Source organism: Balaenoptera physalus (assembly GCF_965194825.1).
Source record: "Balaenoptera physalus genome assembly, chromosome: 9".
Taxonomy (NCBI): domain Eukaryota; kingdom Metazoa; phylum Chordata; class Mammalia; order Artiodactyla; family Balaenopteridae; genus Balaenoptera; species Balaenoptera physalus.
Genome location: NC_138888.1, coordinates 66,630,737 through 66,774,915, shown reverse-complemented (window position 1 = coordinate 66,774,915; position 144,179 = coordinate 66,630,737). Strand labels below are relative to the sequence as shown.

At 36.3% G+C, this 144,179-nt stretch overlaps 1 long non-coding RNA gene across 1 annotated transcript; it reads left to right on the top strand.

The window, feature by feature from the left end:
- The first annotated feature begins 47,057 nt into the window (after nt 1-47,057).
- LOC309667212 lies at nt 47,058-116,606 on the top strand. The gene is made up of 3 exons (XR_014267626.1): nt 47,058-61,448; nt 96,882-96,934; nt 116,596-116,606. It is a non-coding gene; the product is annotated as an uncharacterized lncRNA (long non-coding RNA).
- Nucleotides 116,607-144,179: the final 27,573 nt, after the last annotated feature.

The following is a 144,179-nucleotide window of genomic DNA, read 5'->3' as shown; positions in this document are numbered from 1 at the left end:
CATTTTAAAATTGATAAAATAGGGCTCATGGAGATAAAAGCCAGTTAAGTCATTTTATAAAGAATGATCTTAAAGTCCAGAGTGCCTGGAGGTTCCACAGTTGCTTAATTATGAGGCATGGCCATATCCCCAGGCCATCTCCTCAGCTTTCCTCATGGTGCCCTGCACCCTGCCCTGTGGCATTTTCTCCACTTATACTATATTTACTCAAAAGTTAGTGAACTTTGCAAGTACAAATGAGCAGTCAAGTAAGTTAAATATATTCACCTGTGTGTATGTATGTGTGTATAGACATACAGACATGCACACTACTCAGTCATTCACCCATTCACTGCTTCATTAATTTTTTTAAAGGATTTTCCATTGTCACCATTAGAATTGTTATCTTTTTTTAAAAAATAAATTTATTTATTTGATTTATTTATTTTTGGCTGTGTTGGGTCTTCGCTGCTGCACGCGGGCTTTCTCTAGTTGTGGCGAGCGGGGGCTACTCTTCATTGCAGTGTGCGGGCTTCTCATTGCGGTGGCTTCTCATTGTGGAGCACAGGCTCTAGGTGTGCGGGCTTCAGCAGTTGTGGCACGCGGGCTCAGTAGTTGTGGCTCGTGGGCTCTAGAGCGCAGGCTTGGTAGTTGTGGTGCACGGGCTTAGTTGCTCCGCGGCATGTGGGATCTTCCCGGCCCAGGGCTCGAACCCGTGTCCCCTGCATTGGCAGGCAGATTCTCAACCACTGGGCCACCAGGGAAGTCCTAGAATTGTTATCTTAAATGAAGGAGCTGAGCATTAGTGGAGGTTAGCAATATTTTCTAGTTCTAAATTTTCCCATTCTGTTGTATTCAACCACATTTATTCACCTACTGCAGTCATTCCTCAGTATTTTCAAGCATCTGCTTTGTGTCAGTAACTATACTATATAACAGGGATACAGCATGATTCTGTGTTTCATGTATAGTTACTCAAATGATTATGTATTTACCATCATGATAAGTGCTATGAAGGAAAGTGAGTGCTGTGAGCATGTATAATAGGGAGGGTGGTCTAATTTAGACCTCTCTGAGGAGAAGTTATTTAATCTGACATCTGAAGGGTAAAGCTGGATGAAGCGGGGTGGCACGCTTTCTAGGCAAAATGAACTGCAAGTGTAATTGCCTGGAGACAGGGAAAACTTGTGTTTGTTAGTTGCTGGTGTGAATATGGCTCAGAGGAATCTCTGTCCATGACAGGGGTTTTGACCACAAGACTCCTACAATGGAAAGAGATGGGAAAGAAGGCAAGGTATTGATTTTTAAAACATCTGGCCAAAACAACTAATTGGAATGCTGAGAAAAAATATTACTTTTGTGAACAGAGAAACAAAGATACAAATTGACTTGAGGTATTTTGTGTTTTTGTTTTTGTTTTTTTCCTGTTCGTCTCCTACCTTTGTCTCAATGGTCTTGAATGTTCTACTCTTGACTTAAAAGAGTTAAGAGCAATGAAATCAAGAAAAGTAGAGAAGTAGTAAAGCATTCAAGAACATTGAGATCAAGCTGGGGAAATAGGCTTTTAAAGCTTCAAGGACAATGTAATAAAGAAGTAGAGAAAGTAATAAGATCTGCCTTAAACTGATAAAGTTATGGAACTAGTAGTTTCAGTTTTGCCACAGGGCTTTCCTTCAATTGAATTTGGCCTACCTGAGCTTAGACTGCTTGAGTTAAAACAATCATGGCTAAACACTTATGGAACACTAACAATGAGCTGGATTTGGGCTGTCCAAAATGGTAGCCACTAACCACATGGAACTATTGAGCACTTATCTGATTTGAGATGTATATAAAGGTAAAATATACACCGGGTTTCAAAGACAGTTAAGAAAAAAAAAAAATGTGAAATAAAATATCTTAACCCTTGTTAAGATGGATTACATATTGAAATGATAATATTTTGGATATATTAGGCTAAATAATAAATATTATTAAAATCAATTTCACCTAACGCTTTTTACCTTTTTTCATATGGTTACTAGAAAATTTAAAATGACATACATGTCTTGCATTACATTTTTATTGAGCAGCACTAGTCTAGTTACTGGGGATGAGGTGTCCATAAAACAAAGCCCCTGCTCTTACGATGCAGGCATTCCTTTAGTGAAGACAAACAATAAGCTAAAACCAAAGAAATAATAGGTGTTATCAAGAATGATAAAGCACCTTTATCGGCTGGAGGGGTTGCGGGTGACATTTTGAAAGTTGATTCAGGGTATATCTCTCTGATTGGAGAAAAGACATAAACACAGAGAGGGAGAGAGGCCACAGATTTGGGAGAACATTCCAGGTTGAGAAGAAGACCATAAATGAACAGAACCTAAGATGGGAGCATGTTCAGTGTAGCTGGAATGCAGTGAGGAAGGAAGAAAGAGAGAAGAGGTAAGGTTGGAAAAGTAAGGAATAGCCAGATTACAAAAACCTTTGTTGGCCAGAGATAGGATTTTGGGACCTCATTCTGAAAGAAATGGCATAGTAGATTCAGTGCAAAAACGTGGTAATCATTCCCCTCCATAGATCCACATGTCTTTGTAGTGTCACTTTGTAGCTCTTCCTCACAACGAATCTGGGTGGAATTTTGACTTACTTTAACGAATAGAATACAGCAAAGTTACATTGTATGATTTCTGATTTCCATGCCTGGGTCTCAATAGGCCTTGTATGGTTCTGCTCTCTTGGAACCTTGCCAGCTGCCATCACAAGCCCAGACTAACTTGCCTAGAAGATGAGAAATCACGTGGACCAGATTCATCTACTCATTCTTCACAGCTGAGGCTCCAGAGATGTTGGTGAGCCCGGCTGAGATCAGCTGAACTGTGTTCTGGTCAGTAGAACTCCTTTCAGTTGACTGCAGATTTTTAAATTATAATAAAAGACTGTTATTTTAAGCCACTAAGTTTTAAAGTGCTCTCTAATGCAAGTAAAGTGAACTAATGGAGATGCAGAGTTTGTTGTTTTATGAAATGAACTACATGTTTAGAGGTGATAAAAAGTGATCCAGTTTGAATATATATTTGAGATTAGAGTCAAAAGCATTTTCTAATGGAATGGATGTGAGGTGTGGAAGAAATAGAGAAGACAAGAAGGACTCTAATGTCTTGGCCGTAGCAACTGAAAGAATGGTGTTATTGCTCAGACAGAGAAAATGGGAGGAATCACTCTTTGGGGAGGGAAAATTATGAGTCAAGTTTTACACATGTTAAATTAGAGATGTTTATCAGGCATCCAAGCTGAGATGTTAAGTAGGCAATTGGTTAAAGAGTTCAGGAGGGAAAGCTGGGCAGGATTCTTAAATGTAGCAATAAGTAGCATTACATGTGGCCTGTAAAGCCATAGGAGTAGATGAGATTACTTAGGGGGTGAAGGGGAGATGATAACCAAAGATTGAGCCCTGGGTATCCACTAGTTGGAGCTTGGGAAGATGAAGAAAATCTTGCACAGGAAGATGAGAATGTGGGTTCGGTTAGAGATGCAGATAAAGCAGGGAGAAGCAAAATGAAAACAGTTTCAGGAGAGACTAATCAATATTATCAATAGCATTTATAGGTCAAGAAAGCTGACAAATGAGAAATAGGCATTGCATTGGGCAATACAGAGATTTTTGTTGAGTTTGGTAAGAGCACCTCCTGTGGCAGGATGAAAAAATGCCTGGTTGAAGTGGTCTCAGGAGAAAAAAAAAAAGGGAGCATGAAGGAAGAGAAGACAGAAACTGTAAAAAAATAGGTTTAGAATGGCTATTATAGAATTACTAGTTCTAAAACTTATCAATTTAAAGCAGGTCTTATGGCTAAAAAGTCACACCAAAGCCCATATATTTTGCACTATACTTGACTGAGTTAATGAAGTTGTTTTAAATATATTCTAGAAAAAGAAAATACAGCTTATGTGACATAAATAAAAAGCAAAATAAATTAAATAAATAACTGAATACATCAATCAATCAATAAATAAAGGATTGATAGATTGATAAAGGAAAGAATGAGAGAGAAAGAAAGAAAGAAAGAAAGAAAGAAAGAAAGAAAGAAAGAAAGGAAGAAAGAAAGAAAGGAAAAAAAGAAAGGAAAGAGAGAAAGAAAGAAAGAAAAGGAAGGAAGGAAGGAAGAAAGAAAGGAAGAAAGAAAGAAAGGAAGGAAGGAAAGGAAAGGAAAGGAAGAAAGAAAATTTTCTGTAAATTGGAACAGAGAAATGGGACCCAAACTAGAAGGGAGGCAGGGTTAAGAGACTTTTGCTTGTTTAAAATAAGATATGAGGGCTTCCCTGGTGGCGCAGTGGTTGAGAATCTGCCTGCCGGCGCAGGGGATATGGGTTCGAGCCCTGGTCTGGGAAGATCCCACATGCTGCTGAGCGACTGGGCCCCTGAGCCACAACTGCTGAGCCTGCACGTCTGGAGCCTGTGCTCTGCAACGAGAGGCCGCGATAACGAGAGGCCCGCGCACCGCAATGAAGAGTGGCCCCCGCTCGCCACAACTAGAGAAAGCCCTCGCACAGAAACGAGGACCCAACGCAGCCAAAAAAAATTAAAAATTTAAAAAAAAATTAATTAATTAATTTTTAAAAAAAGATATGAGTTTTTATGGTTTGTTAAAATACTGGTTAAAATGATCTTATTTAGAGGTAAAAATTGATGATAAACAAAATGTAAGGACGATATAGGGACGAAAGTTCTTGACTAGTGAGTTTAGATGGAGTCCAGAGCACAGACAGTTCTCAGGGGTGGCAGGAGGCAAAGCAGGGAGTGCACCTCTAAGAAGGTGAGGAGACTCACTGCTGGAGGAATGTGGAATTTCTCTTCTGATTTCTTCTCTTGTCTCAGTGAAACCAGAAGTGAAGCAATCAAGCAATCAGGCAAGTTTGAAGACTGGGGCGCAGGATTAGATATTGGAAGAAAAGAAGGTAAACGGTCTAGAAAAATAAAAGTGAACAGATTAGGAAAATTTAGTAGAGCTACCAAAGAGACTGAGGTTCTTCCTTAAGATTCACAAACAAACATTTAAGCCAAGACCATTCTGTCTGGTTGTATGGAGAGCTGGCTTTAACCAGGGTTGTGATTTAACTAAGGAGTGTCACAGCAGAATTGAGAGGGTTTGATGGGTCGTAGAACGTAAGGTGACTAGACCCAGAAGGGGAGATGACATGAGAGGGGTGATAAAAGGAGTAAAGATGATAGAGTCAGGGGATTTGAGATCTTGATTTGAGGATTCTTTTTCCAAAATTAGAATTCCAGAGGAGTAACCTGGACATATACGAGGTAGTATTTGGAGAGTTGTGTGCTTGAAAATAAGATGTCTCTAGAAAGTGCCATTTTTGGTAAACAAGGTCTAGGGCATTGGTTTTCAATATGAATAACACCATACCCTAAAGGTTTTTTTTTTTTGGAAAATTTGTGGGTAATTATTATTGTCACAATGACTGGAGGTGTTGCCAGAATTTAGAGTCAGCACCAGGAAGCTAGATGCTTCAGTGCTGAGAACAATACACTACATCTACACTCATTGGCTTGTGGTTGTTGCATTCACAGTAATTCTAACTCTTTTAAAATGTTTATTTAACTCATTTAAAAATATTAAATATCAGTTTGAAATTGGATATTGTAGATTGGTCTGCAAATGAACCAATATGCACTCTGCCCACACATTATTTTCCAATGAAGCAATCAGCCTGTTAAAATCTAAAACAAAACAAAACAAAAAAACAAAACTAAAAAAACCCATTTTGCAAAGAAGAATGTTGACAAAGTTAGCAGGCATATATCATATTTCCAAGATTTAAAGAAAAAGTTTGTAAAAATTAAAATTGTCTCTGGAATAATTTTAAAAATCCTTCTAATTAAGTATAATTTTCTGCTTGCTTCGTACATGTGAATGCATGATTACAAATGGTACCCTTCACAGCAGTGAGGAAAAATTAATTTTACCAACTATACAAGATGTTTTTGGTATGCAGACCAAAGAAATCCAAGTGAAATAATTTTTCTCTTCCACTGAGCAAAGATACTGTTTGACGAATAATTGATGAGATGGCAAAAGATGTCAAAAATTAGCTGTGAGGTGAACTGTAGTCAAAATGAATTTTCATTATAAGTGGGTGAAACGTCCTTTGGATAATGAGGCTTTAAAGCTGTCATTTAAAAGGTTCATATGGAATGAAAAAATCATAGAGGAAATGTTATTTTTAAAATTACTGATAATAAACATGAAGGGCTTGTCCATATTTGAAATTCCTAAAAATTATTTTGTGAAAAAGGATATTCCCTCTTTTGGGGTCATTACTTCTGCTACAGATGGGGCTGCCAGCTATGGGTTGCTGGCAATGTCGGTTTACAGCTAACTTAAAAAATTGCTCCAGGTGTTTTAGCAATTCATTGCATTATTCATAAACTACATGTAGTCCCTGAGAATTTTTATGAAAAACTCCACAAATCAATGAATGTTTTTAACAGAATTAATAACACAATTAATAATGTCTTTGAGTGACTGATTATTTCAAACAGAATACACTCCAATAAGTGTGTGAACATCTTATCCAAGACACAAAAGTAAGATAGTTCTCAAAGAATAGACTTGAAAACAGATCCTGTTTACTATTAAATACAGTTTCAGCTTTAAAATTCTGCCAACAGAAAAATAAAGATCAAGATCGATAGATTGTGAATGGATGGGACATATTTTTCATATAAACTTGGCCACCTTAAGTTGCAGCAGAACTAGATCAGTTTCATTAAAATGTGGTAGATAATCACGGGATTCATCAACAAACTTACAAACATTTAAAAATGACCTTGCTACTGAGAATTTTCCAAGTGTCTGTCTTTGCAACACTTTAGAGATTAAAGATTAATTGGGAATAGATTACTCTCATTTTTATTAATAAATAAGATATGATGGTTAGATTTAAAATTCTGAATGAACTGTATAATACCAGATTGGATGATTAATCCTTTTGAAATGACTGTGGAACACGTTAGCCAAGAAACAAACAAACAAAAAAAAAGGGTTGGGCTAAAACACAACTTTTAGACCAAAGCAGAATTTAATTAGTCTAATTATGAAAGGATTTGGATCCATTGAAGACTTTCATACCCACGTCTTTAAAAATAAGTTAAATTACTGTTAGTTTTTGCTTCTATTTAACCACACAGAAATTGGAAGAGATTCCAGATGAGTAGCACAATTTCAGCAAAAGCAGCAAAACTATTTGGTAAAATGTAAGAGGTGGGATAAAATTCTTTTAAAAACTTAGAACCAACTACTGTGAAATTAACGGAATCACACTGCTGAAAGTTATTTTATTTTTTAATTAATTAATTAATTTTTGGCTGTGTTGGGTCTTCGTTTCTGTGCGAGGGCTTTCTCTAGTTGCGGGAGCGGGGGCCACTCTTCATTGCGGTGCGCGGGCCTCTCACTATCGCGGCCTCTCTTGTTGCGGAGCACAGGCTCCAGACGCGCAGGCTCAGTAGTTGTGGCTCACGGGCCCAGTTGCTCCGCGGCATGTGGGATCTTCCCAGACCAGGGCTCGAACCCGTGTTCCCTGCATTGGCAGGCAGATTCTCAACCACTGCGCCACCAGGGAAGCCCTGAAAGTTATTTTAAAACCACTTATATTTTTAAACATTTTAAAAAACAAATTTAAGAAATCTATGTCATGAAAAGTATATATTGAATTTAAATAAGACATTTTTCAGACTTACTCTGAAATTGTCCCAGAGATTTACTTCATAATTTCTGTACAGCCTCTTTTATTACTTGTTTAGATTTCTTGTCCATCTTCAATTACCCTTTTGCCTAGGGAAGGATACTGTCTCCAAGAATTTTTGAGTAACAGAGACTGAACGCATTTTTTGAACATGTGTTTGGCTCCATGGTGAGAAATATGTTTCCAGTGGCACTTCGTTGGCCCCCTCTCATGCCATAACATAGTGAATTGTTTTGAAAATAGCTTATTCACAAGAATATCACACGTCCTCATTTTTGGTCAACATTGATAGACTGTAATTTACCTGGCATGTTATCTATGCTTCAATTGAGTTTTTTTCTTTTCCATTTATCTGTGATCTTATACAGATAAGACTGTTCTGTTATTAGCTTAGAGTCCACCTCTACCTTTGCTCTTCCATTTTTCCTGAACTACTTGTGTGGGATGACTTCTCATCTTGCTCTGTTTGATCCTAACTTACTCATTATAATTAAGCAGAGTGTGTAAATAGGAATATAGTGTAGCTATAAATGCACACTCACGTGCATTCCATTCTTCTAAATTTATTTACATTTGTTTTAAAATTATAGTTGAAGATAGAGTGTACGACCTGGAAGGTAAGGTGGTCTACAAAATATTTGTTTTTAAAAAGTGAGTGGTGGGTCTGAAATGGTGGATATGGCCATAATTTAGCAACGGTTGCTAGGAATTGGGTTAATGTTAACTTTCCTAGTTCTGATCCATAGATCCATTGCAGATCTAAAATCCACTGTAGATCTATAATACATTGTAGACTTTGTATGTTAGGTGCAGTATTAACCACATTTTATGTACCACATTGTATATATGATATTCAACCGCTTACCCTTCTAAATGAAAAGATAAAAGAAATAGAGATGAGCAAATTCCCCACCCTCTCCAACTCCCACTAATTTGGTTAGAGATAGCTGATACAGAAAATTCTTTAAACATGTGACTGAGGATTGAAACTCAATCCTTAACCATTACACATTTTCAGGACTCACTTTAAATTAAATTTTAGGCTATCCTTAGCAATGTATAGCTATTCTCAGGTTTCTTTTATAGTCTCTTGTTTTGATGACCTTCTCATACTTTAGTCCTTTGCTTAATTTCATTCAGAGTTAGAAAACATGGTAATATTGAACAACTCTTTGGTGATTCTGCAAATGAAAAGGAAGTTTAAGAAAGGCAGATTTTTAAAAAATGAATCAGTTTGATTCCAAAGCTGGTATTAACATATTTTAATGCAGAGAAAAGAGCAAGATGAATCTTAAGGTTATAAGAGGTCCGTCAAATTGACCTACAATGAGCTCACAGAAGTTACATGTTTCCTAAGGCCAAGGAACTGTTTCATGACCTTGAAGGGTATATTAGTATTTCTATTTAAGTCATTACATTTTCAAACATTGGAACTGCTCAGATTTGGTTCACCGCACAAACCAATCACTTAGAATGTTAACGAGCATGACTTTGGTCTCCTGGAGACAGCTCTTCCGTAATTGAGCTCTCCTTTGCATGGCCTGTCTACCTTCCCTGTTAATTTTTCTTGGTGTTTTTTTTTTTTTTTTTTCCTTGTCAGCCTACATTATGAATGCAACTGCTAGAACAAACACCAACACCTAACACTGGAAATTCTCTCCTCAGAACTCATTTGAAACACATGCTGAGGTTCTCAAAGGGCAAGTTTCATAAAATGTCAGAGCATTTTCAAGTTGAAAGTGATCGTTAGATGCATATTACAATCACACAGAGAGCTTAGAAAATACTAATGCTTCAGCCTCACCTTCAGAAATTCTGATTTAACATGTCTGGGGAAGGTTGGGGACATCTATGTTTTTAAAAAGCTTTCCAACTAATTTTAATGTCCAGCCAATTTGAGAACAACTGGGCTAGTCCCGTTCAATCAGATTTTTAAAAAAATTTACAAAGGATTTGAAATATCAAAAGTCATACAACTAGACATCAGTAAAGCTGAGACTAAAAGCTAGATTTCCTGACACTTAGTACAGAATCTTTACACTGTTTTAAAGCTACTCTTTGAGAGGTGTTCTTACACAAAAATTTCAGACCTAAATCTCACACGTATCAATACTTCACATGTGGAGCTATATATAGCTTTCGTGCCCTTCTCTAAGGAACCAATTTCATCTGATGTAATGCAATGAACTAATACTCTATTTTCCATGAAAAGGGGAGGGAATTGTGTTTTGGGCTGATTTATAATGGTGATAAGTATGGTGATACTCAAATAGTCTCCACCCTTGAAGAGAGTTTGCAGAAAAGCAGTAGAATCTCCATTACAGCTCAATCCCTTTGAAGCCTGGGACATGGCAAAAATATCTTGCTAAGAATTCACCCCAAAACAATTTTCAGCTGTATTATTCACAACACATCATTATTGTTGATTGTTCAGATGCTTTCATAGATGAGAATGGCCTCACAATTGCAATGAATCATTTGCTTTCATAGTGACAGAATTTACAATTGCAACAGAAAGACATAAAAAGGGAATGGTTTAAGGGTTGACATTTAGACTTTGTTTACAGTATTCTTTTAATATTGATGTTGATCTTTCAGGATCCAGAGCTGGGATGGACAATCTCAACAATGGCAGTTGAAAATTATGCTTCTTGTTAAATTTTGTTTTCTTGTTTATGTCCATATCATTGCAAGTACTAGGGCTGACAGTATTTTGTATGTTTTGTATTTTCTTTAATGAATTTTTGGCCAAAGAAAGGGTACATTTACTCTCTGAATGCATATGTCTAATGTAGAGTTATACATGGAATTAGTGCACCTTGGCATGTCCTCCTGTTTCTTTCAAATAAAATATTTCACTTGAACCTACTCTTCCCTGATCATACGGAAAACAATGGGTAAGTTCAACTATCTTGAAATTGGCAAATGTTTAGTTTTGTTGAACCACAAAAGTATACTCAGCTTGAATGTTATGGATTTCTAGAACCTGGGAAACTTGTGAATACAGAAAAGAGCAAATTGGAAAAAAAACAAACTTAAATTGCTTTATCTCCAGGTGATAAAACTTCATGAATAGTTGAAAGGAGAAGGACATAAGGATGAAAAGGGTGGAAAATCCCAGAAAATTGAAAACAATGATTAAATGTTATGTAAATTACTATGCAGACATTTCTGAAGCTTGCGATTATTTTTTCAAGTGTAACTAGTAGAAAGGATTTATTAAAAGTTCAGTTGAATACTGTGAGTCTGAATATCATACATACACTTATAGTGAGGTACTGAAAATTAATGAGAAATTAAATATCATGTGACTTTAAGTTGATTTCTTTTTAAAAGATGCTAGAGGACAGAAAGGAAAGAGATGCCTTTCTTTAAAGGTAGAGATTGAAACCTCTAATCCAGGATGCTAGAAGGAGCACTTAAGAATAAAAAAATTATAGCTTGAAATTGAAATATATATATATATCTCAGCAAGAATCATTTGTTATGAATTGTTTACTTTTTGTTTTTACAAGATAGCTCCATTTCTTAAAAAATTTATTTATTTATTTATTTATTTTTGGCTGCGTTGGGTCTTCATTGCTGCGCGGGAGCGTGGGCTTTCTCTAGCTGCGGCGAGCGGGGGCTACTCTTCCATGCGGTGCACAGGCTTCTTATTATGGTGGCTTCTCTTGTTGCAGAGGACGGGCTCTAGGCACGTGGGCTTCAGTAGCTGTGGCACGTGGCCTCGGTAGTTGTGGCTCATGGGCTCTGGAGCGCAGGCTCAGTAGTTGTGGCGCATGGGCTTTGTTGTGCCACAGCATGTGAGATCTTCCCAGACCAGGGTTCGAACCTGTGTTCCTTGCATTGTCAGGCAGATTCTTAACCACAGCACCACCAGGGAAGTCCTGTTACGGATTTTTTTAAATTAATTAATTAATTAATTAATGTATGGCTGTGTTGGGTCTTCGTTTCTGTGCGAGGGCTTTCTCTAGTTGCGGCAAGTGGGGGCCGCTCTTCATCGCGGTGTGCGAGCCTCTCACTATTGCGGCCTCTCTTGTTGCAGAGCACAGGCTCCAGACGCGCAGGCTCAGTAATTGTGGCACACGGGCCTAGTCGCTCCGCGGCATGTGGGATCTTCCGAGACCAGGGCTCGAACCCGTGTCCCCTGCATTGGCAGGCAGATTCTCAACCACTGCGCCACCAGGGAAGCCCCACGATTATTTTATTCAAAATAATAACATGAGAAAAAATGTATGCTTTTATTCAACATGAAGGAAAAGATTCAAGTGTTTGGAAATGGACTGAGTATCTTGTCATAGGGGACTCAATGAAGAGTTTATTTGATTGGAACTAAGAAGAGGTTTGAAGGTCACCTCATCCAACAAACCAACCAATGCTTGACACTGATGCTATTTAAACAGGAATTCTTTCATGCACGTTGAATAAATTATCTTGACATTTTATATTTTATGATTAAAGTAAATATAGACAAATAACTTACTCTTCTGGGCTTTCTATTTTTAAAGTTCTCAGATTCTCTTATCTTTCAGATTTGAAGTATTTAGAAGAAAATCTAATACGAATACCTCTCTTCTGGACTGTAAATTCCCCAAAGGCCGCGATCAGGTTTTATTTCTTTTTATATTCTCCATTGTGCTGAGAACTTAGCATAAGATAGGTTCTCAATACACATTTGTTCAATGAACGAGAGGATGAATAAATAAATACATGATTAATGTTGTTTTTCTTCCAATGTAGTATGCACAGATTTTATTTGTATACTTTCATTTGTATTTTTCTCCTTCATTTCTCTACTTCCTCCACTGCCCAAAACAGACTCAAAGGCTGCTCAACACAAAACAATTGGTATGTATAATTCATGGCTGTTTTCTGCAACTTCAGACTGGAAAAGAAGGAGAGAGAAGAGGAAGAAGCATGATTACGTGCAGTTTAGAAGGGAGTTGAGACCTTCCTTCATTACCTCCGCCAGTAGCCCTTTAGATATTCTTAAGCCCCCTCTTTCTTCCATGGATGCTTGTTAAATTGGTGTTTCTGTGGGGACACGTGGCTGGGGCTTTCTATTCTGCCGTCTTGCGTCTTGCTAATGTCACTCTCTCAGATTAATGTCTCACAACCTCACATTCCTTACATTGTATATACCCAAAAAGCAGAAGACTATTGGTTGCTCTTGGAAAACCTGATAAAGTCACAAGGTCTGTCCTTGGCTTGTCCCATTTCTAGATGCCTTATCTTCTTCCCCTACCTCCACTCATGCCAGAAATCTATTATTTATCTTTAAAAACCTGACTTTGTATCTAACACTTAATATTACTAGTCATAACATAATTACCATAATCATGGGAATAACATATTCCTGTGGAACTTAATAATTTACAAAGCATTTTCCCATAAATTATCATATTGAGGTTGTCATGGCCCTTTGAGATAGGTAGGGGAGGTATCATTTCCAATGTGTACTTGAATACAAGCTTCATGAGGGTGAGGACTTTTATTCCTGCTGTTCACTGAATCTCTAGTGCCTAGAAGAATGCACAGCACATAGCAGGTCTCAATGAATCTTTGTTGAATGAATGAAGAAACTGGTGAATTTAAAAGTTTAGTGATTGTTCAGGGATACATAGTTAATAAATAAAAAGTTGGAGTTGTAGCGTGTTCCTTTGTGTCTTCATCTAGTGATGGCTCTGGAGTATCAATTCTAGTAAAAATACTCTATACGACTTACTACATACTAATAGTACATATTAAAGTTTCTTTATATGAGTTAATGTGTCTTCTTTCTCCTGACTAAGGACTTGTTATTATTCTTAAGGTGGCTTATACTTTTCAAAAAACATTAAGTTAGCAAGTGATTCTGAGACCAAGACCAAAGCTCTTCTGTGAGAGGTGACAAGATCTATCCTCTATTCTCATTTCTCTTCTGAGGAGCAAAAAGGAAAACTGGAAGATGATTAAGATATTTCTGTATGTTACATAAATTATGTCAGGCAACATCTAGTTGTGATTAAATTCCAGAGTAAAATCATAATTTGGGGGAAGATTCTTTGAAATAAATAGTGTTAGTTTTAAGTAAATGAAATTAGAATTTCAAAAGAACAATGGCATAATGAACCTATTCAGCTAGGCTGGGTAAATATATGTCAAAACTATTTCCTCTACTTCTGGTTGTTTACCATAAAACAGTGCTATTAGGCAAAACACACACATATAAACTCATTTAAAGAGGAATACACCCATGGGGCTGTGGAATGATATGCCTCTAGCTTCTGATTTCAGCCTGCTTGATTGAAGTGTCTTTTCTACCACGTGAAGACTGTATTACTCCATACATTTGATCACACAGTCTGTGCAGACACCTACCCATTAGTCCATAAAATCAATTCAAACAAATAAACCCTTTTAATTATGACCAGGAGCTTTGCATATTTTCCTATTCGATCTTAATTGCTTCTGCTAGGACTTAGTTTAGTTGAAAAACTAGTTTTATATTAAACCATGGGGCTCTGTAACTGTTTTATTATCAAGCATTTATGTAGCATTTTATGGCCTGCAAGTTATTTTACAGCCCCTGTACCAGTTTTTTTCTACCCAATCCCTTTGGGAGGTAACCACAATGTTATCATTCTCATTTTTACAAACTGTAGAAAGGAGGCTACAAAAGACTGAGTGACTAGCAAAAGGTCAGATGATAAGTTAATTGTCAAAAAGGTATTAGAGGTCATGATCTTTACATTTCCAGTTTATTTCCTGCTATACTGATTCTTTTCTGGCCTTTTGCTGATTTATCTGTGAAGGAGTGCTGAAGCTCAAAAAAGGATGGATTTGTTAAGTGATAGAGTATAACATATGTAAGAAAGTAGCAGTAATAGTATATTTTATTGTGAATTTTCAAAGTAAATGCACGTTTAGTATAGAAAAATTTTTATATCCAAATATATTGAAACTGCTTATGCATTCTTAAATTTGAATGATGAAGATGAATTTGTTTAAAACACCTAGGAGGCTTGTGATATCAAAGCTGTTAGATTGGCTACCTCATTAGATTCATAATATTCATTTTGGTAAAAAAAAGATGCAAATCAGAGTAAAATTTCATGATCTCACCTTACATAAACAAACAAAAAAATGTCAAAAACAGACAAAGCTAATAAAAGAATTGATGAAAGCTTAAGAAATGTGAATTTAGTATTTGTCAAATAGTGATGTTAAGCTGGAAACTATAAAGTTCTCTGGAATTAAGACTAGAATATAAGGGAATATTTGAAATCCTCCTTTTCAATTGATGTCTTAAAACATAGTCTGGTTAAGATCATAGTCTCTTAAATACTTTCATGGTTCAGACACTTTTTAAAGGCATTTTGTCACAAAAGAAAGTGCTGGCTTTATTATCAGTTTGCTATTAAGTTGGAAGGCTTTTATTTGCATGAAATTCTTTCTCAGGAAAATGTTAATAGGAACCAGGATGTAAATAAGAGGAGGGAGCTGCTCCAGATATTTTTCTGTGGTTCTCCTTGGTAGGAAAATCTTACGTACATATTCAGTGGATGAGCCTCACTTGCTCCTGGACTCAGTATTCAGCTAATTAATGTCATTCAAGCATTATATGGCTTTGCATTGGCATTTGATCGAATTTCAAATCCTCTATTTGAATGAATAGCACACTGAGAATTCATTTTTGTATTTTATTTAGCCTAGGCTGTGTTTACATTTAATCTCCATTCACTTTAAATCAGTCTTTTACTACTCTTTTGGAACAAGGCAAAGCCTCTCTGGCTGTGGCAGATCTATACCTTATTTCGCTTCTTACTTTACATATGTTTGTGTGAGTGTGAGTGAGCATGGTAATTAATTAATATATATGCAGACATTGATCGTAAAAAGGTGCTCTACTACCAAAAAGACACTGAAACCTGTAAAGAAAATAAAATATATTAACTTTGTTCACATTCAGGTCATGCTAAAATATTAATAGAGGGGACTTCCCTTGCGTTCCGGCGGTTAAGACTTCGCCTTCCAATGCAGGGGGTGCGGGTTCGATCCCTGGTTGGGGAGCCAAGATCCCACATGCCTCGCGGCCAAAAAAAAAAAAAAACCAAAACATAAAACAGAAGCAATATTGTAACAAATTCAATAAAGACTTTAAAAAAAAATTAATAGAGTCATAAGACATGGGTAGTATCCTCCCTGATCTTTTTTGCTTTCTTTATATTGCTGTGGATGAAAGAAACTCACCTGCCATATCAGGAAACAAAGGATGTTGCAGCCATCAAGCCATCAGCCACTACAGACACCCCCGACTGTGTACCCTGAGGGGAGTCAGGATGGAAAACAACCCAGGATACTGGCCCTAGTTAGTTAAGGTGCATATCAAAGGAATGACTTCATTAAGCCCAGACTTTTGCATCGTCCCATACATAGAAAAGTGCTCAGTTCATTAGTTTGAGATGTCTGGTTTCTCTTTAATTAATAGTAATCTTTTGATGTTCCAACAACATGTTTCTTTTTTGCAAAAACTCTTCTGTATCCTGGTTCCTCCCTTACCTCTTTGGAGCAGGCCCTCAGAGCTATCTGTGAGGGTGTCTCCTAGGCTTAAGCCCTCAGTACATCTGCAGAATAGAACATAATTCTCAGCTTTTAGGTTGTGCATTTTTTTTCAGTGGACACTGCCGTATTTTCCGAATTTCCAAAAATAAGGGGGAGGGTGTAAGAAGGAGCTAAAATTCATCAAACATTTTCTGTGTAACTTTACATGCATTGCCACATTTAACACTTTCCAAACCTCTCTTCATTACTATTGTCAATTTGCAGATAAGGAGACTGAGGTTCAGAGAAAACAGAGTACCCTGTCCAAGGTCAGATAGCTAGGAAGTGATCCAGGAATGATTTAAAACTTTGACAGAGTTGAAATCCTGTGGCCTTAATCCCTATGCTGTATTGAATAAAAGTTATTTTCTAAAGGGGAAAAAAAGTAAACACAATATTTAAAAAATGTATATCCATAAAGTGTTTGGTGAAAAAAAACTACCCACAGAAAATGCCTTAAAAAAATTTTTTTTAAAATTTATTTACTTTTGGCTGTGTTGGGTCTTCGTTTCTGTGCGAGGGCTTTCTCTAGTTGCGGGAGCAGGGGCCACTCTTCATCACGGTACGCGGGCCTCTCACTATCGCGGCCTCTCTTGTTGCGGAGCACAGGCTCCAGACGCGCAGGCTCAGTAGTTGTGACTCACGGGCCCAGTTGCTCCGCGGCATGTGGGATCTTCCCAGACCAGGGCTCGAACCCGTGTCCCCTGCGTTGACAGGCAGATTCTCAACCACTGCGCCACCAGGGAAGCCCCATAAAATGCCTTTTAATAGATTCTTCTGTTTCTTGTATGACTCTCTCTTATACAACCTTCATGATCATCTTTCATAGCTTCATGGCTTTGCCTATATGTAATTATAGAAAGGCTTTCACCAATACTCTATGTAAAATAGACACCTTACCACTTCTGTCTGATCCTGTGATCATCTTTCTCCCGGGCTATTGCAGTCGTCTCCTCACAGCTCTTCCTGATTTCACTGCTGCCCTCCCACAGTCGGTCTTGTCTTCATCTAGCAGCTGAAATCAGTAGATGACATTTTTCTCAAAACCTTCCAGTGGCATCGCTCCTTTCACAGAATGAAGGGAGATGTCTCTAAAGGCCTTACATAATCTCCTTCCCATGCATCTGCCCTTCATCGGCCCGAACTCTTCCCCTGATGCCCCATGTTCCAGCCACAGTGGTGCCTGCATTCATCCTTGAATACATCTAGCTTATTCCCCACTCAGGCATGTGCTGTTGTGGTTCTCTGTACCTAAAATAGACTTTCCCTAGAAACCTGAATTCCTCATCTCTTGCTTTCTTCATAGCTTTGCCTATATGTAATTATAGAAAGGCTTTCACCAATGCTGTATTAAAATAGACACCTTACCACTTCTATCTTTTCCTGTTTATTTTTCCACATAGCACTTACTGCCACTTGAAATATTGTATATTTATGTGTCAATCTGTTTATTATCCATCTCCCTCCCTCCCCTGGGTTGAGACCCTTTGGAAGTTTATACAGACCTCCCTCCATGAGGAAATTTGTTTTGTTTAGAGCAGTAATCCCAGTGCCTAAAATATGTCTAGGACAAAATGGGAATCCAATAAATACTTGTTGACTGAATGAATTTGGACTACAAAAGTGACTTTAAAGACTTATTTTCTATCTTCCCTGAGATAAGTGTTCGTCCTTGGACATTATAGCATTAGGTACAATTTTAATTTGACTCAGTATCTAATCGTACATTCAAACTAACTTGGAGACAGTGGAGATATAATATATTTAACGATGTTTTACGTTTACATTTTACATCATATTTATGGAAAGTTCTGAAAGAAAGTTCATCAGATCATCAGGAGGAATGTTGGTCAAGTTTTTTTTTTTTTTTTTTTTTGGTCAAGCTTTATAGGGAAATGTGTTGTGCAAAGACTATTGGGTGTTTCTGCAAAAGAAAGAGAACTAAGCGTTCAACCAAGGCGTCGGCCTTATTCATAAAGGCGGAGGACGCATCCATGCCTCCATGGGAAAACTGGGAATTTGGATTGTGCAAGTTATTTAGGTCCTTTGTACCTCAGTTTTCTAGGATTAATAACATGTTACAAGTGTAAAAGTGCATAGCGTTTTGTCAGAAATTAATTTTACTTTTTAGATCAGATTTTATTTCAGCTTCTCAACATTAACCAGGAGAGACTGGTAGCTGAGCTCTGAACAAACCAATATGCTAGTGACCCAGATTTTGTGGGAGAGATGTGCTGTATTCCTTTACTAATCCCTTCCTCCCCCTCACTTTAACATCAGTAACCAAACCTGGAGGCAATCCAGGTCAAAGTGTTCTGCAAAAGTGTAGAAAAACAATGGCTTTTCTGCTTTTAATAACAAAACAATATAGTTTGCTCTTCTATGGTATAGAGTGTATGATACGCGGAAGGTAAAATAGAATTTCTCAGTCTTGAAGGATTTGGAAAGGAGGGAAAGGAGGGGAGAGAGAGTGTGGGAGGATGAAACAAGTCAATGTGTCTTAATCTCCTTTCTTTGGGCTTGGAGAGGACCTAGGTTAGATAAGTTCCCAGATGTATCTAGCATGGGAAGAGGTCTCTCTGCACTCTCCCTCTGGAATTCTAGAAGGAACCTGTAACATCACAGGCAACCCAATCTACTTACAAGAGTGGGATGCTGTCATCAGGCTGGGAGAGGATCTGGTTGGCCTTCTGCAGCCTCCTGTGTGGGGTGCATGCTGACTGGCGGCCAGTGGGCTTGTCAGATGCCTGCATCCATCCTGCACTGGAGGCTGGGTGGACCTCAGGACGCGGGGGTAGCTGCGGGCCTCTGGGCCCACAATCAGGAGAGCTGAAGGGAGTTCAAGCTACTCCAGGAGTGTTGCCCAGCCCAAAATGAAGGACCATGAATGCACTAGCCACAGACTGAACACTTAATAGTCAACAGGTGACAGGAAACATTGCCCTAGAGTCCAGTAGATAACAACTAGTGTAGACCCAGGGACTAGCCCATGGTCAGGACATTCTGCCACCTCCCAAAACAGCAAGGTCAAGTCTTCCACACACTCTTTCTCTGTTACCTCATCTTAGGGAAAAGCCAGGAGGAGAGAACACTTTATCCCAGCTAGAGGCAAGGCCCTACAGCAGCTGTTTATATAATCAGATTGGATTGCATTTAAATTGACCACTTAGTTTTACATGCTAACCAGGTAATGGGAGTTCTCCTAATTAATTATGAAAAATGAATTACATTTTCTCTTTATATCTGACTTTTGTTTTTTTCTTTTAACATCCAGTTTGGGGCTATTATGAATAAAGCTACTATGAACATTCACATTTAAGTGTTTGGGTAGACATGTTTTCTGGTTTTTTGTTGTTTTTTTTTAACATCTTTATTGGAGTATAATTGCTTTACAGTGGTGTGTTAGTTTCTGCTGTTTAACAAAGGGAGTCAGCTATATGTATACATATATCCCCATATCCGCTCCCTCTTGCGTCTCCCTCCCACCCTCTCTATCCCACCCCTCTAGGTGGTCACAAAGCACAAAGATGATCTCCCTGTGCTATGCAGCTGCTTCCCACTAGCTATTTATTTTACATTTGGTAGTGTATATATGTCAAAGCCACTCTCTCACTTTGTCCCACCTTACCCTTCACACTCCCCATGTCCTAAAGTCTATTCTCTAGGTCTGCGTCTTTACTCGTGTCCTGCATTTAGGTTCTTCAGAAACATTTTTTTTTTTTTTAGATTCCATACATATGTGTTAGCATATGGTATTGTTTTTCTCTTTCTGACTTACTTCACTCCGTATGACAGTCTCTAGGTCCATCCACCTCACTGCAAATAACTCAATTTTGTTCCTTTTTATGGCTAATATTCCACTGTATATATGTGCCACATCTTCTTTATCCATTCATCTGTCGATGGACACTTACGTTGCTTCCATGTCCTGGCTATTGTAAATAGTGCTGCAACGAACACTGTGGTACATGTCTCTTTTTGAATTACGGTTTTCTCAGGGTATATACCCAGTAGTGGGATTGCTGGGTCGTATGTTAGTTCTATTTTTAGTTTTTTAAGGAACCTCCATACTGTTCTCCATAGTGACTGTATCAATTTACATTCCCACCAACAGTGCAAGAGTGTTCCCTTTTCTCCACACCCTCTCCAGCATTTATTGTTTGTAGATTTTTTGATGATGGCCATTCTGACTGGTGTGAGGTGATACCTCATTGTAGTTTTGATTTGCATTTCTCTAATGATTAGTGATGTTGAGCATTCTTTCATGTGTTTGTTGGCAGTCTGCATATGTTCTTTAGAGGAATGTCTGTTTAGGTCTTCTGCCCATTTTTTGGATTGGGTTGTTTGTTTTTTTGATATTGAGCTGCATGAGCTGCTTGTAAATTTTGGAGATTAATCCTTTGTCAGTTGCTTCATTTGCAAATATTTTCTCCCATTCTGAGGGTTGTCTTTTCGTCTTGTTTACGGTTAGTTTTGCTGTGCAAAAGCTTTACATTTCATTAGGTCCCATTTGTTTATTTCTGTTTTTATTTCCATTTCTCTAGGAGGTGGGTCAAAAAGCATCTTGCTGTGATTTACATCATACTGTATTCTGCCTATGTTTTCCTCTAAGAGTTTTATAGTGTCTGGCCTTACATTTAGGTCTTTAATCCATTCTGAGTTTATTTTTGTGTATGGCGTTAGGCAGTGTTCTAATTTCATTCCTATACATGTAGCTGTCCAGCTTTCCCAGCACCACTTATTGAAGAGTCTGTCTTTTCTCCATTGTATACTCTTGCCTCCTTTATCAAAAATAAGGTGACTATACGTGCGTGGGTTTATCTCTGGGCTTTCTATCCTGTTCCATTGATCTATATTTCTGTTTTTGTGCCAGTACCATACTGTCTTGATTACTGTAACTTTGTAATATAATCTGAAGTCAGGGAGCCTGATTCCTCCAGCTCTGTTTTTCTTTCTCAAGATTGCTTTGGCTATTCGTGGTCTTTTGTGTTTCCACACAAATTGTGAAATTTCTTATTCTAGTTCTGTGAAAAATGCCATTGGTAGTTTGATAGGGATTGCATTGAATCTGTTGATTGCTTTGGGTAGTATAATCATTTTCACAATGTTGCTTCTTCCAATCCAAGAACATGGTATATCTCTCCATCTGTTTGTATCATCTTTAATTCCTTTCATCAGTGTCTTATAATTTTCTGCATACAGGTCTTTTGTCTCCTTAGATAGGTTTATTCCTAGGTATTTTATTCTTTTTGTTGCAATGGTAAATGGGAGTGTTTCCTTAATTTCTCTTTCAGATTTTCATCATTAGTGTATAGGAATGCAAGAGATTTCTGTGCATTCATTTTGTATTCTGCTACTTTACAAATTCATTGATTAGCTCTAGTAGTTTCCTGGTAGCATCTTTAGGATTCTCTATGTATAGTAACATGTCATCTGCAAACAGTGACAGTTTTACTTCTTCTTTTATGATTTGTATTCCTTATTTCTTTTTCTTCTCTGATTGCTGTGGCTAAAATTTCCAAAACTATGTTGAATAAGAGTGGTTACAGTGGGCAGCCTTATCTTGTTCCTGATCTAAGGGGAAATGGTTTCAGTTTTTCACCATTGAGAATTATGCTGGCTGTGGGTTTTTCATATATAGCCTTTATTATGTTGAAGTAAGCTCCCTCTTTGCCTACTTTCTGGAGGATTTTTATCATAAATCAGTGTTGAATATGGTCGAAAGGTTTTTCTGCATCTATTGAGATGATCATACGGCTTTTATCATTCAGTTTGTTAATACGGTGTATCACATTGATTGATTTGCATATATTGAAGAATCCTTGCATTCCTGGGATAAACCCCACTTGATCATGGTGTATGATCCCTTTAATGTGCTGTTGGATTCTGTTTGCTAGTATTTTGTTGAGGATTTTTGCATCTTTGTTCATCAGTGATATTGGCTTGCAATTTTCCTTTTTTGTGACATCTTTGTCTGGTTTTGGTATCAGGGTGATGGTGGCCTCGTAGAATGAGTTTGGGAGTGTTCCTCCCTCTGCTATATTTTGGAAGAGTTTGAGAAGGATAGGTGTTAGCTTTTCTTTTTGATAGAATTCACCTGTGAAGCCATCTGGTCCTGGGCTTTTGTTTGTTGGACAATTTTTAATCACAGTCTCAATTTCACTGCTTGTGATTGGTCTGTTTATATTTTCTATTTCTCCCTGGTTCAGTCTCGGAAGGTTGTGCTTTTCTGAGAATTTGTCCATTTCTTCCAGGTTGTCCATTTTATTGGCATATAGTTGCTTGTAGTAATCTCTCATGATCCTTTGTTTTTTACAGTGTCACTTGTTACTGTTCCTTTTTCAATTCTAATTCTGTTGAATTGAGTCTTCTCCCTTTTTTTCTCGATGAGTCTGGCTAATGGTTTATCAATTTTGTTTATCTTCTCAAAGAACCAGCTTTTAGTTTTATTGATCTTTGTTATCATTTCTTTCATTTCTTTTTCATTTATTTCTGATCTGATCTTTATGATTTCTTTCCATCTGCTAACGTTGGGGTGTTTTTGTTCTTTCTCTAATTGCTTTAGGTGTAAGATTAGGTTGTTTATTTGAGATGTTTCTTGTTTCTTGAGGTAGGATTGTATTGCTATAAACTTCCCTCTTAGAACTGCTTTTGTTGCATCCCATAGGTTTTGGGTCATCGTGTTTTCATTGTCATTTGTTGCTAGGTATTTTTTGATTCCCTCATTGATTTCTTCAGTGATCTCTTGGTTATTTAGTAGTGTATTGCTTAGCCTCCATGTGTTTGTATTTTTTACAGATTTTTTCCTGTAATTGATATCTAGTCATAGCGTTGTGGTTGGAAAAGATACTTGATGTGATTTCAAACTTCTTAAATTTGGCAAGGCTTGATTTGTGACCTAAGATATGATCTGTCTGGAAGAATGTTCCATGAGCGCTTGAGAAGAAAATGTATTCTGTAGTTTTTGGATGGAATGTCCTATAAATATCAGTTAAGTCCATCTTGTTTAATGTATCATTTAAAGCTTGTGTTTCCTTATTTATTTTCATTTTGTATGATCTGTCCATTGTTGAAAGTGGGGTGTTAAAGTTCCCTATTATTATTGTGTTACTTTCGATTTCCCCTTTTATGGCTGTTAGCGTTTGCCTTATGTATTGAAGTGCTCCTATGTTGGGTGCATAAATATTTACAATTGTTATATCTTTTTCTTGGATCAATCCCTTTATCATTATGTAGTGTCCTTCTTTGTCTTTTGTATTAGTCTTTATTTTAAAGTCTATTTTGTCTGATATGAGAATTGCTATGCCAGCTTTCTTTTGATTTCCATTTGCATGGAATATCTTTTTCCATCCCCTCACTTTCAGTCTGTATGTGTCCCAAGGCCTGAAGTGGTTCTCTTGTAGACAGCATATATACAGGTCTTGTTTTTGTATCCGTTCATCCAGTCTATGTTTTTTGGTTGGAGCATTTAATCCATTTACATTTAAGGTAGTTATTGATATGTATGTTCTTATTACCATTTTCTTAATTGTTTGGGGTTTGTTATTGTAGGTCTTTTCCTTCTCTTGTGTTTCCTGCCTAGAGAAGTTCCTTTAGCATTTGTTGTAAAGCTGGTTTAGTGATGCTGAATTCTCTTAGCTTTTGCTTGTCTGTAAAGGTTTTAATTTCTCCGTCAAATCTGAATGAGATCCTTGCTGGGTAGAGTAATCTTGGTTGTAGGTTTTTCTCTTTCATCACTTTATATATGTACTGCCACTCCCTTCTGGCTTGCAGAGTTTCTGCTGAAAGTTCTGCTGTTAACCTTATGGAGATTCCCTAGTATGTTATTTGTTGCTTTACCCTTGTTGCTTTTAATATTTTTTCTTTGTATTTAATTTTTAATGGTTTGATTAATATGTGTCTTGGCATGTTTCTCCTTGGATTTATCTTGTATCGGACTCTCTCTGCTTTCTAGACTTGATTGACTATTTCCTTTCCCATATTAGGGAAGTTTTCAACTATAATCTGTTCAAATATTTTCTCAGTCCCTTTCTTTTTCTCTTCTTCTTCTGGGACCCCTATAATTCGAATGCTGGTGCATTTAATGTTGTCCCAGAGGTCTCTGAGATTGTCCTCAATTCTTTTCATTCTTTTTTCTTTATTCTGCTCTGTAGTTGTTATTTCCACTATTTTATCTTCCAGGTCACTTATCTTTTCTTCTGCGTCAGTTATTCTGCTACTGATTCCTTCTAGAGAATTTTAAATTTCAGTATTGTGTTGTTCATCATTGTTTGTTTGCTCTTTAGTTCTACTAGGTCTTGTTAAATGCTTCTTGTATTTTCTCCATTCTATTTTCAAGATTTTGGATCATGTTTACTATCATTACTCTTAATCCTTTTTCAGATATACTGCCTATTCCCTCTTCATTTGTTTGGTCTCATGGGTTTTTGCCTTGCTCCTTCATCTGCTGTGTGTTTCTCTGTCTTCTCATTTTGCTTAACTTACTGTGTTTGGGGTCTCCTTTTTGCAGGCTGCAGGTTTGTAGTTCTCGTTGTTTTTGGTGTCTGCCCCCAGTGGGTGAGGTTGGTTCCGTGGGTTGTGTAGGCTTCCTGTTGGAGGGGACTGGTGCCTGTGTTCTGGTGGATTCGACTGGTACTTGACTTTTTCGTGGGCAGGACCACGTCCGGTGGTGTGTTTTGGGGTTTCTGTGAAGTTATTATGATTTTAGGAAGCCTCTGTGCTAATGGGTGTGGTTGTGTTCCTCTCTTGCTAGTTGTTTGACATAGGGTGTCCAGCACTGTAGCTTGTGTCCAGCACTGTAGCTTGCTGGCTGTTGAATGGAGATGGGTGTTAGCATTGAGATGGAGATCTCTGGGGGAGCTTTAGCCATTTGATATTATATGGGGCTGGGAGGTCTCTGGTGGACCAATGTCTTGAACTCAGCTCTCCCACCTCAGAGGCTCAGGCCTGACACCCAGCCAGAGCACCAAGACCCTGTCAGCCAGTAGACGCAGAAGAAAAGGGAGAAAAAAAAAAAAAAGAAAGAAAGAACAAAAGAGAGAAAGAAAGAAAGAAAAATAAAATATAATATAATAAATTTATTAAAATAAAAAATATTATTAGAAATAGAAAAAAGTAATTAAAAAAAAAGAAAGAAAGGAGAGAACAACCAAACCAAAAAACAAATCCAGCAATGATAACAAGCGCTATAAATTATACAAAAAAACAAAAATAAAAACGGACAGACAGAGCCCTAGGACACATGGTAAAAGCAAAGCTATACAGACAAAATCACACAAAGAAGCATACACATACAAACTCACAAAAACAGAAAAAGGAAAAAAAAAAACATATATATATATAAAAAGAAGAGAGAAACCAAATCAGTAAACAAATCTACCAATGATAATAAGCTCTAAATACTAAACTAAAATAAACATTAAACTAGAAACAAATTAGGTGCAAAAGCAAACCCCAAGTCTACAGTTGCTCCGAAAGTCCACCGCCTCAAATTTGGCATGATTCGTTGTCTATTCAGGTATTCCACAGATGCAGGGTACATCAAGTTGATTGTGGAGATTTAATCCGCTGCTCCTGAGGCTGCAGGGAGAGATTTCCCTTTCTCTTTGTTTGCACAGCTCCCGGGGTTCAGCTTTGGATTTGGCCCTGCCTCTGCGTGTAGGTCGCCTGAGGGCATCTGTTCCCCGCCCAGACAGGACGGGGTTAAAGGAGCAGCTGATTAGGGGACTCTGGCTCACTCAGGCTGGGGGGAGGGAGGGGTACGGAATGTGGAGTGAGCCTGCGGTGGCAGAGGCCAGTGTGACGTTGCAGCAGCCTGAGGTGCACCGTTTGTTTTCCCGGGGAAGTTGTCCCTGGATCAGGGGATCCTGGCAGTGGTGGGCTGCACAGGCTCCTGGGAGGGGAGGTGTGGAGAGTGACCTGTGCTCGCACACAGGCTTCTTGGTGGCTGCAGCAGCAGCCTTAGCATCTCATGCCCATCTCTGGGGTCTGTGCTGATAGCCGCGGCTTGCGCCCATCTCTGGAGCTCGTTTAGGTGGTGCTCTGAACCCCCTCTCCTCATGCACCCTGAAACAATGGTCTCTTGCCTCTTCGGCAGTTCCAGACTTTTTCCCGGACTCCCTCCCGGCTAGCCGTGGCACACTAGCCCCCTTCAGGCTGTGCTCACGCCACCAACCCCAGTCCTCTCCCTGGGATCCGAACTCCGAAGCCCAAGCCTCAGCTCCCAGCCCCCACCCGCCCCGGCGGGTGAGCAGACAAGCCTCTCGGGCTGGTGAGTGCTGGTTGGCACCGATCCTCTGTGTGGGAATCTCTCTGCTTTGCCCTCCCCACCGCTGTTGCTGCACTCTCCTCCGTGGCTCTGAAGCTTCCCTCCTGACACCCCCGTCTCTGCCAGTGAAGGGGCTTCCTAGTGTGTGGAAACTTTTCCTCCTTCATGGCTCCCTCCCAGAGGTGTAGGTCCCATCCCTATTCTTTTGTCTCTGTTTTTCCTTTTTTCTTTTGCCCTACCCAGGAACGTGGGGAGTTTCTTGCCTTTTGGGAAGTCTGAGGTCTTCTACCAGTGTTCAGTAGGAGTTCTGTAGGAGTTGTTCCACATGTAGATGTATTTGTGGGGAGGAAGGTGATCTCCATGTCTTATTCCTCTGCTGTATTGAAGGTCCCTCCCATCTGACTTCTTATGATTTTTCTTTACCATTACAGAAGATTGTTGAGAGAATTTGAAATAATGTTTATAGCACTTACAATAGTATTTAATATTTAATAATTGCCAAAAAAAATGGTAGCTATTACTTTCTTTAAGAATAGATCAACATTCTTGTAGGGGGAGTAAGTAAATAATGGTCAAGGAATTAATAGTAAAGCTCTCTGCTCTGATTGGACAGTGGCCTAGATTTTCAGGAAACCTAAACTCTCAATGTTCATGCCTCACCCATTTCTCCTTCTCTTGGCTGTGACTTTTAAAACAATAAACACTCCAGTAAGAAAGGAAGTTTTGGAAAACTTTAACCTGTAAACATAACCTGAAGGTACCATATTTGTTATTCATTTGTTCTGGGTACTCAGTCACTTTCTAAAATCTTGTATTAATCAGTATTTAATGTAGATGGGTTTTTAAAAACAACAATTTTTTATACCAGTGTTTCCAAATGTACAGTTAAGAGTAATGATGTGCAATGACAACATTCCTAAAATTAGTGACTTGTTGCATTGCTGGATTGATTTCCATAATAATATTTAAAACACATATACCAGCTACTGACCAGAAAATACACATACCCATGATGATAGAGGCAAAGCTTTTTGAGTGTTTGTGTGCCATGAACTATCCCAAATGTTTCACATGTGTCATCTCATTAATCCCCACAACAATTCCATTGGGTCAATACAATTATGCTCCTCATTTTACAGAGGGGGAAACTGAGGCACAGAGACATTATATAAGTCTTCTAAGGTCACACAGCTAGTAATCAGCACTGGGTTTTGAGCTCAGGCAGTACAGTTTTCACAAGTTGTTCTTAAGCACCATGCTGTAGAGATTTGTTGCTTTATTGAAGACAATCTGCTTTGCATCTTACATTTTGCAATGGAGTAAGTGGACTTTGGTACATTTTCACCAAAAACCACCTTCTGCTTTCAACAAAAGAAAGCAATATTTTAAAATACCCCACCTATAAGGTTTCAACAGATAATCATTTTAATTCATCATTTTGTAGATACTGTATCACACAAAAGTGCTTTTGGTATGGGCATTTGAAATAGGATTTTGATAAAAATTTGACAAAGTTTTATCAGCAGGTTCTTTGCTTTAAAAAATCCGCTCGTCAGGAGATATGGTAGATATTGTTCCATTAATGTGAGTGGACCAAATTCCTTATAAAAAGAATTTGAATGTGCTTTTTTCCATATGGTGTCAGCACCTATAATTCTATTTCTTTATTAAAGGTGATTTGACACAATGAGCAAAATTCAAAGCAGTTAGAGCATTAGAGCATAACTGATACATTTCCAAAATGAGAGCACATTTCTGAATGTCTGAGGGAGTTTGTATAAAAATGTGTTGTTCTATGAGAAGAAGAGGTAATAAAGTCCTCCTGGAATAAGAGTGTAATTTTCATGGGAAAAATATATTTTTTTTCCTTAAGGAATTCTGAAAGTAAATTAATTGAAAAATATTAAGGTCAATTGCCCATTTTATTTTTACAAGGCTTCCAATTTTCCCTTTATCATCAGAGTACTTGAGCATGTAAAAAAAAAAGAAAATTACCACAAATTGGAGATTTATCAAAATCTTACTATATTTTAGGCACTCTTCAAGACATTTTACATGCATTAAATGATTTAATCATCACAAAAGCCCAGGAGGTACCCATTTTATAGACAATGAAACTGAGGCACAGAGATTAAGGAATTTGCATAGACATGATCTAAGAGTCTATTGTCTGGCTCTACAGTTGTCCCACTCAACTGCTATGCTATTTTGCCTTAACAGCAGTTAAGAATATTCTCTTTCTGATATAGTTTCAAATTTCCACAATTCTCCCATACATTGAACATTATTTTGTCGAGAATAAACTCAGTTTTGCATGATTTTTATAGAAAATATAAAGCAGAGCTATCTTGGATATTTTGTCTATGATTTCTCAAGAATGTCCTGTGTTTGAAACCATAAGTTTCCCCTACAGAGATGTAATTTGTTTTAATTAGGTCATCTAAATGTCAATTATTTATGTTGACTACAGCAATTCCTAATTTTGGGATTTCACAGGCCTTCACTCTTGCCTGGCACTCGGGGAATCTTCTCTGTTTTGCATAATCTTAATTATATTACTTTGTTGAAGAGATGCAAGAAAAATGACATTCTTCTAGAGTGACTTCTCAATTAAATCAAAGAGATCTGATAAGATTAAAGAAAATGCTGGCAAAGCACTAAGCGTTAAGAAGGAGGGACTAGCCATGTTAAATGAGTTACCAGAAATAAAGTACAGAATTATATCAGGGCACAGTTCACTTAGCATAATTAGTAGTTTTTGTTACTAACATGCTAAATGATTTATTAGCTGTCAATGAGAAGTTGATGTGCTATAATAATCATTCCAAAATACCCTTTCTTGATTATGCAGCAACAGTATTTCCCAAACTCTTTAACGCTATTTAGCCCTTACCATATTTTGGTAAAATAAGTAAGAACAAGCATTTTAATTCCACGTTTAAAGGTAGAGACTGAATCACACAGACGCTAAGTAACCTAAGGGAAATCTCACAGTGATAATAGTGAGTCCAGTGTTTTTAAGCCTCTAAATTCCCAGCCACTGTTCTCTGTCTAAAACCGTGGTCTCTGCATAAAAATGCGTTCATGTTGAGGAGAAAACAGAGAAGAAAAAGGGTAGGGAGAGAGAGAGAAAAACTAAAAATTGTATTATTTGTTTTATACAAACACTGGGGAATATAGTGTCTTTTACAAAAATAATGTTGGTTATAAAGGAGAGCATAAAATGGTTTAATTTCAAACACCCGACATATTTTCTTTTCCTGAGCTCTGTGGGAATAAACCCTTACATTCTTCTTAAGCAATATTTCTTTAATCTTGTCTTGTAAAGACGAGATTATAAATCACAAAGATGTGTGAGCTCCTGCTTGTGAAGATTTTTGCCTGTTATACCATTAAAATAATGTGAACTGTAAAAAGGATTACTCTAGTTTCTCCAGGTCAAGTACAGTTGTTAGGGGCACAAAGGCCATGGAATACAGAAGAGTTGATCGGATTTATGAGTCAACGTCTGTGATGTGATGCTGCACGGTGCGTAAAAGAATTATGTAAGTGCTACATCTGCTCCTAGGAAGTCATCTGTGAATGCCTCCTAATTTTTTCATGGCAGTGTGTGTGTTGTGCGAATCACAATGAAGTGAATCCCTGTTCACTTCTCTAGCTCTGTTATATTTGGGGTGAGCGCTTATATCACTCAACTGAGTGCTCTGGGCTAAAGAAGTCCACATATTCTAACTTCTTTCCATGTTTCCACAACATAAAGAAGATGTGATTGGTGTGAACTAGAATTAGACCTGACTTTTCTTAAATATCAGTGGAATGTGATTAAATGTAACATGATCATAGACGTCAGATATTAATCTGATTTTAATCTCTGCTATGAGTATATGGTGGTAACTGTTATGAAACGAAAGAATGTCCCTGCAAAGAAAACTTATTAAGAAATCGATAAAGTTTTAAAATGTGTTTTGTAACTGAAACTCAAATGCAGTTTCAGTAGTTAGGAAAACACTTAAGTGGCAAATTCCTCAATTTCCTTGCTTGCTAAAGAATGAGAAAGTGAAATGTGTTTGTTTATTATTTTCTTAGCTTTATCTGTGTATTAAGTAGGAATTCTGGGTGGAGGTTGATTAAAGTCTGATCAGATAGATGATCATGATGGTCTTTTCAGGATATTGAGGATTTTCAGCTAGGTTTGGTACAAGGAAAATATTGTTTTCTTGATTTCTTGAATAAAATTCTATTTAAAATTTTTCTCACAAATTTGATAACTTTTCAAAGGGTATTTCCTAATCGATGTTTGTGTTCCAATCATTGAAGAAGGAGAGCACTATTTCAGGTTCATAGAAATTTTGGCCTGACGTTACCCTTACGCTAATATTTCCAGGGGCTGCCAGATCTTCTTATTTTACTTGAATAGCCTTCACAGTGCTGCAGACAATCATGAGAGAGGTTATTGGATATACCCTCATTCCAATCTTATTTCTTTTCTTTCTCCATAGCTGTATTTAAGAGGACAACATAGGACTCAGATATTGGAAACAATGTATTTTTGGACAAGTCCACAACACTGTCTTACAAAGATTTTAAGCATCATCAAAAATTAAGCATATGGAAGTTGTTGTACATGGATGGTGACTTTGGTGCATACATAATAAAATTCATATATTTAAAAATAGACACCTTTGTGGTTCTGGAGCCATCTGTGAGCTTATGGTAAAGCCTGTTGAATCTTGTAGTTCAGGAAAACTATTCCCAGCCTAAGATTTCCATAAGAAATCCAGATCTGTGAGCTGTTAGTGAGCTTTCCTTCTTGGGTGGTCCTCAGCCAGTGATGCACTGGAGAGCACAGATGTAGAGCAACACATGGACCAATGAAGAAAAGCAGTGCATCCTTCTAGAGGGAGAGGGGAATATGACATCACACTGGCACTCTAGGCCAAAAGGGATATCTATACATTAAGGAAATATGTCTTCTGCTTTTCCAAAGATTGTAGACTCTCAGGGTTGGAAGATGCTTTAAATATCTCCTAGTTCTGTTATATAGAGAGTGGCCTCTAGACCAGGCTTTATATATAGTTCTGAAAGGATGCAAAGACCTATCTCGGCAAAGCCAGCTATGATGAATAGGTAGCTGCATACACTGGACTTAAAGCATCCACTATTCTTTGTATTTTGTGAAAATGGAGGTAATTTAGAAATTTTTAAAATTCCTTATTTTGTGTTCAGTAAAAAAATGCCCCATGGAGCCTTAATCGTGCATAAATAAATAGATTTTGTATGTATATATACACACAAATAACATAGAGGGTTACTCTTGCCCTCAACGTGACCTCATAAGACTTCCACTTAAGAGATAATTTAATAAAATTCCTAGATATCCAGGCTTGTAAACTTCTCTTAAGTAAAGGTCTGATGAAAAAACAATCTCTGTTTTGTGTGTTTGTTAGTTTTTACTTCTCTTAATTAATTACTTTTGATCACCACATGGCTTTGATGAAATGAATTCATTTTGATTTATGTTTCACTACTTTCTCACCTGTACAAAACTTAGAACACAGTACACACTAGTACACAGAGACTGACTGCACAAAAGTTCTAAACTGTTAGTTAATTCTTAATTTATAGGTTTCCAAAAAAGTGAGAAAATTTAAAGCAATGGAAACACACAGCGTGGAATCATAGTGAAATGCAGTGTATAAATTGGAAACAGTAAGAATAGCTATAAGGTAAACTTTTACTCATATTAACATAATTCAGTGGGCTATATTCAGCTTGTATTCTTTAATGTATTTATTTTGTCTTGAGAGGGCAGAAACCAAACTTACTGAGTTTGATGGGCCTGACATTAAGATATTACATATGGCTCTTTAGGATTTGGGGCTACAGAATATAATTCTGTAAATTTATTTATATTAAATAAATATAATTTATTTAAAAAATATTTTCCCTTAAAAGATAAATCAACACATTAGCACTTAGGTGTCGGCTATAAAATTATTTGTGTCTAAATCATTGTATAAAAATTACAAAGCATAAACATGCAAAACAAAAAACCAAGAAAATTTCTCAAATGCATACCACCCAGAAGTACAACTGTCAGCCTTTTTGTGCATATCTTTCATTAATATTTATCTCTATCACTTTTTAATGAAGTGGGACTAATATAATACATGATGCTCAATGCTCTTTCCTAACAACAATATATCATGAAAAATCATGTCACTGAATATAGCTCAACATCATCACTTTAATGTCAATCTCGTCATTGACTTTAAGTATATATCATAATTTCTGTAACTAATATTCTATTGTTGGACACCTAGGCCGTTTTCAGGATTTGTTTTCTGTCTTGATAATGTGCCTGTTGCTAGCTGTACCTTGTTTTGTTTTGATAATGTGCATACCTAGACACATAATCAAATAATTCCTCAATGTAAGATTCCTAAAAGTGGGACTGTGAAAGGAGATGCAAAAAATGAATGAGGTGAACCATTGTCAGGCTTTTTTTTTTTTTTTTTTTTAATTTTATTTATTTATTTATGGCTGTGTTGGGTCTTCGTTTCTGTGTGAGGGCTTTCTCTAGTTGTGGCAAGTGGGGGCCACTCTTCATCGCGGTGAGCAGGCCTCTCACTATCGCGGCCTCTCTTGTTGCGGAGCACAGGCTCCAGACGTGCAGGCTCAGCAATTGTGGCTCACGGGCTTAGTCGCTCCGCGGCATGTGGGATCTTCCCAGACCAGGGCTCGAACCCGTGTCCCCTGCATTGGCAGGCAGATTCTCAACCACTGCGCCACCAGGGAAGCCCCCAATTGTCAGGCTTTTGATGCAACTGTCAAACTATATTTGAGGCAGATTAAATCAATTTATATTCCCACAAGCAGCTTGTGTTCCAGAAATAATGGACTGCCAGGCAAGAATGAACCATTCCCTTAATAAATAGCTTTTAAAATCCTGGATAATATATAGTACATATCATTTGTGGATTATCTAGTAAGAAATGAAGGAATATCTCTGAGTGTCAAAATCCAAGATGGAGCTGAGATACTAGTGAATGAAAAGATGGCCAGGAGCTGTAAGACGGTATCTGACCAAGAATGACTCTTTGTCTTGTTTATTTGTTTTTATGTTTGTTACTATTGAAGCACAAGGTACATAGTATAAAGTACATAAATCGCACTTGTAGATATGGTTGAGTTTTGCAAAGCTAACATATTTGTGTACTCTCTGTCCGGATCAAGTTATATTACCAGCACTCCAGAGCGTGCACTGTTCTAGTTTTTATTTCTTTTCAAATGGCGAATATCTCAATCACCATACTTATTTTTATTACTGCATACATACTTTTGCCCATTTCTCAACTTGAAATAAAGGGAATATATAGTATGCATATATTATATAAGTGCCTATTTTCTTGTAAAATTTATGCATATTTTTGAATATATAAGTTGTGATTTTTCATCACTCTTGGGTGAATAAACCACAATTAATTTACTGTTAATCAAAATTTGAGATGCTTACAGTTTGGAAATACTACCAATAATGCTGAAGTTCTTATACATGTCTTTTGCTTAACACATACTGAACTTTGCCCACTCCCGGGTTTCTTCTAGAAGTTTTATTATTTTAGTTTTCATATTTAAATCTAGAATCCATCAGTAATTGATTTTTATAAATGCTATGAAGTGGGAGTCAAGATTCAATTTTTTTTCTGTATAGATAATAAGAGATATCTGGTTTCAGTCATGATGAAATATCAAATATGGGAATTATATTGGCGACAATAAACGCTAAAACTGAACAACATACAAGAAGTATCTGTTTTCAGATATTAGACAATAGATAGGTCAGAGCTCTGATCCTTGAAAGTGAGAAACGCAAGATGAACTCTGTGAGGGGCATTTTCAAACGGTGGTGCAGAGAAGCTGAACCCAAATAGCCAGCACTGATCATGCTGAGGAGGCTGAAATTTAAGGGGCAGTGTGCCAGCCTGAAGGCAGGTGTTCAGAGGAGGCACATTTTCTTGAGCCTTTGGCTAAACACTGGGCTAAACATATACAGAATGAGATTCAATCAACTGCGGCTTCTGGGAGTCATGATCTTTTTGCAATAGACACATCAGAGATCACTGATCACAGATCACCATAACAAATATAATAATAATGAAAAAGTTTGAAATATTGTGAGAAGTACTGAAATGTGACACAGAGACACCAAGTGAGTAAATGCTGTGGGAAAAATAGTGCTGATACAATCGCTCAATGCAGGACTGCCACAAATCTTCAATTTGTAAAAACGCAGTATTTGTGAAGTGCAATAAAGTGAAGCATAATAAACCGAGTTATGCGGTATCCTTGTGCAACTGATTTATAGGTTGAACCCTTTAGAGAATGAAGAAATAGGACAGGGAATGGAAGAATGAAGTGAGGACAGTCTTCAGGTGAAATCCAGCGTGAGCATAATCATTTGGGAAGCTCTGGTACATAAATGAAAAAAAAAAACAGAATGTATCCATCCCCTCACACATACCTTGAGGCAAGAGACTGGAGTTTTTGTAGGACTTCTGTACCTTCTTACAGCAATCAGGTCTTGGCTATGACATCCCTTGGTGGGGGGTGGGGGTTATCACTTCCAGGTGCTTCTGGAGAGGTGATAATCCTCAGAGAAGCTTGCAGGTGTGAGCAGTGGCGCTCTTAGCAGCTGGATAACGGTCACATCAACCTGGTTAAAGGAATTCAAGTGTGTATGGGCAAATCATCAATAGTAACTTCTATAGTCTGAACCTGGAATTACTCATATGCAGTCACTTCTTACATTCAGTCTACTCCAACCTGTTGCAGCTTCTCCAAGGTTCTTGTTGGTTACAATTTCTAGGAATCCTTAAAAGAGCAGTGTTAATAGGATAAGCAACAACATTCATAGTTGCATTTGGTCCCAAGGCCATAACTGATACACATCATGTCCCGTTGTTCACATCCATTTTATTTTATTTTTTATTTATTCTTTTAAAAGATTTTTTGATGTGGACCGTTTTTAAAGTCTTTATTCAATTTTGCTTCTGGTTTTTTTATGTTTTGGTTTTTTGTCCGTGAGGCATGTGAGATCTTAGCTCCCCGACCAGGGATTGAAACTGTGACCCCTGCGTTGGAAGGCGAAGTCTTAACCACTGGACCATCAGGGAAGTCCCCACATCCATTTCTAGATTCCCCTTACTCTCAGCTACATCAGCTGGTCTGCGTGGCTTACCTGGGATAATCCACTTGGGCATCTCACTGGAACTTCCAAACACTGTACAAGTAAAATTTTTGAAAAGTTAAAAACATGTCTATCATTCAAATGTAAAGTAAGCACATATTAAAAATTTATGCTATGCACTAATGGTAAAAATGCTAAAGCTGACTTTATTTCAATATTTAATCATCATTTTCCTTTTAGTTTACAAACCCTCCATTCCTATCTATCTAATATGCTGTTAAATCCATCCATTTAAGTATTAGTTTCAGTTTATTACTTTTCAGTTTTTTAAATTTTCTTCTTTCATACATTCTAATTATCTGGAAAAATTCTCCATATTTTTCTATATTATCTTGTTCATAATTATTTTAAATTTCCTCTATGATGAATAAAATATCTAGATAATCTATGGATATGTTTTAAAGCCTATGTCTTTTTCTCCTGGGTTTCAGTAATTTTCTCCTATTTCCTAGCACATGTGGCCACTTTTTAGTGAATGCTCGACAATGAGCATGAAACATTGTAGAGGCTCTGGATGATGTCATATTTCTTCAGAGATAGTTCAGTCTTCTTCTGGAAAGCCAACAGAATATGAGTCTATCACCTGAATCTGCCCAGTTCAGAAGTTTCAACTGAAAGCTTGAAATATTTATGAGGGTCACTCATTTTTGATGGGTCTGGTATTCAAATGTTGGTTTCTCCAGCTCCATAAAACTATAAAAAAAATTCTGCCTGGCATTTTTAGTTTCTTAGCAGCTACTTTTATGGTGAGAAAGAAAAAAATAGAATATCTTTGAATTTTATAGCATCATAGAAAAGAAATAGAGTTTGAAAGGTGGGATTAAGATGGCAGAAGACCCTGAGCTCACCTCCTCCCACAAACACATCAAAACTACAACTACATATATCCTCTTTCTTGTTCCTATTTGTCATGGATATTTGTCATCCATTTGGTCAGCTAGTATCCTTCTTATTAGAAATCTTAGTGGGAGGCAGAGACCACCTGCTTCTACTCCACACTTACCAGATGGATACAGCAAGATCAGGAAGAAAACCATAATTTGAAAATGTACATGCACCCCATTGCAGCATTATTCACAATAGCCAAGACATGGAAACAACCTAAATGTCCATTGACAGATGAATGGATAAAGAAAATGTGGTACATATATGCAGTGGAATATTACTCAGCCATAAAAAAGAATGAAATAATGCCATTTTCAGCAACATGGATGCAACTAGAGATTATCATACTAAGTGAAGTCAGACAGAGAAAGACAAATATCATATTATATCACTTATATGTGGAATATAAAAAATAATACACATGAATTTATTTACCAAACAGAAACAGACTCACAGACTTAGAAAACAAACTTATGGTTACCAAAGGGGAAAGGTGGTGGGGAGAGATAAATTAGGAGGTTAGGATTAACATATACACACTACTATATATAAAATAGATAATCAAGAAGGACCTATTGTATAGCACAGTGAAATATACTCAATATTCTGTAATAACCTATATGGGAAAAGAATCTGAAAAAGAATAGATATATGAATATGCATAACTAAATCACTTTGCTATACACCTGAAACTTAACACAACATTGTAAATCAACTATATCCAATACAAAATACAAATTACAAAAAAAAAAAAAAAAAGAAATGACAGCTAAATGGATTGGGTAGGAAGAAACAAAACCCTCCTTATATATAGATGTTATGATCGTCTAGACAGAAAATCTAAGAAAGTCTATGGACAATCATTTGAATTAACGAAGTTTAGAAACTTTGCTGGAAACAAATTAGTATACAAAAAATTAATAGTTCTTCTATACCCAGAAATAGTAAATTGAAAATGGAATTTTAATAAATATGTCATTTACAATAGCAATAAAAACAATTAAGTACAAAAGAATAAGTCTAATAAATGTTGTTTAAAAACTTTAAAACATAACGTGATTGTAGGGCTTAACAGAAGATCTAGAAAAAGAGGAGATAGTTCCTGTTCATATTTAGGCAGAATAAATATTTTAAAGATCACAATTCTCAAACAAATCTATATATTCAACACAATTTCATTTAAAATGCTGAATGTGAATTTTTTGAAAAAAAAAATCTAAACTCAAAAAACAGACACTAATACTCACATGAAAGAGTAAAGGGCCAAGAGATGACTGTAAAACAAAATTAAATAATTTTGGTGATTGCATCCAAAGACTTGTGCTTATCCTTGTATTTGTTAGGCATGTAATGATGTACCATTAAGAATAAAAGTTGCTGTAGGCTTTTGATTACCTTTTTCAGATTAAAGAAATTCCATTCTATTCCTAGTTTGCCATTTTTTAATCATAAAAGTATGTTGAATTTTTATCATAATGTTGGGCATCTATAGAGATGATTATAAGATTTTAATTTTCTCCTTTGTTAACATGGTGAATAAGTTTCATGTCATTAACGTTTCTTGCATCCCTTTGATAAATTCTGCCTTCTTGTAATTTTAAAAATAATTGATAGATGCAGTTTACTAATTTTGTTATAGGATTTTTTCAGCTACTTTGGGAAGTGAGATTTGCCTACACGTTTCTTTCTAGTATGGAATTCACATAGACTTTGGGGGGAACTTTCTTCTTTTTCAAGTCTCTGGAATGGTGCTTATCAAGCAGGGATAGATGCTTTGGTTCTTCAAAGACTGGCAGACTTCATCTATAACCTTTTGGATCTGATTTATTACTATTGTTTTGTGAGTAGATTTCAAGCTACTGATTCTATTTCTTTAAAAGTTTTAGATTTCTTTAATGGTTTATGGTTTTAGATGATTCCACAACTCTAAGACTATAATTCCAACATAACTCTTGGCAGCTACTTCACTAATAACCATTTTCACCTTCTCCAGCTTCTGAAACAATCCCACTGTACCCTCCGGAAGTCAGTCAGTAATTAGCAAAATCTCCTAAATCTTCAACTAATTCTCTGAACATTCCTTCACATTCTTGTTCTAACTAATACCTGACTGGCCCCTGTTCAACGCTCTCAAATCCTTCTAATACCTTCTCTGCAATCTCAGATCCTAAAATCACCCATTATTCTCTCTGGAAGGTGCCATCACTAATTAGTACTTCAACTCTTTTTTCCTGGCTGGCCCCTGGAGTACTCTCTCTTGTGCAGCCCTCTCAAATGATATTTCCTATACTCCTCATACTGCTGTGCTAGGGGTGATAGAGATATATTTCTCAGTCCTTACTGCTGCTTCTGGAACATTCTCCCTACCCTTAGTATCACTAAAATTTTAGAAACCTCATATCCTCAGTATATACTGCACACTTTCTGAGCTGTATCAGAATGAGTGGGGTGCAGTCTTCTCCAGGTCCAGGTAATTAAGTTATTCATTATCTGTAGAGAATTTAAAAACTATAATTAAACCAAAAAAATGCCAGTATGGTTTTTATTACCACCATGTTCCCGGAATTCTAAATAATATTTAAACTCTTGGGTACATCATTGCATCATTCTTTCTTGCTGTGAACATCAACCAACTCCTAGTCTGCTCCTTTTACTTATTTGAAGATTTTAGCTCCTGGCTCACTGTCAGTTTCTCCAATGTGACCTCTTGCATTCATTTTTCAAGATTCCATCATTCAAGTGAATAATCTTTCAATACAGACTTCTCAAGTTGACCTCTACTTCAGTGATCATGTCTCCCACCCCACTTTTGCCATCTAATTCCATGGATGGTTGGCTACACTAGTCCTTTTCATTACTAGCAAAGGCAACATTTCCATAATCTTAATTTCAAGCATCCCACTCTCTCATAACTATGTCCTGTTTCCAATTCCTTATAACAATTTTATCTAATCATACTACTTTTGAACTGTCCTTCATATTGCCCTCCTTCCCCAACTTTAAATTCCTAGCCCATCTTTCTTCAATATAGGGTATACAGAGGAGATCATTTTTAGAGGAGCAACCCTCAACCAAGAGGGTATGGGATGTCCCCGCTTCCATGTGGGACAGTTCTGATGTCCATTTTCTGTGAATCTTTAGATGACCCCTAGAGAGACTGAGCTCCAGTTTCCCAAATTGGAAACTGGCTTAATAACATACACTTCATTGATTTATTTATTTTAACCTGCCTTGTTTCATGGGGTTCTTAATTCCTCACTTCTGCTTCCTAGGATTCCCTAACAATTAAACTACCCACAAGAAATTCTTGTCTCTGTCTCTATCTTTAGGGAACCCAAATTAACCATCCACAAATGAACAGTATGTACTGCTAGCTAAGGTCAACCCCTTCACTTGGGTACTACCCAGGCACATTGCTTCAGTGATTCTCCCTTATTTCCTTCATGATTCTCCTTCTTCTCTACTAATAGATACTTCCATTTTTCTTTCTAGCTATTCCTGAGGTCTTTCCTTCTCATAGAGTCACACTTAGGGAGAGGGTTTTTTTTTTTTTAAATAAAACCATTTGTCTTGAATTCTCTCTCTCTCTTCTTTATTAAATATAATTTAATCAATTTTAGCTGCCTCTCCTCTCCATACTTTAACTCTATCTCCTATGTGTTTCTCTGTGGTTTCTATAATTCCCTCAGATTTGAATTCGAGGAAGGAATAGCAGCCCAAAGCGATTTTCAATCTTAACGGGAGCCTGTGAAAGAAAGGGTTAACTGAGCAGGTTTGGGTTGCTCAAACTCTGCACATTTCAAAGAAAAGCCTGTCTTCAGGAAGACTGACCCTTGACCTGCTCCTGGGGATATAATCTCTGAGCCCTTGGAATATCCTTCCTAATAAAAGTGTTTTAGCATGCCTCAGGCTTTGGGTCATAATGCATCTGTTTTACAAGATAGTTTATGCTATCAACGTGACTTTGGTGAATGCTTATTTTTGTATACCTGAGGCTCTGGGCCACGCTGTGTCAGTTTGACGTCTGGAGGATGGGAGACTGAGTAGCTAACTAAGGTCAGTCATGACGGTGCTACATGCCTATGTGACTGGGTCCTCAATAAAATCCCGGAGGCTAAGGCTTGAATGAGTTCCCTGGTTGGCAGTACTACCACGTGTTGTCACACATTATTATCAGGAGAATTAAGTATGTCCCTGTGCAACTCTACTGGAAGGGGACACTTGGAGGCTTATACCAGCTTTTTCTTGGACTTGGTCTATGTGCCTTTTCACTTTGCTGATCTGGATCTGTATCCTTTTACTGTAATAAACTGTAACTGGGATTATAACACTATTTCCGAGTCCTACAAGTCCTTCAGATGAATCAGAGAGCCTGAAGATGGTCTTGGGGGCTCTGACTCAGAGCCAGCTATCTATAACAAGGTTATAAAAGGTTTTGGCTTTTGGAAGTAGGGACAAATATGGGAGCAGGATTTGTTTGGCAAGAGCTGTGCTGTGACTTCCACTCACCTCAAGTCTAGTGAGAAGACTTTACCAGGATTCCCAGGAGGACTTATATATCTCCTGAAATGTGGCCATCCCAGTGAATCAGTGTTTGCCTCTCGCTTGGGAGACAAGACCTGGTTAGTTGCCCTGGAGGTGAGAGTGATGATAAAGGTTGCTGCTGTGCAGAGCTTCGCTTGTCCTCCCCAAGTTTGTTTAAAGTAATAGTCTGTGTGTGCATTCTGTGTACAATATGGGCCGCGCCAGCCAGCCAGACACACACACACATACACAGCCAGACACACACATACACAGAGTGAGGGAGCCAGCCAGCCAGAAAGACGCACACACATACACAGAGTGAGAGAGAGAGATGAAGAGAGGGAGAGAGAGGCAGCATAGGGTTTTCTGAGTCCTGTCCGGGAGCACTGCTCATAGGAAGAAAGAAACCTTAGTAAAAAGAGAAAATTATACTGAGTTTCTAACAGGCCAAACTGAGGAGTTTGCCTTAACTGTGCCAAAGGGACTTTAGGTAAGAGATCTCCAAAAATCCCACCACATACGCAGTCAACTTTAAATACATGCCAGGTCTGGGGAGTACAAAGTTAACTTAACAAAATACCCATCAAGCAAGAATTTGTCTGCTTTTACCTTTCCTCCCTCCCCATTTGTCCAGATGGTATGTGGTCAGACACCTGCTGGGTGAGATGAGGAGAGGGTTGAAGCCTAAGGCAGGAAAAGAGAGAAGGACCTTAACCCTCTTCTCTGACCTACTGCTTGATACAGGTCCAGGCAGAGTAGAGCAGAAAAGATTTAACTTTAAACCCAGTTCAGAATTTCTACTGATTTTAAGACTAGATATTTCAATAACTACATTGAAGTTGATTTATGATTAAACCATAGGACTTTTTGTTGCCTAAGACTGATCAAAAAAGTTAGGTACCCTGGGAGTTTTCATCCAGGGAGGTAAGAAACTTTCCCCACTAAATATGTTTTAGAGAGTTGCTGAGAGCAAAAAAACCCAAAACACATTGTTTTACTCTTATACCCAGGAGTCTTGCTTGTTTAATGTACCTGTAACACATACATTGTACGTGTTTGTAAGAGTGTGGTTCAGATGGTTCAGGTTTTAACTTCCAATCTTTCCTCCCCTGTGGATTGATACAAACTCTTCAGCAGTATTGACTAAGGGAAAATATGTTTTTTTGTTTTTTATCTGAGTAATGTTTTTGTTTCTGTTCTTTTGGTTTTTATTTGCTGATCCTTTGCCTTAACAAATACAGTGGCCTCGAGATCAGAAGGATGGACTGGTACGGGCAGTTTGTATCGTATTTCTTCACCAGGGTCCTTCTGTCTAACTGATGTATCTGCCCTGCATTTACACGGGATGCCCCTGGCATGATGTGAGCATCAGGTTTGCAGAAGGGCCCCGGGCCATGTCAGAGGAGAAATGGTTATGAGCAAGGCTTTAGGGATTTGCTCTCAAACTCCTTCTTTCTTTCTAGAAGTGTATGCTCTTGGGGAGTAAAGCAACCACCCTGAGCAAGAGAGTTGGAAGATAATGGTCTCCAATATAACAAAGGGGGAAAGGATGCTGAGAGAGGGATTTGACAGTGTGGTACCACATCGCATCACAATTACTGGATTTTTCAGCAGGTTTGCAGAATTAACTAACATTCTGAATGATAGGAACTGTGTAGATTTTTGGCTGCCAGGAGTGAGCTATGACCTTAGTTTAGCCCTTATCCCTTGGAAGAGGTGAACAGGTCCTGTGTTAAATTCCAAGAATCTGCCGAGGCAGTAGGAAACAGCTAGAAAAGAAAGACCATGGCAAGGAGGCTGTTACTAATCATATGTTTACTAGGTCACTCACATGGAAAAAGTTGACCCTGATGCTCTTTTTGGCAAGTAGAGACCATAAGGTTTTTAGATTTGAAAACTTAATCTAAGTAGGGGAGGGTTGGAGTGGAGTTAAATTCATTGGACTTGGTGATCTCTAGTTAAATACCAATTCTCGAACTTGATTTGTCAGTGGCAGGTGGGGTCAGGTAAACAAAATCTGCTTTTAAGTTTAATTATATCAATAGAGTCACAGGTATCATGTTTACATATTCAGGACTGATAGTTAATGGGTTTTTCCTATATTAACCATTTAAGTAAGATAATTATTTGCCAGTCTGTGACATTTAATTATAATGCTATGACTGATCTCCATCGTTTGAAGGGAAAAATGGCTTTCTATGTCATTTAGGATTTGTATGAACACATTTAAACTGCAGAAAAGATTGCTTGGAAAAATGCAGAGGGGGCTCCCAAGAGCTCTTGATTACCTTCTGTATCAAGATTATTTTTTAAAAAATCGGCTGTATTATTGCAGCATAATTTCAAGGTGACCACCTGTCAAGAGCTTCTGGGAAAAAAAGGCAAAATGTCTCTCTGTCTTATTTGTGCATTTATTTTTAAAAACATTTCTAATTTTCCAGAGGGCATTATAGGCTAAAATTTTAATGGGATCGTGATAGTTGGCAATAAGTAAATAACATGAATTCTCAGTTGATGTAAATTTTATGCCAGGTTTGAATGATGAAGGCAAAAGCTATCATTGAGACTGGAAACACATTTATTAGCAGATGTTTAGCTGGACAGGAGAGATGTACACACGTAACAAAGCTCTCCCTATTTGTACTGAGAGCTCTCAATTTCTTTTCCCAGGAAGTGCATTGTACTCTGGACTGTGTTGAGTCATAATTAAGCTGCACTAAGAAAACATTCAAGTGACAATGATTTTCAAATGATCAAATTATCATGGGCTTAGCTTAGGGCTTCACCAGCTGGAGTGCTTTCTCTGCTATAACCATATGTCTGTTAATAAATTCAATTCAAATGTAAAACAATTACAGATATTTTAAACACTGGGCAGAACAATTACAAACAAATAATGTTTCTGGGACTTGGTCTTAAAATGAATGAAGGAACCGAGATGATGATACCAAATGCTACTTGGAGAATGATTATAAGATGAGAACAAGCAGTTAGCAGGTTTTAAGTTTAATTGTCTTAGATATCTTGTATGCACCCATCACATAAGATAGCTTAATAGAATGGAACTTCAAAGATGGTAGGTACTGTGTAGGTTTCAAAGGAATTCAGCTGTTATCTTCCTGAGTTTACTTCATAAATGTTTCAGTGAAAGTGGAGAGAGATGATCATTAGCAAAGTGGAATTACAGAGTGAATCACTGGAGGCAAAATACTGCACTTGACTTGTAAAAGAGTAGTGGTCTTGCTAAAGGTAAAGATGAACAAAGGGAATTTCTGGAGTTATTCTTTCAAAATGAGCTAACTTTTTGAAGGAGAAAACGCTTCATCATTCTAGGGATTTGTTAATTTCCTCCTTTTTAGAAAATCTTCTCTTTGAGCTCTTTGGGATGTATTATTTGCAATGTTCCACTGTCTCCTATCACATATCCCAGTTTAAATTATCTGGGAGAGTTGGCTACGGTTCTGTACCATCTTTATAAATTCATGATCTTACTAAAAAAACGATGTTACTGAAACTGCTGACCTCTCCCATCCTCACACCTGACAACAACACTCTCCTGACAGCTGTATTAGCAAAATTGTAAATCTAGTAAAGAACATATTAATATGGAAAGATCAGTACATGTCAGAAATGGTAAAGTGTGGATAACTGATAGAAAATTACAAATTGGGAACTGCTTTGGGGAAGGTAAAAATACATGTTGACTGGTTCAATATATCTGAATTTCTGAAAATTTGTTTAATGACATGAATCACTGTAAATCTTTTGGAAATTGATCAAATCACGTATTCCTCTTTGAGGGGATACTTCTACTTCTTTAACCTTTCTTTCTCACAAACTGACTTGTTCCTTTCTCAGATTTCTTTTTTTACAGTAAAGTTCTTATCTTCTCTTCGTAGAAAAGCAACAGGGTTTCTGGAAGGATCTGTTATTGTTTACTCAGTTACTGGAATTTTTTGAGGGGAAATAAACATGTAAGGGAAGAAACAGTTTGTTAATATTTTTTAAAAATGAGTTCTATTTTTAAAAACAGCAGTGTGCATAGGTATATAAAACAATAGAAAAATTACTTATCAGAAGAGCAGCCTGTGGACATAGTATTTAATAATTGTTTTTGAACAAATTATTTTTGATTTTAGAAACTAAAGGCAAGAATGAAAGGGTACTTCCCTGGGTGAGAGAAATTAACAATTGTCTATTTCAAGAATAAACACTGTGCTGCTCTTATTTTGCGTTCTTAATGATCTGAAAGATGGGCAGCCTAGTGAGAACTCCAAATTGTAGATGCCGAAAATCTCCTCCAAGTAGTCAGCAGCTATCCTCTGGGGACAAGCCTCTGGATCCTGTAAGGTAATTAGTACGTTACTATTACATTGGGATCTTTGCATGTTCAGGTTTTCTCATTTGTCCTTTCTTTAGAATAACTGAAATTTGATGATATAGGCAGGACAGTAGTTGTTGCTTTTCTGCAGATAAAAACAATGAGGCTGTGAGAAGTAAAAAGATTTGCCATTCGTTCAACTAGTAGGTGAAAGAGTTTGGACTGAAACAAGGGATGTTTTGACTCCTGGTCCAAGGCTGCCTAACACAACAAAGACATCAGAGGCCAAAAAAATGTAGAAGTTCACAAACGATTTTGATAAATCCTTAGATGTCAGACTCATAACAGATGAGTAAAGGGCATCACGTGTTCTTAATATCCATCTCCTGCTTCTTCAGGCTAAAGTCATGGAGGGTAGCCATGCAATCCCCTATAAAACCCTTTGCCATCTCTGTCGGAAACAGAGTCGTGGATTCCAGACCCACTGGCCTGTGCCACTGAGCCATTTCTCAAGTTCTTATCTTTTGGATACAGAAGCATGTTACTAGGGAGTGTGAAGGGGAATTTGACTTTAATCTTAATTGCCTGCATAATGGTATTTTTTAAAAGATCTCACTCTGGAAAATATAAAACCCTACCACCACTGTAGAAGTCAGGCATCCTAGCACAGAGCAAAGAAAAGCCAAGCTTGCAGTTACTCTGTCTTCTCTCCCTCTGAATTTGTCATCAAAATACAGATGCAGTTCCAACTAGACGATAGCCAGATTACACTCTGTGCAACTATTCTATTCCTGCTTAATTTGCATGCCAGGACAGGTCAGGTATTTATCTAAATTTTTTTTCCCTTCCTTGATGTTAGAATGCTCCTCTAAAATCTTTGTTCAAATAACCTGTCTGTGAAAACAGCTCAATGCAGATCATGAATGCAATGCATGTGACTTCTCGTGTGATAGATGTTTTGTTAATCAACTTTTAATTTTGCAATGATTATGCCATGATTCAATCAGTTACTTGACCTTGTTAGGGAGATACCCAATTCTACTGAAATAAAGATAGAGCTCAAGTCATGGTTTTCAGTATTAGAGCATCTCATGTTTTTGTTAGCCAATAAAAGGTGAATACAACCCACCTTCGTTAGTACTTACATTCTGATGTTTATATATTGAAGTCTTCTATTTTTTTTAATTTTGTTTAGATTTTATTGAAGTATAGTTGATTTACAATGTTGTGTTAATTTCTGCAGTACAGAAACAGACTCATAGACATAAAGAAGTATTCTAAATCTAAACTAGTAACATGTTATGCTTTCGGTTACTTCTTTGTGCAATAACTTGTGATTTAATGTTATAAAAGAATCGATATACAAAAATATTGCATTCCTAACCTTTTGTGTGGAGGTGGCATGGGAAGGATACGTGGTTCTGGGTTGGCTTCACATGCAGATAGTTAACCTGACTTAGAATGTTACAGTTTCCAGTCCTGAACAGAAAGTTTGTGACTAGTCTGTGCAGAAGAAACTGAAATTTCTAGGGCCTATGCCATGGTTGAGTTTTAAACGTTTTCTACAACATTTCAGTGGTACAGCTATTTTTCAGGCTTATAATAATTTCTGATACATTTTCTGGTGGTTGAGAAAGGTGATCAAATATAAGGTGATCAAATATAGAAGGTCCATAACATGTCAAATTTCTACTCACACATATATTCCAGTGCACACGAGCTTTAGAACCAGAAAATTTGGATTTAAGCCCTGGCTAGTCCTGCTGCTTTTTTGCCCTATCATCTTGGAAAAGTTATTTTAGGTCTCACATTCCTCATTGCCTCATCTGCAAAATGTGAAGATAAAATCTGCTTTGATTCATTTACATACGCCCAAGTACCTAGCGAAATTTTTGCCAATAAAAAGTCATTATTAACAATAATATTATTTTTATTGGCATTTAATATAATGCATGTGTAAATACTCTGAAAACTTGAAGACACTATATTCAGTTATTACTATAATTACTATTTCAAATACTGTTAATATCAATATGCACATACATATATAAAGATATAATTTTACTATATATGCATATATATACATATATAACATTTTAAAGCTAAGTTTTTTTTTGTTTTTGTTTTAATAGAGAGAAGTCTTTTATTTATTTATTTATTTATTTATTTTTGGCTGTGTTGGGTCTTCGTTTCTGTGTGAGGGCTTTCTCTAGTTGTGGCAAGCGGGGACCACTCTTCATCGCGGTGCGCGGGCCTCTCACCATCGCGGCCTCTCTTGTTGCGGAGCACAGGCTCCAGACGCGCAGGCTCAGTAGTTGTGGCTCACGGGCCCAGTTGCTCCGCGGCATGTGGGATCTTCCCAGACCAGGGCTCGAACCCGTGTCCCCTGCATTGGCAGGCAGATTCTCAACCACTGCACCACCAGGGAAGCCCCTAAAGCTAAGTTTTAAAACATCAAGTGAAGTTATTTTTATTTGTACATGTAAATACAAAAATATATGTGTATATACACATATTTAATATCATGTAGCATGTGACTGTTAAAAATAACTACTCTAGGAATATTACTCTGCGATCCTGGGCAAAGTACGTTCCTTTGCTGTCCTGAGCAGTTCTATTTTTTTCCTTTTTTTTCTATTTTTTCCATGAAATAAAGATTAAAACAATCTGTATCATAGATTTGTGGGGAGAATCATATGCAGCAAGAGTACTTAGAAATAGACCCTCAATAGCCTCTCAATAATTATTAATTGAATATGGATCTGACAAAAGCGAACTACAACTCAGTTGACTTTTAAAACATCCCTTTCAGCTCTAATCCTATATCACTCTCCACACATTTTTCTACATGTAAAAAAATAATATACATATCAGAAAGAATTAATTGATGTGGCTTAGAGGTAGAGCATATACTTTTTATTATGGAAAACTCTAAAATCTTTAATTTTCCGCTAACTCATGGGCAACTGTGACTCTTTGGATTTTGTAACCCAGGATCCCAGCCCACGGGAAATTTTCAATGTATACTGTTTGATGGCTTCCTGCAAAATTTAAATGATGAGGGTAACACTACTATGGAAAGGAGCAGGTGATGGAATTACCTGGGGGCACTCATAGGTCTTGGGGGTGCATTTTTCTAGACAGACGCAGGGTCCGGGCTGCTGTCAGTGCCTCCCTATTGGGACATGATGCCTGTGTACCCATATGCAATGTGGCGGGACAGGCTGCTTCCACAGCCTCCACTCGGTTCCAGACCATACCCTCAACTAGGCTAATAAGCAATATTTACATGGAGCACTGCTGTAATACCATGTTCTCAGGACACAGGAAAGAGCACTTATTCCTATATGACCCCAATGGGGCATTCCTAAAAGATATGATAATTGCTGCACACCCAGCATTTCTATCCATGGGAGGGTTAAGAAACCTGTCACTAGCCTACATTCATATGGCTTTTCCAAATTAAGGTCTCTGATTGGTTCTGAGATGCCAAGTCAGGACAGAGAGACATACTTGGACCTTTAAACATTTTCTTTATTTAATTTTTCCTTAAATATGAGCATCATTTACAGGTCTCTTCTTTTGTTCCCCCCCCCCCGCCCCGCAAAATCATATTTAACATATGTCTCTTTCATTTAGATCCTAAGTTAAAGGAGAACCATGTGCTCTAGCAATGATCTGTGTTGCCTCAGGGCTTGGTAAAATTAATCATTTATTTGGATCCACAGATAATTGCCTGGTCAATAAACTTTGATGTGGGAATGTAAATGATTGCATTTGAAGATTGCATTTGAAGAGTTGATAATTATGCCAAAATTTTAGGATTTCTGTGAATACTTTAAAATATCTGCTGGAACAGAATGATTTTTATTTTTTTAACTTGCAACTTCACTCTCCTGATTAGTTTCATTGGAAAAATAGTGAATCCTGGGTTACTTGGAACAGATTTTGTTCCTTCTCTAGTTAGAGAATTATTTTGAGACTAGAAATGCCATGGCATGATTTAGATGGAACTGAAGCTCAAGAAACAGACACATGTTATGACCTAAGATGCTAAAAATAATTGACAACGTAACAGCTGCCTCTTATGTTAAGCAAGTCTTCTGGGGATGGTGATCAATGGAAAAAGATCATTCTACGTGGAGGCCTCCTGAGAGGAGGACAGAGTACAGGTATATGACAGCTTCTGTGTCAATAATATGGTGAGTGTAAGGCATTTACATGAAATTTTTGAATAATCATAATAATTACTACCAGTGTAATGACCACCGTGCATTGAAAATTTTATCCTAGGCTCTCTCATTTTATTTTCACAACCAAATGATGAGCTAACCATTAGCTCTTCACTTGGCAGAGGTATGATTTGAGAGGTTAGGCTATCTTTGGTCATTCATCTTAAATGTAGTAGAGTCAGTACTTAAACCTATGTCTATCTGATTTAGCCCATGACGTAGCCAGTAATTTCCAGTGCCTCTCCTAGGACTTAACTCAAAATTAAAATTTTAAAAAGGTAATAAATAGTGGCTTGAAACACATGGTGAACAATAACAAGAGTGATGTAAATTAAAATAAGTATGAGGCCTGCACTTTGATTAAAACAATTCAAGTGCAAAATTGATAAGATAAAGAGATTTGACTTAGTGAAATTCCATGTGAAATGATGATATGGTTTCCAAAAACTCTGACTACATTAACAGTATTTCTCAGTGGGCAGGCTGTCAGCATTTTGGGCAGGAGAATTTTTCATAGTACAGAACAGTCTGTGTTTGACAAGAGACGTAGCATCCGTAGCCCCCACTCAGTAATGCCAGTAGAAAACCCAGGTGATGAGAGAACACCTGCCCCTCCACCCTCTACACCTGCACTGGCTGAGCTGAGAACTGCTGCATTAGTAAACAGATACAGGTTAGAAAAGAGGACGTAAGAGGTAGACTTTAATTTGAACTGGTCAGACATTATTGAGGCCATTTTCATCACATCTTAAAAGAACCTTCACTGTCCAAAGAATACCCAGAAGATGACTGATTCAAAATTGTTGGATTTTCTGAAACATCCCAATGCTTCTATAATACATTTCACTCTTTGCCTAACTAGTTCCCACTGGATTTCAGTCACTTGCAACTGACTAAAGTGCTAACGTGCTAACTCATCCTAAATAATATGCTAGCACAAAGTTTTTAAGACTTGAAACCATATAAGAAGTGCAAAAAAATTAGGATTATTTAGTCTGAAGAAAAGTTCACAGAGGACATGGTGTTTTCCAAAATTTGATAAACAAATATGGAGGAGGAATCAGACTTGTGTTAACAGGCCGCTGATGGCAGAATTGAGACCAGTGGTTAGATGGTGGAATAATTAGGAATGGCCAAAAATCAAGAGGCTGTCTTGCGAGGTGGGCCGTCCTTTCTCACTTGATATATTCAGGAGGAGGCTAGCTTCTGAGACGGTGACTTGAATGAGACGCGAGGTTGGACTCTTGAGGTCTTATTCAATGCTTTTAGATCCTATGATTCTATATCTTTTGGGCATAAGGTCATTGCAGATTCACTTACTTTTAACTTTTTTGATAAAATGCCCTCCTCTTCCTTCTACTTTCTCTGAATACATATTAAGTAATACATTCTCTTGAAGACCTATTTTTAGATGCACAAAAAACTGCATAGATTTAGACAGAGATCAAAATATTCAGGCAGCACATCAGTGTCACCAGAGCTTTCTGCACCTGAAAAGACGAAAAGAAAAATCCAAACACTTTATTAGCAACTGTACACTCTCCTTGGAACACAGGCTTAGCCTGCTGTGTTCCCAACACTGAGTCTGCCCTCCTCCGGGAGGCACTCAAAGCCAAGCTCATCAGGGCTGCAAAACATTCTGTGAAGGAACAAAGCATTCATGGTTAATGAACTGGTCCAGCAGGACTAGCCTGCTAATGGGAAACTGGTCCCCTCTAACACTCAGGTGAAAGATTTCCCCTGTCCTCTCAGGCCCCTACTTTTTCTCTTTTAGCAGAAGGAAAACCTCTTTGATTACTATTAAGTTCTTATGAGGCCGTGAAAATCTCCTACCAGAATCCCTGTAGTTCTGTGACACACAGAATGGGCCCAATTGTTCTGAAATCAGCAAGGCTTACACCACGTACAGCCATTATTTTCCTCCATCTCCCCTGGCTGAAGGTGCATTTATGCCCTTCACACTGTGTACACCTGCAAAAGGAAACAGAGGAAGACATCATGAAAGATTTGCCTTAGTAAAATGTTTAGTATTTCACTTCTAGAATAAGTGCCTGCCTGGAAGAACTTGGATCTTAGGCCTCACTAGGAATCATTGTCTCTAAAAAGAGAGCAGCCATGCTTGCCTCCCCGTGAGAGGATCGTGCCTTTGTTCTGCTGTGTAATTAATCTCACCCTGCTCTCCTAGTGCCATTTCTCCTTTTGGCTCCCCTCTGACGAACTTTTCTAATGGAAATCCCATATGTTATATTATAGATCTCTGCTCTTCCCTGTATTACACAGTCCCTTAAGATACTTTGTCTTTTGGTAATAGTTCTATTATAAATTTACCTATAGGTGGAATTTCTCAATTCTATATCACCCATAGTTGATCTTTATAAAGCTCTGTATTTCTTGCTTTCTTACTGACTTTTTCCCTGGGAAGTCCTTCCACAATCTAATGAGATGTAATCTGCCATCAACAAGCTCACTTCCTTTCCAGGATAACCACAGCTGCATCTTTGTCACCATCAGGACCTCAGGTTCACTGGGGAAGATCAATGAAGAAAGCTGTGGTAAATGACGACTAATAATGTGAAAACACTGACATTTTATAATATTCAGAAAAAGGTTAGATCTGGTTTGTATCAAATATAATATCACCACAAAACTCTAATATGAGTATACCTCTTGAAGCATTTGGAATTTGGGGAATGTTTAGCATTCTGAGTTTGGGGGAAACACTCTAGCTTTTAGAACGGAACAGAGTCTTCCTGAAAACTGTGAGTTTCCTGGATAAGTAACGTACCCTCATGAATTAGTCTACAACTCTTAACCCTTGGAGCTATCTACCATGCTGTCATTCCTTCAACTCACCTCTTGGTTATGTGAAAGAGTTGCGGAGCCTGTCAAGAGATTTCTGCCTGCTACCAAACTCTAAGTTTGGCAGCAGTTGGGTTGATCAAGCTAGCTGCTTCAATTCTGTCTGCTGGGAGGATTTTCTTCTCTCATTGTTTTTGAAGGTCAGTTCTGAGATGGTTTTGTGTTAGGAGTTCTCCTGCTCTCCATGTAGCCCATCTACTGTTAGTGGGAAAGATTGTGCATGAACATGGCCATGTTTTTAATCAATCACCACTCTTTATTCAGTGAGCGTGAGGCTTATCTCCAAGCCATAATTGACTGACCCTCAATTTCATCTCCATTAGCCAACGGAATCACTGTTTTCTAGCCCACGGTCAAAAGTGAATGGCGTCTGAATAATTTCTAATTCTTAGAACCAGGTCTATGAATTCTCCCATCAAATTTGCTCTCTCATTATTGGTTCTTGTCTCAGAGCATAGATGGGAAACCATAGACTGGGGTAGACAGAGTGGGAGACAATCTTTCCTAGTCTACTTTTGAGCAGTGCCCTTCCTATTGTACCTTTGTCACTTTTGGGGCACATTTTAGGTAATCTGCCTCTGCACGGCCTCCCAATTGGTGCTCTGGCTTTAGAGTACAACACAGTTTGAGATTGCTGACCTTCAGTGAGGCTTTTTAGTATTTAAACATCATTTAAACTTCATCAGTGCTTAGACCTGTGACTATGGCAGGAAAAGCTTTTTCTTAAGAAACATATATAGTTCTTCTGTTATTCCCTTTCAGTTTTTATGAAGACTAAATTTGATACAGTTTACATAGAAAATGCAAATATAGTCAACTATTCTGCCATTTTTTTCTACTAAACCTTCTAGAGCATGTGGATTAATTCCTGAGAAACTGAAGAGGAGAGTTTAAATAATAAGTTCTCTCTCATAAAGATGATCGGGCTCAGTTCTGATGCTTCCTATCTAAGCTTACTTCCTCCAGGTTCATATCTTCGGACTTGTGAATTGCAATCCCCACTGCTGGAACTAATTTCTCCATTACTTATTTTCAAGCAGCAGGAATACAATTCAAAATGCTGACAGTATTTTGTAAGCAAAAGGGGAAATTTATTTTAAGGATATAATTTTTTTTTTCACAGAACCCAAAGATACGCATGTACACATGATTGCAGTTGGTTTTCAGGAGAAAACAGAACAAATTCTCTTAAAAAAAATCTTTCCCTCTGTCTCCGTCTCTCTCTCAGGAGGCCATAGTAAAAGTTAGAAAGGAACAGTCGGGAACTCTCCAGAAGAAGCTTGGAAGGTTTGAGTTCTCTTGATGATCTTCCCTTTGTTTATACCCTTCAGTCATGCCTAGGTTTTGTATAGAAGATAGAATAAAAGGGTTGAAGAAGATGTGAAAAGTTATAATTTAGGAGGTTATAAAAGTTTTGAGAAAGTAATTTTTTAGCCAGGTTGGGATGGGGCGTTTTTTGATCCCTAGGTATTGATTGTGCTATGAGGCAAACAAAGTTTTCAAAGATCTTTCCAATCAAACATGTCTGTTTAATTTATACTTTTCAAGGACATTGTAAATTATAATTACAGATGCTGGAGAATGAGACACAATTAACTTCACGTGTTTGCTCATAAATAAGTCTGTAACTCAAGCCTTCATTTTATATTCAGAAAGATATTTCAGTCAAACTGTATTAGTCCCTTTTATTTGGGTCTATTCACAGAGAGCATTCATTGGAACCTAAAGAAAAATGCCATCGTTTTCATGATTCAAATGATTGGCTACTCTTATATTAATGTATCACTAAATTAGCTATGGTTTCTTTTTTTAATTCATTCATTCATTCATTCATTTTTGGCTGCATTGGGTCTTTGTTGCTGCGCGTGGACTTTCTCTAGTTGTGGCGAGCGGGGGCTGCTCTTCGTTGCGGTGCACGGGCTTCTCATTGCCGTGGCTTCTCTGGTTGCGGAGCATGGGCTCTAGAGCGTAGGCTCAATAGTTGTGGCATGTGGGTTCAGTAGCTGTGGCTCACGGGCTCTAGAGCACGGGCTCAGTAGTTGTGGCGCATGGGCTTAGTTGCTCCGCAGCATGTAGGATCTTCCCGGACAAGGGCTTGAACCTGTGTCCCCTTCACTGGCAGGTGGATTCGTAAACACTGCGCAACCAGGGAAGTCCCTTAGTTATGGTTTCTGAGAAGCATTCTGTTCCTTTTCTTTCTCTTAATGTGGACACACTATCTGTATTAGTCAATTATTGCTGCAGTACTGCTGCATAATAAAAATACACAAACTCCATGCTTTATAACAATAAGCCCTCATTTTTCTTAGTCCTAGCCCTGAGCGTCAGCATATGCAGCCCTGCTTTGGGATGCTGGTCACCATATCTCCAGGCTGAAGTTGGGATAGGTCAGCTCCACATACTTTCTTACACTTCATGAACCAGCAGCTACCCGAGACTTATTCTTAGCACAGTGAATTACTAGAGTGAACAAAGATAAGTGAAAATACTTGATGTCTTCTGTGGCCTTTGCCTGGAACTAGCACATCCTCACTTCTTCCATATTCCAGGGACCATTAATATGCCATCAATTCCAACATCACTGGGGTAGAGCAACACACTCTGCCTCTAGAGGGAGAATTATGTCATGGAAAAGGCTGTGATGTATAAATCTACCTAAGGGAGGTCCTGGAGAATCGACAGAGATGATTCAACACCACATGAAGGGAAGAAGCATTCTGCTGCTGAGGTTTGAAATATCTCATGTTCTTCCTTCCCATGGTTTTTGTGGCAGTAGCATAACCATGATTTTGTTCCTTGAAAAATACTCTCTGGGATTTGGTAACACAATGAAGTCTTCATAGGACATAGTCTTGGGATGTGCCAGATAGCCAGGATAATGCAAAGAGATGTCAAAACCTCACATAAACAGCAGTGTGTGGATACAGGTAGAAAGTTAACTTATAAGTCTGCTTTTAAAAAAATCAGTTTAGCAAATGATTTTAAGAACGTCTAATCATTGAATCAGCATTCTGTCACTATCCACTTGATGTCCCAAAGGTCATTTTCCCATGTTCAAGGGAAACCATGGCTCTGATACAACTTTCCTTTTAAATCAAGGAATAAAAATGGAAAAAAAATAATAAAAAGGCCACCCCTAGCCTACATGTGTCTCCTAACTTGCTTCACTTCTCCTCCAATCAATGATTTATATTAGAATCAGAGCATAGCTAGTTCAGATCTGTCTAAAATAAGGATTTTGCATCAAAAATAATGGTGGTCCCTGCTAAATAGTACTAAAGTATTGTGAAAATATTATCAAGTAGAGGAATTAATAGTTATTTTAAAAATTCAGGAGGGCTAATTGTTTCAACTTCAAATTTGCATGAATAAATCTTCTTTCTGGTGTGTTTTAGTACCTATGTGTATAATATTGTCTTGCATATTACAAGAGTACAGTAGAAGAAAAGAATGCCTGAAAGCTATCTTTTAAAAATATGTACCTGCAATGATCAGGAACACTGCAATTGAATTTTAAATAAAATCTTGTTTTAATTTTTTCATTTGAGAATAAGTTGATATCAAGAATTGTTATTCTGGGACAAAGTGAGAGAGTGGCATGTACATATATACACTACCAAATATAAAACCGATAGCTAGTGGGAAGCAGCCGCATAGCGCAGGGAGATCAGCTCGGTGCTTTGTGACCAACTAGAGGGGTGGGATAGGGAGGGTAGGAGGGAGACGTAAGAGGGAGGAGATATGGGGATATATGTATACGTATAGCTGATTCACTTTGTTATAAAGCAGAAACTAACACACCATTGTAAAGCAATTATACTCCAATAAAGATGTTAAAAAAAAAAAAAAAAAGAATGGTTATTCTGGAAAATCACCTAAATGCAATTTAAACTATTTTATTTTCTTAGGAATGGAGCTTTATCAAGAGAGCTTAGTGAAGAGCATGGGTGTAAGTTATAGACAGGTATGCATTTAATTTCTTGCAAGTGAAATCAAGGGAAATTAAAAGTGAGGACAGTCTGGAGAGCAATAACCAAGGTATATTTAGATATAGGACATGTTTTACTATTTTCATTATTTTTTTTATTGAGATAAAATCGTGAATACTAGGATACATAGAGTAAGACAAATGCTATTGAATAAAGTTGGGCCCAAATCATGTCAGGGGCAAACAGTGGAGATTTAAGAGGTAGAGGTAGCATGTGCTTCTGGGTATTTCACTCTGGTTTAGTTGAATTCAATTTGTGGGGATTGCTATAGTATTTCAGACACTTCTTTAAAGTATAAGGATCCAGAAAAGAATAATAATTTGTCTCGAGACCTTAAGAAACTTATGGTGATAGCAGTACATTTACAAGGCAAGTAAGTGGCTCTTGACTAGAGTCAATTTGATTTCTCACTATTTTAGTTAGGGACAAACAAAGCCACCAAATGGACATTTTACTAGAGATTCTTTGCCAGATAAAATGTCAAGGCAGTGGGAAGGGGGCATCTCCCGAGGAAGCAAGTTTCACGTGATAGCTCTGGACTGAGAGAATTTTAACTTTCACTATTCGACTTATGCCATGAGACAAAAAGGCAGTATGTGTTTGCAGAGCTGTGACAATGAAGTGGAAAAGAGAACATGTGTAAAATATTGAGCCACCCCAACTTTCTACTTTTTAAGCTAAATTATGTTGGCTTAATTCCTTTCATAATTCCTAAAGTTTGAAATGAAAAGAAATGGAAATTATAACATCAAATAATTGTTTTATAATGAAATCGACTCGCTAGAAACCAAGTAATCATAGACCCCAAGAATAAAACTCAGAAAATTTACTGAAATTGATTTTATTAAAAAACAGCTTGGGACTTCCCTGGCAGTCCAGTGTTTAAGACTCCATGCTTCCACTGAAGGGGGTGTGGGTTTGACCCCTGGTCAGGGAACTAAGATCCCACATGCCATGTGGCCAAAAAGTAAATAAATAATTTTAAAAAACCAGCTTTATTTTAGAGTTTTAGCCCCAAGCGTTCAGCTCACATCTTGCTTTTAGTGTAAATTCAGTGTGATTTTTCTACACCTTTTACTTCTGCAAATGGTGCAAGACAAGTAGGAATGAATGGTCAGTGAGGACTCCAAGGTCCTGCAAGCTTTTCAGTCATCAAAGAAGTTTCAATGTCCTCCTTCTAAAGGCAGAAAAAGGACTGTGGCATTTTCGAAAAGTTATGAACAGCAGGTTGTAGTTTGCTTTAAGTTAAACAGAAGATAGCATTAATCTTGTATATCAGTGATTGGAGTCTACACTTGATTTAAATTTTATGTATAAGCAATTATATTTTGAATTTCATTGGGGTGTGTAAAACGTGTACTTCTAGGGACTTCCCTGGCCGTCCAGTGGTTAAGACTTCATCTTCCTATGAGGGGTGCTGGTTCGATCCCTGACTGGGGAGCTAAGATCCTACATGCCTCGCGGCTAAAAATCCAAAACACAAAACAGAAGCAATATTGTAACAAATTCAATAAAGACTTAAAAAAAAGAACTTACTTCTAAATTGATAGTTGCACAAAGGCTTAGGATTTTGAGACCTTCCTTGGATGTCTATGATCTTTAAAACTTCCTGAATGTTCAGATTTTTTTTTTTTTGGCAGCACTGCACGGCATGTGGGATCTAGTTCCCTGACCAGGGATCGAACCCTCGCCCCCTGCAGTGGAAGCGTGGAGTCTTAACCCCTGGACTGCCAGGGAGAATATTCAGATTTAATATTCCTATTTGGGACAGTCTGTATACAACCCTGGAAGTCTCTGGTAAGAAGTATGAGAAGGAGTGACTTCCTTTCCTTCAGCCTTGAGATTTAACCACTCTTCTTCCAGGTCAGAAACACTTACACCCTTATCTCATTATGCCTAAATATCACCTTCTAGGAAAGGCCTTGTCTTACCTCCCCACATAAAATATCATTTCCTTCCCTGCCATTCTCTGTCCTCCTCATCCTGCTTTATTTTTCTTCATGTTGTTTGCACACTATGTGTTTGGTTCTCTGCTGCCCCCTCACCCCCTCCCTCACTAAAATGAAACTCCATAGGAGCAGAGATTTTTTTCTGATTTATTCATTTCTATATCCTCAGGACCTAAAACAGTGACCAGCACAATCAAGTGCTGAATAAAGATTTTTATTTTCCATGAATGAATAAGCTTGGAGAGTGAGGCTAGTTAACTGCTCAGACACCATCTAAACTCATCTTTTATTAGGAACATGGTAGCTCTCATTAGGGGTTGAGGAGGTAATTTAAGATTTTTAATTCTACTTGCCTGCATTTTATGAGGGAAAGTATATGCCATGGTGGTGCCTGAGAATTCTAGGAAGTCATGAATATCTTGGTATATTTCTCCAGAATAAGGGTCCACTTTAGTAACAATATTTTTTATCTTTACATCAGCACAGTGATACACACACACGTGTATGCCACATGAATTATTATTACCTTAACAATTTACATGTTGGATAGTTTATTAACTATATTTATAGTCGTTTCTTGTTTTTAAAACCTATCCAGTATTTATTTCTGTTACCCTTTCATTCTTGCACAAACTGAACTTTTTACACTGTGTGTTAAATTGATCTAATATGAAATCCACTTTAATTATTAAATTTAGTTCAATATTTAATTTGGTTTAATAAAAGTGATCTTGCATATAATGTATGCATTTAATTGATATATTTAGGACAGGATCATTTAGAATAGGTTAAATATTTAATGTAGAGTAATTTTTTAAATTATTCAGGATTAAAAATAGAATAGATCTATGTTATCAAAGTAGTGAGCAGATAAATGCCATGATTTAATATATTTCTGTTCACATTTGTGAAATACTGTCATTGGTTAATTTCTGATCACCAATTTGTCTTTGTCTATGGAATGACTAGGACCTTTATTTTATTAAAAAGGAAAGAACCTGAAGGTCTTGTAGATGGCTGCCTTCTTGCTGTGTCCCTGCATGGCAGAAAGAGAGAGAAAGCAAGCTTTCCTGTGTCTCTACCTGTAAGTGTACTAATCCCATTATGAGGGCTTATCCTCATGACTTAAACTAAACCTAATTACCCCCCAAAAGCCCCATCTCCAAATACCGTCACATTGGAGGTTAGGGTTTTATCATATGAATTTGGGGGGACACAAGTGTGATCTCTGCAGAATCATTTTGTTATCTCTTCAAATGAGTCTTTATTTTCTTTCAGTACCTTGTCTTGAATTCCTTTGGTAACAATAGGAGCTACATCAAATACAATTTTCTCTGTTTCAACATACTTATTTTTTAACTTCACCTTCTCTTTGTGGCAGATGATACTGTTTTGTTTTGTTTTGTTTTGTTTCAGTATGGGAAGTCCTACAAAGTTTTATTTTTAAGTATATTTATTTAAAGTTTAATAAAACTTGAATCATATGGAGGAAAATATGAAATAACTATTTACAGAGGTGTTAACATAGCTCTTGGATGTGATCCATAATGACTGAACTTCAGGAAGCTTTATCATTTGCATTAAATCCCTCCTTCCCACTTGTTCCTCAAGATCTAGCTCACATATGCCCTTTTCTGAAAGGCTTCCATAACCTACCTCAATTAATTAACACCCTTAGTGACTCCATAGAACATAGCTCAAAATATTATTAGAACATATATCAATTCATTAGAAATTTGTTTCTCTTGATATATTTATATATATTTATATATATATATATCTTGATATGTTTCTCTTGATATATATATATATATATATATATACAACATAATATTAAGTATTGTCAATTATCTTCAATTTAACTTAATTGTCTTCAAATTTTCCAATTAAAAAACTTTATTTTCCAAAAACTTCAATTACAAAGCAAAAAGAATTACATATGAGAAAAGTTTAGCTAGTACTTGAATCTGTTTCCTTGTCGTTAATGCTTTCCTCTGTAATAAATTTTAAAACTTTGAAAGCTTCATTACCTTTTAATTTATCAACCACTTATATTATATTTCTACTAGATGTAAAAAACCAGGCTCTTTAAAATTATTAATGTATAATATACTAGTAGCTGATGAAGAATAGCTAATTGACGTGGGTAAAGAATAAAGAAATATAATAGTCTTTCTCCATCCTGTTCCTTAAAACCATTCTTATAAAATTATTTATTGGTGACATTTACTTAATGTATCAACACTCATTTAGGTTGAATATATTCACTGGTGTTTTTCTTTCGTTCTTTTTAAAAAAAATGCTGGGGCTTCCCTGGTGGCGCAGTGGTTGAGAGTCTGCTTGCCAATGCGGGGGACACGGGTTCGGGCCCCGGTCTGGGAGGATTCCGTGTGCCGCGGAGCAGCTAGGCCCGTGAGCCACAACTACTGAGCCTGCGCGTCTGGAGCCTGTGCTCCGCAGCGAGAGAGGCCGCGATGGTGAGAGGCCCGCGCTCCGCGATGAGGAGTTGCCCCCACTCGCCACAACTGGAGAAGGCCCTCGCGCAGAGGTGGAGACCCAACACAGCCATAAATAAATAAATAAGTAAAATTAAAAAAAAAAAAATTGCTTCACCTTCTCCGTGCATATTTAAAAAAAAAAAATGCTGTGTTTGATAGACTATAAAACGACGTCAAAAGACCATAAGGAAACAGGTGTCGCCGGGGGCGGTACTGAAGGCGGTGCCTTCGCTTCCGGTTCCGGTCTCTGCTTGGCTCCGGCTCAGAGTCCGGCATCCTGAGGATAGAGAAGGTGCTGCGGACCCCAAGGGTTCGCGCGAAGGCCACATTAAAAAAAAAAAAAAAAGGAAAGAAGGCCGTAAGAAGTTTCTTCTTTGGGTAAGTAAATAACATATAATGTCCAGTAACACCAACAAAAAACTTTAACTATCTTGTTACTTCTCTCAGGAAACAAACCGAGATGATTTCTTCTGTCCATTTAAACTAAAGATGCGATATCAAATATTTGAATGAAAATTTTACAGAAAATTCTATCTATGTAAGTGAAAGTGCTTTCCACAGTTATAAAGAACACCGTTATCTGAATAAATTCAATCTTCAGATTATTCTAGACAGTGGAATGTTTTAGCTGCAGTAGGTGTTTGTGGAGGAGAAACTATCTGCACATGCCATGCAAACAGCAATCGGAGGGAAGAAAATCTGCTTATATCTAAATGCTTAGCTGAACAAATGCCAACCTTGATCAAAGAAAAATATCCAAAGACCAGCTATTTTTTCATAAATTCTGAGGCCAAGTATTTGGATCCTGAAATTTTCCACTTTTAATTTTGAGGTTTAGTGATCACGAGACACACTGAATTGATTTCTTCCATGTTGAGAGAAACATGGAAGCATTTCTGAAATGATTCTCATTGTTTAATAATATTAATTCAAGAATTGGCGTGCTGTGATTGGTTTAGCTGCGATTTGCTTGTACTTGATAATATTATGGATGCAGTTTGAATAAAAAGGCTGCAGATATTCTCCAGTATAATAAATGGAAGGGGGATTGCCATAGAAATCGTAACATTTGAAAGTCCTTAGCTTGAGCAATGAAATTAAATTATTAAAGTGTTGCTCTGTAATGAGAAAGGGAATTTTTTCCCCTTAGTATCATAGATTTATGTGGAGACATAGGGCAACATAAGTGAGAAATGTGGTTCAATTGACCCTGGAAGGGAGAAGTTATTTCATATGTCGGTAGAGGTTTAAAACTCACTTGCCATGCATTTCTTGTTATTGCATTTTAATTAGAGTGAGTACACATATGCTGACAGTGCATGAGATCATATTTGTTAAATGGACCTCAGCTTATGCAGTACTCATCAGAAAGCCTCCAGGATTGCACAACATACAGTCTTTGTTATGCTTGCAAAATAAAGGACAGCTCTATTAGGTATTATTTCAAGGATAAAGATATGAACTAAGGAAGTCAATTCTAGAACCTTAAATAATTAGAAAGCAAGAATACCTAAAGGTCTTCCTCAGAAGGAAAACAGGTATTAAATAACTTTCAAGGAATACAAATCAGAATAGTCATTTGATGGTAGATATCTTTAATATGTATATAAATTTTTTTTAACATCTTTATTGGAGTATAATTGCTTTACAATGGTGTGTTAGTTTCTGCTTTATAACAAAGTGAATCAGTTATACTTATACATATGTTCCCATATCTCTTCCCTCTTGCATCTCCCTCCCTCATATGTATATAAATTGATATAAACAGCACACAATAGAAAACATCATGAAGCATATATACATTTACTAAAGCGAGTTCAGTTTCTGAGATTATTAAGCTGATGAGTCAAAGTTGAGGATTAAATCTCTGTGTGGGCCAGTTATCTCTGCTGTGTTCAAAAGCCACATACTGCCCTATTATGCCCAAATAACTTCCACAACTACACATAATTGCTCACAAAAAGGGCATCCAAAACTGGTCCCTAATCCAGGAATGAACAACTCAAGAATGTACTGTATTGATGGGGCCCACTCATTGTTCCTTCACTGATGGGTCGGAATTAACCTTATGGGAATGATTAGTTTTTTTATTCCCAATTATAGTAATGCCATATAAAATGGATATTTTATGAGCCCAGAATTTTTTGTTGCTTTTTATTATGAAATACTATAGATATTTACCAGAGTGTAAGGAGTGATTCAACCAACATCTATGTAACTCTCCCGTAGTTAGGACATAAAATATTACAAATTCAGGTTAAGCCCTCTATGACCACATTCCACACTTCTCCAGGAAAAAATAGCTATCCTGAATTTGATGTTTATTTTTCTTAAGCATTTTACTTCCACTGCTATATGAATGTATCCTCAAATAATAAACAATAGTCTTATATATTTTAAAAAGGTAGAAAATCGATGTCATCCTGTATTTTCTTTCTGAAGTTCCCTCTTGTGCTTTATTTTGTGCATTATTCCTGATTCATCCACCTCTAATTTGCAATGGTATACGATATACCATTGTATACTTATTTTATATGTAATTTATTCATTCACTTGATCATGGACAGTCAATCTATTTCCAGTTTTTCATTGTTATAAACTAAGCTCCAGTGTGCGTTTTGGAACTGCCCCTGAGCTGGTTATTCTCTTTTGGCCACTTCAGATGCGTTCCTGGCCTTGCTCAGTGCTTTAGCAGGCTGACATTCTACCCACTGCAACAATGTTCTCCTTTCCCTCTGGCTTCTCAATGAGTTCAGCTGGTGGGAGGCATCAAAGCGTGGAAGGCAAGAGAGAGTGGCAAGTATTATATTTTAAATATATTTTTCAATGCACAAATCGTACATTTGCAGTTTGATAGATCTTTGCAAAGTGAACACACCTTGATGACCTCAATCCCGGTCAAGATATTAGAGTGTCAGCATCCCAGATGCTTCATGTTTCCTCCTAGGCATGACTCCTACCAAAGGCAAGCCCTATTCTTACTTTTGTCACTGTAGATTAGTTTTACTTGTTTTTAACATATTGGAATAATATATTATATATATTAGAACAATATGTTATACCATTATATTATTGGAACAATACAGTAATTTTTTTTATATTTTGCTTCTTTAATTCAATGTAATATTTGTGGGATTGATTCATGTTTCTGTATGTAACAGTAACTTCTTTTTCAGTATTGTATAGTATTCCACTGTATGAAAATACCACATTTTGTCAATTCTATTCTTGACAGAGTTTGGGTTGTTCCTAGTTTTATGGTATTAAGAATAATGCTTCTGTGAACATTTTCAGTACATGTTTTTGGTATACATAATGAGGGTACTGCTCTTGGGTTTATACCTAAGAATCCAGTTGCTAGGTAATAGGGTATGAGTAGGTTCAGTAGATACAGAGAATTTTCCTAAATGGTTTTACCAATTTTTTCTCCCATCATCAGTATATGATAGCTTCTTTGCTCCACATTGTCATAACTCTTTTCAATTAAAAAAAAATTAAGCCATTCTAGTGGGTGTTGATAGGTATATTATTGTGATTTAAATGGCCATTTCCTTAATGAACAATGATACTGAGGAATTATGTTTCTTGAAGTGTGACCATTCTCTTTAGGACATGCTTTTCCAAGTCTCTGGCCATTTGTAGTTGGATTGTCTTTTTTTGTCTTCCATTTGTAGGAAAGTCTTTTGTTGGATATATGAATTGTAAATATCTTCTAATTTTAGCTTGCTTTTTCACTCTTTTGATGACCTCTCTTGATAAACAGAGGTTCTTAATTTTAATAACATTCAATTAATATGTCATTTCTTTTATTGTTAGTGCTTTCTTGAGTCTTCTTTAAGAAATATTTTTCTACCCCAGGATCACGAGTACATTTTTCTATGTTAAAATCTTAAATAGAAAGAGATAGATTTTTTATCTCTCACAATTAGATCTACAATCCATTTGGAATTGATTTTGCGTGTCTTCCCTTGAAAAACTGGACTGTAATTTTTTGATTTTATTTGTACTAATCTTGTGAGGTTTTACTTCTACATCAAACTGTAGATTTTATACTTGAGGTATGTCTCTTGTGAATGGTGTATAGCAGAAATTTTCCAATATCTAACTGGCAAGTGTACTGCAGTCACATTTCATGTTATTATTGGTATACTTGAATTTTTTTAACTATACTACTTTGTATTTTTCATTTGTCCTGCATTTTCTATTCTTAGGTTTTTGGTTCTTCCTTTGAATTGGTATTTATTATTATTTTTCTATTATATTCCCTCAAATGCACTGAAAGTTAAGAGACTTGCTTTTTCATCTTCTAGTGAACTTTTATTTTTTAAATAGAAGTATAGTTGATTTACAATATTATATTAGTTTAAGGTGTACAACATAGTGATTCTATATTTTTATAGATTATACTCCATTTAAAGTTATTATAAAATATTGGTTATGTTCTCTGTGCTGTACAATATATCCTTGTAGCTTATTTATTGCATATGTAGTAGTTTGTACCTCTGAATCTCCTACCCCTATCGTGCCCCTTCCCCCTTCCCTCTCCCCACTGGTAACTACTAGTTTGTTCTCTGTCTCTGTAAGTCTGTTTCTGTTTTGTTATATACATTTATTTGTTTTATTTTTTAGATTCCACATATAATTGATAAAAGCCAGTATTTGTCTTTTTGTCTGACTTATATTTCACCAAGCATAATACCCTCAGGTCCATTCACATTGCTGCAAATGGCAAAATTTCATTCCTATTTTATGGCTGAGTAGTATTCCATTGTATATATGGCATCTTCTTTATCCATTCATCTTTTGATTAGGTTGCTTTTGTATCTTGGCTGTTGTAAATGATGCTGCTATGACTATCGGGGTGCATGTGTCTGTTCAAATTAGTGTTTTTGTTTTTTTCAGATATGTACCCAGATATGGAATTGCTGGATCATATGGTGGTTCTATTTTTAGTTTTTTGAGGAACCTCCATACTGTTTTCCATAGTGGCTGCACTAATTTACATTCCCACCAACAGCATATAAGTGTTCCCTTTTCTCCACATCCTTGCCAGCATTTGTTATCTGTAGACTTTTTGAGGTGATAACTCATTGTGGTTTTGATTTGCATTTCTCTGATGATTAGTGGTGTCAAGCATCTTTTCATGTGCCTGTATATCTTCTTTGGAAAAATGTCTATTCAGGTCTTCTGACTGTTTAATTGGGTTGTTTTTTTAATATTGAGTTGCTTCATCAACACTAAGCATCAACATAATCTTACTTACTTTGGTTTTCACCTCTTTCTTAACTTTTGGATTCTAGAGTTTTCTCTAACTTTGCTTAATCTCAGGTAAATATCTAAAGAATATCTGATTTTTTGGGCCACTTTCACTTCTACATTAGGAAATTTTAAAAAATGTATCTAGTCCACCATATTAGTAGAATCAGAAGAAGGGTATTTTGAAAACTAGAAATTTCACATTCAATTCACATTTTCAGTTTTGCCTCAATAAAAAGTTCCTGAATATATATATATATATATATATATATATATATATATATATATATATATATATATAAATAAAATATAATGTAAAATTATTTACAAATGACCTCACGGTTGGGGCATACACTTATAATAAATACATTTACAGATATTGTGTGTGTATGTGTGTGTGTGTGTGTTGCCTTTTGTATGTGATTACTTTTATATCCCAGATTAAAAGCCCCCTGATGATTCCTACCAACATTTCCTCAGGTTAGGTATTTGCAGGACACTTGCTTCTTAAGATAAGTGTCATGCCTGTTTTGAAAAATCCAATTATTTTTTAATTTCGTACTTTTCTTCCTTGTTTTTTTCTCTCACAATGTGTTGTATTCAAGGGCTTATGTTTTTAGGAACATTGATTCTCTCTCACAGGCACAGCTTTGTTTCTAAATTTAAACAAGCTGTTTCTGTCATTCAAAGGGTCTTTTTCTTTGAGAAGTATTTATTGTTTATACTTTAAACTGGAGTTGAAATCATTATAGTTTGCTTCTTTTTAATTAAAAGAAGGAATGCAAAGTTACGTTTGGGTTATGTTTATACCACTTAACTAGGCCATTGCTGGGATCTAAGATTGATGATGAACATTAATGAAGAAGGTCTATTTTGAAGCCTCTGATGGCTATCAAGCATGTAGTTTTTAGAATGTATGACATTTTCTCGAATAAAATGATATTATTATTAGTTCCTCCTGGAATTTGAATCCTCCTCATTGGTTAAAAACAACCGATTTTCGTGTTTGTTTTAAAAGACACAAAGGCACACACAAATTTTCCCAATTATTTATAGAATTTCAGAATTTTAGAGATTGGATGTATGAAGTTCTTAGCACTTCAAGAATCTGTTGAACTCTCTTTCAAAAACAGGAAGCACTGTATCTCTTGAGGCCTTTCATTTCATTTTAGAATAAATTTAATTAAAAGTGTAACTCAGAAGTCAATTAAGTTACTCTGTCCTTTGAGGTCTCTTTTTGAACAAGAGCAGATTTTATATTCCTTCCAAACTCTAAGGAGCAGCCTGTGGGATGGGGGGTGCAGGGTGCAGGGATCAGTTTCCAGCTTTCCAACTTTCTCTCCGTCTGGAAGCTGTCTTTGCTGAATTGGGTTAATTTCTGAAGTTTGTTCTGCCGGGGTTATTTCCACTCCATGCATTGCAACTCAACCCTTTCCTAGATGTCCATGAGGAATTCACACATGCCTCTGTGTGTATATCAGGGTTTACTAAAGCTTTGGAGAGATGCAGAGGTTTTACTTCGAGACAACTTAAAGCACTTGTAAGCGTCCACAAGAACTTGTTCTTCAATGTAAAGATAATTAAGAGATAACTTGACAACTTTACCTTGGAAACCATAGGGTACAGTGAGTCTCTTTTTTGATCCTACTCCGTTATTAGTTAGTAGGGCTGTCCCTCTCCTGTCCTCTGACCATACACAGCTGCCAAGGCCTGGGGGAGATTAGTCTCAGGCTGATGTGACATATTCGTTCATGACATATTAAAGTGCCATGGCATACCTTGGGGGAAGGTCGAATCAGTTAATAAGTTAGTTACTTAGTTAGAGAACATAGAGCATCGTGATGAAAACAAGACCAGAGGTGGGAGCCCAACTTCTTTTGTTCAAATCCTAGCTCTGCCAATTGTTAGCTATCATGGGCAATGATTTCACCTGTCTCTATCTTTTTGTCCTCATCCATAAAATTAGGAAAATATTTATGAAGTTTTTTTTACAAGGACTAAATGAGTGAACACATAAAAGACTCTGAGAACCTTAACTATCACACAGTAAGTGCTCTACAATTATGACGTATTATTATTTTTTAGTCTTGAGACCCAATCACTCTTTATATTGCTTGATGCGTTTACTGAGGGACTGTGGTTTGCACATGACCCTTACTGTTGGATATATATAACCACAATTGTGATTGAGTTTTTTGTGTTCAGGCAAAAAGTGGTTGTGTGAGTAGAATAGGAATCGACATCTGCTTTTTCTGAGTGGCTGTCTGCTTAGCCGGCTTTGTATTCCTTTTTAACATAAAGGCTTATAAACTGTACTGCAATTTATTTTGATGATCAGGAGCTCATTGATTCTCAGTTTGACTTTATGGGTAGTTCTGTATTCGTTTAGTGACATTTAGGAACTTTTTTTTGTTTTTTTTACTATCTTGATTAACTGTTATATTTAGCTTGAAATAATAAAAGTCACTCATTGATAAGCATCTTGATTATTGAAGTTTCTGAGATTTCTGAAACTACAAATAAATTTTAGTCCAAAATTTTCTAGTCCCTATCCTGATTTGGTTTTCAATTTAAACAAATTTTAATGAGATTTCTATAATGTCAAGTTTCTTTTAGTACAAGTAACATTAGAAATTTATTCACTGGTATTGAGGTGAGGTTGTTTTCTTGTAACTTTTAAGCTTTAGTCTTATTTCTAAGAATTACTGTATATAAAAGTATATACCATACCATACCCAAGAGCCAAGCAAAAAGCCTGGCCCATACTAATCAATAAATATAATTTTATAGTGACTGTTCCTCACATTTTCAGCCTTCCCATCACCTTCAGATCTTCCTTCAAACATTGGGGGAATTCCTGCTTTATGGTCTTACTTGTCCAACCAAGGAGAAGCCAGAGTGCCTGCCTTGCCAGCCTCGAGCACAGACATGGGATCCAGGCTTTATCTGTCAGGTCTACCCTGAAAACTTCTGTTGGGCAGTGAGTGACTGGGGAAGAAGTTGTGTGGTCCTGAGCTGAGGTGTAAGGTCTCAAGTGCCTTTTATATTAGAGTAAACGATGGGGTCGTTATACTCCCAGCGGTGAGAGGATAACATGCTATGAGGCTTAAGTCAGGGCAGTTGCCATCAGGTAATACCCAGCCCAGCTCTCTGGCCCTGTGAGGTTCCTAATATCCTTTTATTGACTCTTCTCTTTTTAAGCTGGCCTGAGAGAACTTCTTTGTATGTAACTCAGAATTCTGACATACAGTGTGGAATAAATGGATCCCTGTTCTTCTTAAAGGAAAAAAGAAAGGCCCAAATTCCATCAAACATTCCTCATTTTTAAAGAAGTAAATAGATTTTACCTCAGATCACCAAAATTTTGGAGAACCAAATTCAAAATAATTGTAAGAGCTTAGAAGCTGTATAACAGGAATAGGTAAAATTCATTAAAAAACCAAACTCCCAGATTGGCATGAATTGTTCTTAACGTCCATCTTTGAGCCACATTATCAGTGGCAATGTCACTTTGAGGGTGCAATTAGGGCTGCTTATCTGAGCCCAAATAACTAACCATGTCTCTGCTGATGTTTCCTCAGCTTCACTGGTTCTTTCCTCTAATTGTTTATAAACTTGTCACTGTTCATAAAGCTCAGTGTCTAGAACCAAAGGCAGTACACCGGGCGAAGTCAGGTATTTGCAGAAAGAAAGGAATTATCAACTCCCTTATTCTGGACACTGAACTTTTATCAGTGTAGTTCAAATTCACATTACATTTGTCAGTAGACTTAAGTTTTGAAGTATAATAATTGATGGTTAAAGATAAAATATTAAAATGGTAGGAATATTCTACCCCCAACCCCAGAAAACAAGTACTCTGTGAATGAGATACTAGTTTATGGAATCACATCAAATTCCAGATTCAAGCTAATTACAGCATTTTCCTGTGGTTAATTTTTATTACTAAGAAATCAAAGAGGTAATAGAATCAGTATTTCAAAAAGATGTCTGCCCTCCCATGTTCATTGCATCATTATTCATAATAACCAAGGTATGGAAACAACCTCAGTATCCCTTGACAGATGAATGGATAAAGAAAATGTGGCATATATACACAATCAAAAAAAAAAAAAAAAGATCATATAGAAACAGAGTAGAATGATGATTATCAGGGACTAGGGAGAAGGGGAATGGGGAGATGTAGGTCATCTTACAGTTATAAGATGAATAAGTTCTGAAGATCTAATACACAGCATGATAACCACAGTTAATATGGTATTGTACACTTGAAATTTGCTGAGAGTATATCTTAAGCATTCTTACCACACACACAAAAAGAGTCAACTGTGTGAGGTGGTGGATGTGTTAATTAACGTGATCTTGGTAGTCATTTCACAATGTGTGTGTATATCAAATCATTAAACTGAACACTTTAAATATACACAATTATATTTGTTAATTACTCCTCAATGAAGCTGGAAAAAGGAAAAAAATTCAAAGAAAATAGAGTGCAATGTAAATATAATCAAAATAATAGTTCTTCCAAGGATTGTCTAAACCACAGTGGCTAGTAAAAATGACAGTTCCTGGGCCTCACCCCAGAAGCAAGATACAAGTGCTTTTATACATCCTGAAGTTTGAGAGTGTACCATGGAAATCCTTTCCCATGACATCAGATGATGTGCTAATGCTCATTCATAGCTAGATTAAGCATGTTTTGCAAGATGGAATAGATTTTAAGCTATACTAATCAGGTTGGATCTAGACTTTTGGTTCTATGTAAAAGTAATAAGAATAGTTGGAAAAATGACATGAGATTTTACTTGCTGTAGAAGTTTTTATGTATTCAAGAACGGTATTAGAGGAAAATATTTGCAGGTTTCCTCAGACATCTGGACAATAAAACATGATGTCTAAAACAGCTGGTGAAATACATACTAGAGAAGTTATAAGATTTTTATTTTTTCACTGTTTTGCCTGTTGTATCTTGTCATGCAAATATACACGTTTGAAGCATAATTTAGATCAATTGGTTGGTGAAAAAAAATGAAAAAATATTGATCAAGAACTTGGAAAAATCAATTGGATATTGATGGAAACTTAGGTAATGTAAGCTAAATCTGATAGGTTCTGAGAAAATATGAAACCTCTGTGTGCTGAAATGACCTAAATAAATGATGTTGATTACGACTTGTCTGTGAATTTCTATGATCTTGAAAAGAGTAGCATCTATTATTTCAGTGATTAGAATGGGAGAAAAAGGAGCATAGTGGGGATTTGGTGGGATTTAGTGAGAGTTGTCACGATAATTGTCACTCTGGTGTGTCATTAGCAAGTCCTTGGTTTTGTTGAATTTTTAATTGCATCAGATTCTGAATGTGAAGCTGTAGTTCAGCATTTTTGGATGGTAGGCAAGGTAATGGAAAATAACAGAGAATGGTCTGAACTCAGAAAGGGTTTATAAAGCCACACAAGTCAGTGTCACGTGGCTGCATTAGTAAGAAGCCTGGAGTTTATTTGAGGCATCGAGGGACCCAGGGTGCACTTCTCCCCGTCAGAGGGGTTTAGTCATTTGGCTTGAAAGGCTTGTCATCTCAAGATTGAGACAGTTTTAAAGTTTCTCAAAGCATGACCTTTTTTTTTTATTCTTGATCAACTCAGGCTAAAATTGAAAGCATAAAGGAAGACTTGAGAACAATTTCAAAGCTTTTACTTAAAAATACCTTTTTAAACTGCCATGCAGAACATTCTGCTAACGTTATTTTCACTCTCACATTCACAGTAAAGTTTCAGGAATTTAAAATCTCCCTCGCTTGGGATGTGGTTCATATAAGTGCTCTTTTACATCAGCAGCACGTTGACACTATCACTAATGGAGAATCAATTTGAAAATTAAATTAATTTTGCACATCTTTAAAAAATAAATTTGAAATAGGTTAGTAGTCTGTACAATTAATCTCTCATTAGTTTAACTCTGCTCTAATTGGTGAATGCAATGTATGACCAAAGGGGCATTTAGCTGTCTCATTTTTGTTTGCCTTGAATCTATATAAACTTGAAACACAGTCTTCTTGACAAATGAGGTTACTAGAAACTAAACGGGAATTCTTATTTGCCACCACAGTGGTGACATGAAGAATCGCAGCCTTTAGCTCAGGGCCACTGAGCTCTCAATAATGAGAGGAAGGCGTTCCATCTTCACCTACAGTGGAGCCACAATGACAGCGAACAAAAATAGCTGCCTAGGCTTCTCCCCCAAATATTCATGACAGTGAGAAAAATATTGATTTTAAATGCCAAGAAATGAAATATCTTCTAAAGTGTTCATTTCAATCCAGCTCTTATTTTCCAAACGAAACTGAATGGACTGTGAAGTGTTTCATGGTGCTATTTCACATTTAACACTTTTTCCAAGAAAAAAATCCCAAGCAAGAACTTGCAATTTTCCTCTCTCTCTCTCTGTGCACTTTCTTGCTCTCTCATTCTAAAAAACAAAACAAAACAAAAAACCCAAAAAACAAAAACTCATAAAGTGTAGGAGAAAAACAAGTTATATGGGAATAAAAATGAGTTTAATTGATCTTTTATTTTAATCAGATTATAAACTAAACAATGACTGTAAAATATGAAACATGCAGAAAGGATATTAATTTGATGAGGGCATCACACTGTCTCAGTCGTCGTGCTTTAGTGCACAAGCTTCTCCTTCATAGCGTATCGTTATATTATATTTGAGTCCTATGATACTAATAATCCATCTTTAGGGCCAATTGGGAATGATTATTTGCCACATCTTTACACATAAATGATGTATAACTACCATGACGTGAATGTTAGCAAATTGTCATCTTTTTCACAATTGATGTCTTTGATTTCAGTAGGCTCATGGTTAAAGGTAAGAAAGAAACTGAGTCACTTAACAATTGTTTTGGACTCTTATGCATCACTTCAAGTCCTCTTAGCCTCAACTTCAGCCATTGCAGTGGTGACTAGTTATGTCCAGGCTTCAACCAGGTTCTAATAGATGTAATCTGTGAGCATTTGGTAGAGGGCTTACTTCTTGCTTCCTGTCCTAGGGCTTCTCAGATGCTGCCTCATAGGACCTGCTGAAGAAAACAGTTGGCATTCACCCATGTATGACTTGGAAGTATGAGGGTATTGACGCCCATGAGGGCATCTTGACCAGTGGGAGACAGAAGCCTATTGGTAATAGTTCCTCTTTTGGTCTCCTGTGTGGATGGTTTCTTAACCATCTTCTTAGGGAAGACTTTCTTAAGGTTCCTCAGAAGGTCCAGGTGAGAGTAAGCACCAGTGGCCTGTGACAGTGTTTGGCCAATGCAGTGACACATTCTTGATTGGCTTTCCCTCCTTCTGATTTGCTTCCTCTTTACTCCCCCTGTTCTGTTGCCTGGTGTCACATTATGACGCTACCTGCACAGGAGAATTTTAAGTCTCTGTTCTTGGGGGATCCCAGAGTAAGACAAATTGCTTCCAAAGTAGTAAAATGTTCTTCAACCTTGAACGCCATGTACAGATTCTCAATTACTTGGGCACTAATACATTCCAGAAATTACTATATCAAATGATAGCGCTGAGATGGGGACTTTGATGGGCGATCTCTTATTCTCAGTTCCCTCCAACTCTCTCTGTATGAACTGGGGGCAAGAATTGATGGGCAGAAGCCCTCTGCCATGGCTGTCTGGAGAATGCCCCAGATGGAAGAACCTTCCCTATTCTGAACTCTGGAAAATATGATTCAAAGAACTATTCAAAAAGTACTATTTCTGTCATAATTTTAGACTTACTTTAAAGTTTTCCAAAATGTTCAGGAGTGGAAATAATACCCAGTATGCACATATCACCTACAGAAAGCCTAAATGAAAACTCTAAAGGATTTAATATGACACATCAAAATTGTAAAATACTTTACAATTGAATACTTGAAAGGTGAATGGGCTTTTAAGAGACTACAAAATACATTGTAAATTCAGTTTATTTTTATATTTGTAATTCCCCCATCATGGTTTCCGTATTTTTACTGTCCTTGGTTTTATATCTAAGATTTTATTTTCAAGTATTTTTTACTCGTGTAAGCTGCATTTTTATATTTATAATCATTATAATTTTAAATGGATAAAATTACCCCAAAAAGCATAAAGACACTTCAAATACCATACTGAAGGGAACTCTCATTTCAAAAGAAAATGTTTGCAAGTGAAATTCTTAGGCTGAGCCACAACATTATTCTTTACAATTAAAAGTCAAGTGGATTTTTTTTTTAAAGAAATGAAGCAATTATTATATTGCTTGGACTTCTGTTTAGATCATGTTAATATATGTAGTCTAACAATTTTCCCCAATGGACTATCTAATCACCTAAACCAAAAAGTTGAAAATGTTATATCATTTAAAGCATTGAGCATAAGTGAAACTGGCTCTAAAACTCATACACAGAATATAAAATATAGCATTGTAGATGTTATCAGGCTAAGATGGACCTTCAGGAATACTAAAATTTTAATTTGTTAAATGTAGGATATAATTTAAAGACGAGGACCCTGTCTCCCCAAAATACTCTCTTAATTCTGCCTGAATTTTACCTTGATCCTCCTTGCAGAATGGAGGTAAAAAATAAAATTATTGCAGATAAAAAATTAAGTATTGTGTGTGGCACATACTAAGCCTTTTATAAATACTAATTAGAATTATTATTTCTATCACCATTTCCATACTACTGGAAAAAAATAAAAAACAGTGTAGGAATCCTGATTCATTTCCTAATGGATGCCCTGGCTTTTTCTTTTTGAGAAAAGATGACTGAAATCCTTTTATTTCGATCCCCTGATAACTCAGTTGAGTAGACTGCCATGTAATGAGAATGTCTCATTTTTTAATGTGTTGTGAACTTGTGCCCACAGCGTTGGCGGGGAGGCTTGATACCTTGGGATTGCAGGCACGGCAGAGCTGCGGGGGCCTCACCGATGTGTGAAACTCGGAGCTGAGGGCTGTGTTTTCATTAAGTGTACTTGGCTTTCCTGCTGCTTTTCTTTCTAAGCTCCACCCTGAAAAGCACAGGCCTCTTTAGCAAAATTAAGGAAAAACGGAATGATCTCTCTTTGGGCCATAATCGTGTGAAATAGATTAAGAAATACACTTGCTCGTGCCAGCAGGCAGCAACTACAAACTGACAAATGTTCACAAACTCAAATCACAGGACAAAGGGAGTGGACAATATGACTGGTCTTTATTTATCTTTACTCACAAAGGTATATATGTGTGTGTATGGTGGAGGGGAGAAATTTCTCCCCAGAGAAAGCAGGAAAATAACTGAAAGGAATAAAGGATATAGGGGAAAATGATAGTTTGAAGAATAGTTGTTGTGTTTTGTTTTTTTTTTTTTCTGTCACAGTTAACAAAAAATATTTCTACCTAAACTACATAGCAGAAGTTTTATAACTAAACTGCTATTCCAGAATTAATCTGTTAAATCAATTAATTGTCCTGAATGTGCCTCATGACAACCTTAAATGCTGTTGTAGATGGTTAATTGTTCCTCTCCTCTTCTTATATCATTGTGAGCAGAGTTTTCTTCGAAGGAAAATGTTGTCCTAGGCTTAGGCAAAGTAAGGCTAGACTAGCCCAGAGAGCGGTATGGCATTTTCCCAGTTTATATTGACTGATTATTTTTAGATGTTGCTTAGGGAGGGAAGAGAATAAAAAACATGGAACAGACCAAACATGATAAGTTGTGACATTTTATTTGGCGGGTACAAAGCTCCCACCCTTGCTGACTTCAGAAAAATGAAGGATGGCTGAGGGCATATTCCTGGAGTGGAAGCTTCTGGCCAGTACTGGTCACCGGAATCCCAGATTCAGTATTCAATCCCGTGTTTACTGAGTAAACTGAAAGTTCACTGAGGGTCCAATGCCTTGCCTTGACAATCCCAAGTAAGCATGGATTTGTCCCTTTGGGAAAATAAATGCAACCTTATTAAGGGACGGGGAGGACATCGTAGTTGAAATGAAGTCTATTTTTTAATGAGAACATGATCTCAGAAAGAGAAGGGCCAACTTATCTGGTGCATCTAGTGCACTGCATCCAGCGTGTGGGAGGATGAGCCTGAAGATAAGGTGTGAGTGACCGTGGGTGGAGCTTCAGAGCTACAGGAGCGACGTGTGCTTCAGGAAGAATTAGAGTTCCAAATTAGGAGGAAATTCCCATGGATTTCCTTGTTGACATTTAGGAAGGACCATAAAGGGGAGAGGATGCCCTCTTGAAATATATAAGGCTGCATGAAAAGACACCAGATGCACCAGCTAACGGGGTGCATGTGACCATGCTCTGGAGAATCTAAACCCAAAACTAAGACCATTGGTGGTCAGCAGGGTGAGGAAACCCTATCCACCGAGGGACCAGGGCAGTCCAGGGCGCAGCTTCACACATAGGAAGAGTGACTCGTTCTGGAAAACCTAGAATGTAGTTCTCATGGTGGGCGGTACTTCTTTCTAAAGGACGTTTTGGGCATTTATGAAGACATTTTTGATTTTCCCAAGTTTGGGGGAATGACAGCCATTTAGGAGGAGTGATCTGGGTTGCTAGCTACCCAGCATGTTGAGAAATTGTCTCAATTTTTACAGGATTTTGAAATATCCTATCAGATATTTTTGTGAGTCAGAAACAGATTTTAATTTTATGAGACTAGAACATAACTCTTTTGCACATATCAACACAAAGTAAGTTGTTTTTTTCTGGCATGATCATAATGTATGCTGAATTACCGGGAATGCAAATATTGTGTAAATCCAGGGAAGGTTGTGCTTTATTTTGTTCAGAACTGTAAAATTATTTTTTCATATAACAGAAAATCAAATTACCAACACTCTTGCTGTAGTGGAATTTGTGCAGCAAATAAAACACACTTAAATCAGTAAGCTTTTGTGGCTCTTTCATTTAAGTTATTTCTAATGGATGCAAGTATATAACCACTTTATTTTGTATTCTAATGTAGTTTTCAAGCATTTATAGGTAAACTATACATTACCTTGTGATAAATTACATTTCTCTTATTTCCTTTTTTACATGTCATGTCATTATATTGATTCTTTGAAATTGTATGAATTGTAGATTATAATATCTATGAATTTCATTTCAGTATAGCGGAGATGTCAAATATTTGTAATAAAAGGGGAAATAGGCATGATAAGGTTGAGAATTTTCTCCCAGGTTCTATGATATTAGAAAACACTCCTTGGGAGACATGAACATGAGGACATTCTGAAATTTTCATTTTCTGTTCCTTGTCTATTACAGACCTAATGTGAGGCCTATAGTGAGTGACTTCACAATTTTTTTTTTTCACATTTCACCAAGACCATTTTTATCTGTTGAATTTCTGGTAGTTTTTTTTGTTTTTGTTTGTTTGGTTTTTTTTGGTTTTTTATAGGTGAACATGCCATTACCATTATTTGGGGGAGTTCATCAGGATATATCTTTTGGTTACACAGAAGAGAGGTAAACAGTTATTCTGAAAGGAAAATGCTACCTTACATGGGAATGCAGAATATGTAGATTGAAGGAGTATGTTATTTACTAATGCAAATTGAGGTATCATTATCAACTGTATGAATGCATTTGGAGGTATCAACTGTCACTTTGACAATGGGAAAGAAATTATTTTCCCAAACTCAATATTTATCCCAGACCTGCAGTTCCCTGACATGGGGTTATTAATGATGTAGACAAGGAGACTTTGGGGAATGTACAGCAGATTACTGTGCCTGCCTTCCTGGGGCTTGGAGCCCACACATGACTGTATTATAGACAGTTATATAAATATTAGTGTCCCCCTAAAATTCGTATGTTGGAACCTAATCCCCAATGTGATGGCATTTGGAGGTGGGGCCTTTGGGAGTGCTTAGGTCATGAGAGTGAAGCCCTCATGAACAGGATTAATGCCCTTGTAGAAGAGATCCCAGAGAGCTCCCTCACCCCCTCTACCATGCCTTTTGGAAAGATGGTCATCTATGAGCCAAGAAAGAGGCTTCCCCTGGACATGGAATCTGCTGGCACTTGGATCATGAACTAGAGCCTCCAGAACTGTGAGAAATAAATTTCTGTTGTTGACAAAGCACCCGGTCCATGGTGTTCTGTTATAACAGCCCAAAGGAACTCAGACAACTGTATTTCTGTTTCACAGTTCTAGAGAATAGGACTTAATTGAAGTCATATGAAGTTTATCATTAAAAGAGACAAGACTAAATAGTGTGTAATCAGTATGTTCCCCCAAATAGTAAAATGGGGCATATTGGTTAGATAATGTACTTTTTGTTCATTTATTAAAAGTTCTGCTTTTTGAGTAGTTTATGCTGGCTTACATCCTCTGGAGAAGATGTTTTTTAAGATGTTTCATTGGTTTAGTTGTTTACTTTCTAGAGACTCAAGTGTGTGCTGTACGATCTTTATAATAGTGTAATCTATGGTCTGGATCTTGGGTATCTGACACATTTTCTATATGTTCTGAACAGCCATGTAACGGAGCAGAAAGAGCCTATTTAGGTTAATCAGACCAGTGCAATTGTTTCTATTTACTAACAAGCTGAGGGCTAATGGAAGGAAGGACTGAGGGCGGTTGACCCTGATAGGATGGGATGGGATGGAATGGGATGGACTGGAGTAGAACTGGAACAAGATACTCAGAAATTTGATTGGGTGATCCGTAGCCAGGGCTCATTTGGAAAGTCAGGCTGCTGAAAAGATTTTATTGAGCCTCACTCAAGGTAGCAGGTTGGATTGGATAACTTTTTTTATTGTTTGGGCCCAGCCCGAAATGAAAGCAAATCAAAACACAAAATTCCACACCCACATGTGTTTTATTTTTACTTTTTTGTTCCACATATATTTTTCCATATGCTGATTCCACGCCCACATTTTCACTTCGGAGCCAAAAATTTTAATGATGGAAGTCATTAGAAATAAAGCAGAGGAAAGGGTTTTATACAAAATTGAAAAGAATTTATGCCTAAAGTCATCTATAACTATTCACTGCCTGATTTAGCTTTCCTATCTGTTAGGTTAGGGCTAGTGTCCTTTGTATGTATATGTGATGCTCACTTAATGTCAGCACAGTTAAAATGCCTCCAGTTTGGGAGCATAAAGAGCCTCTGATAATTGTCCATAAAACAGACAAAAATACAAAAGACCTAAAATATATCTTGGCAACTAAAAGCTGGCAAAAAGTACTCACGTAACAGGCTGATAAAGTAACCAGTACGCCCCTTATCACTGTTTATAAACATGTTGGTTGCATAATGTATAATTTTTTTTTTCCTCTAACTTTGAATAGAATATGACTCCAAGCACCTTTCTCTAGAGTTCTGGGAAGTGAAAAGCAGTATCTATATCTTTCCCTTGAACATTTTTAAACAATTTTATTGAGATATAATTCATATCCTATAAAATTCACCCATTTAAACTGCACAATTCAATGGTTTTTGGTATACAAAGTTACTAATTTTTAAAATTATATTTGTGTGTGTGTGTGTATAGCTATATTTACATTTTTTGCCACTTAATACCATTTTAAGCATACAATTCAGTGGCATTAATTACATTGACAATGTGCAACTCTCACCATGATCTATTTTCAAATAGATCTATTTTCAAATAGATATTTTTTTATCACCCCAAACAGAATATTTTCAAAGACAATCAACCACTTTTGATTCAGAAAAAAATAAACCATAACCTAAGAAAACTACAATTCCCAAACTAGAAAGAAATATTTTCAAGCTTTTCTTATGCACATCAGTAGCTCTAACAGGGAAAAGTAAAGGGGAGTTCACAGTGACAATGAAGAGTTCATCCTGGAACACCTGCATCCTTCCACACACGTGAACACACTGGCGTGTATCCTCTCAGATCCAGCACAAGCATCTTCATGTCCACACGGATGCATGATTATAAATGCCGGTGCCCACGCTCCGACATGCTGAGCTTACCTCACAGAAAGAAACCAGACATGCAGGAATAGATGAACAAATGCTGAGGAAGCAAGCTATAGTGAGAGGGATAAGTGAAGTAGCATGTCCATTAGAAAGAAGAATGTTTGGAGACTAGTGGTTAGGCAAATTTGATGGTTTTAAAACATGCCCACAAGTTTTTAAACTCTCCTCCCATCAAGAGGTAGAGTCCGAGTCTCTTCTCTTTAAAATATGGGCTGGACTTATAAACTTCTTTCCAGGGGAAACAAGACAGCACGACTTTTGAGACTAGGTCAGAAGAGGCTGTGCAGTAGTTAGAACTGTTCTTGGCACCTGGCCTCCATGCTGTGCGGAAACCCAGTCCACATAGAGAGGCTGCCTGTAGGTATCTTGACCAACAGCTCCCACTGCAGTGCCAGCTAACAGCCAGCATCCGTCATGAGACATATGAATGAGGAAACCATCACAATAACTCAAGCTCACCATCTGACTAAAACCACACGAGAGGCACCGAGCAACAGCCAACCAGCTGAGCCACGTCAGCACCCAGAACCATGAGACATGATAATAAATGATCATCATTTTCATGCCATTAAATTGGGGGTAATTTCTTGTGCAGCAGTAGGTAACCAGAACAGTTGAGTGAAGTCATTGAAACAGGATAGTTAAATGAGTTATATGAGAAGTGATCGGCAAAAACTAGGAGTAGGGCTAATTTCTCCATATTTACTTTCCTTGAAATAGAAGGAAGAAAAGAATGCTGTAAAATTATATTTTATTTTCCTTGTTTTGTTTTCCAGTTGGTGAAATTGAGTGACAGGGTTTCGAATGAAAATGAATTTAAAAGTATTTATTTAGAGGATAAATATTTTTGTAATTCAACATGGAACAATTTAAATCTTTTCTATTACTCATTGATTAAATAGAGCCTATTTCCTAGCTTTGGAATGGGATTTTTGTTTGGAAGTAAATTAATAAATACATCTCATAAGCACATGACTTGTGTCATAACTAACCTTAATTATTTTTATTTATTCATTATCAATATTTATTAAGCATCTGTTAAGTGCTGGTTATTCTGCTTGAGATATAACACCACCGTTGATAATATATAATCCTTACACTCAATAAGTTTATAAGAAAATTTTATGGGAGAGACAAAAAAGCAAACTGGAAATTATGGTACGATATGGCAAGTCCCATATATGAGTAACTGATCTGTGATATCATACAGGGACAAATCATGAGCTCTTGAGAAGGGGTTGGGGAGATGTCAGGAAAGAATGTTTAGAGGGAGTCATAGCTACATTAATACCTAAAGGAGAGAAGCCAAGGGGTGAATGAAGCTCTAGGGGTGGATAGGGAGGTGGCGGGGGAGAGCTAACAGTTTGGGCAGAGGGCATAGACCGTGCAGAGACCAGGAGGCAAGAATATACACATCAAGTCCTGGGCACTGCAAGTGTCTCAATATGGCCAGGGCAGAGCTCACAAGGCAGAGAAGCAACAAGACAAAACACCAGGGACTCCTCAGTCATGTTAATAGTTTTGAACTTTATCCTAAGGGCTTTTAAGCAAAAGAGAGACAGGATCAGATTTGACTGCAATGTGGAAAACATACTTGAAAGAGGCAAGACTCAAATCTGGCAGACCAATCAGAACACTCTTGCAGCAATTCAGTCAAGAGAAGACAGAACCTGGAGCCAGGTGATGGTGTAGGAAGAATTGAGGGAACAAAGCTACTGTTCATTCCCAGCACATGTATCCACAAATCTGCCTGAAGGTCTCGTGGACATAGATAAAACAGATTGCAAGTTAGTAATCTAATTTCAGGAGGGGACAGATCCTGGGTGTGTAGCTCAGGGTGCCAAAGCCTATGGAGAGAGTGGATACGCATGTGGCATTCTGGATCGAATGCCGTATATGTTATAAAAGCAGACAGGTGCTTTGGTGCTAGTAACAGATTTCAACCACAAAAATTTTCTTTTAATGAGAAATCTCTGCCACACCAGGAACTTATATGAAAACAAAGATTGGTGTGTGTGTATATCTAGGTGTCAAATGAATATTCCTGCCTTATGTGTCATTTTAACATTTTCATGGTCTGACCTTGAATGAAGGGGTCAGAGCACCACTCGTTAAAAAAATGATAACTCTTTCTTTATAAGCCTACTTGGTATTGCAAATTGGAATTCGTTCAGCCTCTTTTGAGAATGATTCCCCAAATTAGGACCGTGTACTAGGTGTTAACAATGCCAGTGTGCTTCGAATAAAATCAGCACCGATAGACACCGTAATTTATTTTTTAAGCATTACTTTTGTGTAAGTATATGCATGGATATGTGTGTTGTATAATTATTTTGAAGATACATATGTATATTAAGGATGCATAAATACAGATATTGAGTAAACTGAACCACTCAAGAACAGAATCTTCTTCTGATTCATTCCATATGAATTCAAAGAAGAGTTAAAGTGATTCTTTGCCAGCAGAGTAGCTGATGTGATGGGACAACCGCTTTCTTCTGCTGCTACTGGGACAAATTAACATCACTGTGGGAGAAGAAAAAGGAGAAGTGGTGTACAGCAGTTCATACAACAAATAACCATAGTAGCTGTATCCATTGTCATGGAGCCAAAAACGCTTTTGTTTGAATCATTTGTACTAATTACTGAAATTGCAATGGAGTCATTGGGAATAAGTATTTATAGAAATTCAATAGGGAAATTTAGTGGTGCTGTAGATTCCATATCTGTATTCTTTATTTCACTTTAGTTTTAAATGTTATGAAAAGAGATTATCTGGGGTTTAGGAAGGCAGGTCGGGATGATCACAAGTGGATGATCTGTGTGTTGGGGTTGAGGATAAATAGTCATTAGGACTGGAGAGCAGAAGCTGACTGTTTTGCAAGTCATTTATTATGTTTTGATCCTTTAGCTCCAAGCTACATATGATGTCGGGATAACCCAAAAGGAAAGCAAGCGAGAAAAAAATTATGGGCCACTTACCATTTGCCAGACACTGTGACACTGTCTCATTCAGTCATCACAGTCACACTCTGAGTCACTATGACCATCATTTTCAAATGAGCAGCCTTAGACTTCAGAAGGTTACACTGCCTGTGGTTCTCTGGCTAGTACGTCTTGCAGGTGGGATTCAAAAGATCTGTCCGATTAGATCTCACAGTCTCCGTAGGAATATCAGCTACCCCTGTCCCTCGCCTCCCAATCTCACTGGGTGGCCGAAGATGTCACCTTTCTAGCATGAGATAAAAATGTAAAGGAAGAGCCAAATAACCGGAACCTGAATTTTGTGATTCCAAAATTACAGTGGTTTTGAACTGGAAAGGAATTTGGAGGTCTTCTAGTCCAAGGGACCTTCTTTACAGAGGAAGCAAATGAAGCTCTCAGAGGAAAACTGATTGAGTCAATGTTATTCCCATTTCTAGTAGTGGACTCGGGGCTAGACTTCACTCCTCTTGAGCCATGCTGGAAGTCCATTTACTCTGATATAAATCATTATAAAAGAATACCTGATTTTCACGAGATCAAATGAACATTCAAACCAAACCCGTCCTGTTTTGCTACGTTTGAATTTTTAGTTTTGCTTTTCAGAAAACTATGGTTTATAAAGATTTGAACATTTTGCTTTTGAGTTTCTTTTGCTATGTCTTCTCTTCATTCTTTTTACTACTGCAGAAGTGTCTAAAAGTAAACCAAAATAATAACAGAATTAAGTTAAAATGCAAAAAGAAGTTAAATTATATATGCCCAGTTTAAGATAAATCCACCCTGGCTTGGCTTAATGAAGTTTTTGCTGGAACTTCCCTTTTACTGTCATCCATCCCCTGTGTTTTTCTATTACTCTATCTACCCCTGGATTTATCACTCTTTCCTATCTGTTGGCCCTTTCTCAGCCATGCCAGAGCTATTATTCTCAGGTTTTAGCCCTGAGGACACAAAGTTCTTTGGTTTGAATCGCAGATACCCTCCAGTTTGAGGTAGAAGCTGCGTTTTTCAACTCAAAATATCCTTGAGCTCTGTCCACAGAACTGTTATATATATATGCTTATATATGTAAATATGAACTGATATAATACATTAAATACACACTGTACCTAGCATTATTGACACCTTGTCCCAGTTTGCCAGAGACCTCCCACTTTTAGCTCTGTGTCCGAGAATACTCCCTCTGTCTCAGGCAAAATGGGGATAAGAACCAGTTTTCAATGTCGTTTTCCGTATACTTTAATTTTTCAAACAGCCCTAAGGCTTAGACAAAGTAGACATTATCATCATAATTTTGCAAAATTCTTTGCATTCCAGTTCCACAATTAACTCTGTAATCGTAGAGACACTAGATGTTTGTTTAAGTTTATTCATCTGTTAAAAAAAAAAAAAAAAGTCTCTTGACAAAATAAGTGACCCAAACATGTCCTCTGTTTACTGGCTTATTCAAGCTCTAGTAAATGCGTAGTACTCAGAGATAATAAGTGATTGGCTCAAGGTAATCATTTTAATGTTTGTTGCCTAAATACTACACCCAGCTGCTTCTTTTCTTCTAGTTCCCATGATTCTTTCAGGTTCCCCATCTAATACACTCTCTCCAAACTCCGTACTTCTTCCTTCCATAACCTCCATGGTGGCCTCCATAGAGGACTTCCTTTCCAAGCAGCAGGTTACCTACCCTAACAGGAAAGGAGCTGGGATACTGAGTCATCTGGCTCTGCCGTTTATAAGCTGTGCAGCCTGCAGCGATGAGGTTTCTCTTCTAGGGTCTCTAATTTCATCAGTTGTTAAAGGGGAGATGGGACAAGATCATCTCTCACAGTGTCCTAGCCTTGCTTCCTTCTCATACAAGGGACATATGAAAATTAGCAAAATGGTTACCAGATTATTATTTTTAAAGAGCACATAGAACAATGTCTGGAACATAGTAAAGCAACAGGAGGCCAATTATTTTAATTATCTGGAGAAAACCCAAGAAGATAGAGGTTTAGAAAACTTAGGTCAGTTATACAGATAATTGGGAAATATGTACAGATTATTGTTAGCTCTTTAAAAATGCCTACTGTACATGTACAGGTAAAATGAATGATTCAGAACCCTCATTTCAATTAGGGAAAACTTACCTTTTGTGTATTCATGGGAGTCCTGTAGATTCTGGCCTTGTGAGGTTCTATTACGGTTGTCTGTTATGTGTATGGTCTATTGTGAAGTAAATTCTGCCATTCCATGAATTGGGCTAAAATTGGAGAGGCCATGATTCTCATTCTTTTTTCGGTTTGTGTGAATTGCCATCAGTGGACTGAGCCGAAGTCACTGAGAATTGAGTTAGGGGCAGGTTGGTATGAAGATGATTTAAGTAGCATGCATACACCAGGGTAATTAATAGCTAAAGAAATACTTACATGCAAGGTAAAGAAAGATAATGAACAAAGTAGGAATTACATAAATTATTTTTTTATGCTCCCGAGATTAGAATGTTGGTTTTCTTTGGTGCCTTTAGTAAGTTACTTCAGAATTTTCACCTGAGAGCAAGATGAAAATGCATAAAGGTAACAGCATACAGGAAGAAATAATTAGCAAACTTTTTAGATCCAATTTAAACAGAACTATCCTCCTCGATTCCAAAATATTTGGAATTAATTGATGAGCTCGTAGGGTGAATTGCTATAGAGAGAGAGCTCTGAGAGTAAATCTTACAAAATAAACTTCGTTCTGAAAAAAGAGCTGACCCCCCTCTGTGTAATCAGAGTCCTGCTCTACAGGAATCCCCTCTACCTCCTCACACCTCCCTGAAGTCTGGTGTTTCTAATTTTTTTTTTTTTAAGTCTATATTTTAGCTAGAAGGATTTATATCAAGGACAAGCCATCAAGTTGTAGGGAGATGAAGAGTGAAGGTCACAACCTTTCTATTTTATCTTTCTATTACTCCCAGCCTAAAACTGGCTCCTGGGGTGATGCCTATTTCTGTAAGAAATTCTCTTCACTGATCTCTTCTTTGTGGTCCTTATAATAGGCTGCATTCAAAAGCATGTAAGCATCTAATGTGCATGCACTGAAACTTCTTCAAGGGAGAAGAGCCTGGTTCCTGAGGCCTGTGGGTTTCCACTTGACACCAGGAATTCTGAAGTGCCCACACTCAAAAGGAATCATTCTCTTCCCCGGTGTCCTGATTAAAAAGGGCAATTCACAACCTATTTTAAGAGGCCTCAGACTCTAGATGCTGGGCCAAGCTTCTCTCTTCTCTTTACGTGTGGTTTATAGAGTATGACTTTGCAGCGTTTTATTGTGTCTTCACGTATTAGTAAGTAAATTATTAAGTAAATGCAGCCGGGGTGCTGACAGTCTATTAAACACATGTATTTTATTTACTTTGTCTGTATGTGTATGTACATATGCAATGAGAGATTTAAAATACAAGTAGAATTCCTTGACAAGCCTGTTTACTAAACTTTAAGGCTAATATGTATATGTATGTTTGTATATGTGTGTGTGTGTAAAGCTCACTTTAGTTTTTGTTTCATTTCTTTCTTTTATTGATTACTAAATGACTTTTATTTTTTATTTGAAGTATGATGATTTATAATACTATGTTAGTTTCAGGTGTACAACAAAGAGATTCAGTTATATATATATTTTTTCAGATTATTTTCCATTATAGGTTATTATAAGATATTGAACATTGTTCCTGTGTTATACAGTAAATCCTTGTTGCTTTTTAATTTTTTATATAGTAGTGTGTATCTGTCAATCCCATACTCCTAATTTATCCCTCTCCCTTCTCTCTTTCCCTGTTGGTAACCATAAGTTTGTTTTCTGTCTGTGACTCTGCTTCTGTTTTGTAAATAGATTCATTTGTATTAATATTTTAGATTACGCATATAAGTGATCTTTCTTTTTTAATGTTTCTGTATCCCTCAGTCCATTAAAAACTCTGCCAATATGCATATACTCTTTAAGGTTTACCTATGTTTATGTTTAAAATTCCTACTTCTTGAATATCATATGACAGCTCTGCATATGTAACCTGCAGCAGGTACACAGGTGTGCTATGTGATAAATGGAATATCTGCTAGCTTGCCTTTCATAATTGCATTTTCAACTCATTTTGTCTTCTGATGTCTCTCTTTGAACCTTTGATTTCTCTGTTGAATTGTATAAAACCTTCTGTGATTTGAAATTATTTCATGTGATGTCAGAGGAGTTTTTCAACCCCTCTGAGGTGTGATTTTGTGAGCAAGCCTAATGTTGGCTCTCTGTTCTGTAACTATGTCTGATGAAACACTTGTTATAGACTTAACACCATAATAAATTACTAAATTAAAATTGAAAATGAAATAACTTAATGAAGAAGAAATTGCTTGACGAGGTTTATCAAATATTATCTCACAATCAAATCAAAAGTGTATTATCTGAGTGTAGATATATAAAGGAAATCTTAAGACTATAAACAATCAGGTGGCTGGGCAGTAACATTTCAAATGTTTTTAATACAACATGACCATCACCTTATTTCACATTAACTTACTTGATTTTCATGACTTTTTAAAATAGGGAAGACTGATATTTTTATCTTCATTTTGCCCGTAGGAACTCTGAGTCACAGAGGTTATGCTATTTGCCTGAGGTTTCTGAGGCTAGAAAGTAGAAATACCCAGAAAAAAAGGTGTTTAATAACAATTAAGCATCTATTTTTTAAAACCCAATAACAAATATTTGTTCTGAATAAACTGTGTTTATTTTTTTCAAACCCACTAGATTTAAACTTCTTTAGTCATTGCTGCTCACTTGTTTTGCACTATTTGGCAGATGCATGTGTGGAAATGTTAATTTACAAAGAACATTAGATTGGAGTGTCTTATGCATACCTCCGTGGGGAAACGCTCCTACCACGGTTTACGTAGTTCATATTTTCTTCTCTGTCTTCCTTTTCCCTCTTCTTCCTCCTTCATTTATTCATTATCAAAAAAAAGTCATATTAGACACCCAATTTATTTGAAGTAGAGACCCAGAAGCTAGGCATACCAAGGAATGGAAAAAGATCCTTGATCGCAAGAAACATACACTCTAATGGGAAAGGCAAATAAATTAACTATTACCATAGAGTGTGCAAAGGAAGAAGTGCAGGGTTGGGTGGGAATTGAAATCAAGTGTGGTGTGCGTGGCTGTGGATGTCGTGGGTAATGTTTTATATCTCTAATTTTATGCTTTTCTTTGATGGGTGCTTATAAAATGAATTACATCTCTTGACTGCACGTTATCTCATTGTACATACAAATAAACATAGAAATAGAAGATAGCTAGGTGAAGGTCAAATTCAGATTCTGTAAGTAAAAAAAAAAAAACAAAACAACTCCACCCCAAGTTTTTTTTCCATTTAAATTAAGCTTGAAAAGAAAATAAGATATTTTTTCTCTTTCTTGCCACTAGTATAACATCATGAAGCTATCCTTATAGGAATGACATTCACATTAACTAAGAATTTTGAGTCCTTGAAGAATTAAAGACTATATTATTTACTAGGAAACACCCCAAATCAGTTTTCATCTTGACTGTAATGACACTACTTATTGTATCCCGAAAATGTGATATATAACAATTCCAAGCAGTTGTTTTATGGAATGCCTTTACACCATAATTCTGAGGAAGAAGCTTAAAAGTAGCATGCGATAAGAACAAGAATGAACTGGAGATAAAATATATACTTTCAATTGAAAAAGAGAACTATTGTATATTATGGCCATTCTTTCTTTTGATGTATTTGCCTGATGTTTTGTGTACCTCAATACACTGGGGTTGGCTTTGGGAAGAAATGCATATGAGTGCATAACAGGCCAGAGATGAAAATTTATGGCCACTATCTAAAGTGGTATTTTTTGGGATAGTAATGGAATTTTAATTTTATTGCTTAAAGATTTTTTTAAATACAAAAATCATCAGCTTCATGTGAGATCTTTATGAACATAACAAAAAACTTATGGATATTGAAGGCAAAAGAGATATACTTGATTGTTTTAAGTTTTTAATAAGCATCTCTAAAACAAGCCTATTTTCCCCAGTTTACGGTGCAGAGAACAATAATATCTTAATAAAATTCTTATTTTTTTTATTCATTTATTTTTATATAAAATTTGACAGACAGCGGATACCAAAATCAACAGAGTGATATCCATGACTACAAATTTCTTTGCTCAATTATGTAAAAATCATTTAAAATCCACATAAGAAAATTTAACTGGAATATATGTTAAATATTGATTTTTTAAACATAAACATTTTTTAAACATAATTGATTTTTTAAACATAATATCAGTACAAATATCATCCAGATACAGATTAGTAAGTAGGTGTACCACATGTAGCTTGGCCTTCATATTTTTACAGGTGTGCTTCTTTTTATTTAAGGAAACAAGGAGAACTTGAAGTATATCAGCATTTCTCTCTTCCTCTAATCCCGAGAGATTCGACCGAATAATGTAAGTAAGTTCAGCCACATCTTTATCAGATTTAGTCTAGGAACAGAGGACTTGCCCCTGAATTTAATTTAAATGAATATTTGATTGGAAAGATCAACTTAAAAGTTTAGATTACACTATTTAACATAGTATTATTAATTTTAAATATTTTTGTACATTTATGAATAAGGAAATCAAGTTCTGGAGATGATTAAAACTTGCCCAAAATTATACACCTAGGGGATGGCAGAGAAAAGATTTAAATCATGTAGTTTTTAAAGTGAGTGATTGTTCCAGTCTTCCACACTCAGTGCCTCTGATCTTTCCATTACTGACCCGATAAGAAAACGCCACTTTATGCAAAATGTTGGTAACAATATGTACATTCCACATTGCCTTGTGCATGTAGAACAAATTATGCCATGGGCCGTCATATACACTAAGGTCAGTGAAAACAATGCCTTTGAATATTGAGCCAGTTTTATACCAGATACCAACCTTGTGGCAGGCATGAAGAAATTGTTTTAAATTTATTGTACATTCTTATTCAAAAGCATTTTCAAATCAAACATCCTTCAGACGTCCTTTAACTATTTTGCTGGGGCTTAAGAAAAATGCAAAGCAATGCACTTTCAGGTGTACACTGTACAGTATAATTTGCATACAAATGCATTTTTACTGAAAAAGATCAGGGCAGGGTTTTAAATGTGTTTCTACACTGAACTTTTAGGCATTGTGTAAAGTTGAATAGAATATAAAATTTGGAATCCTCTCTAGTCCTACACACACCATATGGAGTAAGTTGATGTTTTTCAGGTAGCTGGGTACTAATTCACTGAAGCTGCTGCAGAAAGAGTCATTCGCTTTAAACAACATTAATGAATCAGATCATTTAATATATTTTCATGCTCAGGCTTAATCAAGGACTTTCAACCCCCAATATTAATCTCTAATGGATATTTATAGTTGGGGATCTTGATGGAATAAGGGGGGACTTTTTTCTCAATGTCATATAAGACATTAGTGATAAAACATAAGACTGATTACAGATTTTAGTGTTTCCTGTATAACTAATTATATCAATGCATTAAAAATGATGTAAAAGATAACAAGCAAATAATATTATCCAGAAACCCAACAAGATGAAATGTACATGGAGCACTCCTTAAAATATTAGAGAAGCCAGATAACCAAGAGGAAATACAATAGCTAAAGAAGACTTACTCAGTTAAGTTAATTTCAGGGTCAACAAAGCTGCTAAGGGAAATAAAGATAATTGAAAAATATTTCTCTGAATTTAGAAATGCTAGAGTAAAAATTTGTGTATGCCATTCTGTCAGAGTAGTACATAATCTGAAAAAGTAAAAAGGCTAACTGCAGAATTGAAAAGGTGAAAATAAACTGGATGTAGATTAGAAGGAAATGGGTAAAGTGGTATTTAAGGACGACACTTCGAAAATGCATTGTGTATTTTTTCATGTATATCATCAGAATGAGTTCATTCAGATAATTTTTCTTGAGGAAAGAATGTCTCCCTTGAGAATTTATCCCTTAAGCTGGCCCTCCTTTGGGTTTGAGGCCAATATTTATACTCTCTGTGTGGCTTGAATAAAACCAATCAAATATTAAGATGTTGAACATGTCCATGAACTGGGAGATAGGTCTAAAGAATTGTCAAAGATTGTGTCTCATGGTGAAAAAAAATGAGATGCAAAATAATAGGGAGAGATTTAGAATCAAGGTGATTAAAGTAAATAAGTCAAGTATTCATCTAATAAAACCTCCTGAAAGAGATTTAGCAGGGAGGGTTATGAGAGCAGAGTACTAGGCACTATTTGAAAATGCAGCAGTAGACAGAATTTTCCAGAACTGAAGAGAGGTATGAATTCTCAACTTTCAAAAGCCCAACAGATCCCAAACAAAATAAATTGCTAGAGATCTATACTTACAAATACTGTAATAAAACTGAAGTACATGTAAGAAAGAAAAACGATGTGAAAAGTCTCCAAAAGGAAAAGACAAATTCCTGACTACGGAATGACAATTAGACTGAAAGCTGATTTCCTGTCAGCAACAAGGCGAGTCAGAAAGGAATGGAATAATACCTTCAATGTCTTGAGGAAAAAATAACTTGAATCCTGTACCTGGCAAAACTATCAAGAAAAAGGATGAAATAGAGATTTTTCTTTTATCACATAAAAATTGAGAGAATTTACAATTAAGACTTTTTTTAAACAACTTTATTGGAGTATAATTGCTTTACAATGGTGTATTAGTTTCTGCTTTATAACAAAGTGAATCAGCTATACGTATACATACATCCCCATATCTCCTCCCTCTTGCATCTCCCTCCCACCCTCCCTATCCCACCCCTCTAGGTGGTCACAAAGCACCGAGCTGATCTCCCTGTGCTATGCGGCTGCTTCCCACTAGCTATCTGTTTTACGTTTGGTAGTGTATATATGTCCATGCCACTCTCTCACTTTGCCCCAACTTACCCTTCCCTCTCCCCATGTCCTCAAGTCCATTCTCTAGTAGGCCTGTGTCTTTATTCCCGTCCTACCCCTAGGTTCTTCATGACTTTTTTTTTTTTTTTTTTAGATTCCATATATATGTGTTAGCATACGGTATTTGTTTTTCTCTTTCTGACTTACTTCACTCTGTATGACAGACTCTAGGTCCATCCACCTCACTACAAATAACTCAATTTCATTTCCTTTTATGGCTGAGTAATATTCCATTGTATATATGTGCCACATCTTCTTTATCCATTCATCTGTTGATGGACACTTAAGTTGCTTCCATGTCCTGGCTACTGTAAATAGTGCTGCATTGAACATTGTGGTACATGACTCTTTTTGAATTATGGTTTTCTCAGGGTATATGCCCAGTAGTGGGATTGCTGGGTCGTATGGTAGTTCTATTTTTAGTTTTCCACTTATAGCACATCTGAATTTGGACCAGCCACATTTCAAATGTTAAATAACTACGTGTGGTAGTTCTATTTTTAGTTTTTTAAGGAACCTCCATACTGTTCTCCATAGTGGCTGTATCAATTTACATTCCCACCAAGAGTGCAAGAGGGTTCCCTTTTCTCCACACCCTCTCCAGCATTTATTGTTTGTAGATTTTTAATCAAGACATTTTTGTTAAAGCACCTCCCAAAAACTTTAGGAAAATAAAAGATTTTCCAGGAGGACAGTGTGAGACAAAAGAAGAAACATATATATCTAAAAAATATTGACTTTATAAAATAGTAACATTATGACTTAGTGTTAAGATAAAACACGATAGAAGTAAAACACTGGAAAAGGTATAATTTGGGGAAGAGCACAGTAAAGACATTTACTTTTCAGTAAATGGGTAAAGCAGGGTAGAGACACAGTAAAGACTTTGTTACATTATATGGCATACTAAATTTCAAAGGTGATCATTAAATTATTAGAAATAGGTGTTTGCTTAAGGTAAGTAGAAGAGGAAAAATTGAAGGGAAAAAAATCATTGCTTTTTTTCAAAGGAGAAAATTATAGAAATATATAGACTCAAAAATACAAAATTTGTTAGTAATTTAGTATGTATAAATGGTAAAAACAAATATGTTCAGAATTGATTTTAAAATTTTAGTCTCATAGTGTTTGTAAAAGATACAGGTGAAGCATTAACTTGTAGAAAGTTTGGAATTATAAGAAAGGGGAAAATAATACCAGACAAATGCAAACTACTTAAAAATTGCAGTGGCTATATTAAAAAATATATATGTGTGTGTGTATATTAATATATATATATACTTTTATTAAAAAGCATTTCTGAAAAAATGTATACAAGCTTCAACTCAACAGGGAGACCTAACAATTGTACATTGTGCACATCTAAAAATGTAGATAGGTAGGTAGATAGATACATAGATAGATAGTTGTAGATATATATATATATGCATCAGACAGAACTTCAAGAAGAAATTAGGGAAAGATTGTAATACACTTCTATTAATTGATATATTAAGAAAAAAATAGTAAAGGTATAGAATTTTTTCACAGCACAATTAAAAAGTTTGATTTCATATACACTTATAGAACCCCTCACACAAGAATGGGAAAATACACTAATTTTTTCAAGCACACTTAGAATCTTCCAAAAATTGACTTCATACTAAGTAATGAAAAAAATCAAAGAATTGGGATAATACAAAGCAGTCTGACTACAATGCTCTAAATTTGGAAATCAATATTAAAAGGTAACCTTAAAATCCTATATATTTAGAAATTTAAACACACATTTCCAACTGACTCATTTGTCAAAGAATCAGAAAATAATTAGAAAATAATTAAAAATAAATAATAATTAAAATAAAGTATAAAAATATAGAATATGGTTAAAAGGGCAAAGGAAAACTTGTAACTCTAAATGTTTATATTTGAAAAGAGGAGAGGCTACAGATTTGTAAGCTAAGTGTTCAACTTATGAAATCAGAAAAAGAAAAACAGAATAAATACTAATGAAGCAAAGGGGAATAAAAAATAAGAGAAACCAATGAAATAGAAAAAATAATACAGAGGATTAATGAAGGTACACCATTGTTCTTTGAGAAGATTAATAACATTGACAGTGCTTTGGCAAGATTGATCAAGTAACATATAGAAAGGGTTCAAATGATATTGGAATCAAAACAGGTATATAACTACAATTGTTGCAGAAATTTAAAAAGATAATTCAACAATGTTTTGAATAAATTCATGCCAACAGATTTGAAAGCTTAGTCAAAATACCTTTCTAGAAAAATACAAATTGCCAAAACTGAATCAAGAAGTAATAGAAAAATTGAATACTTCTGTAATTGTTAAAGAATTGAATCAGTGATTAAGAATCTTTCCACAGACATTATAACAAGCAAAGATAGCTTTATGGAAGTCAACTGAAAATCCAAGGCAGAGTTAATTTGATAGAATACAAACTCATGCAGTGAACAAAAAAGGAGGGGATACTTGATCACTCTATTAATGTAACTATTTCATCCTACTTCCAAACCAGAAAAGGCCAATGAGAGAAAAAAACAAAATAAACAGGTCAATTTCACTCATAAAAGTAGATGCCAGCATTCCAAAACAAACTAAATAATATTTTAAAAAGAAAATACCATCATGTACAAATGTACAAGAGATATGGTGTTGGTTCAACATTACAAAATCTGTTAATATATTCATAACATTAACAGGTTAAAGAATAAAAACCATACAAACACCTCAGTAGATACAGGGGAAAAATAATGATAAAACTTCTCACAGACTAGGAATAGAGGGAAACTTCTATAAGCCAATGAATCTATGCAAACATACAGCAAATATCGTACGTCAGTGAACTATCAGAAACATTTAGGTATTGTCAATGGCTGCTTTCATGCTACAATGGCAAAGTTGAATAATTGCTAGAGACCATATGGCCCTTGGAGTCTAAAATGTTTACTATCTGGTCCTTAACAGAAAAAAAATTGCCAACTCCTGGTCTATAGTCTAAAATTATTAGATTTAATAAAGCAGTTTATCAAGTTTGTCAAATATATCAATAAAAATTAATTGCATTACTTTATATTTACAATAAGAACTTAAACATATTTATATACATGTTTTATACACATAAACTATTTTAGAAATAGAAATTAAAGTAATATAATTTCAGAAATCTCATTTGGAAGAATATTATTGAAAAATAATCAAAGAATTTAAGGAAGATTAAATAGATGGAGAGAGAGGGACACCACACTCATAGGTAGGAATACCTAAAATTGGAAAGACTGTTACCAAACCCAACTTGGGTCTACTCACCTGATGCACAGTGAAACCAGTCTACTGACACCAGGTTGTAATGAAGGAAAGTACAGTGTTTATTGCAAGGTGCCCAATCTGGGGACAAGTGGGGAGAAGAGGCAGCTCATGCTCAAATGAGACTCCCAGATGGGTAAGGGTTTTTAAAGGCAAGGAGTGGGAGAGGGTGGCGGGGTGTCTGACCAACTAGTGCTCAGTTCTCTGATTGGTTCATGGTGAGGTAGCCAGGTGGTATTTGGGGAATCTCAATCATCATCCTTCTGGTTCCAACCTGTCTTGGGTCTGTGTGCTGCTGGTCAGCATGCAGTGAACTTCGTCCACCTGGTGGGGGTTTTAGTGTCTGCAAAACAACTCAAGGATATGGCTCAGAATATTATCTGCAGCCCTTGAGGGGAACTAAAGGTCCTACTTTGTTTTATGTCTAAACTATTATTATTTTGTCTTGTTTGATTGTTTTCCTTTGTTTCTGTATTTTCTCACTTCTCTGATTAAATTTTATTATTTGTCGTTGTGAATAAGAATTCACACAACTATTGAAATCTAGTAGTTTGATTCCTAGATATACACCTTAATGTAACTCTCAAGTGCACTAGGAAATGTACACAGGATGGTTAAAACAGGAGTGCATCTAGCAACAAATTCCTAGAGGCAGGATAACTAAATGAACCATCTATTAGAGTAAATCTCCAAGGCCAAATGCTGAGTGAATAAAGCACACAAGAGTATATACAGTATGTTTCCCTGACTAAAATATCCAAACACACAAGACTAAACCATATTTAGAAGCACAATATATGTGGTAAAACTCTGAGGAAAATCAAAGGAATGGTCAGTTCGAAATACAGTTCAATGTTCACTTCCTGGGCAGAGGATGGGGGTATTGTTGATAATGTTCTCATTCTTATCAGAAGTGACGAAAATTAGGTGTGCTCTTTTAGTCTCTACATATAGATTAGTCATACTCGCTGGCATAAATGATACCATTTTTTATAATACATAGCTGTAAAATATTTTTGAACAAACTAGACAAATGGTAAATGAAGAGCATGTTCCTACAAAAGGTTGAGGTTAAAGGTTTGATTCTTAAATGTATAAAGGTTCATCCTTAATATCACACACCAACTACTGTAAATTCATTCACAACTCCTCCACTACAGCTCTAGCTCCCACCCCCGCTTCCACAGATGATCACTAACAATTTTTTGATAGCTGAAAGCTCTGATGTGGCATTCAACCTCTAGATTTTACATAGGGTAGGATAAAAAAGAAGAAAAACAAATACCACTACATACTATTTGTAATTCTTTGTTTTTCAGAGTCACATTGGAAAATGTGCTGTATCCATTAACCTTTTTGCAAAGAGCAGAAGGTAAGCTAGTTAACATTTGACAGCTTCGCAGTCTATCGACTTCTAATGAAAAATGCACTGCTACCTTTATTTTCTGTACACTTGTCAGTTGCAGAGAGTTTGTTACAAGGAGAGCCATTACTAGCACTGTGTTTTACTTTCCCAATCCCCCATATTCTGTCAGTAAATATAAATTGAGGGAGATCTTGACTTACTACCATATGCATTTTAATTTTCTCACTCAGTAATCTCATATTGACCAGTCGCTTGTTAATGGTTTAGTCTGTGCCTAATAAATGAATTTTGAAGATCTTGGAAATAGTGCTTGATAGTGATCCTGTAGGATAGTCCAGAGTTAACTATCTTGCCTTTAACATGAAGCAAGAAGAGGCTAATGGAAACAACACATTCCTCTCTGGCCTTGGAAATTATCCAGCATGTTCCCATAATCACAGAATGATTAAAAATGATGATGGTATCATGGAATATTTGTGCAAGGGACAACAAAGATGCAGGCGTAGTAATAATAATATGGTGGCAGAGTCCCAAAAGGAAAAAGGTGAGTTTCCGGTCTAGAGTATCATCTCTAGATGGTGGATGTCCTTTCCTCAAGTGGATGTCCTTTCTGGCATATAATTAATAGCCTGGGACTTCACTCAGTAATTGGCGATTACATAAGGCTTCACCATTTGCTGATAGGTAATTCAAAAGTCCCCATAGCTCTTTGTCAGTCCTCTATAAATGCAGGCAATAGAACATATACCCTTTCCCAATTCCTTTTTTATGCTGTCCATACATATCTGTAAAATTCTTAGCATTTGTATCAATTTGGATAATTTCAACTTCAGGTAACAGCCATAATTAGCATATATATGTATATATTTCTCTCACATAATAAGTCCTCAAGTGAGTTTCCAAGGTTAGTTAATTCTACAGCTGAACAATGTCGGTAAGGAGCCAGATTTTCCCAATCTTTCACCCCGCCATCCTCAGCCTCTTGACCTTTGTTCTGAGGCTTGTCCCCTCTTAGTCATGAGGAACCCACATATCATGGCCTCAGGTAATAATTACCAAGCAATTATTTTAAAATTCTTCTCCAGATTTATTAAGATATAAATGATTTATAACACTGTGTAAGTTTAAGGTGTACAACATAATGTTTTGATATATGTATGTATTGTGAAATGATTGCCATAATAAGCTTAGTTAACACATCCGTCACCTCACATAAGTTACGATTTTTTTTTTTTTTTGGTATGGTGAGAACTCTTAAGATTTATTCTCTTAGCAACTTTCAAGTATACATTAGTTGTACATTACATCCCCAGGACTTATTTATCTTACCACTGGAAGTTTGTACTCTTTGACCACCTCTACACATTTGTCTCCGCATCCCCCCTTCCCCAGAAAACACCAATTTACTCTCTGTTTCTATGAGTCCATTTTTTTTTTTAGATGCCACATATGAGTGAGATTATTAACTATTTGCCTTTCTCCGTCTGACTTATTTCATTTAACATAATGCCCTCAAGTTCTATCCACGTTGTCACAAATCGCAGGATTTTCTTCTTTTTTATGGCTAAATGATATTCCATTGCATATATGTGTGTACGTGTGTGTGTCCACGTCTTGGCTATTGTAGATAATGCTGCAATAAATATGAGTGCAGATCTCTCTTCCAGATAGTGATTTTATTTCCTTCAGATAAATACCCAGAAGTGGAATTGTTGAATCATATAGTAATTCTATTTTTAAGTTTTTGATTAAACTGCATACTGTTTTCCATAGTGGTTATACCAATTTACAATCCCACCAAGCGTGTGAAAGATTTCCCTTTAATCCACATCCTCCACAGCACTTATCTCTTGTATGTTTGATGATAGCCATTCTGACAGATGTGAAGTTATAGCTCACTGTGATTTTGATTTGCATTTCCTGATCGTTTGTAATGTTGAACATCTTTGCATGTATCTTCTGGCCATTTGAATATCTTCTTTGGAAAAAACGTCTATTTGGGTCCTTTGCCCAGTTTTAATTGGATTATTTGTTGTGCCTCCAGCTTTGTTCTTCTATTTTAGGATTACTTTGGCTACTTGGGGTCTTTTCTGGTTCCATACAAATTTTAGAAATTTTTTTTCTAATTCTGTAAAAATGCCATTGGAATCTTAATAGGGATTACATTGAATCTATAGATGATTTTAAGTAGTATGGGCATACTATTCCAACCCCAATGGAATCTCATTTCTCATGATTCAGAATTGGGTCACATGCATTTCTACACCAGTCATTGACAATATACATAGATTTGCTTATACTAATTAAGATTTACTCCTTAGCCTGCTATCAGCTGGGCAAGGATGCAACCTTTACTGAAAAGCAAAATGATTTTATGTAACAAACTCAGCATCCTGTTGGGCCAATGGCTATTAAGTTGGTAACCAAGAGTGTCTGCCACAGAAATGGAAAAGGCTTTTAGAACTTTCCATGCAGTGCCTTTACCCAAATCTATATAAAACCCAAATCATCTCTGCTCATTTGACTGTTACATAGATTCTTTTCTTAATGATCCATGAGAGAAAGCTCATTATAATTTTTAAAGAAAGTCCTCTAAGTCCTTTAGTAAAAAGATTTTTTCTTCTAATATCTCATATTTAAGCAGAAGAATGTTTTAGATGATAGATTACTTGTAAAGTTCTAAACAAAAGCAAAAAGCTTAATATCTAGACACTTTGTGGTATTTCTCAGGGAAGATATTTAGACTTCTGATTGAAGAAAGAACATACAGCAGATGGAAACAATCATAGATTTTTTTTTTAAGTCAGCATTTAGTTCAAGACAGATCCAATAGGAAATCCAGGAAGAGAGATTGAAGAGAAATTTGACTTTTATCTATTCATAATTCTTACCTCATCATGCTTTTAAATGAAAATATATACTATAATCTTACTGTGGGATTTGAAGATAGAGGAAATGTGTGACAAAGAACTTGCCAAGTTTTCAGAAATAATTCTCTGCATTATTGCAAGCATTTTGAAAGGAGCTTGTTCTGTGTCTAAGTGGCTCAAAATATGTATAAAGGAGAAGAAATATGAGGAAAGTAAGCTAATATGTATAGAATACCTACTGTATGTAAGGTGCAGGACTAGAAATTTTATATATCTTTTAAAGTGTTCTTTGCCTAACAGACTTGAAAAAATACACAAATGCTGCCATGTTTTAGTTGGAGAAATTGTTGAACAGAGAAATGATGTGATTGGCCATATTGCTCACAGGGGTTGTGTGTGACAGAGTTGGGAATCAAACAGACATATCTCTGACCACATAGCACATACCTGTGCCAGGACACAGAGGGACCCCGCCCTCTGCCTTAACCTACCACATTACCAAAAATGTCTAAGGAAAGAGATGAAATAAGTGAAAACACTTAGAAAAACTCTACTTTGGATATACAAAAATTGGTTAAGTCTATGCATTAAGTTATGGGAATGGTGGTGAAATAGAAAATTTTTACTTGCTTTGTGAAAGAGGTCTTTATGTAGAGCCCTTGCAATCAAATTTCTATTCTCCTGAATTGTTGGAAATAATAGGAAAGCAAGAGGCAAATATATTTTTAATTAAATGTAGACACTTCCTACATTTTAGAACATACTCTTTTTTTTAATGTGTCTATAGTTATAGACCACACACTCTTGGAATGGAATGTATACTTTTTGATGGGGATTGCAAACAAGAAAACTGCAAATGTAGAAATGCCTACCTTCTAAGATAGACCGTGGAGAACAGAGTGATGGAGAGGGTTGTCAGGGGAGGGAAGTGATGGTGGCAATGATGGAAAAACACGTTGAAGGGAGGCTGCACCGGGCACTACTCCCCCCATGTTTCACATTGTAGCTCCGTGTGTGAGCACCGTGCTGTTCTCCACACCACACTGCGAAGTGTAACTCTGAGCACCACTGAAAAGGGGCTTCTCCCAGTGGCTCACAAGTACCAAAACACCTGCATGGCAAATGTCCCTTATTCAAAAAACAATATCTGAATGCACTCTTTTCTTTTTTAACGTTTTTATTGGAGTATAATTGCTTTACAATGGTGTGTTAGTGTCTGCTTTATAACAAAGTGAATCAGCTATACATATACATATATCCCCATATCTCTTCCCTCTTGTGTCTCCCTCCCTCCCACCCTCCCTATCCCACCCCTCTAGCTGGTCACAAAGCACTGAGCTGATCTCCCTGTGCTATGTGACTGCTTCCCACTAGCTATCTATTTTACATTTGGTAGTGTTTATATGTCCATATATACACTACCACTCTCTCACTATGTCCCAGCTTACCCTTCCCCCTCCCCGTGTCCTCAAGTCCATTCTCTAGTAGATCTACGTCTTTATTCCCGTCTTGCCTCTAGGTTTTTCATGACCATTTTTTTAGATTCCATATATATGTGTTAGCATACGGTATTTGTTTTTCTCTTTCTGACTTACTTCACTCTGTATGACAGATTCTAGGTCCATCCATTGAATGCACTCTTAATTCTCAGGCTCACAGGGTTTGTGTGTGTGTGTGTGTGTGTGTGTGTGTGTGTGTGTATACACATACACTATATATATAGTTCCATAAAAAGCGTACATAAATAATGTAAATATTGAAACAATTTTAAAGATTATATTTTATAGATTATTGGAGGGTAATACAAATGCATGAATAAGGGTTCATTCATTTTCCTACACAATTTTATTTTCTTCACTTGCTGATTCCATTTGATATGGAAAATATAATGGCATAGAACTGATATTAAAGCTATTATATCTATGCTAAACAAATTTAAACATATAGAGTTACAGTCAGAAATACAAATAAAGGTTACCTGGAAGAACAGAAGGTATTTGTAACAAGAACATATTAAAAAAAAAAAAAGTAAAAACTAGGATATTGGTCATTTAAGTTTTCCTTCATTAGTTTACATTCTGATAGGCTAAGGTAGACAATAGAGATCATTTTCTTGGCATGTAATTAAACTGATTGAACAGATAACTGTCTTACCGGGGAACCTGTTGCTACCATGTAAGAGATTAGGAAGTGCCCTCCATGTCCAAGGAGGTCACATCATTAGGAATGCATTTTACCTATTTTAGCTCTCTTTGTGGTCCTTCACTTCAAAATTATCACAGATAGAGAAAGTGTTATATAGAGGATAAGGGTAGAAGGGTCCATTTTGGGTTTCACTATATTTTATCTTAAAGGACTTTTATTAAATTATCTCAGCTGGAAAGAGTCAGAACCATCTCTTGTGAGTCAGTTCCTCTGCACAATTCCCATGGCCCTCAAGACTTTAACCTTGGTTTTGTAGACTTGTGTTCATATTACTTCTATAATGTAAATTTTACTGGGGGCAAGGTCCTTGTCTGTTTGGTTCATTCAAGAAACAATAATGGAACATGTGACACATGTTGTAGGAACATAAGATAAATAAGGTAGACCACTGGTGGTCTAGATAAGGAGAAAGATAAGAAAGTCAATAATGACCATACCAGGAGAGATATTTACGGACGTAAATTTAGTCATATCAGAAATCTGACTGGGAAATACAGAGCAAAGAGTTGGCAGCTCTGCTCAGAGGTAAACGAGATTTCACAGAGGCAGTTACATTTAGGATAAGCCTTAAAGATAGGCATTAAGGAGGAAAAGTTTTTTTCAAAGAAAACAGCACCGTTGAAAGTACTATATCATGATAACTAGGGCATGTTTAGAGAACTTGCAGAATTCAGTTATGTCCAGAGTGTAGGATGTACAATGCTAGAAAGTTTGTATTTTAACCTGAATCCACTGAAGAATTTTTAGCTGTGACAAAATTGACAAAATCAGATTTTTTTGGTAAGAGGATATGATCACTCCTGTGGTCCTATGGTAACTATGAAATATGTGAGGTCAATCAGACTGAAAGCAAGTAACAGAAAATTCAATCTAAGGTGATTTATAGCTTAAAGATGATTAATTGGCTCCTAACAAGTATTAAGGTGGATTCTCTGTATGGGTTCAGTCAGGGCTTAGGCTCCATTTCTCTCTGAGTTCTCACTGGCCTCCTCCATGACTTGACTTTTCCTCAGACTGGCTCCTCTCAAGGTACAAAATGGCTCTCGTCATTAACTGGCACTACATATTTACTCCTTCACATCTGAGGAGAAAGAGTGTTGTATCCCACAAAGATGAAACAATGAGTCTAAGTTTTGCTTTTATTAGCTCAACTTGAACACTGCAGTGTGAGGGATGAGATCATGCATATTGGTTTGTGTCAGTCAGAGGCAATGTCTAGAGCTGGTAGTCACATTGATCCTAACTGTATTGGGGGATAGCTACACAATGGGGTGACTTGGCTTCCAAAAGGAAATTATGAATGTTATTAAAAAAGGAAAACAGAAAAGGGAAAGAATACAGTAATGGCTGCTGGGTAGGCAACCAACAAAGGAGCATAAAGGAATATACTCTTATCACTGTCCGGGCAAGAAATGACAAGAACTTGAATTTATATACTGGAATTAGAAATAGGGAACAGTGGAAGGTCTTAAAAGTGTCAAATGATTGACTTTGACAGGTGTGGAAACAAGAGAAAATGAAGAGTGCCTCCAAGTTTTATGGTTTGGGTAAATGAAAACTTGGTAGTGACATAAACAAAGGTAGAGGAAATAGAATGTGATTAAGTTTTCAAAAAAAGGATAAAAAGGTAAGATTATGAATTGTTTGGAATATATGGAGTTTAAGGTGCTTGTGTGAATTTAAATCGACCTGATTAATAAGTAATCTAATAAATCGTTGTGGATTTCTATTGGTATATACAGATCTTGATTGAAGACGAAGACATAGATAAAAGTAGAGATTAATGGTAATTTAAACGAAGGTAATGGATGAGAATAACGAGTAGATTTCTTGAGTGAAAGAGAAAACGACCAAATACAGAACCCTGACAATGTTAAAATTAAGAGATTGTTTGAACAAGATTAAAAAGTAGCACTGGCAACTGAGAAAGAAGTATGTTTAAAGCAGAACCAGTAGAGTGTATGAGATTTTACTGTAATGGGAGGAAGAATGTCAGAAAGGGGACAGTGGTCATCTACATGTTATTAATTTTATATAATAAGTATTATTTAAAAGCATGTCTAGGGCAGAAATGGGCTCTTTCAGATAGAACTGTAAGGGAAGGCTTCTCTGCAGAGGTGATAATTGACCTGAGACCTAATTTTAAAAAGTAAGGAGACATTCAAAATATGGGAGGAAACTTTCTCAGGCACTCAGAATAGCAAGCAAGGTAAGCTTGAAATGGGTGAAAAATGGCAAGAAGGCCAGTGTTCCTGGAGCATGACAGGAGATATGGGCACAGATTGGAGCAAGGAATGGTTTACAGGCCATGGAATTTAGACAGTAGACTTTAGTGTTAATGGGAGGATGTTGAAAGGTTTTAAGCCGAAACGTACCATGATCTAATTTACATTTTCAGAAGGATTTCCTGGTTCTTAGCTGGAGAACAGGGAGAGAAAGAAGAAAGATGGAGATCAGTTGGCATCTAATTCAGGAGACCAGGTGAAGAGGATGGTGGGATGATCTAGGATGTTTGCAGTACAGAGGTGAGAAGCATTTGCATTCAGAATCTATTCTGAAGATGGCAAAGTTTAAAGCACTTGATAATGTACAGTAGAGAGAATGGGACAAGTCAAGGTGACTTGTAGCTGCTGATCTAGATGTGAAACACTGAGATAAGAGTTAGTTGGAAGAGGGAGGATGGACGTTTCTGCTTTGGCCCACATTAATTTTCTGTGTTTCGTAAACATTCAGATGGAGCTATTGAGTAGCTAGTGTAATAATATGTGTAGGGGTAAGAGAAGAGTTTGGGGCTAGAGATAAAGGGGAATTTGAATGACATCATGTGGTTAGAAAAGAGATGCACTGGCTGAGGTCTGCAGAATTCATATTTAGAGTTTTGAAAAATAAGAAAGATCTCAAAAAGGAGACTGGGAAAAAGTCATCTTCGTAGTAGGAGGAAAACCTTGAGAGTGTGTTATCCCTGTGGCCAAGTGAAGACAGTGACTCACGTAGCAGGGAGCATCTTCTGTTTTAAATGCTGCCGAGAGCTCAAACAAGAGAAGGTAGGGAAAACCATCATTCAAGCTGAAGAATTCATTGAGAGAAATTCAGTGGGTTGTTGGGGATAAGATGTTGGATGGAGAAGATTATAAAAAGAATAGGAATTAAGGAATTAAAGATAGCAGATACAGAAGTCTTCTGATAACTTTTTCTATGAACAAGCACATAAAAGTGGAAGATGTAGTTTGAAAAAGCTGTGAGGTCAAAGGAGTGTCTTTTTTTTAAGTACAAGAGATAGTAGAGCATGCTTGCATGCTAATGGGAATCTTCTTGTGGAGAAGGAGAAATTGATGGTGTAACTTCAAAGTTTTTGAGTGAAACAGAAAGGTGACATTAGCTACAGTGGAGGGGTTGACTTAGTTTTTGGGATCATTCACCCATTTGTGGAGAAAGAAAAACAACACACAGCTATAAATTGAGATAGATTGTTGGATTTGTTAATGAAAAGATGATTAAATTATCTTCCAGTTGCTTCTGTTTTTATCAGGGAAGAAAGAATCAAGCTATTAGTTGAGAGTAAGAAATTTATTTGGACAAAAATGAATTTGGTTATCAATTGTTAATCAATAGTTGGAAATAATGTCATTGAAGTTTACAACTGGCCAAAATTATTGTTAGAGATATACTTGCATAAGATGACAAAACCAGAGTTAGCAATATGACTAAACTAGGAAAAATTAAAAGACTATCATATAGTTAACATCGAGGTCCTAGTTAGTTCTCTTGACTATTAACGTGCTCTTTGCTTTCTTTATGCTTCCCCATATTTCTATGCTTTTTTTCCCTTCTTGAATCATCTTCTCCAGTAGAGTATTAGCAGAAAAATGTAAGAGACCATAAATGTCAAATCACTTTATTTTCATGAGAAATTTCTAGACAAATGTTTGTTGGGAGAGATAACTCCCAGAGAATATTGTACTCTAGACTTATTTGTAGATATAGTTTATCTAGGCTAACTTTATCTCTTTTGAAAATGAGTAATCAAAAGTTGTTTGTATCTCTGTCCACTTATAGGTTTTCAATAAGGAAAAGGAAACAACAGTAAAAAGTCCACTGTGATTCAGTCTTCTAATTGTGAGAAATCTGGATGTGCTTTATTGTAAGTTCACCTTTGTTCACTACACAATGCCTTCTTGATTAACTCTTAGGAAATTATACCTTTAGCAGTTGTTCATGCACATTCTATAGACTTGTGCCACAACAAGTTGACTCTTCAAATACTTTACTTTTGAAGATGTGCCATTTAGTTCAATGGGAGAAAAACTTAAATCTAAGACTTCTGGTGAATATAAGGAAAATGGCAGTATCCTCAATCTTGGTACGACACAAGCTGATTGCTACTCAATTTTCCAAGACACATTTGCATACCCTGAACAATAGCTTGGAAAGGCAGCTGATAAAGTTTTTATACATGTAATTCTCACATTCTAGGGTTAGGGTGTGTGTTAAGGTATTTACAAACTTTTTTAATGGATATAAATTTGATGGAAGGGAATTCACCTCAATCATTTAGTTTGTCACAGTAGGTATAGTAAACCTAATGAGTATCCAGACCCTCCCTGAAGGGTAAGAAAAAGAGTACTTGTCTCTCTGCTGAAGGGCTTTTCAGTAACAGGGCACAATCATGCATAACTGCTCACACGAAGATGTCTCCAATTTTCAACTCATACTAGAGTGAACATAGTGTCTATAGTGTAGTACATTCTCAGTAAAATGTTCACATATGAAGAATAAATGCCTACCCCCTTGTCAGCCAACAGGATTTTTTACATTTATCTTTTTCCTTCTGTAGCCCTCCAACTCTTTGGTTGTATTTTGTTTTTAAGGTTATCTTCTGCTGAGAAATTAGTGTCATGTTTGAATCTTTTAATTTGTTCATACCTATACCTATACAGGGAAACCCAGAGTGCACCTGCTCCCAGATTTGGCACCCAAGGAGAAAGGGCTATCCCATTTCCTATCCAGGCTTCTTGTTGGAAGATTTCTTTCTTCGTTGTTGGAAAGCTTTCTCCTTGTTGGAATGTTTCTGGAGCACAGAGAGGAAGGTACAACTAAGTGTGTCTGAGTTGATGTCCATTTTTGTTAACCGAAATCAGGATAGTATCATGATAAGTTTAGATTCTCTAAAGGGCCATGATAATGATAATATCTCAAATTCCACCCATTTCTTTCCCACCAGCCCTTTTGTTGGTTCTCTATTTGCAAAGTTCCTTCAGGGTTCATTTTAACGTAGTGAAGAGGGTCTATAAGCCAGATTGCAGATGTTAGAGTGGATAGAATGGGAAAAGGGTAGGCAGAGAGTATATGCAAATCCTTCAAGGGGCCTATCAGTAGAGAGAACTATGAAGCTTGGGGGTAAATGAGGCAGGTTTGAGTTTCACATGATTCATCCACCAGAGTCCTTCTGTTTATGACTACAACCATCTTTATTATATGGCTAAATTTTTTTCTAATACCTTACCAGAATTCAAGTCACCCCTTCCTCCTTTTTTAATATGGAAGATTCTTGACCACATTTCTCTAGAAAGACAACAGATAAGAGGAAAGACTGATAATATATGACAGAAAGAGAAGAATTGATAGAGTAAAATACATTCAAAGGCGGAAGGGCCCAGGTGGATCCAGGCCCAGGAACAAAGAGAAAAATGGAAGAAAAAGAAAACCAAAAAGACCAGGTTCTTTAAGTTTGTGAATTTTTTAAGGATATTAAGAACATCCCATCTAATAGGTCTCAGTTTTCTTTGCTGAGTAGTAAGCAGGATAATCTGCTGAGAGTGGAGGGAAGGAGGTGGTCTCCAGAGATTTGAAACTGTCCCAGAAGGTTTGAAGTAGTTTCTTTGGAGAATGTGAAAATGAGCTGATGAAGAAAGCAAAGATTATCAGGAAATGTTTGAATGACACACACACATTTGTAGAACCTAATGAGGTATTAAGCAACCAGAATAGGAGTTTCAGGAAATGGGTTACTTGAAATTTAAACATTCATAGTTAGAACATTTCTAATAATGTTAAGACCCAGAATGTGGCCCTAGCAAGGGGTCACTGAAATAGAGGGAAAGTCATTAGGGAAGAGCAGATAAAGGAGCCGGCTGATGGACTTTGTTGGATAGGTTATTCACACTGGCTTTGAAATTACCTTTGGCATAGCTTTTTCAGTGTGTCCAACCACATTTATGATTTGACTGCATGTAAGCAGCCTCAAAGATGGGCCTGATGATTCCCATTCCTGGGATTTGTTTGGTGTTTCTTTGTGTGATCCCCTCCCACATTTAATAGAGTGGATCTTTAAACCACTGTGGTATTAAATTAAATTAAATTAAATTAAACTCATATTTTTCAAGGAGATTGACGGTAAAGAGGACCAAAGTGAAGAGAGCTTGAGGTTCAAAAGATTCTGGGAATTTGACACCTGAGGTGAGGCCATAAAGACACTTGGCGCTCATCTTTTTTCTCTTAGATCACTTGTTCTGAAGGAAGCTGCCATGTTGTGAGGATAGTCAGGCAGCCCTCTAGAGAGACCCACCTGAAAAAGAACTGAGGCCTTCTACCAAAACTAGGACTAGATTTCCAAGCATGAGATTGAGCTAACGTAGAATTGGATTCTTCAACACTAGCTGTCGAGTAGAGTACCATGTACTGGTTACCAATCCAGGGGGAGGACCATAAACACTTCTACCCATTGCATTTTGGTACCAGAATCACCAAGGAAAACACAACTCAGTCAGTAGTAGATGGAACAAAGTGCTGTTTACATACAGAAAAGACAGAGAAAGATTAGTTTTGTGCCACAGTGGAAGGACCCTCTCCCCTTCCCTAGAGGACAGATATAACAGTGGAGTTGGCCAAATGCCATATGAGGCACATGCTTTAAGCAGAAACAAAAGAGTACTCATTGACTGTGAAACAAGGAAAGATATTCCCACCAAAGTGATAAGCCTGTCATAAGCTGTGTGGGCTCTTTATATCTTGGTAAAGAAGTGTTCCAGGACCAAGGCCTATTCTTTAGGCAACTGAGGGAGATCAAAAAGACTGCATGCATGAGACTGCCTTTCCCAAACATAGCCAAAGCTTCAGATGGTTGCAATCCTGACCAACATCTTGACCGCAGCCTCATCAGAGATACTGAGTCAGAACAAAGTAGCTAAGCTACTGCAGGATTCCTGACACCTAGTAACCTGTAATGTAATATGTGTTTATTGTTATTTTAAGCCACCAAGTTTTGAAGTAATTTTTTATTCAGTGATAGATAACTATGAAAATTTCATTGAATAGTAGAGGAGAAAGCATATGATTGATCAAGGAGATTTAAAATTCCATGGATAACTATCACTTTCTAGGATCTGTGAAGAATTCTGTCTAAGGTAACTAGAAGAAGAGGATTCTCATGTCAGGAAGAGTAAGTGTTTTGTGATTCTATAAATCTGAAACAGTGGCCAAGGGAGACATTTTGTTACAACAGCTTGAAATTTTTTACAGCTTGAAATGATTGTGTGGTTATGATCTATCCTGCAGAATTAGGGACATGTGATCATTCCTTCCTCTGTGTGCTAAAATTGACAAAATCAGAGGAAAATCTTAGTTCACTGGTTAAGGCACCTTGGGTTCATTGTTATTAGGAGGTGGAATAAATTTCCGTTTATTTGTCTGTCCTTGTGGAACAATTTAGATTTATTTTTAAAATGTTAGTCTAGTTTTACATCTTGATTATTTAAATATTAAAGAAAATGACTTTGCACTTTACCAGTCTACCAGCAAGGAAAAATAATAGAGCTCAAGTTACTTGTCAGGAATATTAGCTTTGAGGTAACCATTAATCAGTTTTTTTTAAGTTTATACGAGAAAAATTATTTATGAATGGTCATCTGAGGATTCCTTCAGACTGATGTTTCTTTGCTGATTTGGGGGTCAGAAATGCTTTTGAAATCTAATCAATATTATACAGTTTCTTAAGAAAATATACTGATGCTTATACAAAATTTTGATTACAAATTTAGGTGTCAGGAACATTTAATGGCCTATTGAAAACTGATTTATAATTTCTGCTTCTGATAGTTTACGTTTAACCTTGTATTGAGCTAGTGTTTCCAAATATGACTGGAGTATTTGCTAAAAATGCAGCTCCCTGCAGTTTTTACCTCAGACCCAGTGTATCAGAATCTTCAAAAGAAGAGCCTGTAAATCTATATATTCTACTATATCCATGGTTATTCATGATTAGCAGAATTTTGGAAATACTAGGTGTGCCAGACTATCAAAAAACTGAGTACTCAGGCCATGACAATTCAATCCTTGATGTAAATTATTTAGGCATTATGGTGTCAGCCTATATCAGTAGACATTATAATATGAATTTTTATGAAGAGTGTTTGGGTGTGTCTAAGAGTGTATTATTGAATATATTTAAGTTGTTCTGCCAGTTACATTTTGTTAAAAAAAAATCCCAGACTTGGTGGCATAAAACAATGATCACTTTATTGTGTTTACTGATTTCTTGAGTCACAAATTTGGATATAAGCACAGTGGAGCTGGCTTGTCCCGGCTCCATGTCTGAGACTGTGTCTGGGAAGACCTAAATATTTGGGGAGACTCAAAAAGCTAATAGCTAGAAAGACCTGGAGACTTAGTCTCATCTACAGTGTCTGGTTTCATATGACTCAAAGAATGAGGTCTGCTAGAATATTGGCTCGAGTGTCCACATGAAATACCACTATGTGCCTTGGTGTTTCTCAGAGCATGGCAGTCTTAGGGTAGTCATGTGTATTGCATGGGAGCTCAGGGCTCCAAGAGGGAGCATTCCAACAAATGAGGCAGAGTTTGCATGGCTTCTTCTGACATAGCCTTAGAAAATCATGTGTCATTTTTTCTGCTGTATACTATTAGCTACAAGTAATTTACTAAGGCCAGGCTGTATTTAATGTTTGGGAAATCTGACCTCACCTTTTAATGTCTTAGCTGGAGGAGTGTCAAATGATTTGAGGCCATCTTTAAAACTAACAAAATGATATACCGAGTTAGAGTTTTCCAGAGAAAGAGAACTAATTGTGTGTGTGTGTGTGTGTGTGTGTGTGTCATATGACTTTGGTTGATAACACTGTATTGTATAATTGATATTTTAAAAGAAAAAGAAGACACTGTATGTGATGTTTAACATGTCACTTCACTGGCTATGAAGTGCCAAGATTAAACATTATTTCTTGATGTGTCTGTGAAGTTGTTTATGGATGAAATTAGCATTTGAATCAGTGAACTCAGTAAAGTAGACTGCCCTCCCTAATGTGGGTGGACATCAACCCAATTAATGCTTTAATTGAACAAAAGTTGGAGGAAAGACATTTTTGACCCTTTTTTCCTGCCTCACTGTCTGAGCTATCTCATGCCATCTTCTCTTGTCCTCGTGCTGGGATTTACAGCATTGGCTCATATGGGTCTCAGGCTTTTGGACTTGGACTGAATTATACCACTGTAATTCAGTTTACAGATAGCAGATAGTGGAACTTCTCAGCCTCCATAATCATGTGAGCCAGTTCCTCACAATAAATCTCCTAACAATATCAACAATCACATTAAATGGTTTAAATATTCCAGTTAAAAGGCAGAGATGATTAGTTGGATTTAACAGCCACATCCAACTATATGTTGCTTATGAGAAACTCACTTTAAAGATAAAGACATAAATAAATTAAAAGTAAAAGGAATGAGAAAACTATACCATGCTAATATTAATCCAAAGAAAGCTGAAGAGGCTATATTAATGTCAGTCAAAGTGGATTACAGAGAAAATAATATGACTTGAGATATAGAATGTCATCCCATAATTATAAAGTGGTCAGTATACCAAGAAGGCAGAATAATCCTAAATGTTTATGCATCTAATAAGAGAGTTTCAAAACATGTGAAGGGAAAATTGATAGAGCTGCAAAGAGAGAGAGGTAATTCCATGATTAAAGTCAGAGATTTCAGTACTCTCCTCTCAATAACTGAGAACTTAAGTAAACAGAAAATTAGAAAGAATAAAAACGATCAGAACAATACTATCAATGAAATCAACCTGATTGACAGATTTAGAATACTTTGTCCAAAACAACAGATTGCATATTGTGTTCAATTGTGCATGGAACATTTACCAAGATGAACTATAAAACAAGTCTCAATAAATCTAAAGGATTTAAATAATACAGACTATGTTCTCATACCAGAATGGAACTAAATTGGATACTAATAACAGATCTGGAAAGTTCCCAAATATTTGGAAGCTAAACAACATACTTCTAAATAACCTGGGGATCAAAAAGTAAATCAAAAGTAAAATCCAAAATATTTTGAACTGAATGAAAATAAAGTCACAGCATAACAGAATTTGCTGGCTGCCACAAAAGTGTTACATAGGGAGAAATTTACAGTTCTAAATGACTATAGTAGAAAACAAAGTCTCAAATACGTAACATCCACTTCTACCTTAAGAGATTAGGTGATTAAAAAAATAGATCAAATTAAATCCAATGTAAATGAAAGGAAATAATAAAGATCAGAGTGAAAATCAGAAAGTAGAAAACAGAAAAAAAGGTAAAAATTAATAAACCCAAAAGCTACATCTTTGAGGAAGTGGATAAAATTGATAACATCTATCCAGACTTATCAGGATAAAAGAGGAAGAAGAAACAGATTACGGAAGAAACAAGAAGATGCTATCATGACAGAATCAACAGATATTAAAAGGATAATAAAGAAACTTTGAAAGCAATGTTTTGCCAATAAGTCAAACAACTTAAGTGAAATGGACAGATTCCTTGAAAGAGAATAGTAATAAAACTTTCTCAACAAAAACCCGATAATCTGAATAGCCCTTTCATCCATGAAAGGCATCCTATTTAAGGTTAAAAGCCTTCCCACAGGGACAACTCCAGGTTTATATAGATTTACTGATGTATTCTATCAAACATGTAAGGAAGAAATAATATAAAATCTATACAAATTCTTTTAGAAATTGAAAAACAACATCATTAGTAATTAAGGAAGTGAACAATTACAATCAAAATGAGATACCACTTGCTATGGACTGAATGTGTTCTCCCTCCAAATTCATAAATTGAAACCTTAATCCCAATGTGTAGTGTATATTTAGGAGTGGGGCTTTTGGGAGGTAATTAGGCCATGAAGGGTAGCCCTGACGATGGGATCAGTGTCTTTATAAGAAGAGAGGAGAGAAATGGTTTCTCCCTTGGCCATGTGAAGATACAGCCAGAAAGTGGCCATCTGAAAAGCAGGAAAAGAATTTTCACCAGGAACCTAATTGGTTGGCACCTTGATCTTGGACATCCTAGCCTCCAAAACTGTGAGAAATAAATATTTATTGTTTAAGCCATCAGTCTATTGTGTTTGTTTTATCAATGTGAACTAAGATACCATTACACACAAAATAAAATGGCTAAAAGCAGAAACACTCACCATACTGGATGTTGGTGAGAGAGTGGAACTGTAATACTCTTTGAATTGATATTTAAAATGGCAGAACAGCTTTGGAAAACAGCCTGGCAGAGTTTCTTAAAATGTTACACATACACTTACTATATGATTCAGATATTCCACTCCAGGTATTAATACCCAAGAGAAATAAAAGAATATATTCATACAAAAACTTCTGCACAAATATTCATAGCAGCCATTTTTGTAAGAATCCAAAACTGGAAAAAAACAAATATTCATAAACAGGTGAATGTGTAAAGAAACTATGGTATATACATGTAGAGGAATACTCAACAGTATAAATGAAGGTGCTATCAATATACACAAACACATTATCATACTGAGTTAAAGTGGATAGATAAATAATAATACTGTGTGATTCCAACTATATAGAATTCTAGAAAATGAAAACTGATCTGTAGTGCTAGAAAGCTCATCAGTGTATGCCTGGGGATAGGATAAAACACATTGAGGGGCAAGGGTGAGAGATTACAAAGGGGCTTGAGGAAACTTCTGGACGATGGGTATGCTCATTATTTTCATTGTGATGAAGACCTAACGTGTATACTGGTTATTCTTTTCATGTACAGTGCTAACATTTTGTTCAGGGCTAATGCATTCTGTGTCAAGTCATGGATGACCTTATTTTCCCATCTGTAATGACAAAACAACTATACAGTTTGCCCTCCATGTCCACAGGTTCCACATCCACAGATTCAACTAATTGTGGGTCAAAAATATTTTGAAAAAAATCCAGGAAGTTCCAAAAAGCAAAATTTGAATCTTTAGTTCAGTAGCAATTGTTTCCATAGCATTTACAACTATTTACATAACATTTACATTGTTTTAGGTATTTAAGTAATCTAGAGATGATTTAAAGTATACAGGAAGTTACATGCATTTTATATAAGGGACTTGACATATATTTAATGACATTTTACACTAGTAGTGAATTTTTTGGCACTTGAAACAAGTTAGCTATAAAATTATGAATTATACATTTATATATGAGTGGAGCAACTTGAATATCTTTGGAATGGCCTAAAGTTGTGAAAAACATGTTAAATGAGTGGTTCTGAAGTCTCATTTGCCCAGTGAGAAGAGTTCTTTAATAGCTAGCTATTCAGTGATAATCATGTTCAAAATAATATGTTAATGGAATATTGGGTCTTATTATAATAATTTAGTGTTCATCAGGAATAAAAAATAGAATATTTGAAACTTAAAAATCTGTAATAACTCAATGATTATAGCATACTAACTTTCTAGAAATATATCAGAAAGTGCCAATAGAATTATTTGTTAACAAGCAAAAACTGATAAAAAGTAATTGGGAATGCTTTTCATTAAAAACATGGCGTTTTATCCATCCTGTGAATGTTTTTGTGGTTTTATTTTTTAGGCACTATAAAAAACATTTATTTTATCATTTTAATTTATTGACATGTCAAAAAGGAATATTGCATAACCGCTTTCAAAATCATGTTTAACACTCTGACCTAATGCATTATATGCTTGAGAATCATTCAGCTGCCAACACAATATTTAAAAAATTAAAAGTAATATAGGTGACTCAAAGGTAAAGGCATCTAATCTTCCTTTGGCTATAAAAAGAAGAAAGAATGCTAATTCTTGAAGATTGTTAGACTATGATCTGTTATCATTTAATAGGAAATATATCTGATACATTGATATTTTATGAAAAAATAAATTCTACGTGAAGAAATATTTCTTAGTAAAAGTCCTTCTGTTTTGGAATCAATTACTAAGATAATTTCTGATAAACTTGGGGCTATTTTGAGGGTTGATTGTCCACCATTTTTTCAATAAATGGTGGACAATAAATGACCAAAGTCATTATTTTAGAAGTTTCCATAACACCTCCTCATCTGAACTCATCCATTTCTGTTAATTATATTTACTTTCTTCTAGAAATGCAGTCTCAAAATGCAGAGTCCTGCTCCTTTTTGTTCAATTCTCTGTCTCCTGTTAGTGGCACATCACTGAGCTTGCCGTTTCCCTCACTTTGGGGTCACCCATATGCAGCCAATGTATTAGTCACACAGAATCAGGCCACTGCTGCCCATATGACTCCCTGCTTAAACCATTTAAATGCAAATTTCAGTATCTATGAGATAGTGTCCAAAATTCTCACTGGGATTAAGGCCTTCCAAAATCTTCTCTCTCGATATCATCAAGACCCTCAAAGGGTTCAGATCCCTGGCTAATGGCAGAAAAATCTCCCACTGACAAAATTATCTATCTCTGCTCCTTGCCTCATCTGCTCTCAGGAGGGCTGGTTTGAAGTGGTTGCTGTCTTTTCTCTTAGCAATTTTATGAAGGCTCCAGGACACCAATGGACTTTTGCTAACATGGATCCAATCTCAGTGAATGAACGATGTGAATCCCAAAAGACAATTCGAAGAAGACTTTTGCTGCCACTTAACCGAGACTGTCAACATTTGAGCTTCAGGGAACATTCTCACAGCTCCTTTTCCCAGTTCAACTCAACTAGTTCCATATTATCAAAGCATTCCTAATAATATTATCTATAAGATAAGGTTAGTCATAGATATTTATTAGAGCTTACTAAGTGTCAGGCTCTGTCCTTTGTATTCACATAAATTATTTTATTGAATCCTCTTAGTCTTTGAGTGAATTTCAATTATTATCTTTAAAGAAATAAGTTTTAGAAGTTTTAAGGAATATGTCCAAGATCACAAATCTAGGTAGTGATGGAACCAAGATAGGAATCTGTGTGTCAGATTCTCCTTTCTCCCCCACATTGTTCTATATAAATATTTCCATTGTATCATTCAATTTATTCCAAAGTGCATCAGGGAATATGTTGGAAAATATATAAGATGTAGTTACTCCCATAAAAACACAACCAACAAAAACTTTGACTAATGTTTTGGTATCATCTGTCTCTTCAGAAAAGCTTACCCCCAGATTACATTTAATTTAACCATGTAAGATGGAAAAAGGATAGGAATGCTCTAATTATAATGGTTTTTCACGTTCTCTTATTCCTTCACGCTCCCTCTGCTTGTGTGAGCATTACTATGGTTGTGCATTTTCCACCAGAAGCCATGAGTGAACTGAATACTCAAGCATGGATCTGGAATTAAGACGACTTTCCCTTCATTATTGCAAAAGAAGGTGCTTTAGCTGTAAAATGGATATGTAAATTCTTCTCAAGAACCGATCAGAAAAAAGACAGTGTAAATCTTTCTCAAGTAAGGGATAATTGTTTTTTCTTCATCGTGTTTCTTAAATCCATTTCCTTTTTATCTTTTCCATGACCACCACCATAAGTTTGAATTCTTATCTGTTGTCCAGATTATTTCACTGCCTCTTAATTGGTCTTCCATCTTTAGGCTTCCTTCAGTATTTTAAACAGTTTATCTTGCCACCCCCTCTTCCCAAATTTTCATGAGTCCTTATTATCTTCTCCTGGAGGGTAAAGGCTTTTAACATTTATTTTCCTCTCCAGACAAACAACACAAGAGAATTTCCATGCTTGTCCTTGTAAATATATTTTTTAAATTAAGATATGAATAAATGAATGAGTGAATAAAGTGTCTTACATGGTACAAAGATCACATATCAATTGCACATTTTACTTAATGGCACTTTTACATTTTTAAAATACTGTCCTCACTAATTTGAGGGAATCGGTCCAAATCTCCCTAGTGGATAAAATTTGAATTCTTGATGTATTTTCATGATATGTGGGCACTGTCATTACCTGCAACTGTGAGAGTCACATACCATGAGCACATTTGTGGACTTTTAAAACTATGTCCACAAATCTTTGGTAATAATCCCTTCCAAAAGGGGAGCCTAATCCACCTCCTTTCCCGAGTACATTGGACTTGGTGATGTTCTCCTGTTCTAATGAATAGAATATGGTGAAAGTGACTGGGTGACTTCTAAGGATGGAACAAAAAAGGCACTGTAGTTTTCTCCTTCCTCTCTGTCCTGGTTCAGTCAGCTTGGGAAAAGCCAGCTGCCATGTCATGAGGACACTCAAACAGCCCCCCTATAGAGAGAACCATGCAGTGGGAAACTGAGATCTCCAGGTAACAGCCTGTGAGGAACAGAGACTACCTGACAACATCCTTGTGAGTGAGCTTGGAAGCAGATTTTCCAGTGTTGCACAAGCCTTTAGATGACTGCAACCCCAGCCAACACCTTCACTGCAAAGTCACGAGAGATCCTAAAACAGAACCATCCAGCTAAGCTGCTCCTGCATTTTAAACCAGGGACATAATAAGAAAATGAATGTTTACTGTTTTAAGCCATTACATTTTGGAGTCATTTGTTACATAACAATAGACAATATTGCACTCCGGGTAGATTTTATTTTAAAATGAGAGTGTGGGAATATAAGGAATATTATCAGAAATAATTGATCTTGTATCCTCTCTATTTTTCTTCTACATGTAGAAATTAATAGCCATTATGTCAAGAACATAGCACTTTCCATGGTGTATTTGGAGTGCAAAGTTAGAAAATGCACCTCAGAATTAACATTATCATCATTCTTACAAAATAATATTAAAAATAAACTATTTGATAATAATATTTTTGTATTTGATGACTTTTATTAAGCCATGGAATAACATATCCCAGCTCTTAGGGACTCAGAGACTATAACATTCTGTTTGCCACACATACTCTGCTTATGGTATTTTCCTTCTTTCTTTCCTATATTTTTATAAAATTAACTATGTATTCCAAATTACTTATTCATTGTGGATTACATTTTCACAAACAAAACATATGTTTTGGTAGTGCATATGAAGTTGTATAGAATGGCTGTTTGATTAGTATTGCGGTTGTTTTGCAAAGCGCGTATTCAAGCTCAAAAGCTGCCCCTTTGTTCCTTTTTAAAATTAAGCTTAAATTAGATGTTATATTTTATTTTATATTGTACCAGGTAATGACAAAACAATTTCTTAGAATGTGGAAATATTTTTATAACTACCACAATAACTTTGTAAAGAGTGAGTAAAGCCATAAAATAAGATGAACTCTTCAGTCAATGTGCTGTTCTATGTGTTTATTTATAGAAATAGATATCAATTGTGGGCCCATATTACAAATACTTTTTGCCAGAATAATAAAACAAAATAACTAAGCTTTTTTTTAGAAAGGATGCAAATAAAAGGATTTTTATATCCTTTTCCAAAGCTCATTAAATAGAACAGAGATTTTTTTTTCATTCTTATTTTAGACAATTGCATTTATTCACCATCCTCTTACAGAAATGTGAATCTGACCAATAATATTCAAAAAAGAAAACTAATCAGTCTTACGGAGAGAGACAGCTTTGTCATTCTCCACTTCCATATCTACATTAGTTTGGTTTTAATTTGGTGTGGTTCTTCCATTTATCCAGGAACTGAGGCTTGCAATTTTTTTTTTTTTAACTTGTGAGGGAATTCTAAATATGTTTGCATGGCAAATAGAGGAATTGCAAGTTGTGTAGAGCAAGAAAAACCTCAACTATGGTAAAACTCCATCCTGTGTGCTGTAGGGTGACTATATACACATTTGTTTTATTGTTTTTAATTTGCATATCTTCTGTCTGTCCTTAAATTAGATGTGGGATCTTAATAATTTCACTTGAAACTCAAAGCCCAGATTTTGCTGTGTGAGGAAGTTTCTGAATAAGACATCAAGTTTCCAGCCATCAGAGAATAATTTATTGATACTTGTCAAAAGGAAGTATCAGTCTAACAGAAATGAAGACAAAAGGAATGCCTGATGAATTTTCTTTGAAGTGCCTTTTATAAAAGTCCTTGGTAATACATATTGATGAACTCCAAATTGTCTTGCCTGAAGGGAAAAGAAAGTAGACTGCTTTACACTGTCTTATAAATATTCATCAAAAGAACAAGACTTATGTTTCCAGGCGTGAGGTGAATGATTACGGTTGTATGATTGCCTTGGAATCTGGATAATTAGTAAAACAGCCGTTGACAGAGAATTTTAAACTTGGTATCTTGCCGGCACTTCATTTGGAGTCAGAGTTAAAGCTTCCTATACCAAAGGGAAGCAGTTTTTAGAGGGTGATGGATTGATACTATCAAGTTCTAGCCGTCAGTTGCTTCCATCGTTGGCTTATTTATTTGTTTAGCTGAAAATTTAAACAAAAATAATTGGTTTTGTTTTTTTTCACTTTTGTTTTATTTATTGCTTGGTAATTCATTTTGGTCTAATGAAACAGTACCACTTTCTGATTTGCTGGATCTGTGTCTTAATTACAACCCAAACGCTGCAGAGTGATGATAGAATTACTCTATCCAAACATCCAGGAAGAGTAGTTTTGTGTGGTTGGGTTTTTTTTTTGTGATATTGTTGTCATTTTGCTTGCCAAGACCCACTTTGGACTGAGCAATTAACCATGCATTTCTTTTGCTTATGGAGTCTATATGATTCAAGATCAAATTTGATTAAGTAAATATGGAATATTTGATGTATGGAGGAGAAGTAGCTCATATCAACAACCAGAAAAAAATACTATCACTCAAACTGGTTGTAAATTTCTCCCGACCCTTGTTTCATAAACTATCCTCTAACTAGTTAGGAGGAAAATATTCCATTCTTAAGAAACGTTATCCTTTAGAGTGTTTAGTACTTAAATGCAATTAAGCAAATATAATATCTTCTTTGAAGCAAATAGTTACTCGGCTTAAGCAACTGAACCTAATTAGGTCTGTTGAATGAAAGACATATTCAGCAAGTGTTTGAAGAATATTCATCTTGAGCAGAAATAAGCACCTGTGTTGCCATTACAGTTGGAGGAACACTCTATATTCTGCATCTACAAGTTGATATTTATATGAAGACCTAAATGTAAGGAAGTGAAGTTTAAATTGGTATGTGTCCAAGAGTAGAATGAGATAGAAGAACAACAACAAAAAAAGAATGACAGATTAAGCGACTCTCCTAGAAAATGTTTAGGTGTTTTCTTAAAACTCTGTGTTTTTTGTAAGGGAGCTTTGACTGCTATAAAGACCTTGGCCAGAAACATACAGAGAGTTTGAATCATCCTGCAGCTAAGAGCTGTGGTAAACACGGGGTAAGACAATGATGGTGATGAGGGCACTGGTGTTCTTGATAGTTTGGTAAGTAAAGTTAAATTTTCCAAAGCAAAGGAATCATCTTGCATTCACTCTCTCTTTTCTTTTTTCTTTTGAATCTTGCACTTTGTTTAACGTGCTGTATAATTCATCTCATTCCGAATCCATGAAAAATAGTTTGGAAAAAAAAGACTCTCATAAGGCATGTGGTGTCAGCAGTCTGGAACACTTAAGTTGGTCGTACAGAACACCTAGATGAATTCAATATGGAATAGAAACAAACCAAGAACAGCCTGTGAACAGAAGTGTCAGTGTCTCTGAGGGAATCGATTACTTTTCTCTTATTTCTGAGAAGCCACCACTGAGAGACATACCAAGTATCTATGATATCGTTTTTAGACGATTTTTCCAAGTCTCCAAGGAACAAATCTCCCTTTAAAATATAAATGAGGGATGGCAGGGAAATGAGTAGGACAGAAAAAAAGGAACTGACGGTAAAATATTTAAAACTTGGCTTTATTGGCCACATTAACCTGAAACTATGTAATGTCAAACACTGACTCACAGTGTGCAACCAGTGGTGCATTAAAGTGTTAGAGCTGAAATATTTCAGATGTCTAGATGCAGGGAAAGGCTACTGTCTAAAAATAACAACTACAATTAATATTTGGAAAATATGGGGGAGCACAGCGCTTACCGAAGCACAGCCCTGGTGGGACTTCTGTTAAGGCACTGTGTCCACTCAGGGTCCAACCAACCAGGTGAGACAGAATTTACAGGTGTCACTAGGCGGGCTTACAATGCAAGGAGAGTGACGGGTTATTTAACTTTACAGAACTTTCCCTGGTAGTGACTGAAGCCATATGTTCCGCTCAGTGATTCACTGAAGAAAATAATAAGCTTTAATTATATTTAGCGGTGATAGGAGGTGGGAGGTCTCAGATGAGGCCTGCATTCACAAGAGGTAGAGTATACATGGGCATAAAGCATGAAAAAAAAAAAAGATGTCCACACCCTCCCAGGGTCAAGTCGATTCCAACAAGTACAAATGTAAATTCAGTAAGTTATTATTTGTTTATCAGAAAAAAAAAAAAAAGAATGATAGAAACAACAAGCTGACACGGCAATAGTAAAGAGATATTTGTATTTCATACTTGTTGGAGTGAAAATTGATGCAGAGTGTTCAGGAAGTATAAAAATCCCTAAGGGGAAGGGACTTCCCTGGTGGTCAAGTGGCTAAAGACTTCACCTTCCAATGCAGGGGGTGCAGGTTCAATCCCTGGTCGGGGAGCTAAGGTCCCACATGCCTTGTGGCCCGAAAACCAAAACGTAAAACAGACGCAATATTGTAACAAATTCAATAAAGACTTTAGAAATGGTCCACATTAAAAAAAAATGTTAAAAAAAATCCCTAAGGGGAAAAAGAAAGCACACTCTTTGACAAAGAGAATTCACTGCTAGACATTTATCAAAAGAAAATTAATAGGAAATTATGTTAAAGTGCATATAGAAGAATGTCCATATGACAGTATTTAAATAGAAAAAGTACTAGAAACAACTCAGATGATTAATATTGGGAAACAGGTTCAATACATTGTGCTAAGTAATACAGCTGTATAATATTGAGCCATTAGGAAAATATTTCATAGTTTAAAAAAAATTTATATTTATATAAAAATCATATGTTAAAGGGGGATATATATGTATATGTTTAGCTTATCTATCTATCAGCTATTTATGTAGATGATTTTATGGGCCGAATTGAGTCCCCCAAGATTCATATGTTGAAGTCCTAACCCTCAATTCCTCAGAATGTAACTGTAAGGTAATTAAGGTAAAATGAGGTCATATGAATGGGTTCTTATAAGAGATTAGGACACACAAGTACTGAGGGAAGCTCTTGTGAAGACAGAGAGAAAAGGGCTTTCTGCATGCCACAGAGAGAAACCTCAGAAGAAACCAAACCCATCAACACCTTGATTTTGGATTTCTACCCCCCAAAGTTGTGAGGCTTTAAGCTACCAAGTCTGTGGTACTTTGTTATGGCAGCCAGAGGAAATTACTACAGATAGGTGTTAATCAACTTTTAAAAATAATAATCTTTAGATATTTTTTCTCTTGATAATATCTATTTTTATTTTTAGCATAAATGTATATTATTTATATAACTTAAAAATATATAGAAAATAGAAAAGGAAAAAAATGCCAGACTATCTTAGTTGTGAAACACTAGACATGTGGAAATCACTTCCTCTAAGAATTATATTAAGATTTAAGGATAAAACACTAAATGTATTGGATTGTTCACACACAACCTTGCCCAGAAGCTAACTTTTGTAAGTTTTTTGCTAAGGCTGTCATTTCTTGCTTCAAATGCAATCGAGCAATATCTCAATGTAAATAGTTTTAATTATAGTAACCATACCAGAGCTGACTAGCTGAAAATAAGTGGGAGGATACTTTTCTTGGAAAGATCCGAAGTCCCTAGTCAGTAGAAGCCTTGTGTTCTGGAACTTTTTTCCCCCATAGCATCTAGCAGAGTTCTAGACATGAAGTAATCCTTCATAAATACTTTTTGACTGACTTATTTCAAAAATGAGAGTGATGGACTGCTTCTCAATAATTTACTTTGCTTCAGCCCTTTACTAATTGATATAGGTGACCATTGTGGTAGGAATCTTGAGGTTCTTGAGTTTAAAAACCATCCTTCAAAAAACAGTATCAGGGGTATGTCATTTTTTCCCCTTAAAAATGAATAAAACCCAGAGTATATTGAGTCAGAGAATTTGCCCTAGAAATGTCAATATCAGATGTATGATAGTTAGAGAACAGGACATGGAGGTGACAGTCAAACTGGATTCAGCATGGTCATTTATCAAAAGTTTGGTCTGCCTTGTACGTAGTGCATTTTTTATTCTATAGGAGAATTCAAAGTAATCTCATCTTCTGAATCCAACACATTCTCTAAAATCCCTTCATGCATGTTAAAATTTAAAAGAATGTAGCTTTATCTATAAAGAAGGAATATGTAAACATGTTTCAAGTGAAAAATATCATAAATATTGAGGAAATACATCAGGGAGGCTTAGGTAAGATACTTCAGAGGAGGAAAATAATTTTCTTAACATGTGGTTGTTAATTTTAACGTAAGACTCTTGATAACACTATACAATTGTGTAGGACCTATTAGCTTTCTCTCTATATCGCATAACTGCTTTAGTTAATTATGTATGATATGGCTTAAGTTTTAGGTATATGCACATTAAACCCTGTGACAGTTTACTTCTAGAAATATATATATATATATATATATATATATATACACACACATATGTAAAATTTGGGGGAAATTTAATCTGTATAGGGGACCAGATGTTCCAATCTTATTTGGTTTTCAAAAATTCAGTCAATACTTAAAATTGTCATTATGTGAAAAAGATAAGAATTTGTGCTTTCTTCTGAGAAAATAAATGTAGAGAAATTTATTTTAAAACACAAATCGCATCACAGGGAAAGTGTACATCAATCAAAACCACCTTCTTCTGACATGGCCCAGAGGACTGTCATGTTCCTCTGTCTTTCCCTCTTGTCCTTGGTTTATTAGTGATTCTGCCTGGTGACCTCCGCCAGCTGTCCTAAGCTGACCAACCTGGCTCCTCCCTCTTCCCGTCTCCCAGGAACCTCCTCTGTCCCCCACCCCACGCCCTGTGCCCCAGCTTGCTCTCCTAACACCCATCTGTACCAATTTCACCCTAATACTTTCAGCCTGACTTAGTTTTACCCACTAACAAAAACTACATTTCTCAGAATTTATGAAAATGGAGAGTTTTGCCACGAATGCTGCAAAATATGTTACACATATATTAAATCAATAAGTAATTCAAGGAAGGCTGCAAAGCTTTGACTCCATTAGAAGAACATAAAAAAGCTGCCTAGATCATGAACACACTGTCCCAGAAGCTTTAGTGCAGATGCAGCTTTAGTAAATTCTGATGCATAAATGCTAAATTTTATATAAAAGTTCACTTGAAAAGATAATTATTTACATTTAATAAGCATTTATTGATTTTTAAATATTTTGATGAAATTTTTAATATTAACATTTGCTTTTAGTCTCTCCAACTGAAGAAGACAAACATTAACTAAAACAAAACTTTTAGATGAAAAACTATCTTATTCAAAATTCCCAAAAAACATAATAATTATACTTAATTAAACTTTCAAGTGTAGTTTTCAAAATAGATTTGTAGTATTAAACTTCTGAAGTTATTAAAGTGTAAAACTGCACTGAAACTTTTGGGAAACACTGGACTTCAACATCCTTCATTAAAAAGTAGATTTCTGTAAAAATCTAAATGAAGCAAAAGAAAATATATTATACTTTCTCCACCTATTGTGTTCTACTCTCCTCCAAAAATTGCTGAAAGTTACCTTGCAGGACAGTGTCACTTGTCTGTCCTCAGTCACTCAGAGACTGAATATCATAGAGTTCAGTGGAGCAGCCTCAGGTCATGGAGCTGGTTCATGAAGGAAAACATTCTTGGGACTGCTATTCCATTTCTGTTCACACCACCTAAAAGGATTAAGTTGTTAAGAATTATGGACTTGATATTTTCATCATGGTACCTGCATACCTAATATCTCCTTTGACTAAAGTTACCCAATCCATAACCCTTGCTCTGAGAATGCTCTATAGCATAAGGTACTTCCTTTGCACAAAACATGGCTCTTGTTTAGACTGCAGTGAGGACCTGCCCCAAGGGCACTACTGCCCTTAGCCTGCAGAGTGGCCCTGCTCTGGCCTTTCTCTGCTGAATCACTCCCCACAGGGAAGGAGAGCCTGGAAGGGGGCCCTAGGGCCAGAAAGATGTGTTGCGATACCACGTCTGGTCCTCAACACAGAGTGGATACCTGATAAATATTGGTTCATAAAGGAAAAAGATTGTTCATTTTCCTGGGTCAACATTTGCATGCCCTCCAGGATTTATTGTGGTCCTGATTATAAGTTACTTTTTGACTTTTGTGTTTGAACGCTTTCTTGGTCCACCTATTGTACTTGCTTTGAAAATGTTTCAGTGCCATGTCTAATTCTCACAAATGTTTCACCTGGTCAGTGACCTTTTGTCATGTATTCATAAACCTGTATCCTCCTTCTCATATGCTTATATAAGTTCATCTGCCAGATGTTTTGCCTCCTTTTGTCTATTTTGAAAGCAGAGAAAGAAATAACCCTTACCTTTAGAAAAGACGTTGAACTGTACATATTATTAAGAACCTATAGAAGACTTTCTAAAACACCTGTGGGAGTAGTGAGGCTGGACAATGTGTACGTATATATGAGACTGAAATACAATTATATATTTGATATAAAGAACATACTGGTACTATAAAGAAAATATTTGGAAAACGTTTTGTTATTCAACATAGACATATAAGTTTTCTAAAACTGAATGTAACTGGTTACTGAGGAGTCTCAGATTGATTATTTACATGAATTAGTTTCACTTTTCCCCCAATATTTTATTTAACTACGCTATATAGATTTTCCCTTTACAATACTTTATATTCAAAATATTCCAAAGCTTTCTAATATTTTGCTATCATTAAACTTAGTCAGTGCATATTAAATTCTGTCTCATAGCTGATAGAAATTTTCCTCCCAGCGCAGGTTGGGCGTGTTTGGAATTGGGCAGGGAATTGGACCTATTCTTTCTCTCCTCTTTCCACTTTAGTACTTTGAACAGTAGAGAGATCTCAGCCAACCTCCACGTCATTTCCCCTTTTGGACTTAAGTCTTCAAGAGTTGGGAGCAGAGAGAAAAGAGAGTCAAGTCAGAGATCTCATTTAGCCAGATGTACATGGTGTGGGAAGTATCTTTAATCACCACTCCGGTCCTCCCAGGTTCAGCCTGATGCTAGTGATTTTCACAGAGGAGACGGTGTACAGTTTCCTTGAAGAATTACTCACTTCACCTCAGCGTCCCTGTCATAAGAGAAGATTCTGTATGAGAAGTTTAAGCACTCTTTGACCCTTCTGGAAGTCATGCAAAAAAAAAAAAAAAATCCTCTGTTTAGTTGTGAGGCTACATTGCTTGGTATAGTAACCCCTTGTTCAGCCTTCTGAATCTTAAGCTAAATTCCATGATCCTTCACTTGGAGTAAAGGGCACTGTAGTGGTCCTCTTCTATGTTGTCTAAAGGCTATGAAGAGCTGGAAGGAGGTCCACGCTTCTTTTACTTCTCAGGTTCCCTATACCGTGGTTCTCTCATGCTTTGCTGGTACAGATTTCTCCAACAGGCCTCTCACTTGTAGAAATCAATAGGCTAAAGAAGGTTCCAATCTATGTTCATTATATGTCTAAATTAAGCGGGGGCGGGGGAGTTATATATAATTGCCTTCCTTAAAATTGGGAGAAAAATAGCCTTCTATTACCTTTTGCCCTGCCTGAAGCATATCCTGTGCGTTACCTCCTGTTTCAAAAACACAAGTTCCATGCAATCTAGACAATGGGCAGAACTCCATCTATTTAGCTGCTCCATGATTACCTCTTTCTGAGAAAGCTAGGATGTCATTCACTCCCAGTTCAATTGGTACCCATGTTTTATGCCAGAAAATACTATCATCAGAATAGTGTCTGACATTAGCTGAACCGAAATAACTGATAAGAAATAAGTGGGGGACCTACTGTATAGCACAGGGAATTCTACTCAATACTCTGCAATGGCCTGTATGGGAAAAGAATCTAAGAAAGAGTGAATATGTGTATATGTATAACTGATTCACTTTGCTGTACACCTGAAACTAACACAACATTGTAAATCAACTATACCCCAATAAAAATTTTAAAAAAAAAGAAATAAGTGGTGATTAGTAGTAACACATTACATACTGGGGGGCGGGGGGGGTGAGGTGGGATGCATACTAGGAGAGGATAAAGAAAATGTTCTAAAAGTTGTTAGTGTTGGGGATCACTGTTTTACACATAGTGGGAATGGGAAAGGGAAGGAGAAAGTAATGCCTGGCAGGGGAAGGTTTGGAGGATTTTTTTTTTTTTTTTTTTTTTTATCATCTATCTTCTTTTAAGTGTCAGAGAGCCAGTTATGCTCATATCAAACCAATAGGACTGTGATGGATTGAAGTCTGCTAGATTTCTGGAACTGGGTTATAAATTATGTATATAAGCATACCACTCAACCACACATTTGAGAAAGGCAATATTGAAGCCATGGAGTGGATGTGAGAGAATTCTACATATTGTAAGATGTGAAATGTCCTGAGGAAATTAGTCTTTCTTTACTTTGAAGAATGGTAAACAGAAAAAAGAAAGAAAAAAAAATGCAAGTTGAAGAATCACCAAAATAAATTTCAAAAGAAAGAAAAGGAATCTACTTTGAAGACTTACAGGAAGAGTAAAACTAAAAATTATTTACTCCAAAAACCAGAATACATTCCTGGATAGCTGTGAGCCAAACTGAACCTGGCCAAAGAAGACGGGGTCTTAAAGAAACAGGAACAGAAAGCTGAAAGAACAGCCATAGATAAGATTCCAACGAGAGGAGATGGAGAATTAGGAATTGTAAGGAATCACACTGTTTAATAGTCAATATAACTCTATATTAGAATCACTAAAGGGTGTAAATGAAAAATAAAAATTATGCTAACAATTTGGAGAAAAATTTGAAAAGCTCTATCAGAGAAGTAAAAATAATAAATTGGTTAAAGTGGTGAAGAGAACTTGAAAGAAAAAGAACAAAGATAAACATCTAAAAATTACATGTATTCCTATACAACTGGAATAAAAAATGAAAGACAATTCATAATTCATATTTATGAATATGAATACTTATTAATTTATTGTGTAACTTAATGAGATTAAGCAATAGAATTATTTTAAATGTATTTAAGGAAGACATAAGTAAAATAGTATTTTAGCAGAAATATATTCTTGCAAAACTCTGAAATTGAAAGGTTAATGAAATAGTCAGAATCTCCCATCAGCAGGGAATGACCCAACAGACAAAGAAAGAATTGGAAGGAAGGGAGGGAGGAAGGGAGGGAGGAAGTAGGAAAGGGCAGAGGAAGAAGGAAAATGTATGGGAGGAGGAAAGGTGGACTGACAGACTTTTCTGCAATATTAAATGATCAAAGAAATTGAGAAACCATCTGCAAAGTCTTGGTGGAAAAAATTGAGGCCCTTGAATTTTGTAGACAGTCTGTTTTACTTTTAAGTGTGAAGGCAAAAATTAGTTTTTCAGAAGAGCAAGACAATAAAATAATAATAAAAACATCTAGTATTAGCCTTTAAAATAAATCATTTAAAATACATTTCAACTGAGTAAAGATAATCATAACTAGGAAGGAAAAAATGAGAATACTGTCATATTAAAAAATAAAAATTAATACTGGACCCAGTGCCATTTAAATCAAAAACAAGCTAGATCATTATTATTCAATTTTAAGGTTCTGACTAATGTAGTAAGAGGACCTGAAAATATTATAAATATTTGAACAGGGGAGACAAAATTACCTTTATATGCAGATAATACAATTGCATAATAAAACACAAGAATCTTTATGAAAATCTGTTAGGACTAATTAAAGACTTGGTAAGGTGACAGAATGCAAGAAAAATATACAAATACCAATAGCTTTTAAAAATTTACACTAATTATTATCACTCAGAAATTAAAATTTAAAAATTCAATGCACAATAGTAACCATATCTTAACAACCAAAGAATAAATTTGCCTAGAAAAGAATAGGATCTATGTAAAAGGAGTTGTTGGAAGGGGGTAAAGCAAGACCAGAGACTAGGGAAGTGTATCAAATTGCTGAATAGAGAAAAAAAGTGGAATTTAAGTATTAAAATTAATGAGAGATAAATATAAACTTCTAAATCACAATTGCAAATCCAGTTTTTATAACAAATAGATGTGAATTAACATGCTTCAAAGATAATATAAACAATATGAATATAATATATTAATAATCAAATAGGTCTAAAATTCCAGATTAGGGAAGGCCTCTATGTTTGAAGAAAGCAATGAAAGACTAATTAATCACTTTCTTTACATAGAAGCCTCTCCAAAGCTTCATTTTATTCTTGATTAATTGATTTATAAAATGTTTTTGAAGGCATTTTTTGGGGGGAACTTAAACATAACCCTAAGTAGGGTGAAAATCAAGATATATACTATCTATATGACTGATGAAAATATATACAATGGTCCATTCAGACGTAATAATTATTTACATAAACTATAAAATAGTAGGGGTAAAACAAAATATGACATTATGTTAAACATGATTGGTTTAACTTTCTTAGTCAAAAATAAAGGCACTCAGGTTCAGTTCAATGTAAGTCCAATTAGAAACTTCTTAAAAAAGACATAGTCCAACAAAACACACAAACAAGTTTTAGAAAAACAGAATAAGCAATGATTTATCAGATAGTTGTAAACAATAAAGTAACAAATATCAAAAAGGAAATGCTATTTGCAGAGGCAAAAGAAAGTTAAATGAGATAAAAGATTGACTATTATTTTAATTAAAGATGTAGTACATATGAGGACATAATACTAATAAACTCTGTTGATGGCCTTGCATTGATGGCCTTGCAAGTTTTGTAGCTGGGAATTTTGAAGAGAACATTCACAAGCACCCTTATACCTTCAATACTTGTGCCTTCACCACTGCTTTATATTACACCCTCTCTCCTACCGGTAGAAACATAAACATTAAGGCTAATGCCTCTTCCTGTGTGTTAGATCTCATGCTCTCTCATCTACACACAGACATTGCTAGAATAATTCTGCTCTTGATTTCCTGCGTCATCACTTTTTTCCCACTCTACATGATCCCCATGCTAGATGATTTCAGCATATAAAAGAAAATATGTCTCACATTCCCCTCAAATGCTGTCCCATGTTACTCTTCTTTTAGCAAAGGCCCTGGAAAAAATTCTCAATATATACAATCTCCAATATCCCTTCTCCCATTCTTGAACCTATTTTAAAAGGTTTTTCACTCACTTCAACATGTCAGAAAATGCTCTTAACCAATGGCATCCTACATCTCTAAACCCAATGGTCAATTCTCGATCCTTATTGAACTAATAGGAACACATGACACAGTATTATCAGTCTTTTCTCCTTGAAATTCCTTCTTATCTTGGTTTCCACAACACAACACCCTCCGTGTTTACCACCTTTATCTCTGGTTCCATCTTCTTAGTCTTTTCTGCTGGTTTCTGTTCATTTCCATAACCTCTAAATGTAAGAGTATCCCACAGTCCTTCTCTTTACTATTGATACTTATAGGTTATTTCATCCATACTGTATGCTAGTAACTTAGCTTAAAACGCTCTCTTAATAAAAAACTGTATATATCCAATGCCTACTTGCCATCTCTACTTAAATGTTTAATAGGAATCTCAAACTTCACATCTTCAAAACTGAGTTCCTGTTATTTCCATATTATATCTGGATTCTCCGAAAATTTCCTCTCTCATATAATAACAACTCCCTTTTCCAATTGCTCACACTAAAACAGTTGAAATCATCCTGGATTCCTCTTTTTTATCTCATCACCAAATCAATTCCAGCAGCTATTCTTACCTTTACTTTCTATCTAGATTTTGAGTACTTCTTTCCTTTTGCACTGCTACCATCCTTGAATAAACCATCATCATTTCTTGCCTGGAAAGTAATAATAGTGACTTAACTGGTTTCCCTGATCTTGTACTTGCCTGGCTATAGTTTATTTCCAACACAGAGAACAGTGTGATTGTGGTAAAAAAAACTAGATTTCATCCCCCACCCCTGCTAACAACTCTCCAAAGGCTTTTCATCTCACTCAGAGTAAAAGTAAAAGTCTTACAATGAAGTTGTAAGTTGAAATGTTGGATGAAGTCCATCTTTTCTGGCCTCCATTAATATAACTCTGATGTTATCTATTATTGACCCCATTGTCCACTCTGCTCCAGCCATTCTGGCCTCCTCAGAAACACCATTAATGCTTTCAAATTAGTGTCTTTGCTTTCAACATTGTCTCTCTATGGAATGCTCTTTCCCCAAATATCGAAAGAGCTAGCTGTCACACTTCCCTCCGGTCTAACTCACAAGTTAACTTTTTATCTACACATTCCCTGGCCATTGCTGTTAACAATTTTGCTTTCTCTGACATAATACAACTCTTTCCTCTTCACTTTTTTATTCTTAGCACTTAATTTTATCTAACATACTATGTTTTATTTATTTATTTATGTATTTACTTAGTTAGTGAGTGAGTGAGTTTATTGTCTACCAAGTTCCCCAGATATAGGGAACTTAGTGGTATGCAGGAGCTGGCTCATACAAGCTCACAATAGTCCATTGCTAAATTTTCAGAAATTTCATGAGCCAGCACAGCCAGTACTAAAAAGTAAAGACTATAGACTTACAATTAATTATTTTAAAAACAGAGGTATTAAGTACTCAAGATGAATCACTTCCTAAGAATTTTACCCTATTTTAGTAATCTCTATGATCTTGAAGTTAAGTAGGTCTATCTTATCTTTATGATGGAAATATTATACAATCACAGTAATTATGTTCTATAAAGTCATCATGAACCCCAAATTAGTGAATACTGAACTACTGCTTTGAGGGGAAAGCAGTAGTTAGGGTCAGGAGTCTCTAGTCGTGAAATTTTCATCAACTGATCGATACATAACCTCCTTTTATGCATGTTGTTTAGGTAAACCTATTTAAAATATATTGTTGATTCATTAACATTAAACTTATAGCCAACATCACTATAACTCATGCCTGGTCAAAACTTATCTAACACACATATTTTCTCCATAAAACACATCACAGTCTTTTTGCACTAGATACTAGACAGCACTTCAGCTTGAATTTATCTAAGTTATAAGATAGTAAATATAGAAAATAGTTAACAGATATAAATACTATTCTAAGCTAATAAATTCTAAGCTAATAAAATAGAAAATACTGATGGAACAAATGATTTATACAAATAGCCATTATAAAATGAGAGTAATAGGAATAGACTTTTCCTTTCTGATAAGGAAACATGTTCTATAGCTGGAGCAATTAAAATCAACCTAAACTCAACAGAAGATTTGTGGAATAGAATAGATAACCCAGAAGCAGATCCCAAGAAAATTATTCTCAAGTTTAGGGTTCCCAAGTGTTACCTATCAATGTTGCTTAAATTATCCAGATTCTATGATCCTATCCAAAGGTATTCTGACTAAGCCTGGCATTATTTACAAGCACCCAGTGTGACTCTCATGCATCTGGTCTATGTATTACTTTGATATGTGATAAAGCAAATATCAAGCTCCAAAAAAGGAAAGCTTTTCAATGATGTTGGTAAGTATTGCTATGAAAAATTATATTCTTAAATTATCAAAAGTAAATTACAAATAAAGAATTATGTATAAAGAAGAAACCAAAGCTAATGTGAAACATATAACCCCATGGTCCCAAATTTTGTACCAAATCACCCTAGGTGCAAAGGGTCAATTCAGGGGCACCATGGGATATTTTAAAATTTCAAGGTAAACATAGCAGTATTTGACATCTGTTGTATGTGGCACAAGCTGCTAATTCCAGACACACAGTTTTCTCATTAGATTGAGTTGCATTTGTTTCATTGGCATCCTATCTTTTTATCATAATAATTCCTGTGATAGAAGCAAATAGAAGCAAATACATTGTATGTCAGGAAGTGAGCATAGTGATTTTCAATCTCAGATTTGAGAAGTTGTACAGTACTCAGTAGGCACACACATCCCATTAGTAATTGTGGTTATATAAGAATAAAATTATAACATGGTTTCAATTTGGGTGAGTTTTTTCAAACAGCTAAGTTGTTAATAGGACATAAATACTTCTTAAATTGTTTGGACCTAATTACTTAGTGGTATTTTTTTGATGTAGGGATACCCTGAAAAAAATTACTTAGACACGAAGGGAGCTGCAACCTGAGAGAGTTTGTATAAGTTACAAACAGAAAAAAGCATGGGTTAATTTTTTGTTGATCTTTGTATGAGCAAGTCTTATTGGAACAATAGAAATAGCAATAATGTTGCTAATAGTAATGAGATAGTCTGGAACCTGGAACCCTTTGCTGCAATGCTTGCACCTGGACAAATCTCTCGATCAACAAAATACAAAGAAACTCTATGAGACTAAAAATAACTGCATGCATGCAGCAGTTGGGGCAAATTCTGGACAAAAGATACAAAGAGACCAAAAAACCTTTTGAAGAGCCGGGAGCAAAACCAGGGTACTTCCCATGCCCCCTGCACACAACACCACCTAAGGGTTGGGCAAATCACCTAAGCCACCCCTGCAGCCAGACTCCTGGACACAGCCCTACCCTCACCCCATATAAGGGACAAGCTCACCACCCCCCACCAGGGAGCCAACAAGCAAGGAAAGCTGTTGTTTGTTCTCGCTCCCCCGTGCTGCAGCGGGGGCCCCAATAAAGCTTTGCCTGAATTTCTTGTCTGGCCTCTGATCAATTTCTATTGATTGAGGAGGCCAAGAACCCTGGTCAGTAACAGTAAAACTATTATTTATATATCGAGTGCTTACTATTTAAGATCATATGCTTAAGGTTTTATATGAATTATCCAATTTGTTTATCACAGAGATCTTTTGAGGTAGTTTTTATTTCAATCTCAACTGAGATTTAGAGTAATTAACTTTCCCAAGAAGGTGTAGCTAGCTGGTATATCAACCTCAATATTAAAATATAGTACAACTCCATATGCAACAAGTATGGCAAACAGCTAATAATATTTAAAGAGCTCTCACTGAATATTTAGAAAAGCATTCAAAAATACCAAATTACTCATGGAAAAATGAGTAGAATCCATGAACAGATAATTCACAAAAGGAATAATGCAGAAAACGTCATTACAGAAGAGAAAAATTTACTGGTAATACAATAATTCAAATGAAAACTATAATGATTTCAACATCAGATTGCAAGCCCCATAAGAACAGTAATCACACATTTTCAGGTCTGTGTTTGTATATATCAGGTATCAATAGGTATTTTTCAAAAGAGTGAACATTCTGCCTTTTTAACTTACAAAGATTTAAATATTTGTTAATATTCTTCTCAAATAATTATTGAGTGACTACGGGTGTCTAACTGTGCTGGTTCTTAGACACAAGAGAGAACCCAGACATAGCCCTGGCCTTACTGGAGATCAGTATGTATGGATGTAAGGATGAGATGCAGTGAGATAGGCATTTTCATATGTTGCCATTGGTGGAAGTGCAACTGAATACAACCTTTCTGGAAAATACTTTGACAACATGTGACAAAAGTCTGAAGAGGGACGCTCCCTCTAATTCCACTTTTAGGAGTCTTTCCTAAAGAAATAATCAGAATGGCACTAGAAGATTTGTTTTCAGGCATTTTCATCACAGCATTATTTATGAGAGCAAAACTTTGAAGTAGCAATGGTCAATAACCAGTGAATGGTTAAGTGAATTATGGTAATCTGTAGGATAGAATATTAGGCACTCAAGGAAAACCATAATTTTGAAGAATATTTAATAATGTGGAAAATGTGCTTTGTGAAACAGCAGGGAAAATGCAAAATATAAAAGCTATTACCAATGAATTTTTTTAAATCTCTAAAATTCTAACAGGGAAAAAGAGGGACATCCAACTGGACTTCAGTACTAACATCAACACCCATCCATATGCACACACACAAACATAGCTCTGAAAAAAGATGAGGATATTCAACGTAATTATATCTGGGTGTTAATTTTGGGACTGTGGGTGGTTTAAAAATTTGATACAGTTGGCTCTCCATATCTGCATGTTTGGTATCCCTGTATTCAACCAACCACAGATCAAAAATATTTGAAAAAAAATTTCAGAAAGTTCCAAAGGGCAAAACTTTAATTTGCCTCATGCTGGCAACTATTTACATAGCATTTACATTGTATTATGTATTAAAATAATCTAAAGATGATTTAAAGTATATGGGAGGATGTGAGTAGGTTATATGCAAATAACTATGCCATTTTATACAAGGCACTTGAGCATCTGCAGATTTTTCTATCCACAGGGGTCCTGGAATCAATCCTCCGGCAGATTCCAAGGAACTTCTGTACTAAAAATTTTGTCCAATGTGCATGCAATTGTTTTTATAATAAAATAACTTGAATAAAAGCTACAGTAACCAATAACAATGAGAATTTAATAGAAATATAAATGAGAAATGAATGGCAATAAAATATAACCCTGTAATGGTCAGTAAGTTAAGCATACGTCCTAAAGGGCTTGAAAAAGTAGTAAAAATAAGTTTGTTTAAGGCAGTTATTTAAAATGAAAAAATAATTATTTATTCAACATTTATTTAGGACTTATTTGTAAAGTATTATATCATCCAGGAGCTAAGGTAATAAGAAAATTATTTTATCGTCTGATAAAATAGATTATTATTTTATAGCCATCAGTATTTTATTGAAGCATAATTAATTGGACAGAGACATTACCCAATTGTTCCCCAATTCAGAGGATAACTAAGAGGAAAAAATATATATTTATTGCCAAAAATAATTATTGCATATTTCCCTCAGGGATTCTCAACCTTATTGGAAAGAATAGGCGGATATCTGAATGGACAAAATGGATTTCCTGAGTAGTTTATTCAGAATTACCCATGGGCAAGACAAGATCACAGCCAACAAGCTTGAGAATGACAAGTCACCAACTTAGATCAATGCTCATGATAATAAAACATCCCACAGGGAGAGGTTGTGATGGGAAAGGAAAAGATCAGGAATCCTAGGCAGCTTTTGTATCCTGAGTTATCGTGGAACAATTGGAAAAAGACACATTTCAAAGATGCCCCAAGGTAGAGCTTCAGCCTGTGGGCTAAGGAAAGAGCAGCAAGTCCCCAAGCAGAGAATGAACTGAGTCACAGACAATGTCAGGCTCAACACAAAGCAACTGTGGGCTGAAATAAGACACACTTTTAGGTATTTGTTATCTGGAAAATACGTCTTCCCACTTAAGCTTCTCCATTTGATCCAGAACACAGGACACTCATTATCATTTCTGAATTATGTGTCTTAGCACTGAAAATACCCTGTTAAAAGATAACTGAGGCATATTAAGATTTTTAAGAGTTCATTTGAACAAATACCAATTCGAATTGGGCAGCATCCGATCTAGCAGGTAGAAATGATCTCCGAGGAGCTGTACAAAATAAGACTATTATAGGCAGAAGGGAACAGGAACGTGGAAGTCATGTACTAGGTAAAAAAGCAGGTTGGTTATTGCAAGGTTACTTTCCTTTAGGGGAAAGTAAGGACCTATTAGGCAGATTACCTTAGTACAGATCAGGTGGTTTCTGATTGGCTGGTTTAAGATTCCATGTCTGTGAAAGCCAAAACTGTAATTAAATCAGTTGGTATCATGGGGGTGGGGCTTAGCATAAGCAACTCGATTGTGGGCCTGTTGTCTTGCTTTTAACACTTCACTCCCTTTAATAATAATAAAAAATTTTCCTAAAAATTTTCTATATGAATTGTCACTTTAGTGTTTTGTTTTGTTATCTACTTTAATCACTCAATAACAACCCCACCATCACCACCATTATCTCCATTTTGCCCATTCCTACCACAGCATCTTGCCATGTAAATCTGAAATGCGAAACAGACAAAAAAGCCTGTTAAAATTAATCACTCTGGTAAGAAATTAGAACTATGCCAAAAGATAGAAGAAGATAATGCTATTCATTGCATAGTGTTCAGGACAAATTTGGTACAAATTCATCTAGGAATGGAAAACACAGAGAGAAAATATTAATGAAAATGTCATCTCACACATCTATCTACAAATAGATTTTTTTTAATTATTATTATTTTAGAGAAAAAAATCATTGAGGGCATCAGTCAATAAAAATCAGCTCGGGCTTCCCTGGTGGCGCAGTGGTTGAGAATCTGCCTGCTAATGCAGGGAACACGGGTTCGAGCCCTGGTCTGGGAAGATCCCACATGCCGCGGAGCGGCTGGGCCCGTGAGCCATAATTACTGAGCCTGCGCGTCTGGAGCCTGTGCTCCGCAACAAGAGAGGCCGCGATAGTGAGAGGCCCGCGCACAGCGATGAAGAGTGACCCCCACTTGCCACAACTAGTGAAAGCCCTCGCACAGAAACGAAGACCCAACATAGCCATAAATTAAAAATAAATAAATAAATAAAAATTTAAAAAAATCAGCTCTCAGAGTAGGCAAAGGAGATACTGGAATATAGTTGCAGAAGAGTAGAGTATAAAACAAAGGAATAATATTCAACCTTGCTTGATAGATCTAATCTAGAATACTGTGATTTACTTTAAGGTTAAAATTGGCTTGGAAATTATGATTCCATTTTTCTGCAACACTTTCTCTGTATGTTAAATTGGCCTGTAAAAAGTTTCTTTTTTTCCCTTTTATTAGAACTTCTCAAAAAGAATTTCTTCATTGAAAAAAAATTTTTCTCCCTTACTCAATTCATTAAAACATTCCCATATGGCTGCCTCTATTGTTATCCTGGCTTTTCCTTCTTCTTTTTATTTTTTAATATAGTTCAAGGATTTTTTTCTCCTTAACTTACTACCTCTTTTTGTTTTCCCTTGTGTCTAGTGTTTCACTACATAGTTTATTTTTAGATTGATGGCCCATATCTAAAAGGTTTACAATAAATTTTCTATTCCTAACTTCCAAAAAATACCTTACGTGAAACTTCTCTTGGGTATAACATCAAGTTTAAAACAATGAATCTCAATCAGAACAGTTTTGTGATCAATTTAGTTGTGGAAAAATACAGATTCCAATAATTTGTATTGCTTTTACTGTTGCTTTTACAAGTTACTCTAACCGTTTATTTAAATGGTAATCTTCAGTGTTTACAGCTCAAATGGCTTTGGGAGGAAGTTACAATGAAATGGTGACTGCATACATTTTAAATATATTGATTTAAATAGTAAGAAATGTTTCAGAACAGAAAAAACAAAATAAAGCTACTTTTGAAAAATATTACTGAATAATTTGTGTAGTTTATAAGGCTTCCATTTTGTTTTTCTAAAATTAATAACTTTCTATTCAGTAGAATTTATACTTTTTTCACCTAGGTAAGAAGACTTTTCATGTATTCCTGGGAAATTATAATTAAAATAATATATTTTCTTAGATCTCTAATGCTTTTAAATACAAAGAAATGTAGAGATTTAATAAGAAATTAATAAATAGAAATTAGATATCCTAATGTCCAAAAATATGGTTTGAAAGTGAATTAACCTCTATTTTCTTTTTATAGATATGAAAAATTATAACTCAAAATTAGGGTAAAACTCTAGAACCTATTGCTGCCACTGAGAAAGTGATACGTTCCTTTGTTAGATCTTAATGTAAAGATATTTACGTAAACATATTTTCTCAAAAATCGTAAAGATATTTCCCCCCCCCAAAATTTTTTTTTGCAGCAAATTGTATTACTGCTTCCATGTTTGCCTGTGCAAATTCTTCATGACTCAAATAAATTATGTCCCCCAAATTGACTAATAATTCTGTCAGAGGCTGTGTACATCCTTAGCACATCCCATAAATGCCTGTTTAACACATTATTAAAATAAAAAATATGTTTTATAAAGGAATATAGCAGTAAATAATTACAACACTATACTTAAAAGAGAAAAATAATAAAATTAAACACAAACGGAAAAAGTGCCTACCATTACTATAAGGAGATAAAAGCAGACCTATTAAAATTCTGACAGAAACTTTTTAGAAAAAATTATAGGCTTGACGAGTGGATGGCATTTCTTCTTTATTATAATAAAATTTATTTTAACATCATATTTTGTTTTGCTTTGTGGTAGTTTGTTTACAAAAATTCTGCCCGCACCTCACCACATTTCAATGAACCTTGACTTACCTGCGAAGTTCCCTCCCACACTGAGCCTGTGATGGTCCTTGTACAGAAAATAAAAGGCAGTGGAAGTGATGCTGAATGACATCCAAGGTTACGTTATAAGAAGCCACGCAGAGTTTGCCTTGGGCTTTGAGAACACTTGCTCTGGACGAAGCTAGTTCCCATTTAAGAAGTCCATTCGTTCTGAGATGGACATGGCGTGAGGAAGCCCAAACTAGCCATCTGAATGGGTCGTGTAGAAAAGGCACTTGGAGAGGAGAGAAGGAGGGTAAAGAAGAGAGAGAGATTAACTGGCCAGTTTCCTGCTCTAGTTCAAACCATCTCAGCTGAAAAGTCAGTTAAGTGGGATGCAAAGCCCACCTGGATGTCTAGCCCAGTTGAACCTTCCATAACTCCAACCCGAGCCACCATGTCACTGTACTGCTTGAGAAGCACCAAGCGAGACCACCCAGCGGAACCCAGTCAACCCACAGACCAGGAAAGGTAATAATAAATTATTGTTTTAAGCTACTTAATTTGTTTGTTTGTTACACAGCAATAGAGAACTAGAATAGTTTTCCCTTGTTAAAGGTATAGTATCACAAAAATTGCTTTTATCAACTAAGATGAAAAGAGCATAGAGAGGAAGATGCTTTCCTTATTGGCGACGCCAAAGTGAAAAGGAAGGGTGTCTGGTCAAGAGGTGATGCCTTATTCCCTAGGTGATTTAATCACAGTGTAGACAGATCTAAGGAGCCATTTTATAGATGCGGTGTTGATAAACTAGTCTCCAAAACTTTAAAAATATTTCTATTTTGGAAATTAATCTTTTTGATTTATAGACAGCACCTCTAAAACTTTTTAGTAAAGACATACGAAGTCATAACAAAGGTATAATGTTATTATATTCCATGATGCTCCCTGTGTCAGTGACAGGTCATAGATAACCATTGGATATATTTGTTTATGTATGCAAATACATACCTTAATGTAGTCATTCTTCAACACAAACGTAATCCTGCACCCTAGAGAGATTTTAATGCAGTTCATAAAACTGGAATCAGAAGATTCAATTTGGTCCAACCTCCTTTTTGGGGCAACCAGGGCTTTATCTGAAAAAAAGTTGGAATATTACCTGTATTAGAACATAAAATTAAATTCAGCTATCTCGGAGGATAAGTTCAGATTTAATAAAAATAAAAGTGACTGCTCATTCATTCAAAGAAACACACTCTCATTTTCCTACAGATGATTCAGTAAAGAGAACACTAATCTAATTAGAGTATTTTAAAAAATAAATTGTCTTTGTGCTTGCTATAAAATAAACAACACAGCTGCAGGGCCTACCGAGCTTCACTTATTAAAGAAAATACCTTTTGATGATTAACAAAAGCAGATTTGTTTGAAACATGAATATGCTCACTGGAGTCTCCTGGCTGGAGGGGATTTTCAGAAAGGAAGGATTTCAATGAATTGAGGACAATGTAAACCTACATAATTAGAGTTAGATAACTTTTGCTCCCTTGTGATTTACAGTATTGGCAGGGGTGAAGGATAGGGGGTAGAAAGAGTAAAGAATGAAAGAAAAATATCATATTGGTTTCCTAAAACCAATCTAATTATTTTTTGACATAGAACTTTTACATAAAGATGTTTTGGGTAAAATGGCTCAGTCACTTTAACAATTTTTAGAAGATATTATTACCTATGCCAAGCAGTGGAGAGTTTGGTTTTTAATCTGGGGTGAAGTTCAACTACAGATCCTTGAACTGGTAAGTCTTACCTATGCTCAGCTCTACGAGGTTATCACGACAATAATAAGGAGAAAGTTTCCTATAAACTGGGCATTTGGCACAAAAATGGCTTGGATGGCATCCAAACTGGGCTGCTTTAGCGTGTGAAGGGGGTACACTTAATAATTAATTAATAAATATGCTGGGGCATAAGCATAAATTTGTCACTGTCCCTGGCAAACCTGGATATAATGGTCACCCTCCATAGAGAAAACGCTGTTCGCCATTGGCAGGGTCCCCTGTGTATAAGATTGTAGGACTAGTTCTCTCGTTTTACAATTGAGGGTACAGATGAGGATCAAATCCTTTGTTCGAAGTCTCACAGTTCATTAGTGGCAGAATAGAACACAGGTCTCCTAACGCTTTTCCCAAAAATGCTGCAGCCAAAGATTCCCACCACTGGTCTATCTAAAAGCTTGCCCTTAGAGATATTTCTTCGATTCGTGGATACACATTACAAAAGATCTTCCCCAAATTATAAATGTTATTACTGAGTGGTTATGTATTAAACCAACAATACCAAATAACTCAGCAAGGATAATTTATCATATTAGCAACCTATTTCCTTGAAGAGCAAGGAACTGGATCCCAAGAAAATGAGTCACAGGACAGACATTTTTCTGTGAGAGCATCCACGTGAAAAAAAATGTCCAAAACTTTGGTAGGCATCACAGTAGCTGCAGGGCAAACACAAGGATACCCCAAAAGCCATTTCTCTTCTTACAAAGCTTGCCAACTACCTTAGAATAACCTTTCTCTAAATGCAAAGAACAAAATTTCTACAGCAAATTTTTTATTATTGTTCTACAACTATTCCCATTGGGTTTCTTATTCTCATATTTCCTTAGCAGCGGCCATAGACCATAACAAATCTCTCCTACAAATACTTGTATTTCACTGCAACATATTTGCAAATGTGAATTAAAGAAACTAGAGATCTAAACTAGACACTGCTTCTTTAAGTCTAAAGATGGGTTTGTTATGCTCTTATATACTCCCTTAGAGATGTTCAAGTGGCAGAGTTCACGTAGGGACATGTGTGGAAACACAAAAGGGAGGCATTCAATGGCTGGGCCCCACCTGGAAAAGGTCATGCAACCTGGTTTCAGAAGAATTAAAACTACCTACAAGCAGGCCTTGTTCAAGATGCCTGACAAGTGTGCCAGGAAATTTTGGAACCAGGAAAGTTCCAGACAAGGCATTTCCAGGGGTCCTGTCCCTTGGAGTCATAAACAGTACTGAATCTCCCGGAAACAAGGTGGGACAATACACATGGAAGGCTGCCAACCAGGGAAGCTCACCTGAGCCTTGAGTCCAGAGTTTTTATTGAGGTCCCATCATACAGACATGGATGACTGACTATGTGGCTGATCTCAGTCCCCAGCTGCTCTGAAAGTCCAGCTGATACCCTTGTGACACAAGGTCAATCACCATAATTTATACTGTTAGCCTCTGTAGGATGATGGCCCAAGGCCTCTAGGTAAACAGAGACACTTTTTTGAGGCAAGGCATCCAAGGGTTTAGAGATGACCTTGCAGGAGCAGAAGCAAAGGCTTGGCTTCTCTTTGGCAAGGTTCCGTTCTTTATTGCACACCTCTACAGGAGACATTCCTGAGAATCTGCTTCAGGGCTCTGCACTGACCGAGCTCTGCCATTCCTCCTCCTGCCCATCACCCACCCACCCACTCACTGCTTCTCCCTGTGTCTTTATCATTTTGTGCCCCTACCAACTGGTAGACTTGATCAGAAACTTCAGCTCAAATTTCTAAGAGAAAGAATGGTCCATTTTATCACCATAATCTGTGTGGGTGTAAAGATTTGTTAATGGCCCATCGTGGGCTTCTGACTAACCCAACTAACCCTCAGTTTGGCTATCCTTACACCAGATCACAACCCTCATCCAATCAGCTGTGACCAAGAGCAATGGAGCATTGGTATTTAACCAATGCAACCCTCATAAGTAGTTGTTTTCAATGTCACCATTTGTATAATAAAACTTATGCCTGTCATGAAATACCTGATTTATTGATATCATGTATGAAGGACCCAGTATGAACAGCATCTCAATTTAAGACTGGTAATAAAGAGTAGTTTGATTTCCTTCATGAGAAAACGTGCTTTTTCTTCATAACCACACTATCGACCATATGGCTTTGAAACTTGTATATGTGTTATTTACCACCTATGTTTGCCATTGATTCAAAATTATGCCAATTCAGGACCAGTAATTATTGTGCCACTCAGCAGGTATAATATCTACCTTTTTTTTTTTTAAATAAAATTTTTTTAAAAAATTTATTTATTTTTGGCTGTGTTGGGTCTTCGTTTCTGTGTGAGGGCTTTCTCCAGTTGCGGCAAGCAGGGGCCACTCTTCATCGCGGTGCGCGGGCCTCTCACTATCGCAGCCTCTCGTTGCGGAGCACAGGCTCCAGACGCACAGGCTCAGCAGTTGTGGCTCACGGGCCCAGCCGCTCCGCGGCATGTGGGATCCTTCCAGACCAGGGCTCGAACCCGTGTTCCCTGCACCGGTAGGCAGACTCTCAACCACTGCGCCACTAGGGAAGCCCTAATATCTACCTTTTAATAATCGTTTGCAATGAGAAGAATAAAAAAGTGCATGTCCTACCATGAAATGTCAAAAGTAACATTCATTTTATTTTATAATGATGAAAAATGGGTATCCTAGTGTTATTAACTGAATTATGTCACTCTAAAATTCACATGTGGAAGACCTCATCCCCACCATGGCTGCATTTGGAGATAGGGGCTATAGGAGGTAATAAAGGTTAAATGAGGTCATAAGGACTGGGCCCTAATTCGATAGAACTTATGTCCCCATAAGAAGAGGG